Below are 144,179 nucleotides of genomic sequence, written 5' to 3'. Positions count from 1 at the left end.
TTGTCTGATGGACATAAATTCCATCTCGAGTTTGTTTGATTTCAAGTCCGAGGAAGAATGTCAACTCTCCTACGAGACTCATCTCAAACTCACTTTCCATGTGAGAAATGAATTCACTCAAATAGCCCTTGTTATTTGAGCCACAAATTATGTCATCGACATATACTTGGGCTACAAAAATGTTTTCACCATCTCTACGTAGAAATAGTGTTGGGTCTATTTGGCCTCTTACAAAGCCCTTTTCTAATAGGTAAGTTGACAACCTATCGTACCATGCTCGAGGTGCTTGTTTAAGCCTATAAAGAGCTTTCTTGAGCTTGTATACGTGGTTTGGAGCTTCGGTACTCACAAACCCCGGTGGTTGTTCAACATAGACTTCTTCTTTAATAAAACCATTTAAGAAGGCAGATTTAACATCCATTTGATAGAGTTTGAAACCTCTATGTGCAGCAAAAGCTAGCATCAAACGAATGGACTCTAATCGTGCCACGGGAGCATAAGTCTCATCATAATCGAGACCTTCGACTTGACTATAGCCCTTGGCTACAAGTCTTGCCTTGTTTCTTACAACTTCTCCCTTTTGATTTAACTTATTTTTGAAGACCCATTTAGTTCCAATAATGGTGGTCTTTTTCGGTCTAGGAACCAAGTCCCACACTTGGCTCCTTTTAAATTGACCTAATTCGTCTTGCATAGCTATGATCCAATCAGGATCGTGCAATGCTTCATCAACTAGTCTTGGTTCAATCTCTGAAATCAATGCGACTTCATTAAACTCATTTCTAAAGAATGACCTAGTCCTAACCCCTTGTTGGATATCTCCCACAATTTGGTCTTGGGGATGACTAGTGGTTATCCTAGATTGTCTTGGTGTTGGTGGTGCCTCATGAATGGTCTCACTAGGCACAGGCAAGGACTCAATATCAGGCAAGGGATCAACCGGAGCCCTTTGTTGCCTTTGCTCATCGTCATCAGAGTCAACCTCGACTCTTTCTTCATTTTGATCATTCAAACTTAGATTTCTAAGTTCAAATTGAATTTCTCCTACATCCCTTGATTGATCATTTGAGTTAGGGATTTCTTCAAACGCTACATCTGAGGACTCTTCAATCAATTTAGTCCTATTGTTGTAGACTCGATAGGCTTTGCTCGTGAGAGAGTACCCGACCAGTATCCCTTCATCAGCCTTAGCCGTGAACTTCCCAAGATGATCCTTTGTGTTCAAGATAAACACCTTACAACCAAACACCCTAAGATGTTTAATTGTAGGTGGTTTCCCAAACCAAAGTTCATGGGGAGTCTTTCCTAAAAACCTATGTATCAGGATTCGGTTTTGCACATAGCAAGCTGTATTCACAGCTTCAGCCCACAAGTAACTCGGTAGTGAGTACTCATTGAGCATGCTTCGTGCAGCCTCTTGTAAGACTCGGTTCTTTCTCTCCACAACCCCATTTTGCTGTGGGGTCCTTGGAGTTGAGAACTCATGTCTATACCCTTTTGCTTGACAAAATTCTAAGAACCTACGGTTTTGAAATTCACCACCATGATCACTTCTAATGGTTTTAATTGTTGTCGATTTTTCATTTTCAGTTCTTCTACAAAAGGAAATAAAAATATCTATGGTTTGATCCTTAGTTTTCAAAAAAAAAATCCATGTGTATCTAGTAAAATCATCAATAATTACTAAACAATATCTACTACCATTCAATGAAATAACATTGTTACAATCAAACAAGTCCATATGTAATAAGTCTAAGACAGTAGATGTACTCACAGTGCTTTTACCTTTATGAGGTGCTTTTGTTTGCTTATCCATTTGACATGCATCACATAGTTTGTTCTTTTTGTACTTGATGCTTGGTAAGCCTCGTACTAGTCCTTTGTTGGCCAATTTCCGAATGTTCTTCATGTTTACATGTGCCAACCTTCTATGCCAAAGCCAAGACTCTTCTTCTTTTGACATGAAACACTTAATCAAAGCATTAGTAGCACTTTTAAACGATACTTGATAAATATTATCAACCCTTGTGCCTACTAGTACCGTGTCAAGTGTGTCAATGTGTTTAACCAAACATTGACTTGAATGAAATTCAATTGTGTAACCCGTATCACACAATTGACTGACACTTAGGAGATTAAAAGTCATCCCCTTGACTAGAAGGACATTCTTGATATGGAGACATTCGGATATATGAATGTCTCCAACTCCTACAACCTTAAGGCTACCATTATTACCAAAAGACACATTACCTCTACTTTTGTTTTGAATGGTTGTAAACAGTGATTTGTTCCCGGTCATGTGCTTGGAGCATCCACTATCAACAAACCAAGTTGATAGATGCTCCCCCTCGACCAATGCCTACAAGACACGGAAGATAGAGGTTTTAGGTACCCAAATCTTGGGACCTAATGCTTCTACAACGAAAGACCTAGGAACCCATGCCTTGGTCATACCTTTCCTAGTTCCATGAGCCCTAGAAACATGTAATCTACTATCTTGAGTTCTAGACATTAGAGAAATGAAACTCGACTCCTTGGGTTGATACCCTAGCCCGGCCTTGTTGTAGACTGCCCTTTGGGCATTTAGAATCATGTCTAGAGTCTTAGAGCTAGTTGAGAACTTCTCAAGCATTTTCTTGAGTTTCTCAACCTCACCCTTTAAAGCCTTGTTCTCATCCTCAAGGACTTCTAGATGTAGGTCATCAACCTCATCTTCCCTAAGGGTCCTTAAGGTTTTTACTTCTTCTTTTAACAATTTATTTTCTGTTTTTGACTTTTTAAGCAATGTAGATAAATGAGTGATAGTCTTATAACACTTTTCTATATGAGAAGAGGTTACCTCTTCATCATCCGACGATGATGAAGCCGCGGTTGAGGCGTCGCTCGAATCTTCCTCACTTCCGGAGTCCGAAACCTCCCTTGCCATGAGTGCTAATTATCGTGTGCTCTTTTCCATCTTCTCTTCTTCCTCCGATGAGCTTGATGAGGACTCATCCCAAGTGGCCTTGAGAGCCTTCTTCTTCTTGGCTCTTTCCTCCTTCTTTTTGGCTCGTTCCTCCTTCTTCTTAAGTTTTGGACACTCACTTCGATAGTGTCCCTTTTTGCTGCACTCATAACATATAACATTAGTTTTGTCAATATTTTGTTCACTAGGTTTACCTTTTCCTTTGTATCTCCTGCTCCTTCTCATGATTCTTCTTACAAAATTCGCCATCTCACTTGATGATGATCCACTTTCATCATCGGATTCTGAGGAAGAGGTGGATGAGGAAATCTCCTTTTCTTTCTTCTTTTCCTTCTTCCTTCTTCCATCCTTGCTCTTTGGTCCTACAAACAAAGCAATACCCTTCTCTTTTTGACCTTTGTTAGCAAGCTCATGAAGTTCCATCTCACAGAAAAATTCATCTAATTTAACAATGGAAAGATCCTTGGATACCTTGTAGGCATCTACCATAGATGACCACAAGGCATTCCTAGGAAACGCTTTTAGAGCATACTTTACTAGATCGCGATTCTCTACTCGTTCGTCCACAGAGTGTAGACCGTTAATGATCTCCTTGAATCTCCCATGAAGTTCACTTACCGTTTCACTGTCCTTCATGGTTAGATTTTGAAGCTGATTCAAGAATAGGTCCCTCTTGGCAATCCGAGAATCTCGAGTTCCCTCTTGGAGCTCGATGAGTTTGTTCCATAGGTCTCTTGCACTCGAGAACGAACCTACCTTGACGAGTTGGTCCTTGGCAATTCCACATTGCAAGGTGACCATAGCCTTGGCATCGGCTTGTGCTTTGCGTAGTTGTTCGGTAGACCACCTAGACGAATCAAATTCCTTACCTTCTTCATCTTTTGGTGGTGTAAAACCCTCCTTGACGGAAAACCACATGGAGATATCGGTCTTGAGATAATACTCCATGCGGCTTTTCCAGTATTGGAAATCTGCTCCTTCGAAATAGGGTGGACGGTTGGTGCTGAATCCCTCCTTCATGGCCATTGTTTAGCTCTTTGGGTTGTTAAGCCGAAATGAAGAGCACCAGGCTCTGATACCACTTGTTGGGATCTTAGATGGCTAGAGGGGGGTGAATAGCCCCTTGAAAAACTTAAAGCAAAACTTCTACACAGATAATTGTTAGCACAGCGGAATTAGACAACTAAAGAAAGGAAAAACACAAGCACACTAACACTAGGATTTACGAGGTTCGGGGATAACTTGCCCCTACTCCTCGGCGTGTCCGTAAGGTGGACGACTCCTTGATCTTCGGTAGATCTCACCCCGGATAACTTCCGGCTACAAATCCTCCTTCTCGGTGGAGTAACCTCCCCACAACGTCTCAAGAAAGATCTAAGTTAAAGCACGAGACTTACAGAAACTCGGTGGCAAAGGAGAATTGAAATGCTTACAACCACGCGAGGATCAGTAGCAGAAAACAAAGATCGCAGTTCACCCGAGAGCTCAAGAACTTCGCACAACAGCACACTATTTTCTTTCAAGCTTTCTTGTTGTTGTTCTTGTTCCCCTCTCGCTGTTTTTACTGCTTCTCAAAACCTTATCTCTGCTATCACAGATCTGGTCCAAACTGCGCAAATCAGCGCTGCAGCCAATCCCTTTTCCTCCTTCTCTGAACTCACACCAATGATATCACAGTCAACACTGGCGTCTTCTGAGCTCGAACCAATCCCCAGGAGTCAAGCAGATCGTAGCCAGATCACAGCAGTATCCGTTGATGCCTGAAATGCACCATGCGCCGCTGAAACCAGCAGAAAGACCATTTGTCGCATTCCTCTTATGAACTTAATTTGAAATTAGGCTTGGAATGATACCTGTTAACCTGCAAACTCAAAAGCTAACAGCACAGAGGATTACATCACATAAATGAATGAGATATATCAAAAGCAGTGAAGGAATCGCTGATACAGCGAACAAATCAGAGTGTGTGGATCGGTCACCAGACCGATCACAGTGCCTTGGACCGATCAGGCAACAGTATGATCGGTCTGAGGCCATTCTGATGGGTCGTAGTGACCGATCAGATTGAGTGTGGATCTGATCCACCTCTTTCTCTCTTCTGCGGGCTTTTCTCCTGATCGGTCTCCCTGACCGATCAGATTGCACTCAGTGTGCTACTGAGTGTTTTCTGATCGGTCTGCAGACCGATCAGATTTCACTCAGTGTGCTACTGAGTGTCATATGATCGGTCATCAGACCGATCCGTGGAACACAGTTTCACTAGATCGGTCTGCCGACCGATCCACTGATTCTTGTGTCACTGGATCGGTCTACCAACCGATCCAATGTGCCATGTAATGTCCACTTAGGTCCCTCTCTGACCTAATCTGGAGAACGAGCTACCGAGCCCTCTCTGACCTAGTCCGGTCCAGAGAACGAGCTACCAAGCCCTCTTCCGACTTCGTCCGGTCCAGAGAACGAGCTACCGAGCCCTCTCTGACCATTCCGTGCCAAGTCAGCATACTTGGACTTTTCCCGTGCCAAGCTCCCTGCTTGGACTTTTCACCAGATGTCTTGACCCATCTGGATTTCCCTTGCCTGGCTTCACTCACCAGGACTTTCCCTCCCAACTGATCAACCTCGATCAGTAGTCATTCTGAGTTTAATCAATATCTGATACAAACTTAAATCAGTGTCAACATCAAAACAACAGCCAGGTCAGACTGTATCAACAGCTATGACATTGCATTGCTCGAAAATTTCAAGCTGAGAAGATAAAACCACAAGTGGGCAAGCTTCTTGGTCATGCTCCGTACTTCCATATGCATCACGCACTCCTACAATGGCGTTTACTGTGTTGGGTCATATTGATTCCAACTTATTTATTAGGGTATTGATCTTTGCAGGCATAAGTGTCACTGCGTCAATATCAAAATTTTTCAATGACTTAGTTGGGTTTCTAGAAAAGAAGCTTTCACTTCTTTCAGATGTCCACTGATGATGGTTAAAAGTCACACTCTTTATTATTTCCTTAGCTTCATCTAGTCGTTTGTTCATCAATGCCCCTCCAGAAGCAAAATCGAGGGACACTTTGGTGTAGTAGTTGATGTTATTATAAAATGTGTGGATGACTAACCATTTCTCAAGTCCATGGTGGGGGTAAAATCTGAGCATATTCTTGAATCTATCCCAAGCTTCATACGGAGACTTTGTGTCATCTTGTCTAAAGCTCGCAATCAAATTCCGCATGTGTGTAATTTTGCTTAGTGGATAGAATTCGTCAAGGAATAATTGTTCACACTACTCCCATGATGTGATGCTATTTGTAAGCATAGAAGTGAGTCATAACTTGGCTCTATCCCTCAAGGAGAAACCAAACAATAATAACCTCACTGCTTCAGATGGGGCTCCGTTCATTTTCATTGTCCCACATATCTTATAAAATACCTCTAAGTGTTGATTTGGATCTTCAAATGGTTCTCCTCCAAATTGATTTTGCTGCACTATGTGAATCACTACAGGCTTTATCTTAAAATTATTGGTTTCAATCGAGGATCTAATGATGCTAGACTGAAGCCCATGAGCGTACGGTGCTATGTAATCCTTAAGAGGTTTGTTTGCTATATCATCTGTTCTCCTTATTGTATTTGCAAGTTTCTTCTTTTGCGATAAGTTCTATCAATTTCAACATCAAGTGGAAATAGATCTCTTGCAAGATTAGATCTTTGCATGCAAAAGTAAGATTTATTGAATTCTAATAACAAGATTCAAATGCAGAGAAAAATAGAGTTTTCACATATAGAAGTAAGACACAAAATACAGGAAGTTTAAAGTACTGAATTTAAATTGTAGAGGAGAAAATAAACAAATGCTAGTTATCTACGAAAACAAGATTGTAAAAATATTTACAAAATTGAAAAAGAAAAATAAGTTTAGACTAACTCAAATGATAATCTACTAATATTATAAGCGCAATTTCAATCAATGACGCCAAAAACTTGTTACGTTACAGTAAGTACATAGCTACATCATCAGTAATATAAAAGATTGTCGAACCCACAAGAACTGATTATAAGCACTAATAATTTCTCATGAAGAATTAGCTAAACAATTGATAGTTGAGAGTCACGTACTAAGTAAAGAGAAATGAGATTGAGAAAAGGAAAGAGAGAGAGACTTGATTTGGGTGACGTTCTAGGGGTTCGATTTCACTGTAATATTTATCAATGTATCATGGTTCACCAATTGCCCATCATCAATTCTCATACACTTGTAGGAAGCTAAATTCATTACTAGCTCTTCCCTGCAGTGGTCAAGTCAGAATGCTATTTGGATCAATATCACATGCTATTAAATAGAAATGATTCCTATGAAATATGGTAACGGGTCATCCCTGTCACTAGGACCCCTCAGTCATAAATCACAAGAACGTACTTATATTCAATAACCATAGAGATAGAAATAATAATCATGTCCAATTCCCTACTTCCTTGTGGGGAATTGCTTCTCCTTTCAAGGCAATGCCCTAGATATTCAAAAATGGATAACCCCTGTCACTATGGCCCCTCGGTCATACAATCTGGGACATTCCCCCTACAGGATTAACAATTCTACGCAAATATTCAATCAAACGTGAGAATTAAGTTCAAACACAATACATACACATAAGATGATACAAGACATAATAATATCATATAGATAGGAAATTAGCATATCCATGAGTTCTTACATCGATCCACATTACAATTACTCCCTTAATCCTAGAATAATAGATCTATTTCATGGCATGAAGGGAAGAATCCAAAAACATAATAATTGAAAGCATCAAAACCCAACAAGAAGAGGAAGGGAAAAGAAGCTTATTCGATTGTATTAAGTGATTTTTAGATCCAATCATTTACTTTCAAAGTTGATGAGATGATGAAAATAGCCTCGAATTGTCAAACAGAGATCAGGAGAATGTAAATCGGCATCGAGATGGATCTCCAAAAGGGAGAACCTTCCTCCCCTTGGAAAGGGGAAGAAATACCCTTAAATAGTGTTGGGCATGGGCCTAGCATGGCCTGTGCCACAGCCGTGTGGATTCACACAGCCGTGTTCTACTTGGTCTCTGGATTATCCACATAATCGTGTGGATTTCACACGACTAAGGTATGTTCCTCCTCTTGAAGGCCACACGGTTGTGTGGCTTCACACGGTCGTGACCATCTTCTCTACTTCTTGGCATGGAATCACACAGCCAGACTCTTCTCCACCTCTGATAAGTGGCACAACCTTGTGAACTTCACATGGTCAAGCCCTTTGTCTTCGCTTGTTCTCTGAATCATCTACGAGTATTGTTTTCATCCCAAAAGTGATTCGTGTTAACAGAAATAACACAAAAAGTAGATCTCCAACAAAGAAGAGTAATTATGATGAACATATGATAAGAGGTATAGAAATGCACAAATCAAACATAAATAAAGTACGTGAATGTGTGTCAAAGCAAAAAAAATGCATATGGATAGTATCTAATGTAATATGGGAGTAGAGTTCGCTAAATGGCAAATCTCTACTAAGATAACACAAAAAAGGGCATGCAAACCTCATAAATTCTAAACTATCATATAATAGAGTAGGTGAGAACCTAAAGTCCTTGTTACCTACTCTGGTGGAGTATGTCAGGTCATCAATCTTAACTAGGTTGTTATAAAATTAGGTACATAAGTCTAAGTTTACTGAATGACTATAGTAAACTAACCTATCTAACTGATAATAGTCTATAATTTCTATAATAGGGGCACAATATCGAGTAAAGAATGATCTACTCAGAAACCTAGATTTTAGTATAATATATGAACGCTCTAGGAAATCTGGCCTAAGTCGCTCAATAGGAAATTTGGTGTCGGCAGAGGGAGTACTGTTGGAATTAGGCTAGGACAAAATAATGTTATGTTATTTCCTAAAATAATTTATATATATACAAATATTCAAGAAAAAATATGAAAAAATAGGAAGCAAAATTAGATAAATTGAGTTAGAGGGTACCTACAAGACATTGTTGGGAATTTGGGAGAAAAAAATAGAGAAAAAGGTGGAAAAACATGGCTGAAAGGCACCTTCCCGTGAGAAAAATGCGATCAGAGCAAAGACTCTGTTCGTTGATAAAATTTGGGTTGAAGGCGTCTTTAAGTCAATGGAAGACACCTTCCATACGTTATGGAGAGCTTCTTCAACCAATTGAAGAAGCCTTCAACCGATTGAAGGCGCCTTCAGTCGGTTGCAAAGGGATTTAAGAGAGTCTTCGATTATACCGGAGGCACATTCGTTGCTGCCCCTTTTTTTGTTTAAATGTTTAATTAAATTTTATTTTAAGATTTAATTTTAATTTAATTTGAGTTTAATTTTTAGATTGAGTTTTAAGTTAGGTTTTAAATTTTAATTTTGGAGTTAAGTTTAAATTTTAAATTTTATGTTACGTTTTAATTTTAAATTTAAATTTAAGTTTTAAGTTAGGTTTTAAATTTAATATTAAAGTTAGGTTTTAATTTTAAATTTTAAGTTAAGTTTTAATTTTAAGTTGAGTTCAAATTTTAATTTTAATTTAATTTTTAAATTTTAAGTTTAAGTTTTAAGTTAGGTTTAAAATTTTAATTTTAAAGATAAGTTTTAATTTTAAATTTTAAGTTTAAGTTTTAAATTAGGTTGTAAATTTTAGTTTTAAAGTTAAGTTTTAATTTTAAATTTTAAGTTAAGTTTTAATTTAAGTTTTTAATTTAAGTTATTTTATTTTAATTTTAAAGTTAAGTTTTAATTTTAAATTTTAAGTTTAAGCTTTAGGTTAGGTGGTAAATTTTAATTTTAAAGTTAAGTTTTAATTTTAAATTTTAAGTTAAGTTTTAATTTTAAATTTTAAGTTAAGTTTTCATTTTAAATTTTAAATTGAGTTTAAATTTTAGTTTTAATTTAAGTTATTTTAATTTATTTTAAGTTATTTTATTTTATCTGAATTTAATTTAATTTTAATTCTTATTCATCTCACCCGATCTATATTTTTAATCAGGAAAATCCTATAATTTTGTGATATGAGTTAAGTTGAATTTCAAGGTTTGGTTTAACTTGTATTAGATTTAAGTGTATCTTTGGATTTAACAAACATACATTCTTTAGATAAATGTCTAAGTTATGGTGAGTCACCTGGACATCATTAGAGTAACTAACCACGCTTTCAAAATTTTCTAAATAGTCATGCCCACTGAACTTAGTACTAAACTTTGATCTAACTAGTTAAGATTAGTAAGTGGTAGCTTTAGTTAGTTCCACTAATCCAAATGCATCAGATCATAGTTATATCTTTCAAGATATGCATAGATAGAGTTTTCTTAACCTACTATCATCCAAAACTTCTCTAGTACTGTTTGTCAAATTAAACTTTTTTCCCTAATTAAACTAGTCATAATTACCCAGCCGGGTAAATTATTATTTTGAAGGTACCAACTATTTTGGATCCTCCCCTGAATTATTGAACTTTGAGTTTAAGTTTAAGGTTTGTGTCGATTTGCTTTATAGTTATAATAAACTTTGTTATAGTTTGAGTTTAGATTAATTTTGTATTTATTTAATTTGGATTTAGTTTTTGATTTATTTGATTTCATTTTATTCTTTTGGTTAGAATTTATCTTAGAATGTCTAATTTTTAAGGTTGAATTTTTTTTGTTTATTTTGATTTGATTTTAGATAGTGTATTTTATTTTTAGGTACATAGTATGGATTAAGTCCTACTTACGTTGTTAGGTACGCTTTCAAAACCCAAACTTTAGTTTGATATTTATTTTGGGTGACTAGAGATATAAAGATTTTGTTAGCTGAATTAGACTTGTATCCGAGTTCGAACTTATTGTGCACAGTTCTTTATGATCCAAGTATTATATCAAGGCACTTGGATCTAGTTGTGAAGTTTTTTAGAAGTTATTTTAGTTCAACTACTTTGTCTTTTAATCTGGAATTATCCTCCTCAAATTTTGTAACTTGAGTAGGGATTCCAGCTTGAATCAGTTCAGTCGTTGATGTTAATTTTAGTTGGTCTTTAAGTATTTTATTTTCTGTACCTAGTTCATTTATTTAATTTTTAAAAATAGTCAATTTTCTATGTAAGCATGAAATTATTTTGAAAAACTTTTTGCTTAAAATAAATTGTGTACCTCGTTGGAATCTTCGAAAATGAGTACGGACTCGTAGTTAGATTCGGATTCAGATCCATCTTCCAATTCAGTTTTCGATTATGGTCTGTATTCCATCAACATGAGGTATTTGGTGTGCTTTGGTTGATCGCTATCCGATTCTTCTGTAAATGATTCATCCTAGGTCACCTTGTGGGCTTTTGTTAGTTCAGGGAGCCAAAGTTAAGGTTATGGCAAAGGGTCCAAAGTTAAGGTTACTTGTTGTCTAACAGGTGTGATTGAGCTTGCAGGAAAGTCCTAAGTGTTCTAAGGTAAAAGTCCTAGTGGATTCTAAGCAGGTGAAAAATCCTAGGGGAAGATAACCCTAGGTCATAGGGGGAGGTTGTTGGTGCAGTAAGCATCCGACGATCGAACCTCAGTTTTGATAATGGCAAAGGGATTCAAAGTTAAGATTCCTTGTTATCTAACGTGGTTAAATAAGGTTCAGGAAAGTCTTAACTACGGTTAGGTAAGGGAAAATCCTAAGGGGGGGTAACCTTAGGTCCTAGGGGGTGGTAACCCTAGGTGAAGGAAAATCCTAAGGGGGGGGTAACTTTAGGTCTTAGGGGGCGGTAACCCTAGGTGGAGGAAAACCCTAAGGGGCGGCAACCTTAGGTCCTAGGGGGCGGTAACCCTAGGTGGAGGAAAACCCTAAGGGGCGGCAACCTTAGGTCATAGGGGGTGGTAACCCTAGGTGGAGAAAAACCCTAGGGGGCGGTAACCCTAGGTCCTAGGGGGTGGTAACCCTAGGCGGAAAGTCCAGTCGGTCTGGAGGGCCGGACTGGCAACAGGTAAATCTCCTGAGTGGAGTAGGTGAGGACGCGTTCCCCGTAGAGGGAACAGTAGGCGTCGGGTCGACCTAGGGTTTCCGGTAGGAAACCCGAAGTCAGACTCGGACAGTTCGGAGACTGTCGAACTTTCATTCATATTTATGATATTATATGTGCTAACTTTGTCTTGCAGGATATGTGTGTATTTTGTGGACTAACACATTGTGCAGGGACAAAAGAACAACATTAGCCTCGGATGAACAGTGTCCGAGGCGCCTCCATGGAGCTTGGAGGCGCCTCGGGTACAAAGGAAGAGCTGGCTGCGAAACAGTGTTCAAGGCGCCTTGAGTGGTGATGGAGGCGCCTTGGACCTGTTGAAGGCGCCTTGAGTGGTGATGGAGGCGCCTTCAACTGTGATAAGCGCAGAATGGTCAGCGCTTATCTGCACGATGGAATCGGAGCGGTGGAGGCGCCTTGGATGGCTTTCAAGGCGCCTTGGATGCCCTTTATAAGGGGACTTCGAGCAGTTTCTTGTAACAACAACTTACAAGTGATCTTTCTACTACAAGCTGCTCACGAGACGATTCCGAAGTGCTGCTACGAGACACCGACGACCCGGAGCTCCGAATTTTCAGATTACGATATTGTCGTCGGTATAATTAATTGTTGTCATTTATTGTACTTCAAATTGTAATTATTATCGAGTTTATAGTTGTTGCCCACCGGAAGCGATCAAGGATCGCGGGCCTTCGAGTAGGAGTCGATCAAGGCTCCGAACGAAGTAAAATCGACCTGTCTCTGTGTGATTATTTCTTTTATTCCGCTGCGTATTTAACTCCGATAGGATTTCGATACGATCAAAATAGCCACGAGCGCTATTCACCCCCCCTCTAGCGCGTCTCGATCCAACAATTGGTATCAGAGCGGGGTCGCTTTGAACTGGTGCAACCACCATTCAAGCAATTTTTGTGGCTTTGTCGTTTATATAGGTTAAAAATAAAACCTTACGCCTTTCGTTTTTTCCCTCCAAAACTGTTTTTAAAAAATTAATTTTCATCTTTTCACCATTGGTTGGAATTAACAAAATATTGCGTTTTCAAAAATTGTGGTAATATTTTTTTAATAATATTTTAATAATATTTTAGTATTTTTTTCTGAAATTCCTGAATTACTATCTTTATTTCTCTCCCGCACTACTAATCCAAGACTAAGTCTTGGAACAAGTTTTATTGTGTTTATTTTGCGAGATCGTCTTTTTAAAATGGCCCATCAAGAAGGCTACAACACTGCTCGCCCACCGCTCTTCTCCGGAGATGATTTCGGAGATTGGAAGGGTCGGATGGAGGCGTATCTCCAGACTCACTTTGAAGTCTAGATGATCGTCAAACCGGGCTGCAAGCCACTACCATACGAGAACTGGGACGCGAACCTTATCAAAAAGGTAGAAGCAAACGCAAAAGCAACGTATACACTTCAGTGTGGCTTAACGAATAAGGAGCTGAATCGCGCTGGCCAATTCTCAAGTGCCAAGGAGCTGTGGGAGAATCTGATTGACCTACACGAAGGTATTCCTGATACGAAAATAGGTAAGCATGTTTTAATAAATAAATTATTCGAGCAGACTAATACTATTCCGGCCGAGGAAGGTATTGCGTTATTTGCAAGAACAAGCAAGACGAAGAAGGCATTGAAAGCAACCTGGTCCGAGTCGTCAGACGAATCCGAGACTGATAAGGAAGAAGAACCAACGAGCTTTCTCGCATTACCGGCGCAGGCTAACATAATTGACGAAATCGAGTCCGAACTCGAGTCCGAAGCCGAGAACGAGTCAGAAACAGAGTCCGAGCGAAGCCACGGATCCGCATCCGTTTCCGAAGGCCCGATCCCCACTGTAAGTTCTTTTCTCGCCGAAACTCAAGTAGATGACTTAAGAAATTTAGTTCCTTATTTGCTTAAAAAATTGGCTAAATCCAACATCCGGGTTAGGTCGCTCCAAAAGGAAGTAATAGCCCTTAAGGAAGCGACTGACTCGAGTTCTTTAACTGAGTCAGTTCAAGTTGGAAATTCAACTCAAGTCCAACAACTTGAGGAAGAAAATTCCAATTTGAAAACTCAAATTAAAGAACTCAAGGATACGTTAGAACGCTTTACATTGGGTTCCAAAAATTTGGATCTGATTCTTGGAAAACAGCGTGCCGTTTACAACAAATCTGGACTTGGATTCAAGCCCAAAACTAAATATAGATCATATCTGTCGTTGGTAAATAGAAATAAAAGGAACATAATTCAAGCATGGGTCCCCAAGTCCAACCTAGTTAATCAAATTGGACTTGGACAATATTGGGTCCCCAAGGATCAGGTCCACTACCTCGATAGACCATATCGAGGCTATGATCCAGGGGGAGCAAGAAGGAAAACAATTTTAATAAATTAAATTCAAAATTCATAAATCTAAAATTCGAAAGTTAATTAAAATTCAACATTCGAAATTAAAATTCAAAAATTCAAAATTTAAATTACAAATTCAAAATTCAAAATTCAAAATTCAAAATTTAAAATTAAATTTAAAATTCAAAATTAAATTCAAAATTCAAAATTCAAAATTTGAAATTTGAAATTCAAAATTAAATTTAAATTCGAAATTAAATTAAAAAATTGAAAATTAGATGGAGGATCCAAACTAGCTGGCACCTCCAACTGAACTACCCGATAGGGTAACTGAACCTAATATACCCGAAATAGGTAAAACAAGAGTAGATTACTCGGCAGAGTAATTAAGGTTAGATTAAAACGGACTAGGTTTAACTTGACCCACAGTACTGGTGAAGTTTTTGGATGATAGTACGTTAGGGAAGCTTGGGCATCGCATGTCTAGGAAGATATGGCTTCGACCTGGTGCATTTGGCCAAGTGGAACTGACCGAAGCTACCCTTAAATGGATCCTAACTAGTTAGACCAAGGATTAGTATTAAGTTCAATGGGTAGGACTATTTGGGAAACCTCGAAGGCATGGTTACTTTAATGAGTACCTTGTAACTCACCATAACCCAGAAGTTTATCCAAAGAATGCTTACTTGTTGAACCCAAACCTAAACCTGAATCTAACACAAAGTTAAACCAGACCCTTAAATTCAACCATAATTCATCTCACAACAATTATAGGATTCCCTGATTGAAAATTTAGATCGAGTGAGATGACTAGTTAATTCAACTAAATTATTTCAAAATTCTTTTAAACTCAATTTCAAAATTATTTGAAAAATCTTTTAAACTCAATTTCAAAATCATTTCAAAAATCTTTTTAAACTCAATTTCAAAATTATTTAAAAATCATTTCAAAAATCTTTTGAAAATCAATTTCAAAATTATTTAAAAATCATTTCAAAAATCTTTTTAAAATCAATTTCAAAATTATTTAAAAATCATTTCAAAAATCTTTTTAAAAACAATTTCAAAATTATTTAAAAATCATTTCAAAAATCTTTTGAAAATCAATTTTAAAATTATTTAAAAATCATTTCAAAAATCTTTTGAAAATCAATTTCAAAATTATTTAAAAAATCTTTTCAAAATTATTTTCAAAATTATTGAAAAATCTTTCAAAATCAACTTCAAAATTAATTGAAAAATCTTTCAAAATAATTTCAAAATCTTTGAAAAATCATTTCAAAATCTTTTAAAACTTAATTTCAAAATCTTTTCAAAATCATTTCAAAATCTTTTAAAACTTAATTTCAAAATCATTTCAAAATCTTTTAAAACTTAATTTCAAAATCTTTTCAAAATCATTTCAAAATCTTTTAAAACTTAATTTCAAAATCTTTTCAAAATCATTTCAAAATCTTTAAAAATTAATTTCAAAATCATTTCAAAATCTTTTAAAACTTAATTTCAAAATCTTTTAAAACTTAATTTCAAAATCTTTTCAAAATCATTTCAAAATCTTTTAAAACTTAATTTCAAAATCTTTTCAAAATCATTTCAAAATCTTTAAAAATTAATTTCAAAATCATATAAAACTTAATTCCAAAATCTTTGAAAAACCATTTCAAAATCATTTAAAACTTAATTTCAAAATCTTTGAAAAATCATTTCAAACTTAATGTCAAAATATTTAAAAAATCTTTCAAAATCATTTTAAAATCTTTTTAAACTTCATTTCAAAATTATTTGAAAAAAAAATCTTTTTAAACTTCATTTCAAAATTATTTGAAAAATCTTCAAAATAATGGTCACTTATTTGGAATGTTGTAAATTAAAGTAAACTCCATCTCACACTCACTCATATGCTAAACATGCTTGGTAATCTAGAATGACTGAGATGGAAAATTAGGAAAATAATTTTTTGAACTCCTGAACTCAAAAATTTATTAAGGCATTAATTAAGGGGGAGTGATTTTGAGTCGGTTTTAAAATTAGTCTTTCTTTAAAATTTTTAACTTAACCTTAAAATTAAAAACTATTTTTGGCATATCTTCAAAAATTCAAGCTATTTTAACTTAGCTTTAAAATTAAAATTATTTATGACCTGACTTTTAAATTATAACTCCTCTATAAGCTAAATGTTTTCAAAGCTGAGTACTTAATTAAGTTTTCTCTAACTAAACTTAATTAAATTATTTTCTAAACTTAGCTACTTGGCAAGATATTTTCTCAACGCAATAATTTTTACGCTGAAAACATAGCTAAGTATTTTCAAATATAGCTAAATATTTTTTTCAAAAACATTTAGCTAAGTTACTGTTTAAAGATAAAATAACTTTATCTCAGCTAAAAGTATCTCTCAAACTAAAGGAAGAATTTTGCTTTCAAAATTATGATCTCACCTATCTAAAAGACTTACAAGAAAAACTAAGTGTTTATCAAAAGTAAATTAAAAGATTGGAAGATAAGATTGAAAATTATCTTTGAAAGTTAAGCTAAGGCCCAGATTTTCTTCACTCTCTTGGGTATTTTGATATATGGCAAAGGGGGAGAGTAGGAAGAAATTCAAAGAATATTATAAATTAAAATTAAAACGAAAATTTTGTTGTGAATGTGCCTATGCTTTATTTATGCCTGTGCTTATTTATGCGTATCTTTATTGCATTTTTACTTAACTTTGAATTTCGGTTGCCATAATCAAAAAGGGGGAGATTGTTGGTGCAGTAAGCATCCGACGATCGAACCTCAGTTTTGATAATGGCAAAGGGATTCAAAGTTAAGATTCCTTGTTATCTAACGTGGTTAAATAAGGTTCAGGAAAGTCCTAACTGCGGTTAGGTAAGGGAAAATCCTAGGGGGTGGTAACCCTAGGTGAAGGAAAATCCTAAGGGGGTAACCTTAGGTCTTAGGGGGAGGTAACCCTAGGGGGAAAACCTTAGGGGTCAAAGCTTTGGGCAAATCCTAGGGGGAGGAAACCCTAAGGGGCGGCAACCTTAGGTCCTAGGGGGCGGTAACCCTAGGTGGAGGAAAACCCTAAGGGGCGGCAACCTTAGGTCCTAGGGGTGGTAACCCTAGGTGGAGAAAAACCCTAGGGGCGGTAACCCTAGGTCCTAGGGGTGGTAACCCTAGGCGGAAAGTCCAGTCGGTCTGGAGGACGCGTTCCCCGTAGAGGGAACAGTAGGCGTCGGGTCGACCTAGGGTTTCCGGTGGAAACCCGAAGTCAGACTCGGACAGTTCGGAGACTTTCATTCATATTTATGATATTATATGTGCTAACTTTGTCTTGCAGGATATGTGTATTTTTTGGACTAACACATTGTGCAGGGACAAAAGAGCAACATTAGCCTCGGATGAACAGTGTCCGAGGCGCCTCCATGGAGCTTGGAGGCGCCTCGGGTACAAAGGAAGAGCTGGCTGCGAAACAGTGTTCAAGGCGCCTTGAGTGGTGATGGAGGCGCCTTGGACCTGTTGAAGGCGCCTTGAGTGGTGATGGAGGCGCCTTCAACTGTGATAAGCGCAGAATGGTCAGCGCTTATCTGCACGATGGAATCGGAGCGGTGGAGGCGCCTTGGATGGCTTTCAAGGCGCCTTGGATGCCCTTTATAAGGGGACTTCGAGCAGTTTCTTGTAACAACAACTTACAAGTGATCTTTCTACTACAAGCTGCTCACGAGACGATTCCGAAGTGCTGCTACGAGACACCGACGACCCGGAGCTCCGAATTTTCAGATTACGATATTGTCGTCGGTATAATTAATTGTTGTCATTTATTGTACTTCAAATTGTAATTATTATCGAGTTTATAGTTGTTGCCCACCGGAAGCGATCAAGGATCGCGGGCCTTCGAGTAGGAGTCGATCAAGGCTCCGAACGAAGTAAAATCGACCTGTCTCTGTGTGATTATTTCTTTTATTCCGCTGTGTATTTAACTCCGATAGGATTTCGATACGATCAAAATAGCCACGAGCGCTATTCACCCCCCCTCTAGCGCGTCTCGATCCAACAGAGGTAACCCTAGGTAAAGGAAAGTCCTAGCTACGGTTAGACACGAAGTCCTGATCCAGGGGATTCGGCGAAGTCTTGGCGGGTCAAACACTTTGAGCGAAATCCTAGAGTCGGGGACTCTAGGTGAAAATATTGGTGGTCGCAGATCAGGTGAAAGTCTGGACGGATCGTGGAGCGGACGTTCAGTATGAAGACCTGAAGTCTCGGATGCCGAGCAAAAATCTAGACGGTCTGGAAGACCGGTCTGGCAAAAGGTAACTTCTCCTAAGAGGAATAAGTGAGGACGCATTCCTCGTCAAGGGAATAGTAGGCGTCGGTTCAACCTAGGATTTTCAAAAAAAATCTGAAAGTCATAACCGGATAGTTTGGAGGCTGTCAAAAGTTATTCTTTTGTTGTTCCATTGTTTGCTATTTGTCTAACTCTGTTTCGCAAGAAGACTAACATTTTTACAGGGTCAGATAGTGTCTTGTTCGATCGATCGAACGCCCAGATCGGTGGATCGAACCTCCAAGCAGATTTCCAGCAAGTTGATCAGGTTCGACCAAGGGATCAATCGACCAAACCTCGGGTTCAGTCAATTGAATGGTGGATAGGCACTGACTCAATCAAACCGGGTTGATCGGACCAGATAAGCAAGCGAGGCGGGATCAGTTGATCAAACGGTGGGATTGGTCGACCGAATGAAGGCTCCATCTGAAATGGTAGAATCTAGACTGGAAGCTGGGCAGGTGCAGAAGGTTCAATCGACTGAACACCTAGATCGGTCGACCGATCAACGTTGAGTCAAAGACTGATCCCAAGATCAGTGGATATGGATCAAGTTTGATTCGGCTATAAAAGGAGGCCTCGACCAGCACTTTCGAACAATTGAAATAGAATGATCTTCTAACGTGCGCGCTGCTTCGAAACCACTCAACAATGTCGAACCGCTGCCCCGACAATCGACGGACATCTTCTTAATCCTTTATTGTCGATAACTTAATTTTATATAGCAATTGTACTTCAAGTTGTAACTTTCTGAATCTATAGTAATTGTCCAACGAAAGCGATCAACGATTGTGGGCCTTGGAGTAGGAGTTGTCACAGGCTCCGAACCAAGTAAATCAAAGTGTTAGCTTTGCTTGCTTTTCTCTTTTGCCTCTATTCCGCTGCGTTTTACTCTGAGATTGTTTTAAATGAACGTGATAGCCGCGAGTGCTATTAACACCTCCCCAACATGCATCGATCCTACAGCTTTCTTCTTTTTGAGATTCGAGCAATCATGCTTGTAGTGTCTCTTCTTGTTATATCTAAAGCACGTGACATTTGCCTTGTTGTTGGAAGTGAACTTGATTTTCTACAGATCCTTCTTGGTGAAGTCTTTCTTTCTCCGAGTAAGCATTTTTCTTATTAGGTTCACTAGGTATTCTTCATCATCTGAGTCTGGGTCAGACACATCTTCTCATTCTTGTTTAGTTCTAGATTTTTCTTTAGATGATCCTGCAACAAGAGCAATACCTTCCTTGGCGGGTTTAGCATTAGTTTGTTCATGCAGCTCTAATTTATAGAATTATTTGTCTAATTTTAATTTAGATAAATTCATCAAAATTTTGTAGGCATCCACGATGGATGCCCATAATGCATTTCGAGGAAATGTGTTTAAAGCATATCTTATTACATCTCGATTCTCCATTTGGTGACCGATTGTGTGGAGCCCATTGAGGATATCCTTGATCCTCGCATACAACTGACTTACAGTCTCTCCTTCCTACAATTTGATGTTAAATAACCTATTTAAAAATAAATCTCTTTTAGTTACCTTTGTGTCTTTGGTCCTTTCTTATAATTCTATGAGCTTGTTCCACAGCTCATTTGCGTTCTTGTGTGGTCTAATAAAGTTCAGTTCCTCCTTCATTAGGCCGCATTGAATTATGTTGAGGCCTTGAATTTGATTTGGGTCTTCTTCTTTATTTCCATATTCTAATTTTCTAGATCAATTGGAGTTCCAGTATTATGGTCAACTAGCATTTTGTATCCTTTGGTGACGCTGAACTATTGGTCAAAGTCGATCTTCAGGTATACTTCCATTCGTCTCTTCTGTTGGTGCGGGGAGCATCCGACGATCGAACTCGTGTTTTGATAATGGCAAAGGATTCAAAGTTAAGGTGTTTTGTAATCTAACAAGTCTGCTTGAGGATTTCAGGAAAGTCCTAGCTGCGGTTAGGCAAAGGGAAAACCCTAGGGGTGGTAACCCTAGGTCATAGGGGGTGGTAACCCTATGCGGAAAGTCTTGGCAGGTTGATGACTTCAGGCAAAAGTCCTAGGGGGTGGTAACCCTAGGTGGAAAGTCCTGGTGTCGCGAACCAGGTGAAAGACTGGATCAGCCGGGAAGCGGAAGTCCAGTAGAAAGTCCGGGAGCCTCGAGTGCCGAGCAAAAGTCCAGTCGATCTGGAGGATCGAACTGGCATCAGGTAATCTCTCCTGAGAGGAGTAGGTGAGGACGCGTTCCCCGTAGAGGGAACAGTAGGCGTCGGGTCGACTTAGGGTTTCCGATCAAAAACCCGAAGTCAGACTCGGACAGTCCGGAGACTGTCTATACTTCATTTATCATATTTATTGTGCTAACTTTGTGTTGCAGAATAGTGTTTGGGACTAACGTATCTTGCAGGTGCAAAGGAGCAACCTAAAGCCTCGGATGAACAGTGTCCGAGGTGGCTTCATAGAGCTTAGAGGCGCCTCGGGTGCAAGGCTGGAGCTGGCTGCAAGAAGCTGTTCAAGGCGCCTTGATGAATAGTGGAAGGCGCCTTGAACAGATGAAGGCACCCTGTGAACAGTGGAAGACGCCTTGAATCTGTGATAAGATTCGACCAGTTCGCTCCTTATCTCCACGGCTGACTCGACCTATTCAAGGCGCCTTGGGTAGCATTCAAGGCGCCTTGAACACTATTTATAAAGGGGGTTCGACCAGTAGCTTGAATCAATGATTTCCAAGTCTTCCTTCTGCATTTAGCTACTAACGAACTCATCTCGAAGTGCTGCAACTTGACGCCGACGACCCGAACCTTCAATTTAGAATTTCCTATTGTCGGTATAATTTATTATTGTATTTCTTTGTAAATCATCTTTTGTAAATTTACGATCTTATAGTTGTTGCCCACCGGAAGCGATCAAGGATCGCGGGCCTTCGAGTAGGACTCGCCTTAGGCTCCGAACGAAGTAAATCCTCCGTGTTCTTCTGTGTGTCTTTCTCTATCTCATTTCCCCTGCATTAATTTCTGAACGACGTTTTAATTACTCCGATAGTTTTACGATTCCGAAAATCGAACGATTTAGCCACGAGCGCTATTCACCCCCCCTTCTAGCGCGTCTCGATCCAACATCTTCCAGTAGGGTAAGTCGTCTCTATTGAATAGCTAGGGACGAACTGTGCTAGATCCTTCGATTTGAGTTATGAATTTACTGAAAAAGAAAACTTAAAACAGATACCAAGACTGGGTCTTATGATAAGTGGTGTGGGAAAAAGGTACAATTATTGCAGTTATAACTAAGTGAGGGAAACTAGAAAAATAAAAAAAAACAATGATCCCCCTGCTCGATCGATGGTTGCACTAATTTAGAAATAACTAGGCTCTAGTACCACTTGATAGATTGTGAGCACGTGAGAAGGGGAGTGAATCATGTGTTTTTGAAAATAGAGTTATTTTACAAATTTAAAGTAAAATCGCAGAGGAAAGTTTAAACTAAAAGTAACACAAGAATAAATTTGGTCAGTTTTACTTAGTTCGAAGCCTTCGGCGATTCCTACTCCAAGACTCAGGTCCCGCAGATCTATCAATGGGTAATCCACTAAATGTCTCTTTCGGAACTACCAAAAGAGATAATCGAATACAAAGATAGGGACAATGTAATAGCCTATACTTCCCTTTTAAAGCAGTAAAAAGAAGATTGCAACACTATTAAAAGTTACAAACAATTTAGAGCATGTTTATGTGTTGATGTCGGTCTGCCGAAGATGATTGGATGACTTAGAAAAATAGCTAGGTGGAAGAAAGACTTTTTTAAAACAACAGCAAGAATTCGGAACAATCAGAACTTCAAACGGGCATGTAGAATGTCATAGAAGTGATATATGGAAGCCTTGGTCGAGATACTCTTTTATTAAGTATTGAAGGCGCCTTCTATAGCACTGAAGGTACCTTCAATGCATAAAATCTGATCCTGAACAATTCGTCTCTTATTGTTGATAAAGTCTAATTTTATCATATAGAAGGCGCCTTCCATGAACAGTATTTAAGGCGCCTTCAAAGCTCCCAAAGGCGTCTCGAGTATTGTTCACCCAAGGCACTTTGTGCTTCTTTTGTCTTGAAAAATGTGTTAGTCAAATACTAAAACATCTAATCCATAAAAAAAAGTTAACACAAAAAATAATAAGCAGTAATAATTAGTTCATATCCTTCCAAGATCAGAAACTAGTCAATGTCTTAGTTTATGAATCCAAAATGGACCTAAACTGGACCGGCGCCTAAAGTCCAAACATGGACTAATCCTTATTAGAACTCTCTTCTTTAATAATTTACCTTCACTTACCAACTTGCATCTACTGACTAACCTCTCGACCCACTAAGTCTTTTCGCTAGTTGTTAGGTTCATAGACCCAACTATATTTCGGCCAACTGTCAATCCCAGCGGACCCAGCCAGACTTTTCGCCAAATATCAGGTCGGCCTTTTGACCTATCTAGGCTTCGCACCAACTATTGATTCCTCGGACCTAGTTGGGTTCATCCTGGTGTTAGGTTCTCTAAACCCATCAATTTCTGCACATTCAGTAAATATGTTAGATCACAAAAATATTTAACTTAACTCACTTATCATTTATCAAAATCTGAGTTAGATTGTTAATACAGTGGAAGTCTTCAAAAACTCTATCGGGTGGTGAGAGAGATTCTGATGCTTTTAACTTGAATGCAAGCTGCATGAATCAGACAATATTTGTTGGTCTAGTAAGAGGGGGTGAATTGTCCTCAAAATAAATTGCACCTTCCTCAAACTTTAGGCTTTAGTTAATAGACACTTGTAAATTAAGCTAAAATGAATGTATAAAAAAAATACGAGACTACCTATTTACTTAGTATACAACTGGGGAAGTTGCTAATTCAAAACAGAAGTAAGCACTAGCAAGAATCTCCTTCAACAAGGTCAGAGGTGGAGAAGCCTCATATAGCAGTTTATAGATCAGAAAGTAGAAAAACATATTTGAAAATCGTATACAAGCATTGTGTTTGAGCTAGAGAACATCCTCTCTTTTTATAGTGCTCAGAACACTTTTTTTTACCATTGACTGATGTGGCACTGGAGGAACCTCCGTTGAGCTCGAGGCGCCTCCAACTCATCAAAATCTATCCGATCAATGCTGATATGGAGGCGCCTCCATTTCATTGAGGCGCCTCTTGTGAGTAGTCATTGTTGTGGTTGAGTTTTGCGTGGAGGCCCCTCCATTCCTTCTTAGGAGCCTCCCCGCCTTTTCAGCTAAGGTGCCTCTAGTCCATGGAGGCGCCTTCATGCCTTTCCGTGGTAGAGGCCGTCCCAACCATCTGAGATGCCTCTATTCCTCTAAGGTGCCTCGAGTCTTCAAGGCAGAACTCTTCATTCCAAGGTTAACCACCGAGGTGACCTTTTTCAATCTTTTGCTCCTATGGGTGATACTTCATATCGTTCGGAGTTGTGCTCATCCGAACTTAACTCCGATCTTCTTCTCGAGCAGACTTCCTCCCTGATTTCTCGTCCCTAAGATCGCCACATGCGTCCTTCTCACTCCACCAGTGTACTCTTCCATAGTGTCTTGTCCCTCGGATGCATCAAGTTCGTTGACTTGATTCCCATGTCATCCTTCTCGTCCATTGTGTCTTCCGCTCAACTTTTTGTGTTCATAAGTTCCTATACATTTTGACACAAGACATCAAAAATAAATAGGACTCAACTTGACTTGGTTAATTACATTAAAATCAACCTAGGGTACTTATAATATTGATCTTCATTGTTGGCCAGAAGTATCTAGCTAATAATGTCTTCTGAGAGGATGTCCTCCCTCTAATATGGTTTTCAAGATACCTTCGTGGACCTCCCTCATTACATAATTAGCATTCTCTAGATTGAGAAACTTGAGGAGGGGCGTGAGAAGGATCGACGAAACAACATGTCCCCAACTAAAGATAAGCGGGGAACTCTTTTTTTCAACGGTCAGGATTGATTAGAATCAGTAAACATAATTCCTTACTTGAGATAAGTAATGATGTGTATTCTCTAATTGGAAAGCTCATCTTAACTTGAAACTTGCTCGACCTAGAAAACTAATAGAGTTTAAGACAGATGATTTAGTTATATGTGGCTAATCGAAGGTCAATTATACTAAGATAAAATGTCCCTATGATTTAATTATATGTGTCTAAATTCTAATCGAAGGTCAATTATACTGGTCCATTTGAGATGATTTTTATTATTTTTTACTCCCATTTAACTTTGACCCTGCGATATATAGTTATTTATATCAAGTAATATTTTTTTTTTAATTTTAAAATTATCTAATGCTCCTTCGGCCATTTTTATCTCAAATTATTTCACTCCCTCCTAATCTAAATATTAACATTATTATTATTATTAAATGCCAATGACAAACAATTATATCTACAAGACAAGAATATATAAAACATACTTAAATAATTTTAAAATCCAGTGTATTTGCATTGACAAATCAAATAAATTAGATGTATAATTAATGGCATCGGCGTGATCGAGGAGGTAATTAATATTATCGTGGAATTCACTTGGCATTTTCTCTCATTTTTAAAATTAACTAATTAATTATTTTAATCATCGAATGCCGTGCTGAATGTGAGATGATTATTTAATCGAACGTCAAGATCTGCACATGTAAATGGCGATCCGAATCGTAAAATAAATAAAATATACAGCACATTTGGATAAATAACACGACTAAATTGTTTAACATGATTTCTTTAATAATTTCTCAGACTTGATATATATATTTTTTATTTTTCAAAAGTCTTGTTTGAACATTCATATATTATATTTAATTTTGGCAACTATATATTAAAATTTTACTAATATTTCATGTCATGTTTTTAAGTTAGCATCCGGTCCAGTTGGTTCTCGTTGTCCGACGAAAATTTTCCACAGATCGTCTATCAAAATAAATATGAAAGTATATGTAATTACAAATGATCCAGTAATCCAATATCTTATAGAAAAACACCGTAATTAAAAATCAAATTATGCATGTCTGCAACTCCGGTCCTTTTACAAAGGAGATTCAAGGTGAAAAAAAAGATTTAAAATAAATTTGGACTCCAACTATTCAAGACCCTAATTATATGTCTAAAAAGATAAAAGTAAAAGATAATATCAAAAAATTATGAAATATAAATTTAGGCCCAAGTATTCAATGCCCCAATTAAATACTTATAATATATAATACTAAAAAAAAATAGACCTTTTTAAATTATAGACTTAGGACCATCGTCCAGTGCCACCCTCCTCCAAAACTGACCCTGCATGTCTGGAAGACTGCCTGAGGGCTCCGTAATCCCAGGGCAATTTCATGCTATCTTAAATCAGTGTCACTAATGATCTTATTCTAGTAAATCTTATTTTGTCTTATTTTTTTTCAATTTAACCTTTTATTTTAATTTTATTAAAGTTGATCGTGCATTAATTTTTACACAAAATATATCACATCAAAAATTATTTTTAATTTATATTTTTATTTAAGAAAAAAAATTACTGCTAAACTTATATAGATGTTATGTCTTTATCAGTTCCTTAACATTTTTGCATTACATTTTTAAAAAACTGTTGCATAATTCCTATCATTTACGCTACGCTTTTTCTTTAAAAATACATATATATTGTTTCGATTTATGCTTTTCAAACGTGTTTGGGTGAGCACGTTAGCAACTTTAACAGAAGAATCAATCCGTTTGCTCTAACGATAAATTAAAATAGGATGTCCTTTTTATGATTTATGAAAAAAGGTAAAAGGGTATTCTTTTTAATTTTGCCTTTATTCTAATTTTATTTATTTTGTATTTTATAATAATATCGAACTGAAGTTAATGTCATCGAATCTAACAGAAACTTTTGTCTGAATCTTATGCTTATTCATAGTCCTGTCGAAATTAACATACATTTATTTATATGAACAATGTGTACAATTAAATTTCTTTAATACAAAAGAATTCTAATTTATAATTTTTAAAAGTTCAATATTTTGGAAATCTATAATTTTAATTACTCACACATTGCTCAGTCATGATTATTAAATTATTGTTATTATTTTTTTATAAATTACTATTGTATTTAATTTTATATTCGATTCCCAACTTTCACTTAATTTTTTCCTTCAACTCCTTAGAGTATCTATACCAGTTTTCTTATCCAAAATATATAATTTAAAGTAAAAAAATTATTTTATTAAATTTAGATATTTATTTTTCATTATACATATAATTTTTTTTAGAAAAATTCTCTCTCTTTTTTAAGGTTTGGAGAATAAAATCTATTCAATGAAGGTAAAAAGTTAGAAAATGGATAGGATTTTCTATGTAAAGATTTTTTAATTAGAAATTTAAAATAAAATTTTTAAATTTGATAACTGATATTGATGCTGATCTTAATCTATATCTCCACACATGATCTAAAGAGTCAACCACGCCTAAATACTTATTCAAAAAAAAAACCCAATAATAGAATTGCATTATTAAATGTAGCCATCAAGATTTTGTCTTGAAAATAAACAAAACAAAAAATGACAAATCAACATGACAAGATACCACGACTTCGTTGAGTGGACGATTCAATTCGACCTTTGAGGGGAAGAATTATTCCAAAACAAGTCCTCCGCGAGGAGTTATCCAATTCCTAGAGGACAAAACCTAAGGTAGAAAGAGTCTCACTTGATAAGTATTTTTATTTTATTTTATTTAAAAAATAGTAAAAAGAAAAACTCAATATCCAATTGATCAAAACTAAGGAAGGAATGCCGAATGCGATACACTTCTCTGGAGGTTGGAGGATGGACAAGAATAATCCTTTGCTCTTATGATGATGACAATACATGTTCCCACCATGTAGAAAATTGTGAAGGGGGGTAGTTGTGGGAAAGTGAAGTGACGTGATGAGGTGGATGTGGATGGATGAGTTTCTCTGCTACCGTGAAGAAAAATCCTGGCGGCCCCCACCTGAGAGGGACCGTGTTTGCAATCCACGAGTAGGTCGAATGCGGAGATCGTTATCGTGGTCTTCAATGCCAGTACTTTTCAAATTTACCTGATTTGTTATCTTCAAGATTAATCGGTATTAAGAAGATTATAAAAAAAATTAATATTTTTACAAATATGATAAAGTAGTAAAGTGCAGGGAATAAATAAAGGATGCTTTGAATTTGTTGGATAGACGAATAAAAGAGACAATCTATTTGTTGTTTTTTATTATTATTTGATTTGATTTGATTTACAGTTGGTATCGGTTATGTAAGTTATATTGATTAATTTTATGATGATCAATTTAATATTATAGAAATTTTTTACTAATTATCAGTGTAAATCAGAACTATTTACAATGGACGATTCATCAATATGTATTTTTAGGTCAATCGTCCATAAAAAAAATTCATCGGTTAATTCATCAAAATTGGAACTCAATTTTTAGATGCTCAAAGAACTAGGAAGATGATCTATCGATGTACTATTACTCAAGAATAAAATCATCTATTTGTTGCAATAAAAAGGTTTTAGCCCTCACATAGGTAAGATCGTCTATTTGATACAATAAAAAAAGTGATAATTCTCATTTGGAAGCCCCTCTAAAATTGTCCCCATATGAGTTAGAAGGGAGATAAATCATAAGAACTTTCATAACGGTCTGGGATTAATGAGACATTGTTGACATGCTGAAATCAATCCCATGATAGACTGGAGCAATATTACGTACCAGCTTATGGCGTACAAGACCGTTTATTTGTAGTGGTAAAGGTGATTCGCTCGCCCTTAGTATTTCTGCCAGTTCTTCTCCAGGCTAATACGAAATAAATCAATTATAGATAACTATTGATTTTTGATAATTGAATAGTACATGAGGGGAGGATAGATACTAGGCCGTAAGACCGTCAACATATAAAAGGGCAATAGTTTATAATTCAACTGGGAATATATAAATTAGTATTGTATTGTGAGAAGTAGATAAGATATATAAGGAGAGTGAAATAATATTAACAGAATGAGGTGATAGATAGGTGTACTTTGAATTCAAAAGTCAAGATTAATTTGAAAGTGCCATGTTTTTTTTGTATCCTTGTTAATGCCTAGTAATTAACAACTTACCTTAATGATTAACGGCACTAACTTTTTTTTTATCCAAAATAAATCAAGATGCTTAGAGCATACGATGGCAATGAGTGGTGATATCAAAATATGATGCCATTTTATATTTAATATTATAGCGCCATCATTATTAACCAACTCCATTAACATCAGAGAAGGCCAAGTTAAATATGTGCTATGCAAAAAGGTTTCTCAATAAATAATAAACCCATTTTTTTGTTATATCAATGGCCAGATAATCCTTTGCATACATATTTTTTTATGCTAAAAAATTGCATACGTATTCTTTTATGCTTAGTTATGCAATTAAGCACTTAATACAAGTTCACTGAGTTAATGGCCAGCTTAAAGTTGGGCCTTCACTATAGGTGATGGCCTCAGCCTATTAATCAAACTAGCCCATTAACCAACGGCAGAACCCACCGACACTGAAAGGTTTTGGTCCCTTTATATATATATAATCAAATATTATATCTAATAAATCATAGATGGATGACGCAATTAATGGCCACGGATACGATTATGGAATATTATTATATTAAAGGAGCTTATATTAAAAGCAGCAAAGCTACAGATACTCCGGACTCGGGGACCGTACTTATAGCCCACTCGAGCCTATAAGACAGGCATGCGACAGTGACAGGACACAGACACCTAATTCACGGTCTCTTAATTAAATAAATAAATACCAAATTCGATATAATCGGAAGCAAACGTTATCCTAAACAAACGCATGAAACAGAGCCCTACTTGTTCAAGCTTGTATTTGGCCACACTCCTGCTTGTTTACGGTTCCTCGGAGTAAAGGTAGGGATCGGATCGTCGGAGGTGCGGGAAGATGACGGACACCACCGACGACATCGCGGAGGAGATTTCGATGCAGGCCTTCGAGGACGACTGCCGCCTCCTGGGAAGCCTCCTCCAGGACGTCCTCCACCGTGAGGTCGGACCCCGCTTCATGGAGACCATCGAGCGCAAGCGCGTCCTCGCTCAGGTCAGTTAGCTCTTCTCCCGATCTATGGACGCGTGGCTTTGTGCGGGCATTGCTCCAACGGTTTGGGTTGGAAATGCAAGGGTGTTTTGGTTAATGCTCAGATCTTGGCATTTTGCTTAGTTTGCTAGCTTGAGGAAGGGAGGTCGGTCTTGATTGATTGATTGATTAGTTCGCTTCTTTGGTTATGGTAGTCTGCGGTTAATATGAGATCGATAGGTATGGAGGAGGCGGCCAATTTGCTAGATAAGCAGCTTGCGACGGACATATCGAAGATGACCCTCGAAGACGCGGTGTCGCTTGCTCGCGCGTTTAGCCATTACCTCAACTTCATGGGCATTGCAGAAACCCACCACAGGTGTGCTTTCTTCCACCTCCGCCTCTTTGAACCGCACTATATTTTGGTACCGCCCTTCACTAGGTAGACCTTGCTTCTCATGTAGGGTTCGCAAGGCACGCCATGATGAAAACTTATCAAGATCGTGTGACGACACATTCAACAAGTTGATTCAGACTGGCGTTTCCCCGGAAGAGCTGTACGACACTTTCTGCAAGCAGGTTTGTACTGCTCTGACATGGTTGGCGATGCTTTAACCAGTGATTAGCCGTCGTACAAGTGTTCTTCTGCTTTCTTGTTGATACAGGAGGTTGAAATAGTATTAACTGCGCATCCCACCCAAATAAACAGGCGTACCCTGCAATACAAACATGTTAGAATAGCGGTGAGCTTTTGACACCATCTCTCTCGTGTACTTTTCATGGATTATGTATTCATTGCTTCGAGTATCTATTAGATATGTTAGAGGTTCTTCAAGACACACAATTTTGGAAACATTTCTCGTTTCATACTGGAACATGATTGTTGTTAATTGCCTAATGGCATTCTACAAAGAGGGGTCAGTCTCTGTATAAGCGATAGTTTAACGCTATTTTTACACACATTTTATTTATTTCTGTGTACCGTTCTGGTTATGCAAACAGGAGGATGCACCGTTTTCCGTATTTAAACTATCAATTTTACTGTCTTTTGGTACTTCAACTTATTGAGATTTGTCCTAATTTTAAGCACTTCTGTTGTTCTACGTTGACTAATCATCTTTTTCTTCAATAAATGTGTCCAACTGTTCTGGTAAGGGTATCCAATCCTTGTACGTGAAAGAGGATTGCACAATGCTTCAAATAGCAAAGTAAATTTATAATGATAATCATTTATGCTCACTGATCAGTTCATTCTGCCGTTCTTCATTAACTAATTATCCCTTGTTTTTTAATGTATGTGCTCAACTGTTCTGGTAAGGGTATCCAATGTTGGAATTTTTATATGGAGATGGATTTGCGGTGTTGATCCAATAGTTGGGCACAGTTAGTCATCTCGATAATGAGTCAATGACTCGAACTAGTAGAGGTCGGTATGGCAACGTCGACCTTGTCCCATTTATACTCTCGACACACCCTTTCGGTTATCGAGACACCCTTTCAAGTAATAGACGTACCCTTCTTGGTATCATCGTTACCGAGTTAATCTCGTTGGTCAGTTATCCCCTTGGATATCGGCACACCCCCTTCGGGTAAGCTTATTCCTATGGATAAGAGTATTAAGATCGAGGTGCTAGACCTTCTTTTCTTAAGACGATATTGCTCCGCCTAGGTGCTCACGGTTTATCGGCAATTGTCTTTTAAGATACAACGACTTATGTCTTGAAATAGGAGCACTCTAAATTTCGAGCCTTATCGGACTTTCGAAGTCGTGAAACTCTTAAGAGATGAGAGAGAGAAGAGAACTCAAGAGGAGAATTCACAGCTTGAAAATTGAATGTGTTGAGTGAAGGAATGAGGTTTCTTTTATAGAGATGAAAGGTCACTCGCAAGAGGCGAAAGGTTTCTTCATGAGGTGTGTCTTTTCACTTAAATATATTAATTATCATTAATTGATTTGATTAATCAATAACATTAATTAATTAAATTAATATTATAGTTATGACTAATCTGATTAATTATTTAATTAATTAATCAATTAATTAATATCACAATCACGATTAATCTTTTAATCAATCAACTAATCAATCAATGAAATTAATTCTAATTTCACACCTCTCAATGGTTCCATATGGATTGACATTCATACGTTCCCTCGGATGGGTCTAGTGGCTAGCGCATGAAGTGTTGCCACCATAAAGTCTGGGGTTCGAATCTCGACACAGCCGAGGTAAATGTCTCCCTTATGTGCTAGTCATTATTCCAAAGGCTAGTAGCCGCCTGTGATTTACCTCCTCCATGTTGGCCCTGGGACAGGTTGACGGGGGTGCTGGAGCGAGCGTATTCGCCTTTTGCCACCATATGGATTGACATTCATGCATACTCGAGTTAGCGTATATGTAATCACATCCATGAACCTAACTCACGTGCGAGTCAAAATTTATGTTCGATCATATTAAACCAACCCTTCATTATACATTAATTTCTCATTTATTCAACAAATTGGTTTACGGCGATCTACTCACGAAATAACCGTCTTATCCCTATTTAATTTATTGGTTACCAAAAATCAATTTTCCAACAATCCCCCATATAAATGAAAAATATAGATAAGTTTCAAGTCTCAAACAAGAGTTTCATTGGAATAATATTGCATCAGGAGAGGTAAGCTTGTGGTCTTCTGTAGTGGAATACGATCGGATTTACTTGGTTGTCCAATGAACTATATCTTGAATTGTTCAACCGTTGGTGTAAACCAGACAATCATATCCACACAATAGCCTCCTAGGCTTTTATTGGTTCTCTATTGTTGATAGATCGAGTAGTTGCGATAGAGGGGGGGGGGTGAATATCGCTTTTTAAAACTCTTCTTTTCATATATTACAAATCAAAATTAAGCAGCGGAGATTAAACAAAGAGACACGTTCTTTTACTTCGTTCGGAGCCTAGCTCGACTCCTACTCGAAGGCCCGCGGTCCTTGACCGCACCGATGGGCAAATCACTATAACTCTTCTCTCCGATTTCCTCGGAGAGAAGCAGATCGTACAAGTACAAATAGAATAAGATAGTAACAATCCTACTATCTTATTAAAATTAAGTGCAATATGAAAAATATACCGACAAATACGTATAGGTTGAAGCTCGGTCGGCACTTTCGGACGGAGTAGTTCTGCGGAGTCGAAGACTTGTAGCACAATCCGTACGCACAGAGAAGAATTGAAGATGATCAGAAAGTTATCTATCGCCTCTGTCTTCGAGCTTGTTTTTATAGATGTACTGGAGGTTCGGTCGACCGATCCCATTATTCGGTCGACCGAACCCGCTCCCTTCCTTCCTGGCTGAAGTTCGAAGCAGGCTCGATCTTTTGCATTTACTGGTCTTTAATGGTTCGGTCGACCGATCATGCTTTTCGGTCGACCGAACAGCTTCCTTCCCTGTTCGTCGTGATTCTGCCGAGATCATCATTTAATGCTGAATAAATGCTGATTGGATCGGTCGACCGATCCCTAGGTTCAGTCGACCGATCAGCTTATTTCCTTTGCTGCTGATCGTGCTGATGATCTGTTATGTGCTGAGTCATTATGGTTCGGTCGACCGATCTGTCGGTTCAGTCGACCAATCATGCTTTGATCTGACTTGGATTCAGATTTGATCTGATCTAATTTCTGTGCTGATTTTGCTTGGTTCGGTCGACTGATCCTACTATTCGGTCGACCGATCAGATTAGATCTGCAAAACAGTATTAGGAAAACATCCTGCAAAACAGAAATTAGTGCAGTAACAGTATAATGCAAGAATAATAATAAGAGACAGTAGAACTGTCTTGATCTCAACTTGGAAATCTTCCCGGTTCCTTCAGTTGGATCAGCGACCTAAGGTTGTTCCCTTTGGGAACTCGACCTCACTGTCGCTCCTCCTGTTTGTTTACCTCAACCTACCTGCCAAACTTAGATCCTCCAGATCTAGTTTGGACTTTTCACTCAGCCTTGATCGGCTCCCCAGGACTTTTCCTTTGATCTTCGGTCCTCCAGACCTCTCGATCACACCGCCAAGTATCAGGTCCCCTCGACTTACTTGGACTTGCACCTGGGTTCCACGATCTGCTAAGATTTCTCCTGCCTAGCCTCCAACTAGGTCTTTCCCGGTTGAGTAAACATCCTGCACACTCAGTCAACTTGTTAGATCACAACAAGACTTAACTTGAACCTTTGACAACATCAAAACTTAGGTTTGATTCTGGTGCAACTTGCACCAACAATTGTGTCCATTTTGTCCATGGACAAAGCTTGAGATTCATAGGTGTTTCATTTAAGCGGTTCGTCTTCACACTTATATAGGTGATCTCCTATTAAGAGTATTTTGTAATACCCTATTATACTCTTTGCGGTATAATATAGGAATCATTAAAAACTTTTGTTTATCCTTTACTCATTTTACAGGTCACATCTTTTGTCTTCAGGAATGATTTAGAGTAATTACTCTTAGGCGCCTCCAATCTTGTAGCTTAGTTGTCTCTTTTGAACCATGATTTTGAGATCGCCAGTCAACATGGTTGGGTTATCATAACTCAATTTAAATATTGAGTTTCAAACTCATTCTCCTAGACATGCAATATAGTTGATCTCTTGGTAGGCCTTTTTTTAACTAGCGAATCTTCACAATTCTCACCACGGGAGATCTAAAGCTGTGGTCGTCTAATCGGGGAGTACTTACTAAGATTGTATTTACTCTTCGAGAGACACTCGACTCAAGAAATATATATCCCTTGGTCTTCCAATCTTGTCTAACCAAAGCTGTGGTCGTCTAATTGGATTGTATTACTCTTCGAGAGACACTCGACTCAAGAAGTATACATCCCATCCTTTGGTCTTCCAATCTCGTCGAGCCAAAGTTACAGTCATCTGATTGGAGTGCTGACCAGGATTGTATTATTTTTCGAGAGACATTCGACTCAAGAAGTATACATCCCTTGATCTTCCAAACTTGTCAAGCCATAATTGTAGTCATCTGATTGGAGTGCTGACCATGATTGCATTTATTGTTCGAGAGACGTTGATTCAATTTCTTAGTCAATTGCAATACATGTAATGCACTCCTTCTAACTCATCTATTTTGATCTCTACTTATGTCTCATTGAGTTAGACGCAAATCTAGCTTTTGGCCAAGTGAGATTGATCTTCTATTTGAAGTCTTTCATTAGTCCTTTTTTTGGATAGTTTAAACTCACTATCCTCAACTTTGTGATTTTAGTATCCCACAAAGCCTTGACCATCATTGTTACATTATACCTATGATTTAATTTTATTATCCATCCTTTTAAGACATGGTTCTCGCATAGGAAAATTTTATTCTTCCTTGCGAATAACTCTCCCATTGCTTAAGGTTCTCTTTTAGATACACTAGGACATCTTTTGTTAGTAACCTTAAAAGGTACATTTTCTTCCAGTAATACAGTGTCTTTTACTGCCATCGTTCTCTGATTTCTCTCCGGTAGGAGTGGGACCCATGATCGCCATAACTGCGAATATTGTCTTAAGATTATTGGAATTTTTATATGGAGATAGTCATCTCGACACGAACCGATAGAGTTCGGTATGGTGACGTGGACTTTGTCCCAATGAACTTCTCAACACACCCTTTTGGTTATTGAGATGCCTATTCAGGTAATAGATGTACCCTTCTTGGTATCATCGTTACCGACTTAATTTCGTCGGTCGTTTAGTTATCCCGTTGGATATTGACACACCTCCTTCGGGTAAGTAATCCTACGGATAAGAGCATTAAGGTCGAGCTGAATGCTAGACCTTCTTTCCTTAAGACAATATTGCCTAGCCCAATACTTACGGTTTATTAGCAATTGTATCCCAAGATACAACGACTTATGTCTCGAAATAGGACACTCCAAATTTCACGCCGTATGGAACTTTTGAAGCCTTGAAACTCTTAAGAGATGAGAGAGAAGAGAAATCAAGAGGAGAATTCATAACTTGAGAATTGAGTGTATTGAGTGGAAGGAATGAGGTTTATTTTATAGAGATGAAGGGTTACTCCTAAGAGGTGAAATGTTTCTTCCAAGAGGTGAAAAGGTAAAAAGACATGGGGTGTATCTTTTTACTTAAATATATCAATTATCATTACTTGATTTTAATTAAATTAATATTATAGTTATGATTAATCTCATTAATTATTTAATTAATCTATTATAAATATTAATTAATCAGTTAATTAATATTACAACCATGATTAATCTTTTAATCAATCAATGAAATTAATTCTAATTTCACACCTCTCAATGGTTCCACATGGATTGACATTCACGCATATTCGAATTAGCGTTTATATAATCGCATCCATGAACCCAATTTGTGTGCGAGTCAAAACTTCCATCCGATAATATCGGACCAACCCTTCATTATACATTAATTTCTCATTCATTCGAGAAATTCACTCGAGAAATTGGTTTACGATGTCTACTCGCGAAATAGTCGTCTTATCTCTATTTAATTTATTGGTTACCAAAACTAATTTTCCAACATCCAATACTTGTAGGTGAAAGAGGATTGCACAATGCCTGTCGAAATTGGCTAGTGAATTTATAATGAAAATCACTGATTAGTTCATTCTGATACTAGCATCATGAGCATTAAATGTAATCTGGAGCATGGGCACGTAGAGAGTGCTATATCCATTCTTCCGATGGTCAGGAGCAGATTCGGTCTTGGCTTATCACCTAAACAGTGTTTGTTTGAGCACTCTTTTCTGGATGTTGCTTGTGTTTTTCTACTGTATTATTAACCTACATTTTCCCCCTTTCCTTTCCTCCTACATTCAGGCACTAGTTTGCTATCATTTCGTTTAAAAATTGCAACAAATTTGGGTTTTTATCAAACCATGGTCCCAACTATTCAGAGTTGGCGTTGGCTACATGGATTTTGTAGTGAGTAATTTTATATACATATCTTTGGCTCTGCTTGTATTGCTTTTATCTGTACTATGATCTTTTTGTTATATGCTTAATATTTGTATGACTTTCAGATTGTTTTCTCCTATACACAATAAGCCTTAGATAGTATACTCCAGAACTCATCTACCTTTTTTGTTTTCTTAAGCACGCAAAAAATTGATCCATCAATATCACATGTTTTGGACCATCTCCTTATTCTAAATGATTTTGTATTCCATCATTTTGTTTTTATTGTGGAAAGTGGAGACCAAATTTGATGGAATTGATAAGTTTTCTTCAAGAACAGCTCAAAGTAACACAAGCAAATGCTTGCTTTATCCCTTTTACCTCCATATTAACCAAATTTGGTTACTCATAGCAAGATCAGGACACTTTATGCAATAGCACATGGCTTGACAAGCAATTTTGTTCTAAGAATAGAGGCCACTACAAGCTATGGGTGTGCTATTTCAGAAGTCATTGTGTCTGACACCATAATAATTGTCTAAGCCTACCCTCATGAACCATGAAACTGGATATGATGGTGAAGCCTACTTACAAAATGGACAAACCTCTTGTTTCTGTCCTCCTGTGTTTTTTCAATGATTTTGCTACCTGATGTTATTTCTGAGCGAGTATGTGCTACTAGCTAGTTTGCAAGAAATCCACTAATCATGTCATGATAGCGAAAGCAGCATGTACATTGAATAATTAAGAGCACAATAATCACGTGCAAATATTGTGAATATACCTGATAGGATGTGTTTGTTGTGATGAGCCAGGATGTTTTTGCAGGAAGAAAATAGATGAATTTTGAGCCACAAATGCCTGGGGTTCTAGATTGTGGTTTTGGGGGTACCATCAGAGGCAGCAAGTTCTATTTACACTCATACCTAGAAACCTTCTTCACTATATTCAATAAAGGCAGACCACAGCATGCTCTTAACTGGAATCAGTTCACAGTTCATTTTATATGGATATTATAACACTTGCTATGGTTGCAGAGTTACTTTACCATATCAATTCATCTTTCAGTTCTATGGTCTAATATGTTATGCCTTTTGTTTTAATACCTTGACCAATGCTGCAGCACCTTCTGGAGTATAATGACAGACCTGATCTAAGCCATGAAGATAAAGAAATGCTGATAGAAGATCTGGTAACCTCTCACCTAGAGTCTTGTAAGTTAACTGAGTCAAAATTGTCATATAAGTCTTTTGTTTCCGTAGGTACGGGAGGTCACTGCATTATGGCAGACAGATGAATTAAGACGTTATAAACCTACTCCTGTTGACGAAGCAAGAGCTGGTATAATTCTTTTCTGAAGACAAAGAAAAAACTTGTAGAATTTTGTATCCTGAAAGCATTCTGGTGAAGTCTACATGTGATTATAGGTTTGCACATAGTTGAGCAGTCACTTTGGAAAGCTGTACCACATTACCTCCGTCGTGTCAGCAATGTTTTGAAAAAGGTTCCTTTGTTTCTGTTTCTTGACTTTGATGAGATATTAAGAACTGTGATTTCTTCTTATCACAATTTTTTTGTCACTTGGCAGCACACTGGTAAGCCACTTCCACTAACCTGCACACCTATAAAATTTGGTTCTTGGATGGGTGGTGATCGAGATGGAAATCCGAATGTTACAGCAAAAGTAAGTTGTTTATATGTATATTCAATGTGTAAGTAAATAGTTAACACCTGAATGTGTTATTTCTAACTTTTTTTTTCTCATCAAGAGTGATGTCACCAATTCAGTAATTTTTATTCAATTTCCCCCCTTGTTGCCCAGGCATCATGTCAATTATAAATATCAAGTTTATGATTTGGATCCCATCACTTTCCTTGAATTATGAAAGGATTGCTCCCATGGGTTCAAGATCAAATGCAGTTCTTTACTCATTGTTAGCAAATGGATATACTCAAATTCTTGATTATGTGCTGCACTAAGCTATACTTTTCTAATTTCTAACAACTGATTCATATGGCGCTTTATTATATGAAAAAGCTACCGGAACACCTTTGTGGCAAGAAACTATACTGCTTGCCTAAAAAAAACACTGGATTATTGGAGTCAATTTTTTTGACCTAAAACCATGAATTGAAGTTATGTTTGTTGACCGTGATTAAATGTATTTCAATCTTTAGTAATATTGAGAAGTATAGGTGTCCAGAATTTGGAATCAACATGACAAAAAATACAATATTACATGCACTTGTTATATACATCACTTTGATTTGGTATTGGAAATGTTAAAATAATGAGTTGGTTCTTAAGAACCGGATCACATAACCTAAATGTGCAAGCACAAATTAAAATGTAAATCCATTTTGGTTTACAAATTAATACAATTATCTACTTGAGTCCAATGGGAGACTAAACAGACTATCCATAATGGCATTTCTTTGGAGGACTAAACAGACTATCCCTAATGATTTTTTATTGTTTTTTGTAATGTTTCTTTTTCTGTCTAGTTAATTGTAATAACATGACAGATTTTTTTGTGTATCTACCAAATAATTCCAAGTTATATGAGTTCTCATGTGCTGGAGGATATGTCTTGAACTCATCAAAATTATGGTGATTAACTGAATGCTTGACCTAACCTACATACATCAAATGCTTAATTGTTTAAATATATTGTCTAGTCCCTAATAATTCAAGCTTTTAGAACAAATGTTTAACCAAACAAATTTGATATAGGGGTCTTGCGCTTAAATCCTGCTTTCCTCAATAACATAAAAAAAAGGACAGTATGGTGCATGAAACTCCCGCCAATGCGGGATCCCGGAAAGGGTCAGATCATATTGGACCTATTGTACACAACCTTATTTGCATTACAAGAGGCTATTTTCGCAATTCAAACATGTGATCACATGATCATACGACAACAACTTTACCATTGTGCTAAGGCTTCCCTTCAATATTGGAACTATATTGGTTAGGGTTGTCTGATTGAGGTCTCTTTTACAAGATAGAGAGGTAAGTTAAGGGCCACAAACAACTTTAATTCATTCAATCTCAAGTAGCTTTTCTCTCTTTGAGTTTTCTCTTCTCTCAAAAAAAAAATTGGAGTTTTAAACTTCTGTAATTAACTTATCCTGGCTAACCCAACAAAAATGGTAGACTTTTATGACAAATCTAATTTAATTAACATAAGGTAGATTAAGACATGGTTAAAGGAAGTCTTTGTCGTGCCCTACAAGGTAGGAAACTCTCCTGTATGGTTCCAAGGGGAGGAACTGCCTTTTCTGATTGGGCGAACAAGTCATTCTATAAGATGACTTGCAATTTGTGCAGTGCAGTCAGGTCCTTGTTTTTTTTTAAAAAAAAAACAAAAGATAAATAATATAACACTATTTTCCTCACTTAATGCTTTAAATTTTCATTTAGGCTTAAAACTCTTATAGGCTAGAACCATGCCTAATTGCCTAATTGTTAGAGGTCTATAAGTGGCATTGCGTCATATGCAAACGCCCTATTCAAACACCTCATTGTGGCTAGGATCAGGGTTTGAAGTGCCGAGCCGTGCCGCCTGTGTAAGGATCTAGTACACTAAACATGCAGAAAGTGCAGCGTAAAAACCCACATATACTAAGTTTGATGAAAGGGGTTATACCTTTGTTGCATGCCCTTTGCAATCCCGGCAGTAACTTTTCTTTGGATGCAGATCTCAGCGCGATCAAGTGTCCGTGTCTCTACGGTGTCCACACGAACATGTTACATCCGTCTCACGAACTCACAATTGTAGAGAAGAAAACAACCTTTGGTTGTGCTAGCAACCCAATAAGGTAGTTTCGGCAATGGAAAGGGGAAGAGAAGAAGATAAAAATGAACACACACTTCACAATGGCCGAAAATCACCCTTTTGTACTATCATGGAATACCAAAAGTCATGTGATCTTTCATCTTTCTTCATGAATTGACTCTTAGTCATCTTTCATGAAGAGACTTTTCATCTTCCATGAAGAGCCTTTTAGTCTTCTTCTTTTACATGATCAAGTCATGTAAACGACCTTTCCTCTTCCTTGATGAATACTAAGGTTTTTGTCTCTTTATATTCCTCTTAATGAGTTGGGTTGTTATATTGAATTAACTATTAATCCAATAACCCAATGAATCTAACTCATTAATCCAATGTGTCTAATTCGGATTGCACTCAATCCAATAAGTGAATTCATTTGAGTCTAACTCAATGAGTAACCCAAGAAGTCTAATCATCTCATGATTGGATTTTAGGGCTAATACTAACAATCTCCCACTAGCACCAGTGTCAATCACTACAAAGATGACACCAACACTTTGGATTAACCCATTATTCTTAAAGCCATAATAATTTAGTCAAACTAAATTAAACCTATCTTTAATTAACATGTTCTTTGTGTGTGACCCAATAGACTCTCGTAACGTTGGCAATGTAGCTAAATCAACATTTTAGATATATTAACAATGAGTGACATCTAGCAAGGTATCATTGCTACCCAAGTAACAAGAATGTCGAGATTCGACTAATAGCCTGAGATCGTCGGAATTTACTGTTACGATGAGGAAGCGAAATCGGCACAGTATGCAGACAAATTTTGCCTTTATCATCCTCTCGCGATCGACGCCACCGGTCAGCCAGAAGCATTGTAGGACGCTTCCGGCGACGGCGAAGATGTCGCGTGACGCTTTTGGCACTGCAGTATCCCGTGACGCTTTCGGCGCCAAGGTGCCGGAAGCATCGCGTGACGCCTTTGCTGCCAGCGGAAGTGTCGCGTGAGCGTTGCTCATGGGACTCACGACTCGCGGGATGGGATCATTGTTGCAAAAGTAAAAAAATTTAATTAATTAAACAATTCCCAACTAGAGTGTGATATTTTGAATATGTTTCTATAACCCCTAATTAAATTATCTATATAAAATATATAAAAATATATTTAAAATTAAAAAAATTAAAATTTAAAAATTATTAATTGATATTATAAAAAAATCCTTTTTTACTGTTTTAAATTTATTTAAAAATTCTAAAAAATAAAAAAATTCTAATGGATCATATTTATATTATGATAATTTATTATTATTATTTATATAATTTTTTTTGCTGTTTAATTGCTATTTTGATTTTTTTATTATTTTATATATATATATAAGATTTAAACTAATAATTAATTAAATGAATAAACAATTAATTTATATAATTATGATGTATCAATTTTAATTCGAGTAATTAATACATCTTTAAAGAAAATTATATTTAATTATTTTTTCTAACCATGTTAAGTTGTTCAAACAACATATAAAATAAAAATACAACTTATTTTTAAATTATACATAATAAACATATTTATTTAATAATTACTATATATATATATATATATATATATATATATATATATATATATAAAATACCAAAATTATATTGACACGGTACGATACGATACTAAAATTGCATCGTTCCGGTTTGAGATCGAAATCTCGGCACGGGTCGAAATTTTAAACCTTGGCTAGGATTAGCTCTATTTTGATACAAATTATCACAACAAATATAGATAACCATTAACTTGTTAGGTTTTACCATATGTGCAAAATGGTTAAGCACTAGTTAATGGTGTGCAGTGTTTGAATAAATAAACTGTTCTTTCAACATTTAAGATAAAGACATGCTGGTAGTCACACCTTGTTTGTGCTGTCAATCAGAGGTATCTATTCTGTTTGTTGCAGGTTACCAGGGATGTTTCATTGCTGTCACAGTGGATGGCAATTGATCTTTACATTCGAGAGGTTGATAATCTAAAATTTGAGTTATCTATTAACAGATGCAGTGATACATTGGCTAAGTTGGCACAGGAAATCTTACTCCAAGGTTTGTTAGTCTAATATATGTTTGCATTGCTAGTGTGCTTCTATCATTGAGAGATGGCGAGGTGGCAAATTAACTTGGTTATGCATGGACAATATTATCACAATATAAAGTTTTCTACCCAGTGCAAGATCTTCCTAAATGGATCTGTTCAATTATGAAAATGTTTTCCCGATAACATTTGCATGGTTTTTGCCTTCCTATCGTGTTTGACAATCTGGAAAAAAGAACCACTTATCCATTTATATGCTAGTATGTCAAGGTCATTGAAGCGATAGTCACCAAAGTTTGTCTATCAGCTTCCTATTTTTCCTTGCTAGGAACTAGGAGTTTTAAGCCGTGAGTCTATTACTTATATTCTGGGCAAAAAAACTGTTGAAGTTTCAAGTATTATATGATGATGATCATCAAGAGCATCAGTTAACACTAATTACCAGTTTAATTAGAGTTTGTGATCTCCCTCTACCGATTATAAATTCTAGTCTGATTGATTCTACTTGTCTAAATTTATTAGTTGCCTTTGAACATATTCATATCATCTCAAATTATTTTCTGTTATCCATCAACATTAGATATAGTTGCTCTGCATGGTAGTATTTGTTATTTTATCTTTTATAGTAACCCATGGCCTGCACAGAGTACAATAAAAGATAGCATAGTGAAACTTATCTAGGTGTTGGTTTATAGATTGTATCAGGTTGGTGAAGTTGTTCAAGGAGATAATTGAATTTGCTTATTCATAGGGAAGAATATGATTATTTTTTTCTACTAAAACAAATCATCATTATCTGTAGCAAAACTGGAATTACTATGACTCTTGTACATGCATGGTGAGCTTGCTAATCCATCCACAATGAATAGGCACTAGGAGGGTCACCTCCTGAACACTAGGCCATGTGGGACAATGAGATGGTGTTCCATCCTTTACGCTGACGGGCATGAAGCACTCTCATGTTCCATCAGGCTCAAAGGTATGAATTAATGTCCTAAATACACCCAAACACAGCCCTGGAATCAAAGGTATAGGTTAGGGCTCTGAGCACAAGTAGGATGTCCTTGGTCATCATGACATAGATATGGCTTGAGGCTCTATATAATGTTAAAGTTCTCCCAAAATGACTACTGGGCAGAGGAGTGCCCCTTGCTAGAAGCACTTTATGGATGCATGTACTTGGTAGTGTAGGACTATGAAGTGGTGTACTTTTCTCTATACTTATGGTCAACGAACATCCTTGATAGAATTAATACCCTTCAATATTTTTTCACTTAAGTTTGGGGACGCCCCTATTATAGTACTGAATGGTTTTGAATGGATTTTTCCTAGAAATTATCCTTGTTTGTCAAGTAGTTTCCTTGAATATGGTTCTTCTGAAATCGAGTTTCTAATGTGCATACATTGGAGCAAAAGGTCAAGTTGTCACCTTAGCAATCCCTCCAGGGCGACCCTACACTCTCTAGAAGCGGGTAAATCACGGGGGACATTTGTCTTAGTGCAGTGACTCTTTATATGGGGAGGTCAGACATCCAACGAATCATTTTGCACCCGCTAGTAATTGACTCGAAGACCTATTGGAGCAACTACCTATGCAGGTACCAATTGCGCCAACTCATGGGGCTAAACTAGAGTGTTCTGTATATTACATTGTAACAAGATGTAACAAGGATAACTTAAGAGTTAAAACTATATTATAAGCGGAACCTGTCATCTATTACTTAAAGTCACATTAAAACTACCAAGTATTTTTTTTTTTGAATTGAATTTCATACTTCTTGATGAGCCTTCGTAAGTAGTATATTTATCTTTGGTTTCTATTATTGGAATAATCAAATTGATACCAATGTACTATTGATTATATGATGTAATCTTCTTTTAGAGAAAATATATATGTTGTAAGTTTTTCAAAATAAAAGGTTTTCCGTAAAGGTTTTCAAAACATAGAAAAGGAAGAGAAAGAAGAGAGTTTTTGAATGTCATGGTAAGTTCAAGTGTGAATTTGAATCTCACATCTAATGCCCGGAGGGAATTTTAGGACATTTGATATGGATGTACCAAAAAAGTACTATGAGAAAAAGGTGGAGTTCATGGAGGCACCATGTGCTTTAAATATAGTAAGTTCATGTGAGTGGTGTTGTGCAGCGCACTGCATTGTATGGTCGTGCAATGGGCGTTGATGTGCCGTATGAGCGGTACATATGGGCACACATGACAAATAAGATTTCCGTGGTGCACCTGAGACATAATGTATTTGTTAGTTCACTTTGCACTGCCCATGTGCACATTATTGTGAGTTGTCTTGAGACGCATATTTAATTGATGACCACATAGGAAGCTTCTCTTGACTTAGGCCGCTATGTAGGATAGTCTGTCAATGGATCGCAAGTGATAATGATCCAATTTCGACTTGTAATAGTGCAACCTAATGATCCGATGGATTTAGATAAACTAGTGTCTTCAACTTGTGCAATTTGGATAGTCCAAGCGATCCAAGGGTCCTTATCGAGATTGGATGGATTAGTTCAAGAGACAATCTAATAAGGTGTAGAGTTGGACTATCTTTGCCAGAGATATGCGGATATTCTGAATTGAAAATTACAACAATTCAACTCTAGATTTATCTGTTAGATGGCCTGAATTGATAATTGCCGAGTGCTTCCTGAGCCCGAGTGGGAAGCTGAGTGACAAGTGTTCTCGAGTGCCTACTTCCTGAGTCCAAGTGAGAAGTCGAGTTCAAGTGAGGATGTCATTCGACTGCCGAGGCTGAGTGAGCCGAGCATCGAGTCAGGATGTTGAATCGCCCGAGCAGGTTGCCGAGTTAGGACACCGAGTGTCTGACTACTAAATGTCTCTTGAGTCCGAATGGGTTGTTGCACCCGGTCGGGAATGTGATGCATAGTGCACGGCAAGTAATCTAAGTCTAAGTGGATTTTTGAGTACTCGAAAATAGAGAAGCCGATGCATGTGTTCAACGCAATTTCTGTTACGTCCGGTTGAGCTAGAGTTGGGGGGGGGGGGGGGGGGGTTGGTGAATGGCTTACTTCGATTTCTTGATTAATTTGATTTTGCATAGCGGAAACTTGAAGGTAATGCTAACTCCTTGTATTTACTTGGTGTCCACCTCCTTGAGGTGACTAATCCAAGGTTCCACACCACGGTCACACTTTGCAATATGAAACTTCTCCTTCTCGAATCAACACCAAAGGTGGAGAAATCTTACACAATCATCTACAAATCTCCCTCTTAACAGAATACCTCACAAGGAAGAAGAGGTCAAGAGATTAGGGTTTTAGGTACACCTTCTTTTTCTTTGAGTGGCTTGAGATTGTAGTACTAGTGAGAGCTTGAGCACTTGAAGTTGAACTTGAGGTTGAGCTTGAGCACTGGAGAGCAATGGAGAACACTTGATCACAATAGAACAGTTCACTTCAAACATGCTCTTCAAGTCTTCTTAAATCGTAGAGAAAGAATCGTTTTTCTTGTCATTTTTGTGAGTCTTAATTGATTAAGAAGTGATCTTAGTTGATTACTAGACGTTAATCGATTAAAGTAGTCTATTTGGTGCGTGTTTCATTTACGCGACTCTTCCAAATCACCTATCCTAATCGATTAAGATTAGGGTAATTGACTTGCTTAAGCGATTAGGAATTATTCTGTTTTTCGAACAGAATGTCTCTTAATCGACTAAGCCAATTGCTTAAGCTTTGAACAGAAGCATTCCGTTCGAAGCAAAACGACACCGTAAGCGATTGATTTAATCGCTTACGGTAATCGATTAGAAAACCTTCTATTTCAAATAGAAGGTTTGTTAATCGATTGGCTCGATTGCTTAACACCCTCTTAATCGATTAAGTGTTTTTCTTAATCAATTAGCACACTTTGCTTTAGCTGATTATCAATTTCCTTGTCAAGAATCTTGTTCTCGACCTCCCCGAACTTTTTTTTCCTTACATCCGGTCTTCCGACCTACAAGGGCTTCTCTTGTGCTAAAGATTTGACCCCTTGACCTCCTTAGACTTCTCTTGCCTTGCATCGGGTTTTTCGACCTGCAAGGGCTTCTCTTGCTAGAAATCTGGTTCTCAACCTTTTTGGTCTTGCAAACTCAAAGTCATACTAGATTCAATGTATTAGCCTAAACTTAAATAATTGTCGATCATTGAAATTTCTTCCTTAGGGCATGATTGCACCAATAGTTTCCTTAAAACAAATTCGTCTACCTCCGGTAGTGTTTCGAGGTTATGTGGGATGTCTGTTTACTAGGATACAATGGAGAAATCATGATTGCAACCTAGCACAGGTTATTTGTGGCGAAATTAGAAAGTGTAGGATCGTAAAGTTGTTAGAGGGGGGATAGTGATCGTCGAAAATTGCGATTGAAAATGAGTTACGCAGTGGAATAAAGAAAATAGAAAACAATGCTAACACAAATGTTTTTACTTGGTTCGGAGCCTGTGATGACTCTTATTTTAAGGCCCGCGATCGACAATTGTTTTCGTTGGGCAATCACTATCAGGTCGTAAAAGAATTACAATAATTGAGTACAAGAACTGAAAATAAAATTTGTTACCGACAAACAAAAATGAAAATGAAGTCTCTTGTTTCTCAAACTTCGGAGCAACCTTTCGATGTCGTCGGAGTCTTTTCGGAGCAGCACTTGAATTTGAAAGTTGTAGTCGATGATATTTTGAAGTTGTTGGTCGAAGGTCCTTATATAGGCCCATTCTGGGCCTCTGGAACCCCTCCGGGCGCCTGGACCATGCTGGCGTGGCTCGGTCAGTCGACACGCTCCAACTCAGCTCCTGGATAAGTTTTTTGGTTCGAGCGCCCGGATCGCTCGGGTGCTTGCGACACCCGCCTGGGCTAGCTGGTCGGGGCGCCCGGATTCCCTTTTTTCAGCAACTTATTCCTTGCAAAAAGGGTTAATCCAGGCAATAAATAATATGTTTATCCTGCAAAATAGAGTTAGTACAACATTAATAAAATATGAGTAGTAATTAGATCCTGTCTTTTTGAGACGAGGATCCAGTCAAGGTCTCAACTTAGATTTCCTAAATAGATCTAAGTGGGATCAACGCTGGGAACGCGTCTTCACTGAATCTCTTCTTCAGTTGCTTACCTCCACTTACCAATTGCAGTCGCTTGACTTGCCTTTGACCCATCAGGTCTTCCCGCCAGTTGTCAGTCCCGCGGTTGTCAGGCCCCGCGGACCCAACCGGACTTCCCGCTAGATATCGGGTCTCGCGGACCTATCTGAACTTCGCACCAGCTATCGGGTCCTATAGACCTAGCTGGATTTCAACCTGGTGTCAGGTCCTTCAGACCTGCACACTTGGTAGAAAGATTAGATAAACAACACATCTAACTTTAAGCTATTTGTCATACATCAAAACCTGATTATTAGTGCAACCTGCAACAATAGAAAGCACCCAATTCCTATCATAGGAAGACTACTAATCAAAATGAATTGGTAGAGAGAAGATAAGGAGGAATGAAGGTGGAAGGCTTCAGAACGAAGGTGGAAGGCTTCTGCTTGCTTATCGTTGTGTGTCTCAATTGCATGAAGTCGTAACCTCCTTATAAAGGAGCTCAAACCTTCGGTAGCAATAACTGGTTGAATAAAGGCCATTATTCACCAGCTCACTCAAAATGTTAGCCGCTTGACCGAGATTCTCCATTAATTCCATTAATCATGGATCAATGCATCCATTACACATGTAAGCAGTTAGCAAAAAAGGATTTACGTGACAAAACCATAGTTGTCAAAAGCGCGTGAAGCGCTCGCTTAAGCATGAAGCACAGCGAAGCGCAAGCCTTGCACTTTATAGACTTAGAAGTACACGAGGTCTTCGAAGCGTGCACTTCACTATACTTCATGCAAAAGTGCAAGCGTTCGCTTGTCCGTAAAGTGCAGAAACTTTTCTTTTTTTCATTTAAAGCCTTAAACCCTCTTTAAATATATCATTAAGTTGATTGGTTTGCCTCTCTCTCATCATTAGAATCGTTTGCTCGATCATCAGTAATAATTTCTTTTTTGTTAATTTTTTTTACTGTAATGTATTTTTTTGGCGTCTCGAAGGCATCGTGAGACTCGTTAGGCACCATCGGAGGAGTCGTGATGTCCGCGATCTCGCGGTTTCTGGGGATGATTTTTTTTGCCGATCTTATTATTTGAGTAATTAATAAAATCCTAACTTAAATGGGATAGTTTGAATAGTCTTTTATAAATCCTAATTAAATTATCCCAATAAAATATATATAGTTTTATATTTAAAATTAAAAAATTCTAATAAATATTAATTTTATATTTAAAATTAATTTTTTTAATAAATATTATTAATTCATATAAATCAGATTTATATTTATAATTTTATATTTAAAATTTACAAAATTTTAATAAATTTTATTGTTTTATATTTTTTTTTTATTGATTGATTATTATTGATTTCAGTGGTCTTAAATCTTTTTCATGTCGAATACAATAATTTTATCAACTCGAAAGGATATTGCTTGGAGTAATACAGGATCCTAAGAATCCATAGTCAGTTGTATTTTTGGCGGTAAAATAACAAATGATAGAATTTATCGACACAAACTACATTTAGTTGGCGGTAATAAAAATGTGAAAGCTTGCCTGAAATGATGAAAATAAAAATAAGTTAAGAAATATTACAGTTGAGAAATTTGCTAGATGGATGTATAATGTCGAAATTTCTTTCAACGTTATTTAATATGATTCTTTTGAGTCTTGTATTAAAGCTATTAGGCAATTTAGATTCGGGATGAAACCTCCATCATATCATGAAGTCAGGATTAAGTATTTGAAGGAGATGGTAAATACGAACTCGCTTCTCAAATGCCACATAGATCATGCTAAGTTTGGGTGCATAATCATAGCAGATGGGTGGACGGATAAAAAGGTAGGACTCTTATAAAGTTTTTGGTAAATGGTTTTAAAGGAAGCGTATTTGTTGAATCAGTTGATGCCGACAAGATGTCTGAGTTATTTTCTAAATTTGCATATCACATTAGAGAAAAGAATGTGGTTTAGGTTGTAATAAATAATGCAAGCTACAATGTCAGTGCATATAATATTTTAAATTTATGTTATTTTTAATTAAGAATTGGATCATATTTTCAATTTTTAGACTAAATTCACTTTGTTTTTTAAGATCATTTTTTAAAAAAAAATGATTTTCACACTTGTATTGGACTCCCTGTGCAGCTCATTGTTTAGATTTGTTGCATGAGGATATATTCAAAATTCCTCTATCAGAAAATTGCATGAACGAGCATTGATGGTGAATGATTATATTTACAACAGACTAATTTGATCATGATGAGAGAGTTTACTGGACAAAGAGACATGGTAAGAACTGCAAAGACACGTTTTGCAATTGTTTTTTAAGTGGTTTCACATACAAGCAAATCTTAGAAAGATGTTTATATCGGAAAAGTGGGCAAATAGTCGATTTTCTAAAGATGTTGTAGGAAAGCGTGTAGCAGCAGTGATATCGATGCCTTCTTTTTGGAAAAATATAGTTTTGCATTAAAAGTCGGTGGCGCATTGGTGGAAGTATTGTGGCTAGTAGACGGTGAAAATTTATTTGAGTCAATGGACAGAGCCAAACAAGATATCGTTCCGTCATTTGATAATAATGAAGAGAAATATTATAGCATTTTTGAATTCATTGATAAAAGATGGAATGTTCAACTCAATCTCTTTGTATGTAGCCGGATATTTCTTGAATTCAGAGTGTTTTTACTAAACTCTGACATAGAAAATGATACAGAAGTGATGGAGGGTTCGTACAAGTGTATATCTAGATTGGTGAGAGGTGAGGATTTACAGGGTAAGATCACGAATCAATTGAAAAAAATACAAGAAAGCAGGACTGTTTGGTTTGCCAATGGCTATCAGACAAAGAACATCAAAATCATCAGGTAAATTTATAAATAATATATTATGCAATATTAATATTGGATGGTAATAAAGTTAATCGTATATGTTTTTGTGTTTCAAGCTGATTGGTGGTCTTCTTGTGGTGCATCAACACCTGAACTAAAAACATTTGTAATGAAGATTTGAGATTTCAAATGCTCTTCTTTGAACGTAATTGGGGTGTTTTTGAATATATAAGTTAGAATTTTTTAATACATATTAAAATTTATATTATGGACTTAACTTTTTTTTACTTTTATTTTTTTTGTAGTTATATTCCAAGAAAGAAGTAGGTTGTCTCAACAACAATTGAATGATTTGGTATATATCGTGCAACAGAGCTTTGTATGAATGATTGTTGGGAAAATTGGATGACAATGATACTGATTTTTTCTATGAAGATGAAGATTTGCGTTAGAGTGATATAGCATGAGTATCTGGGGTTGGTGAAAGTGCGTATGACTTTCGTTCTCGAAATGCATCTTCTTCAAAAGGGGCGTCATCATCTACTTCAGCAAAAAAGAAAGCAATCTTCAACTCAAACTAATCTTGTAGATGAAGAAGAAGATATCGATGGATACAAATCAAGTAATGGAGCTGATGACGTAGATTTAGACCATGAAGATGATTATTTTGATATTTGGTATTTCATCTATCACATTTTCAAAGACTTTTGATTTATTTTTAGTGTTTTTGAATAATCTACAACTTCATCAAAGAATATTTTGTTTATGGTGGTTATTTGAATTTTCGAAGATATTTTTATAGACTTTTAATAGATATAATAGTTCTTTTGTTTATTACGTTTTTTTCGTAAAGTGTATGTTTTGCTTTGCGTTTTAGGTCCCAAGACCCTTGGGCGCTTTTTTGCGCCTCGCTCTTTTGACAACTATGAACAAAACACAAGTTGATTCGCTTGGTTAAAGTTTGCCTCGACCGGTCTGACATTTGACACGCGTAGATCGTGCTCGCACAAGAGTTACATTTGGTTAAGTGCAATATGAGGCCAGATCCCTTGGTCCACAAAAGTGGACTAGGGGATGAACCACTTGTAATTGCGGCCAGATCGTGACCGTTATCCGAATATAATTGGTCGTAATCCCTCTTTGAGTTCACCGTCCTCCTAGATTATAGTTTGGGTCGGGGCGGATGATCGGAGGCTATCCGGAGGCCGCCCAGCCTAGCCACTTGGCCAACACCGGCGGCCTCCGGCCACCCGCCCTAACCTAAACTATAACCTTGGAGACGGTGAACGTAGGGAGGGATCGCAACCAATTGCGGCCGGATCGCGGCCACGATCCGACCGCAATTGCAAGTGGTCCATCCCTAGTCCACTTTTTTGTGGACCAGAGGATCTGGTCTCGTGCAATATGGGTCATGACCCCTCCTACGAGGCTGCGCGTGAGAAAGTCTCTTCCCATGTATTTATTCATAACATCAATGCTTGTGATACATTATAAATCAACCTCAATACCCTGAAACTTCCAATGTAAGACTAAAGTCTCATTCACAATGGAGTATACTTCATTTTTATTTTTTTTCCATTCACATTTTCAACAATCTCCTACATGAATGGAAATAAAGTATGTGATAGCATGCAACAAGTGAGTCTAGTATAGGACAAGTAGGTTTTACCCTTTGAACCATCTCTTATGAAGACATGTTTGTTTACTAGCCGACAGTAAATGTGATGTCGAATTGTTCTGTCGTCTATGTAAGCATTGATATATTTTACCTTGCCCAGTTAGTGTGTTCGTACTTGACCATGAACACGCCTAGTTTTGTAAGAAGTTTTAAAAATTGTCTTTCAATTTTATTCGAAGCGGCCCCACTTCTTTTGTTACATAAATGATCTCTTGAGAGTAATCTACATTACTCCAGGATCTTAAAAGTCATATGCTTAACCTCCATCCTTTCACCAATCCATTGGGTAGTTCCCCATAGTGATCTACTTAGTCAGTGCAGTTAGGTGGTCCCATTAAACTTAGTTATTGGGATCTCTAGTCTGTATAGGTTAGGTTTTCTTTGCACTAATTTTTTTCTATCGACATCAAGCCGAGCTCGCAACTAACTCTCTGTTTAACCCTTTAGCTAATTGATCTATTAGGTTATCTTTTTGACATTACATAGTCAATAGTTGTCTAATGGTATTGCATCTATTATATATATGTCTTGACTTATCATTATTATTGTTGACATATATTTCGATCATCTAGGAACATTTTCTAAGAATTGTCGTAGACATTCAATTTCTTCACAACATTTGTGAAGAGCTACAAGCTTAGATTCAATTATGGATCCAGTTATTACGGTTTGGATTTCCATGAAATGACTGCACCTTCCAAAGTGAATACATATCCACTCGTGGACTTAGAGTTTTTTATATCCGATATCCAATTTGCATCGATGTATTCTTTGATCACAGTTATATATCTCGTATAATGCAGTCTATAATCACGAGTATATCTCAAGTATGTCAATACTATTATTATCCTTTTCCAGTGCTCAATACCAGGATCAATCGTATATCTACTCAGTTTAATTATTGCGTAGGCTAAGTTTGGTCGTTTACTAATCATTAAATACATTAGACTTTCAATCATTCGAGAATATTCTCTCCTCGATTCTTCGATAGATGTTGACTCATATCTATCGGAGTTCTGGCTAACGCAGTATCACTAATTTTTTTAAGAATCTTATCCACATAATAAGACTACTAAGAACATTCCTTCTACTATTCTAAGAATTTTGATTCCTAGAATCATATCAGTTAGCTATATGTCTTTCATGTCAAATATTGATTTTAACATATCTCTAGTGGATTTGATTATTTTATCATTACTCCAATGATAAGTATATTATCTACATATAGGTACAAGATGACATAGTCGTTCTCCATGGCTTTCATGTAGACACATTTATCACATTCATTGATTTTAAATCCATTTTCTTTGATGACATTATCAAATTTCTCATGCTATTGTTTTGATGCTTGTTTCAAGCTGTATAATGATTTCATCTACAAACCTTGTTTTTCTGCCTTGGTAAAAAAAACTCATTCCATGTAGATTTTCTCTTCTAAATCCCCATTTAGAAAAGTCGTCTTTACATCCATTTGATATATTTCCAGATTTAATTGAGCAGCAATAGTATTGGTATCCCGTGGTAGTTTTGATGTGATCAACCATGTCAGGTTAGGTCCTGTTGCTATTTAACCCTGTGTCTAAGTGTGCAGGAGTTTAGGAGCACAGGAAGTCGAGCGGAAGACGCGACTAGCGAGAAGAACGGCACCCGAGAGAGTCGACGGGCTCAGTGCGTTTGAGAGACGAGGTGTTGCGGAAGAGTACACTGGCGGACGAAAAGGGCACGCGCGGCGATCCAAGGGATGAGAAGTTAGAGCGGAAGCCTGCTCGAGGAGAAGACCGAAAAAAGGGTTCGGATGAGCCCTATTCCGGTTGGCCGAAATCATCCAGGCGATCGGAGCGGTAAAATAGCATAACGTGACTGTAAGTGCTGCTGGAGGCGCCTTCAATCCTTCAAAGGAAGTTGAAGGCGCCTCCGTGCCTTCTTTGGAAGGCGCCTTCCATGGTTGGAATGCGCCTTCTATAAATAGTATGGGAAGGTGCCTTCAACCAGGCAGATTTTGTCGTTGGCAGTAGATAAATTTTTATCCACTGGTGCCTTGTTGGAGGTGCCTTCCAGCTCTATGAAAGGCGCCTTCTAGCACAGGATAAGATTTTCCAGGGGCTATAAAATAACCCCTGGACCTAGGTAATATAGCGCAACACTTGTAATTGAATCTTCTTGAGTTTTGTTCTATAATTAAATATGCAAATTGCTGTAAAGAGGTTTCTCCGTCTGAAGGAGAGTTTTAGTACGCTTTTAACTTCCTTGGATTAACAACCTCTCCGGTTGTAACCAAGTAAATCGATTGTGTCTCTTTTTCTTTATTTAATTTCTTAATTCCGTTTATGCAAGTGTTAGATTTAATTACTCTATAAAAGTTCGAGGAAGGTTCGTTTTTGATTGCAGGGTTATTCTCCTCCCTCTAGCTGGCTACAATCAACAAGTGGTATCAGAGCCAAGTTCGCTTGAAGAGGACTAACTGCTGAACGAAGCACACGAGATGGCTGGATCAAGCATCTATCTACTGAAGTTCGAGGGGGATTTTGCCAACTGGAAGAAAAAGATGGAGGTATTTTTCAAAACTGATTTTAATTTGCTTTTAATAATGGAATTTTGTTTTGTAGCACCCGAAGGCAAAGAAAAATCCCACTGGACCAAAAAGAGGCAGACCGATTTCGTGGCAAACAGCAAAGTAGAGTTTCATTTGTTATACGTCTTATCGCCCCAAGAAATCAACCGGATCGGAGCCTACGAGTCTGCGAAGGAGCTCTGGAGAAATTCTTGGAACTACACGAAGAAACCTCATAGGTGAAACTCATGAGACGATATCTACTCAGAAACCAGATCAGCAACATCAAACTGGAAGAAGGTGAAACCGTTGCATACCTTCACTCAAAGATCAAGGATCTCATCGCTGGACTCACGAATCTCAGAGAAAAGGTAAGTAACCGAGATTCGCTAAGGTACGCTCTTAATGTATTCCCTAGAAATACTGAATGAGTATCATTAGTAGATGTTTATTATATATCTAAGGATCTAGATTCAACTATTTTAGAAGAATTATTTTCAACTTTTGAAGTTTATGAAACGAGATGTGCATGTCCGAAGAAGGAGCATAACATTCCTTTAAAGGTAAAGACGGATGAACAAGATTCAGAATCTTCTCTGGATGATAATGAAACACTGATGGTACGTAAATTTAAAAAGTTATTTAAACCGAAAGATTTAATCAAGTATAGGGTAGAAAAAGAAGGATAAGATGTTACCACTGCAATGAAGAAGGGTATGTGAAAGATAACTGTCCTAAATTGAAAGACAAGGACAAGAGCAAAAATAAGAAGTCGACTCAAGCGAACAAGTACAAGAATATAAAGGCGACGTGGGATGAAACATCGTCTGAAATTAAAACCATCGTCGGAATTGCACTAGTGGCAAGTCACCAAGAAGAAGAAGACGAAGCAAGCTCGTCCGAAATGAGCATCGATGAAGGGGGAGTGATATTGGAAGAAAGTAGTACTTCAGGGGAGCTTCGGATCACGGGATCGACAAGGTAAGTCAGGTACGATCTCTTCCTCTTGACAAGTTATTTCAATTTATAAAACTATTAACAAAAAATTGTTACAAATTAGAAAAAAAAATTAAAGAATTGAAATCAACTCTAGCTAAATCTTATCGATTAGAAGAATTTGATAAAATAAAAAGTGAAAATAAAAATTGAAAAATGAAATAGAAAATTTGAAAAATCGTGCATGTTCAAATATTCAATTTATTATAAAATATAGTGGATTGAATTGGTACCTTAAATATCATAAGGACTATATTAGCAAAATTTCACAGAAATACATACCTAAGAAATTTTTAATTAACCTAGTAGGAAGGAACCTATATTGGGTTCCAAAATCATATTTGGATTGAATGTTTTTAAATTATGGCTTTCAGAGAAAATTAAATATTAAATTTATTTAAGAGGCTTTGTCTAGAAAGTGATTGTTGTTAGGGGTGAGCAAAAATTCGGAAAAATCGAATTAACCGAACGGAACAAACCGAATTTAGAAATTCGGCTCGGTTAATTCGGTTTTCGGTTTTTTTTTGAAAATTCGGTTCGGTTTTCGATTAATTCGATTCGGTTTTGAATTTTGTAATTCGGTTAAACCGAATAAACCAAATAAGAATATTATTTTAATTAATTTTTATTTTAAAATATAATTAATTAAATAAAATCTTTTTTTTAAGGTAAAACCGAATAGGATTTTAAAATTCGGTTAAATTGATCAATTCGGTCGAAAACCGAATTAACCGATATCTTATCGGTTTGGTTTCATAGGGAAATTTAGTCGGTTCGGTTGGTTGGAAAAAAATTCGATTTATTCGGTTTTCGGTCTATTCGGTTCGGTCGGTTCAGTTTTGACCGAATGCTCACCCCTAATTGTTGTTCCAATATCCAAGATGACCTAGTGCCTCGTCACAGTTTGGAAGTCAATTATTGAAATAAGTATTTAATTGACTAACTGTTAAGCATTTAGAAGTTATAAAAATACCTTAATTTTTTGTTAAAAATTAATTAAATATTTTTTTAATTAATTCTTATTTTTTTAAAACAGTTGTTTTATGATTTTATTATTTTTACTCTTAGACTTTTAAATGAACCCCATTTTTAATGTGATCAAAAGGGGGAGTAGGGAAGAACAAGTCTAGAGGGTACTTGTAAATTTTTTTCTTGCCAAAAAAACAAAGTTAAAATTTTTTTTTAGTAATTATTTCTTTTAAAATTCTTTTAGCAAATTTTACTTAGAAAAATTCTCTTACTTGTAAAAATTAGATTTTTTTTTAATTACCCTAACTTAACTTGGGTTTGATCACATCAAAAAGGGGAAGATTGTTGGTACCCCGTGGTAGTTTTGATGTGATCAACCAAGTCAGGTTAGGTCATGTTGGTATTTAACATTATGTCTAAGTGTGCAGGAGGTTAAGAGCATAGAAAGTCGAGCGGAAGACGCGACTAGTGAGAAGGACGGCACGGGAGAGAGCCAACGGACTCAGTGCGTCTGAGGGACGAGGTGCTGCGGAAGAGTACACCAGCGGACGAGAAGAATGTTAGACCCCGTGGTAGTTTTGATGTGATCAACCAAGTTGGTTAGGTCCTGCTGTGTTTGATCCCTGTGTCTGAGTGTGCAGGAGCTTAAGAGCACAGGAAGTCGAGCGGAAGACACAGCTAGCGAGAAGGACGGCACGGGAAGGGAGCCGACGCGCTCGGTGCGTCCGAAGGACGAGAGAGCTGCGGAAGAGTACTCCGGTGGGCGTGAAGAGCGTGCGCGGCGCTCGAGGGACGTTATGTTGGGACGGAAGGCTGCTCGAGGAGAAGGCCGGGAATTGGGTTCGGGTGAGCCCTATTCCGGTTGGCCGCAATCACCCTAAAGAACGGAGCTTCGGAAGCCAAAGCGAAGAAGAAAAGGAGTCAAAAGAAGTTGGAAATTACTGTAGCATAAAGTTACTGTAGCAGAAGTTACTGTAGTTTGAAGGCGCCTTAAACAAGCTTGAAGGCGCCCTGTTCAAGGCGCCTTGAGCAGGCCAGTTTGACCGTTTGCGCTGCGGATAAAGTTTTATCCGCAGATCGAGTTGGAGGCGCCTTGAACCCTGTTGGAGGTGCCTTGGACTCTCGGGATAAGATTTCCAGGGCCTATATAAAGGCCCCTGGAGTTAGGAATTAAACAACAACTCAAACATTCAATCTGTAGTGTTTCCTAGCAATAGTTCTGAGCTTTTGAAAGTGTAAAAGGTTTCTCCGCCTTCAACAAAAGAGAGTTTCTTTTAGTGCGCTTCTACTGCCCTGGATTAACAACCTCCTTGGTTGTAACCAGGTTAATTCTTCTGTGTCTTTCTTTTACTGTTTTATTATTTTGTTAACTATTGCACTAACTGAGTTGAAAGTACGAGGAGGGTATAGTTACTTTTTGGTTTCAGCAATTCACCCCCCTATTGCCGGCCTCCGCTGCACCAACAAGTGGTATCAGAGCCGGACCGCCTCAGAAGGACTAACCGCCGACTGAAGCACGAAGATCTAGATGATGGCCGGAGTGACTACCCACCTGCATTCGAGGGGGAGTTTGCTTCATGGAAGCAAAAAATGGAGGTATATCTTAAGTCTGATTTTGGTATTTATTTAATAATGAAATCTGGTTATGAAGCACCAAAGAAAGTAAACGGAGAAGAGCTCGAGAAATACTTCTGGAACGAGAAGCAACGTGATGAGTAGATGGCAAATGCGCGGGCTGAATTTCATCTTCTAACCACAATACCAAATAAAGATCTCGACAAAGTCGGAGAGTACAATAGCGCAAAAGAACTTTGGGAAAAGTTCTTAAAGATCAATGAAGAGTCCGAATCCAAGGTAAATGTCGCAACAGCCCCAACAGCCGAATTCCATCCTGAAGCCACAGAAAGCTCATCTCAGATGAGCATCGATGAAGGGGAAGAGACTTCGGAAGAAAGCAACTCGACAGGGGGAGAATCAACACCTGACAAGGTAAGTCAGGTATGGTCTCCACCTTCTGAACAATTAATTACATTAATCGAGAAGGTACCTAAAAATTTTTGCGAATTAAAAATTAAATATTCGAAAGAATTTTCTGGATTAGAAAAAATTTTGTCGAACGAATCTTTCCAATTAAAAACATCGTCGAAATATTTTTTACCAACTATTTTGTTGAAAGAATTTCTGAAACAAAAAACATTGTCAAAAGATTTTTGTGAGTTACAAAATAATTTGTCGAATGAATTATCGAAAGATCTTTTATCAATTATTTTGTCAAAACAATTTTTCGTATACTTAATATTGTTTTCCTTAAATCTAAAAAATTATGATAAACTAAAGTGGAAATTTAGATATCATAATAAGGTTAGAGAAATGACAATAACTTGAGAATGAATTTTGTTTTAATAATAATAAAAAAAAATTTATTATTTTCGCCTAAGTTAAAAGTCTTTTCTATAATTCAAAAAAGTAATTTAACTTACAATTTTTTTTCTTCTGAAAAATTCAAAAATTCATTTTACTAAAATTTTTTGGGAAATTTTTTTAACTTGAAAATTTTTTTGTGGAAACTTTTTGACTTGCAAAATTTTACCTAGAAATTTTTTCAAAATTTCATTCTTACTTGGAATATTTTTGAACCATTTATTTTACCTAACATATTGTTGGATAATTCTCTCTATTTTTATTAATCCCGTTTTTGCTGTGATCAAAGGGGGAGAGAAAAGTACAAGTTTAGGGAGAGTTAGAAAAATTTAAAATTTAAAATTTTCTATTTTTTGTTGCAATTTTACTAATTGCAAAAATTATACTTAACTTGTTAGTTTAGTAATTTTTCTTTAAAATTACTTTTTATGTCTATTTTAACCCTAACTTGAACTTGGGTTGATGCACATCAAAAAGGGGGAGATTGTTGGACCATCCTGTTTGTTATTTGATCCCTGTGTCTGAGTGTGCAGGAGCTTAGGAGCACAGGAAGTCGAGCGGAAGACGCAGCTAGCGAGAAGGACGGCACGGGAAGGGAGCCGACGGGCTCGGTGCGTCCGAAGGACGAGAGAGCTGCGGAAGAGTACTCCGGTGGGCGTGAAGAGCGTGCGCGGCGCTCGAGGGACGTTAAGCTGGGACGGAAGGCTGCTCGAGGAGAAGGCCGGGAATTGGGTTCGGATGAGCCCTATTCCGGTTGGCCGCAATCACCCTAAAGAACGGAGCTTCGGAAGCCAAAGCGAAGAAGAAAAGGAGTCAAAAGAAGCTGAAAATTACTGTAGCACAAAGTTACTGTAGCAGAAGTTACTGTAGCTTGAAGGCGCCCTTGAAGGCGCCTTCAAGCCTGTTCAAGGCGCCTTGAGCAGGCCAGTTTGACCGTTTGCGCTGCGGATAAAGTTTTATCCGCAGATCGAGTTGGAGGCGCCTTGAACCTGTTGGAGGTGCCTTGGACTCTCGGGATAAGATTTACAGGGCCTATATAAAGGCCCTTGGAGCTAGGAATTAAACAACAACTCAAGCATTCAATCTGTAATGTTTCCTAGCAATAGTTCTGAGCTTTTGAAAGTGTAAAAGGCTTCTCCGCCTTCAGCAAAGGAGAGTTACTTTTCGTGCGCTTCTACTGCCCTGGATTAACAACCTCCTTGGTTGTAACCAGGTTAATTCTTCTGTGTCTTTCTTTTACTGTTTTATTATTTTGTTAACTATTGCACTAACTGAGTTGAAAGTACGAGGAGGGTATAGTTACTTTTTGTTTTCAGCAATTCACCCCTCTCTTGCCGGCCTCCGCTGCACCAACAAAGAACGTGTGCGGCGGTACGAGGGACCAGAAGCCGGAGCGGAAGCCTGCTCAAAGAGAAGGCCGGAAAAAAGGTTTGGGTGAGCCTTATTCCGGTTGGCTGAGATCACCCAAGCGATCGGAGCGGCAACAGAGCATAACGTGACTATAAGCGCTGCTGGAGGCACCTTCAAAGAAAGTTGAAGGCGCCTCCGCACCTTCTATGAACAATACGAAGGCGCCTTCCAGCCCTATGGAAGGCGCCTTCAACCAGGCAGATTTTGCCGTTGATAGTGGATAAACTTTTATCCATTGACACTTTGTTGGAAGCGCCTTCCAGTCCTATGGAAGGCGTATTCCTGCTCAAGATAAGATTTTTTAGAGGTTATAAAATGACCTCTGGACCTAGGAAATAGAACGCAACACTTGTAATTGAATCTTCTTGAGTTCTGTTATATAATTGAGTGTGCAAATTGCTGTAAAGAGACTTTTTCGCCTGAAGGAGAGTTTTAGTACGCTTTTAATTTCCTTGGATTAACAACCTCTCCGATTGTAACCAAATAAATCGATTGTGCCTCTTTTTCTTTATTTAATTTCTTAATTCTGTTTATGCAAGTGTTAGATTTAATTACACTATAAAAGTTCGAGGAAGGTTCATTTTTTATTATAGGACTATTCTCTCCCTTCTAGCCGGCCGCTATCGGGACCAACAAATAGCCAACAACATTTTTATGGAAGTTATTCTCAATATCGGATACTACGTATTAAAGTAATCAAGACCTTCATATTGTCGGTAACCTTTAATTACCAATCTAGTCTTGTAGTGTCATATGATTTGATTTTCTTCTTTAAAATCCACTTGTAACCGAGTGTTTTACTTCCTAGAGAAAAATTCACATGTTCTCAAGTATGGTTTTGCAAGATAGAATCAATCTCAGATGTAATTGCATTATTCCAGTGAGATCCATCAGAAGAGCCTATAACTTTTGAGTAACTTGGATCACTTTCCAATATGAAAGTGATAAAATCCGTTCTGAAAGATTTTTCTGCATGAGCTCTTTTATTTCATCTAAGTTCAATCTCAACTAGTCCTCCTTGTATTTTATATGCTCATTTCGAGGAACTTGCTTCCTTTTGGGTCTTATAAGGAAACACATGTTCGAAGAACGAGGAAGACTACAAAGAGCACTATCACGGGAAGACTACTAATTGAAATGAATTGGCAGAGAGAAGATAAGGGGAAATGAAGGTGGAAAGCTTTTGCTTGCTTATCAAAGTGTGTCTCAATAGCTTGAGGTCACAACCTCCTTATAAAGGGGCTCAGGCCTTTGGCAGCAATAACTGGCTAAATAAAGGCCATTACACGCCAAGTTCGAAACGTTAAGTGCTCGTCTGAGATTCTCCATTAATGTCATTAATCATGGATTAATAATGCATTTGTTACACACTAAGCAATTAGCAAAAAAGGATTCACGTGACAAAACACAGGTTGTTTCGCTTGGGTAAATTTTGCTCCAATTGGTCCGACATTCGACGTGCACAGGTCGTGCTCGCATACGAGTCATCTTTGGTTCTGTACAATCCGGGTTCTAGATTTGTACCCCTTATGTGGGCATGCATGAGAGAGAGTCTCCTCATGCATATGTTCACAATATCAATGCTTGTGATACATTATAAATCAACCTCAATGCATTGAAACTTTCAATATGGAATTAAAGTCTCATTCACAATGGAGTCTCCTTCCTTCCCACCTCTTTTCCATTCACATTTTCAATAGAGTATTCTATAAGAGGACTAGGGATTGAACTGATCTGAAACACTCAAATTCAGTAAGACCAAAGCATTCTAACATCCTTTTCTCCCTTGAACAAGAGCTTTCTTCCTTCCTCCCTATAGATAAAGCTTTGGCTATTGGTTTGTGCACATACTTACTTTTTAAGTCAAAATATGCTTTCTTTCAATCTGTATAATATCAGTTTGGTTAGTCAACTCATGTCATAATGCTTGATAAGTTGCTTGATTATGAGCAGTGGTCTTAGAAATCAAAGAAATATCTCATTTTTATCAAGATAACTATAACTGTGATCAAGTGTGCTATCATTAGATGCGTGTCAAATTCCTATTTGTCTGTTCAACAGCACCATTCAAATTGGTTGATAGAAGTTTAACTGAACTTTCTTAGCACCTCCCTTTTTTATGTTGTAACACATTTAATTGTTTTTCTACAACTTAATCTAACTTATCTCCCATGATGCCTATAGGGTTGACTATTGGAAGATTGAACTTTATGCCAATTATGATTTTCATAAGTGCAATTTTAATTATTTGTTTTTTACTAGGAGTGAGTAGCAAATCCAACATATCCTACTTGATCCAGAAAACCGAACTGATGCCAATAAAAAAATGTTCTTTGGGTTTTAGTCAAGTTTCTAGATCTGCATATTATAAAACTTGGATTGGGTTCATGGTTTTCTGACCTACTTAATGATATATTTTGTCATATTCCACATGTATCACATATCATATATCACATAAATATCTTATACTGAAAAAAAAAACCAGAAAAAAGAGATAAAACTTTAAAACTGAAAAAAATACAAAACATAACCCGAGCCAGATCAATTTTCTGATTGCGTCTGGGTTTTGGAGTGTTATATATATTTATAAACTACACGTACACTGTTTGAGAGGAAGCCTGTGCTGAAGCATGAAGCCAAACGTCTAAGCATCTCTTTCTTAGTTATTTGCAAGAGTTTGCTAAATATTGTCATGGCTATTAATTTACTCAAATTGTTTTTTTTTTATTGTTGAAACATAAATTTCCTACCTATAACTTATTCTTTGTTGAAACTATGTTTTTATGCAACAAGGCTGCTGCACAAGGGTAATTAGTTTAATGAATAATAAAATGATTAGTTGAAATTTTGTAGCCGTTCTTTCAAAGTAAATACTTGACTTTGTAAGTGCAGAATCAGAATCAGAGGACTTGCATTCTGAAAAATGGAATTCAAGCATAAATCAAACCCTGCTAAAGCATCAAAATCAGCATATATCTGCATTGCCAGCACAGCTTCCTGCTGGTGCATATCTTCCAGCTTGCACAGGTAAATAATCATGATGTCTTACTGTGCTTTATTCCACACAATTACATCTTATACTATGAATTGCAAAAGAATAGTGTTTGCAATGGAATTTTAAAGATGCTTTAACCATGAACTTTAACAGGAAGTGGTTTATGCTCCCAGTTTCCCCTGTATCTATTTTCTTTTGGTATATGCTCAATGTATCAACATTCAACTATCATTATTGCTTACAAAAAGCTGCTTTTAACTTGTGTAACAAGTTGAAAAAATACCAGTTGATTTTTTTTTATTGCATTATGGTCATGAAACAATCATCATTGCTTGTTTATTTTTCATGTAGAATGCAGTGATGGAGGGTCTGAATATCCTGTAGTGAAAGTTCCAGGCAACATTAATCGTCAGGTAAGTCTTAATGGATATTGTTTGGATTATTTCACTCATTCATATCCTGATGTAATTAGACACTCTATCGTCCTTCAGTTGAAACTTGAGACTTATTTGTTTTTCTACAGAATGATAAAAAGTCTCCAGTTCAACTGAGTTTGTCCTTGCCAAAAACTGAAGATGGTGGTTCTTTAGCTAGCCCTACTAGCCAGTCATCAGTAACAGGGTCTCAAAAATTGAATAGGTCAAGTTCAAGTCAGCATCCTGCACAAAGGAAATTATTTGTTGAATCTCAAATAGGTAGGTCAAACTTTCAGAAGCTTTTAGAACCTAGCCTGCACCAACGTCCTGGATTCACTCCTTACAGGGTTTTTCTTGGCAATGTCAAAGATAAGGTTTGTTTTACCTTTTTGCTTGCCCAGTATCTCAACAAATAATGCTAAATGCTATCTCGATAAATAATCTTAAATGCTAGAAGTTATGTGGTTCCTTTCTCTAATTTGCCCAATAAAGTTAGATTATTATCATTTTCAATGTTTTAATAGATGTAGCAAGCCTAATTTTATGCTCTATCAACATGTACGTTAGCTCCTCAAGACTCAAAGACGGCTAGAGCTTCAACTTGAGGATCTGCCATCTGAACACGATCCTAGAGAATACTATGAAACTACAGAGCAGCTTCTTGAACCACTTACTCTTTGTTATGAGTCTTTGGTATTAGTCTTGTCTCTCTTGCATTTCTTATTCTTTCTATAAAATATTTGTAGCTTTCTTATGCTGTTCAACAGTCATCCACCAATCTTCTATGTTCACTTCTTTGAAGCATTCATGTGGATCTGGCATTCTTGCTGATGGGCGGTTAGCAGATCTGATAAGAAGAGTAGCAACCTTTGGCATGGTCTTAATGAAGCTTGATTTACGTCAGGTACTAATTGTTAATTTTATTAGCTTCATTATGGAAGTAGTTGCGCATTTTGTTAGGTATATTATATATTAATCGTGTATTAACCATTTACAGGAAGCCAGCAGACATTCTGAAACTCTAGATGCTGTTACTAAATACTTAGACATGGGATTGTACACTGAATGGGATGAAGAGAAAAAGTTGGAATTTTTTACTAGAGAGCTGAAAGGAAAACGCCCTCTAATTCCACTTAGCATAGAAGTATGTCGACTTTCTGAGTAGCTCATTATCTTCAAATGTTGTTTGTGCGATTGAATCACTGTTTATATGAAATCAATTCTATTTGAAGTATTCCTTGAGAACAGGTTTACCTTTCTAATTTAGTTAATCATTGATCATGTTGATGCAATCAAAATTTCATTGATAGGCTTTATTTGTTAAATAACATACTCTTGTAGAGTAGTTACTAAAATCTCCTTTATATTGACACAAAAGCTTGCCATCTTGAAATAGTTCAAGATGGCAAAATGTTTAATCGTCTATATGTAATAAATGTTTGAGATACTGTTTTTGAGAATAGACTTTGATGGAAAAATGAATCAGGTGAGCTACGTTAGTGGATTAGTTTATAATTTTGTCAAAATTTGAGATTATGAAGAACTACTTTAAGTGCATAAAAGTGAATATGCATTGCTTGGTCAAACCACCTAATTGTTTTATTTTGCTAGATATGGTTCATTAAAACTCGATAATGGTTTGGTTGAGGAAGAAGAGGGAGAGGAAAACAGCACGATCCATTCCCTCTACCTTCCTTTCCCTTCTATCTCTCCACTCTAGTAAACCAAGCCAGTGTATTAATTGACAATTGATAAGATAGAATAAAACAGTACAAAGAAGCAAATTAAATAATGTGGCTCTGAGGTTGGATTGAATTCTTGGCAGCTCAATTACCTTGGGAGATTATATATGATTCTGTATCTCACTGACAGTAAGAACACCATGCTAAGCATTATGGTAAACCACAATAACAGAGCATATTTGAAATCAAATATCAAACATTTTGCAAACCCTATCAGGAACCTGGTTGTCAATTGCAGTGCTCTGTTTTTACATAAATAACATGTAGCAAGAATTTCCTTTGAACTTATCTACTGTAACCTACTGATCTATTAATGAATAGAGATTAAGAAATAGTTGATTGTGTTTGCCTTCTGCACATGTTTGATTGCTCATGCTTGTTATGCTCATATTGGTAATTGTATCTGTATGGTCGAATTGAACCAGTAGCATTTGTTTCTCATTCATCCAAAATTAGATGTGTTTCAGGTGACTTCAGATGTGAAAGAGGTTCTCGACACTTTTAGGGTTGCTGCTGAACTAGGGAGTGACTCATTTGGTGCATATGTGATTTCAATGGCTTCAAATGTACTTAATGAATACACTAGTTATTACCTTGCTATTTATATATTTGCTCTAAGGCAGAACTTGCAAATGGCAGGCAAGTGATGTTCTTGCTGTAGAACTGTTGCAGAAAGATGCTAGACTTTCAGTCAGTGGGGAACTAGGAAGACCATGTCCTGGAGGAACGTAAGATTATTAATTATTAGTTTCAGCATGATTACATGTTATAGAGAAGTTATGTAGGGACTTGTTTCTTGAAATTTGAACAAGTGGTTTACATATACTATCAAATATGATTCTGAATAGATAGAATCTTAGAACAAATAGTAATAAATATCTAGGAACAATAACTCTGGGCCAAATGATGGAAGGAGTATGTACATAAATGGTGTGAATTATATACCTTTTGCCTTTTACAGGCTTAGAGTTGTCCCTCTGTTTGAAACTGTGAAAGATCTCAGAGCAGCTGGCTCTGTGATCAGAAAGTTACTGTCAATCGATTGGTACAGGGAGCACATTATAAAGAATCATAACGGGCATCAAGAGGTGATGATATTTTACTTTACTATTTCCTTCCTAGTTCTCATCTTTAATGGTGGCAACTGGGCATTAATATCCAGGTTATGGTCGGTTACTCTGATTCTGGTAAAGATGCTGGGCGATTTACTGCTGCATGGGAACTATACAAGGCCCAAGAGGATGTTGTTGCTGCCTGTAAAGAGTATGGAATTAAAGTTACACTTTTCCATGGCCGAGGTGGCAGCATTGGTCGTGGTGGCGGCCCAACATATCTAGCCATACAGTCACAGCCTCCTGGTTCTGTAATGGTATGTCAGCTCTGGTGAAGTACTTCATTGTGTTGAGCCCAATCTGGCTTAAGCCTATTTCACATTTTGTATACATAAGTTAAAATGAACCCTGGAATCCTTTAATTTAGCAATTTATATGTGTGGATTATGATCCAATTACTTGGCTGCCATAGTAAAATCTTTTACTGAGAAGTGATTAATCCTGTTTCAGATAGACTTTTATGTTTCGTGCTGATCCAGAAATATGCAATAAGAACTTCCATACAAAATCATCTAAGTATTTATGTTTATTAATTCTTTGAGATTTTGCTACAAGTACTGGTTCTCCTGCATTACAGTATGTATATTCATTGTATAAAGTTGAATGTATTCTTCCTTTAATGCTAAGATGGAATACTTGTATTCACTAACATGTAGTTCGTCAAACTGTGTACTCTTATGATGGGCGTTTATATGAAGTTTGAAGAAAAAGGGCTGAATAGATGTTGCTGAGCTCAAAATGCAGCGAGTCTTTATATTCATACATATTTATGCCAAACTGTACCGCAAGCAACCAATGCCTTCTAGGTCTTAATGGAACAAATGCCATTGCTTCTGATTCTGCCCTACACTTGACATCACAAATGCCTTGTAAATTAGTGAAAACAGTACAAGAAAGACGGATACGACAGTGGCTGAGAAAATGGCCACATCTCTCAGCATTCATTTTTAATATATATTTTTTTAAATTAAGCTTGGTGATTTCTTATTTGTTTATATGGGTTAATCTTCATAAACATCTTTAATGCAACTGAGACATTATTTTCTCCAATGGCAGGGAACCCTTCGGTCAACAGAACAAGGTGAGATGGTCCAGGCAAAGTTTGGTCTTCCCCAGACAGCAGTAAGGCAACTTGAGATCTATACGACGGCTGTACTTCTTGCAACAATGAATCCTCCACTCCCACCTAGAGAGGAGAAATGGCGTCATGTCATGGAGGAAATCTCCAAGGCGAGCTGCAATTACTACCGGAGCACTGTATATGAGAACCCCGATTTCCTAGGCTACTTCCAGGAGGCCACTCCTCAGGCTGAGCTTGGATTCCTGAACATTGGAAGCCGGCCTACACGTAGGAAAGCGTCCACTGGAATTGGGCACCTTCGGGCCATTCCATGGCTCTTCGCTTGGACCCAAACAAGGTTTGTGCTCCCTGCATGGCTCGGAGTGGGTTCTGGCCTCAAGGATGCATGTGATAAGGGGTACCAAGAAGACCTCAAGGCTATGTACAAGGAATGGCCTTTTTTCCAGTCGACCATTGATCTTATTGAAATGGTAGTCGCGAAGGCTGACATTCCCATCGCAAAACATTATGAAGAGATGCTTGTCTCTGAGAGCAGAAGGGCGCTAGGTTCCCAGTTGAGGTCAGAGTTACAGACAACGGAGAAGTTTGTGCTAATTGTTAGTGGCCATGAGAAACTCTCGGACAACAATCGAAGTTTGAGGAGGCTGATTGAAAACAGGTTGCCATATCTTAATCCACTTAATCTCTTGCAGGTTGAGATTCTGCAAAGGCTAAGGCATGATGATGATAACCATAAACTTCGGGATGCACTTCTCATCACGATCAATGGCATTGCTGCAGGAATGAGGAACACTGGTTAATATGCTTAATTTACTTTGTGATGACACCAGGCCGAGGCTCAACTGCATCTTAAAAGCTTTCAAATGTTGTTGCTTAATATTTGCTCGCCAGATATGGACTGGACTCGATAACGATCTTTTTTGTGTTGTTTTAAAATTTGATTTTGGTTGTGGTTTTAAGTTGAGAGATGCTTGTGTTAATAAAATGAAGGGTGCACTGGACTTGAAAATGTTTCTTTTTAATTGACGTGCTTCGTTTTGTTTATGGGATAAGATGAGAGACAAAGAAACCCGTTTACAGCAAGGCATTGCCTTTCAGAACCATAGTGACCGTTCCAATGAACGGAGTTGTGGATCATTAAAGCAGCGGGTGAAGACATACCAAGGAACAGACTAAAATTCATTTATATTTTCCCCGGGAAAACGGTGCAATTATAAGCCACAGACTATCATTGTGGTAAAAAATGTCAAAAAAATATATGCAAGGCATCCAAACTATAACTTGCAACAGAATATATTTCAGTGCTTGATTAATAAATCGAATTCAAAACAAATTTTACTGAATGAGCAGTTCTCTCCAAAAAAAAAAAAAAAGAAAAAAAGAAAAAAGAATGATGTAAATTTGCTTGTAAAGATAGTAGCTCCTAACTTTGATGTCTATTTTTGAAGTGTTGGCTTAATCAAGATGATCAATGGTTGAAACTCTCAGCCTTAAATTTGGCCTCTGGGTTCCTAATATCATCTTGGCTCTGAATTAATCTGATTTCTAAGCTGCTAGATTGTGGGTCAAAGCCTGCAGCTTTATAGTCTGCTAATGTTCTTCGCAGCAGAGCCTGAAACAGATTTAGAGAACAGAATTATTATGTTAATCATTCATGAACATCAAATCCAATCAGCAAATTAAAAAAAAAAATGCGATACTACAGATAATATTAATATTCAAGCACCTGTAAGCTTGATACTGCAAGCTCTGATGCTTTCTCAAGATTATCTGGATATTTCTAAACATCAAATATGCAGAAAAGATAGAATGAACACCAGAACTTTTCACATTAGGTACATATTTGGTTGTTATGAAACTACTGTAAAATGAAGCCTTACATTGCTCCATCCTAATAGAAGTGCAGTCATCAAGTCACCTGTACCCTGTGTTACAATAGAACACATACAACAAAGATTTATCGTCCATTTAAATTTCACTGGACATTCTTGAAAATGGGACAACAGGCATAACAATAAAAACTATTGGCTAATACTGAGTATTGATAGCATCACATATTACCATCCTATACAAATTATAAAAGATCCACATGAACAGCGAAAGAAGTATTCTCATTGAATGTGAAAAACAAGTTGGCAAATAGTATAAAGATTGGAATTAGCAGGATCCCAGACATCTGACAAAAGAATTATTAGTGGCACATACCGTAAAATATGCAGGTATCTTAGAGATCACTATCTTAAACTGTTTAGGAGGCTGACCCTGCAATGAAAAACATTCAAACCATATTGAGTTGATCCAAGTGTATATGGTAGTAGCAAGATGGTTCATCAAGCCACATTGCTACTTAGGGTTTAGTCATCTTTCTTCTCATTCCTGTGTTTCAATTAATGTTCTAAAGTAAAGGAACCATTTATCTGTACAACCTTTACAAGTTACAATGTCAGAATGATTATGATCTATCAATCTCTTGCCAAGTACCTTGCCCTGAATTGTTTCGACATTCATACAAAAAGGTTTAGAGCAGTACCTTGACTTTCTGGTGACTGCCAATGAGGAGGAGCTTGTCCGTTATATTTAAGCTGGTTATTACCACCTGATACCAAGAAATCAAATAAGAATATGATGTATAAATGGAAAACCAAAGTATTTTTTATCCACGGCCATCAAAGCAAATATTATATTCCACATGTTAATTACTTTAGTGCAAGAAGATGTTCCTATGGATAAACATTCCATATTATTTATTTGTAAATGAACCAGAACTTTCTTCAGCTAGAAAACTAAGACTTAACAATTAAAAGAGAAATGAATTGAATTTCATATTCATATTTATATGACAGTGTAAACCTTTGAAGGTCCAGCTGCATGTAGGATATTGCAAGCTTCCCTGCCATCACTTTCCGATGTGATACTGCAAATTAATAGCATTTTAATGTATGGAAAATTTAAATGTTAGATAGCACAGAGTAAGTGCAATTGGAAGTGGGGCCATAATGCATATCCTTTTTAAAAAATCATTCAAAAATATATCAGAATAAAGGATAAATTTTGATTTTTTTTTATTTAGGTTTGGTTTAAAAATACAAGTTTATATCTATGTTTACTAGTTTCAGCACATCTAATCCACTTTGCCCAATCATGGTTTTAGAAAGCCCTGCTTGAGCCACACATGGCCACTAAGGCGGATTTGAAATGGGATCGCATAGCACTCACATATAGCAAATGCAATCTACATATGCAGTTAAAAAACCTTATTTGGTTCATTTAAACTAATTCAAACTAAACCAAGTTGACTTAAAACCCTATTACTAGCTTATAATTTATAAGTGTTAGCTCAAATAGTTATTTTGCAAGTGATGAATGCTTGAGATATCAATTTAAATATTGTTAAATATTTTAATACAAACTGTAAAAACATATCACATATGGCTAAGAAGTGGGTCAACTGCATACACTTTTTTGAAACCTTGTGCCTATCCTACCACACCAAGCTATGTAAACTCTTAAGTATATAAGAGATCATCTCATTGTTTCCTTCATTCAACCACCATAAATCATCAATTTAGGGTCAACTACATAAATTTACGACTCTGTAAAGCTCTATGCAAAGATATAATATTAGTAATGTTACACTGTTTTGTTCATACAATCGATAATATAATTATTTTCCTCAAATATTCTATTCTCTCTCATATAATTGGTGACTAAGATGTAACCTTGAAGTCTCACCAACTGACATGATGCTACTGCTGTGTTAGGTGTTGTGCCGTGTAAAAAGGATTTTCTATTGCAAAATACAGGAAGTGAATGCTCTCCAGGATTCTAGTGAAATCAGATACTGAAGTTTTTAATCAAAAGAAATTGACACTTTGATAATATAAATTTTCTCAGACCAGTTGCCAGTCTAATTCTCACGAGTGACAACAACTTCCATCACATCATCAATCTGAAAATTCAATTTTGTTTTTTCCCATTGGATAAGTTACATCATGAACATTCCAAGAGGTAAAATGCATCATTACCTCACACCTGTTAGCAACTCAACTTCAAATTGATTAGGAGTAAGCATTGAAGCAACAGGAACAACCTAAGAAAAAAAATTGTTAGTCTGGACAGGAATAAAGAAAGGAAAGCATATAAATCAGTGAGTCTGATGCATAGTTCTTAGATATTTAATACAATACAAGAAACAAATAGGAGCATACACTAAAGGATATGTACATTCAAGCAAAGTAAAATATCTTGGCAGTGGAAAAGGTTTTCTCAAATACCAATGACTATACTCATTTAATCAGGGCTCGAATACCTATTAGAAAGGTGTGGGAAGGTTTGCGTCAATTGATAGATATACATGAAGGGTATCACACACAAACATCAGGCATGCGCGTGCGCGCACACACACAGACACGTATCTATCCATTTAATCAGGGTTCAAATACCTATTAAAAGGGTATGGTTCATAGATACACATGAAGGGTATTACACACACACGCGCGCTAAGTTTAGTGGGTATATAATTAATAGATTACATTGGATGTTTAAATTAGTGGTTTTTAAATGCCTTAAGACACGCATGCACATATATTATGAGTTTGGGTATTTAGTTAATAGATTGTAATGGATGTTTAAATTAGTGATTTTTAGATGCCTAATTTGTTATTATTATTATCATTAAAGGTCTAAATCATGATGTGTTGAAGTGAGGTCAAGTTCTCGTTTGGTCAAGTCAAGTATCTATGGACAAAAAAAATACGAGTATATAATGGATCAGGATAGTGGACACACCAAGTGGGTAAGTTAAAATTCACAGGTACCCATACCTTCTCTCAAAATCCCCACACAACATACCTACAATACTAATTGGCTTAGCTATTTTTCCGACAGCGCTAGATGAATATGGAAACCCAAAGAAATGAAAATTATCTGTTCAGAATCAAACTAAGTCCCCATTCACTGAAATATGTGAAAGGAGTGTAGTAAATAACATCCAAGAGAAATATGAAGAAAAAGTATTATCCAACACTAATGAATCCATTACTCGGTTAATATCTAACCTTCTCACGATATACAGAAACCAGATTGCGAGGAACGTAGAGCTTTCCTTCATCTCCCATAACAGGATCACAAACTGATTCAATTAGTACCAAGGTAAGAATTATAAGCACATTGGAACCCAGAGAATAAAAAATTAGTATCAGTATCAGATAAGCAAGGTGTAATAACTTGAACAAGGACAGATGGCCGACAAATTTGTCATTGCATCCCTAGGTTGGGACGTTGGGTCACTTTAATAGAATATTAATTGAGAGGCTGAATCATAATTAAAGCATTTCCATGGACATTGGCTTAATGACAAAATTCATGTATGGTTTCTCTCATATGTCCAATTCAACATCTTTTTCTCTACATAAACAAACTACAGCATGTCACCTAATATATCGTATGAGTTCTCCATAAGCTCAATGCGGGCTTAGAGAGAAAGATGAATATGCAAAGCATATAGTCTACAACTGTTCGATATAAAAAGAAACATTTGTTTCTAAATCAGTAAATCTTCTTAAACTATACTTTTGTTATCTTTGGTCATAAATTTGTCAAGTAAAAAAATAAAAAATTATCAAAGTTGAAAATCATGGTTTGAAGGCTTCAAAAAGAATCCAAATGATAAGTAATAGTAAACGAATTTACTAACAAAGTTAATGGCCAATGTCAGATTAAACATTTCACATTTGATAAAACATAAGTTTATCAAAGAATTACCATATACAAGCCCAGGATTTACTGAACGTAGTCTCTCCACAACTTGCAATACAACATCTAAAAAAGAAATTGAACCAATATAACCTGCAGATTCACAAAGTTAGGAAGATAAACATTTATAAAAAAAAATAAATCAAGAAGTCTTTTTTAGCTAATGCATGCTCAGCATGTCCCTAAATTTACATATAAATGTAAGTAGAGAATGAATACAAGAACTTGATAGATGCAAAAATAATTTTGGATAAATCACATGTATAATAAGTAACCAAAGACTACATTATCATGCATCATATCTAAACTGTGTGGTGCATCGCAACCTTGAATGGATGCAGAGCTCAAAACTTGAATTCATTGATATTTTCAAGGTGTTCCCTGCATCATTAGAGATGTTGAAAACCATAAACCCATTGGCAAGGTTTGATTTAATGTCGATGTCATTAGCACCAGTTTTGATGATAAAAACTCAATAAGCTTAGAATCACTCTTGGCCCTAGCAGATTATAGTCTGTGATTTAAACCAATTGGGTCCGCCATAATAGTCAAGATAGCCATAACTGTCTGAAACAAGTATATTTTGTGCCAAATTTCAGTCGGCCATCTGAAGTAATAATTTGCATGTTGATCAACCATTTTCATTGTTGATATAATGATTGCAGCATAACAGATCCTGCCAAATCAATATAAAGATTAGCAATTATACGAAACTGGCATATTTTGTGCCAAATTTCAGTTGACCATCTTAATTATTAATCTGCACATTGATCAATCATTCTCCTTGTTACATGATTTAGACATGATATAGTCATATCAGCTCAGAAGGGGAGCCTTGGCGCAATGGTAAAGTTGTTGTCATGTGATCAAAAAGTCACGGGTTCGAATTCTGGAAACAACCTCTTGCAAAAAGCAGGGTAAGGCTGCATACAATGGATCCGTGGGAGCTTCGTGAACCGGGCTGCCCTTTTTTTTTTTTAGTAGTCATATCAGCTCAACAGAGATATGGCTAAATCAACTCAACAACTCCACTAGCCACTAACCAACTCTTAATGCTTATATCGAGTTGTGACCTGGCAAATCTTTATCTTCCAAAAGCACAATAGAGCTGTAGTGAGCCACCATAATGAGCCATTTTTGCACTCTATGTTGTTGAATCAAGGCCCTAAGAAGCTACTTCACTTGAAACATACACCCTAGAAGACCTGAACATGAGCATTCTATACTGTTTATCTTATTGCACTGATTGTTTCTTGTTTTTGTTCAATCCTTGTCCTCCATGACACCATTTTTAGTGAAGTGAGAAACATTTGAGAGCTTAGGATAGCTCAGTTAAGAATATTGAGACCTTATGCCAAGGTTAGTGAGTCCCACAGGTTACATTTCTACAAGGTCCTTCAAGGTGTCGTATACCACCTTGTTTAAGATAAGTTGCTTTTATGGAAGTTTAAGAAATGATTAATTTCAAATTTAACTGCTAGTGGGAGGGGGAATCACATTTCAATAAAAACTATGAGAAACAGAATGACATAATTCTTTGAAAGGCAACAATAGGTTTCCTGATTTTTCACATAAGCAAAAAATCCTTAGTTTCTAGAATTAACAAGTTGAATATAAGCAAACCCATACATACTGTTCAATGGCTGAGTTACATAAAAGTCACAAGTTCGCAAAAAAATCCTGAAACATTCAGTTAATTTGTTACCAAATCAATGCCCACATATTATCCAGGCTAACAAGAGATCTACTGAGCGAAATTGCATGCCAATTATACTGGATAGAATGGCAAACCCACCTGTTAATAAATGGGTATAATATAACAGATCATTTTCTGCTAGACCCTCAATTAGATCCAATAGTTCTTGACCATTCAGAACTTGTCCTTTAAATGTTGGATATCCTGCATCAAGTTTCAGTCAGTGAACTTCAAACTAAATTCAAGTAAAATTACATGCCCTCTCAACCATGCATTCAGAAAAATAACTTTGCACAATATATGAGCCCTTTGATCCTGAGACTGTTGGAAGGAAATTATGTAAAACATCTTGCCTGTATGATTTGAAAATTGCACTGAATTAATAGGGTCAACATCATAACCAAGAAGTTGAAGGGGGAAGACAGCAGATTTGTTGCCTACATACCCCTGAGAAAAAACAGGTATAATTTCAACATTATTACAAGTAATAACAACAAAACAAACCTGACAAACAGAATCAAGATGAACTAGAAAAGATTTCTCTTCGCACAGCAGAAAAATATATTTATATATTACACAAGTAGCAAAGCTTAATACAATAGTCCTGGTCCCACATTTTGACAAGTGAAAAGGAAGTTTATGTGGGCAAGGAAAAGTGCAAACTCTGATCTGATGAAGAAATGAGGACTCAAGGGTAAGGAACTACATTTGTAAGGATTTATGCATGTTGAGAAAAAAGAAACAGAATAAGGAATACTTGATGCAGCATATATTGATTTACTTTTAATGGATTGAACTTTTGGGATGAGTTGTTAGCCAAACAACTTTAACATAATATTAAAATATATTCATGTATTGGGTATAGGCGAATATAGTATACCCACCCTGTGTATGGTTAGCAAATCAACTTAATGACATACAAGCAAAGATGACCTTCATTTCATCAACAGAACAGACATAAGAGAACTATGAACTAAGCAATATAACTTAAGATGAATAGGGAATACGAGCTTTTTAGATTATTTGGAACAATGCTTTCCATATCTGATTCCATAGTAATTAGGCCATAAATGACAGTGCTTGTTACAGAAGATCCGTATCGCTGACAAAATTATTAAACAACCGGATGAAGTGCTCACTCAATTGTTCAAAATCTGATTGGTAGTAACCATGCAAATGGGTCGTAGATAGAACGGCCAATCAGAAAATGGAAACTAGTTCACACTTAAGCCTAGAATCATAGAAAATTTACTTCTAGAACTCATCCTAAGGGAAAGAAGCCAAGAAAGAGGACAACGATTTCTCCATAAAAGTTTAAACCGAGATGAACAAATAATAAAGAACGGGAAAAAAACCGTGACGGAGACCACCTGGACGGTGTGAGATTGGATGCTGAGAACACGTCCAGTCTCGGAGGGCAGCGCCAGGGAGAGAATCGGAGGACGCGCCATCGCCGATCTCCTCGACAGCTGCCTCCACAACCTGTTAAACCCTAAAATCAGCCAAAAAAAATAACACGGAAACACGAGAGAAACCCGATAGCTGCACAAAATACGAATCCAGAAAAAAGGCGAAGCACTTCCTAAATCTGCTTCCGAGGAAGAGATACCTGAAGGAAGAAGACGAAGAAGAAGACGGCGAGGAAGAGAAGAGCAAACCGAGCTGGAGTTGGCGTCGAACCGCACGTAGTTGCTCCATTTCTTCTTATGAGCAACGAGATTGCAGATTGGTCACTGCTGACGCACGATGTGAGTCAGCTTTTATCGACAACTGTCCACTAAAAAACTCTTATTTTATTTTTATTTTTATTTTTCCATTTTTTAAATAATTCAATTAACTTTTTTATTAATATTAGAATAAATTTAACAACTAATAACTCAATATTAAATTAAATCTCTCTTGTAAAAATAAATTTTGATGAAATAGAAATGCCTGCAGCAATTTAATTATTATTTTTTACTAGCATTATCATGAAATTTTTAAAGACATTTAACTCAACCACGCCTACTGCTTTGAATTTTCTCATCCGAATTCAAAATTATTCTGTTTTCACTTCATAACGTCGAATTTAGATGGACGGCGTTCATACATTAAAAGTACTTTTGAGAGTATATTGATTTTAATTTAAAATTATTTAAAATTTTATAGGATGAATTAATCCATGAGCTTATACTATTTGAAAATTGGAAAGAGCGTTTGATTTATATTTTTATATTATTTTTAATTTTAATTTTTATTTTTGAGAAATAAAAAAATATATTGGGTTTACATTTTCTATGTTAGTTTTCTTTAAAAAAAAAAGAGAGCATTTGGTAAGAAAATAAAAAATACGGATAAATCATTTTCTAAAAAATTAGAAAATATGATTTTTTAAAAAAAATAAAAATAAAAATGCAAACGAACCAAATGGTTAGTTTAATATTTTTCGAACTCCTAAAAATTTATTAGTGGTGTTGATTAATTAGCATTGTTTTAGATATTATAATGAGTTTGTGATAAATTTTATCGAGCAATTACAAGTTTAAAATTTATTATTCTCAATTTAAATTATCTAATTCATATCCAAGGATATAAATATATTAAGGAGATTCACAAGTATATTAGTGTTGGTTTGAAATGATTCAGAATTTTTCAAAGGCTTATAAAAGTATATTAGTTTTGGTTTAAAGTGATTCGAAATTTTTTAAATACATCAGTTAATTTCAAATGAAACCGGCTGATGCATAAATATCATTAGAAAATTTAAAAGTTTGATATTTTTTAATATTGATGATGTTGATTAGTAAATATTATTATCATAAGTTTTATAATAAATTTATGATAAATTTTATCAAATTTGAAAATTTACTATTTTAAATTTATGTTTAGAATTCAAATAACATAAACACATTAAAGTGACTTCTAAAAACATATTAGTTTTTATTTAAAATAATTTAAAACTTTTTATATCCGTCAACCAATTTCATCCCTTCCCTAATATATTCATACCCTTATATCTTAATTGCATAGTGTAAATAGAGAGGAATGAATTTTTAGACGGTGAGAATAAAAATTTATATAAGAAAGAAACTTTTGAGTGGAAAAGGAAAGGTATAATAAAAATGGACTGCATAATTTTGATATTATGAAAGTTAAATACACAAAATAAAAATCTGAAAATCCGCTTTCGCAATTCACTAAAATGTCGAATTTTCAACTAGTAAAGAGCGATATGAATCAAGGAAAATACTTGTTAGTAAGTGAAGAATTCATAGAATTCAATTATTTTCTAATTAAATTTACATTAATTATAATTAAAGATTAGTTGAATTACTTTAGATTTTTCCGTCCCTACCCACCAAAAGAAAACAAAACAAAATGAATGTAAATAATTGATTCAACTTGGTGGGTAGGGCGCGCAATGGAGGACCAGTTGAATTATTTTAGATTTTTCCGTTGAATTGAGAGTGGCACTTGTCAGATCAGCCGTAGATATTTGTCTACCACATCAAGTATGCGATGGTAGAGATCAGGACATATGGTGATTGACGATAGGGAAATATTAATAGGGTTTAATTAAAAAATATGGATAGTGTGCTTAGCTAAAATGACTAGAGATTTGCACAGTCTTCCAAAAATCGAGAGGGCGTCATCAACCAATAAAAGGCGCGCGTCCACAAAAGCGAAGAGAAATGAAAAAATTTGCTAAGTGTCACCACCAACTATCCCGACGAGCATAGATCTCTGGCTAATTAATAGCCAAGCGGTGGCTTTAAACTCGGATGTGTAAAGGATAGCCGAGTGGCAGCTATAACTCAGGTGTGTACAATGATAGCCAAGCAACGGTTCTAAACCTAGGAATGTAAATAATAGTCGAGCGATGGTTTAAACTTAGGTGTGAAATTAATTAGCCAAGTGGCAGCTTTAAATCGGATATGGTCACCATATCCTAGCTGCGGCTTTAAGCTCAGGTCAGTAAGATAAAGCAGAACAAAGACTATGAAGATGATATGAGCTGATCGAAAGCTCAGAAACAGAGAATGCCCGATCAAGGGAAGGTCACTGAAGACACTACTTATTTAGTCAATTAGACTTACAGTCTCCTTCGACTAGACTTGAGACGAAGACTTGTGATGTAGTGATAAAGGGGGCCCACCAAGCATGGGTTAAAGGCGGAGACAGTAGTCGACGTGAAAGTCAAAGTCAAAGTGGCCAACGATGGTCAACGGTGGTCAACGGTCCCACCAAAGATAGCTGAGCGGAAATTGATGTCAACTGTCGATCGGGCATGAAGTGTCCGATCGACCAAGTGGCTTGTCTGAGCAGAACACCCATCCGATCAGGAGCACTACAGCAAGAACATCATATGCTCATTACAGATCAAAGGAACGTTAAGGTGACCGGAGCACTTATCCGGTCGGACGGAAACAATCTACTGAATCAAGTCACTGTAAGGAAAAGCAGCAGAGGTTAACTGAGAGGAAGAGTTCCGGCCAAGCGACTACCCACTCGGCCGAACAGTGAGACTATTTCCATATCTCTTAATATCTCTTTGGAAGGTAATGTTGCTAACAACATGACATGGTCAACAGACGAATCGTAAGACGGAAGCTTCTACTATCACATCGGGGATTTGCATGTCTTGTTAAGGTATGGTGTCAGAGACACTTTTCAGACATGTCCTTTTATATGATGGTTAGGAAAGTGTGTCCGCACCTTGAGGAGCATGTACATCGTCCACTGGGGCACTATATAAAGAGGGGTCCATGCACCGACCTAGATATGTGTTATTCACGCTTATGCTTTCACTGTTGCTACATTGCTCTGTTGCTCTATTTTCTACTATCACTATGTGAAAATAGACATTAGACTTCGCCACTGTTTACTTCGACAATCAACTATTGCGAAGTAATATATGATAATCAACTTCGATAATAAATTTGATGCAGTAAATATAATTTTATACTTCATAGGTTTAAAAACGTGGGTCTCACTTCTAATTTTATCTGACTTTTTACTTCATAATATATATTTGGAGAAGTAATAAATTATGAAATAAATTTTATAGGATAATTGGTGAAGTAATAAGTTAAATAGATTAATATTGGTGCTATAGTTGCTTAAAAGTTGAATTGGTTTATTATAAGGAATTTGCACCGAACCCTAAACATTAGATCTGCACTTTACTTCTCCCGTTTTCTCTTCATCGCTTTCTCCCCGACGTGCGACGGCCCGTCGCGATTTCTCCCTGACGCACGACAGCCACTCGACACCAGCCTTCTCCTTCGTGCCCCTCCCCCCGATGGCTACCTCCTCCTTTGGCGTTTCTCCTCGACGCGAGACGACAACTTCTCCTTCGGCATTTTCTCCCTGACGCCGAGAGTCACCCGACACTAGGTTTCTTCCTTTTCGATCAGTAAAATTTCTATCAGTAAAATTTCTAACTCGATAAATTTTAACCTATTGATAATTTGTGGCCATACCAGTAAACAAAGAGGTCGATCGAAAGTCACCCCTCGTTTCCCTCCATTAGAGGCCGTAGCTTTTAGCTCTGTTTTGAAATCCATGTTCAAAAGTAATCCTTCTGTTGTTGAACTGCCTGAACGGAGACAGAGAAATGTCTCCTCTGCAACTCGAATCATTGCCTTTCCTTCATTCCATTCTCAATTGATCAGTGAGAGTTACAACTTACTGTTTTGTGCTCACTTATTTACCCCTCATCTCGATACTTTTCATATGGAGGCAATGAAACACATGGCATGGGTTACTCTAACCTGCTCTCTGATATATTTATTCTCGTTCATCTTTAATGAACAAATTCTATCTATTTTGCTAAACAAATGTCCTTGGTTTGTATTGCTTAATTTACTAAACAATAGTATTTGCCTAAATTGATTTAGTGGTATTTCTTTCTAAACATTCCTTTTATAAATTTATTTTTCAGGGCACATTTCTGTTAGCAACATGGCGTGGAATTCAAGTTGCTATTAAAATGTTTGGTGAAGAAGTCATGACCAATGAGGATAAAGTGTGGGTTGGTCCTATATTACTTGGTGAAATTTCTGTTTGCTAAAATTATAATGTTTTGTGGCCTGTGGGGATATTAGTACCTTGGTCTCTTGAGACACATATATAGTTTTTCAATTAGATTTTCCCCTCTTTTCTACAGGAGTGTGTTTATTGATGAGCTTGCCTTACTTCAAAAAATAAGGCATCCAAATGTAGTGCAGTTCGTGGGAGCTGTTACTCAAAGTAGTCCAATGATGATTGTCACTGAGTATTTACCAAAGGTTTTTTCTTGACCTTCATAAATATTATTCTTGGTATATATTGGGAGTATATGTCATATTAAACTATCTAATAGTAGTTTTTACTTCATTCTACTATGGCACTTTATCTTATGCCCTTCTGGTGCTAGGCCATGCTATCTAACTGTGGTGTGATAATGGACTATGTTTGGTTTTTGCAGTTATTTTCAACCTCTTATTCTGTGTTTTTTGAGTGTTTGGCATGACAAACTTTCCTTACCAATCCAAGATCAATTTAGTTCAATTCTTTGCTTATGCAATATGCAGGGTGATCTTCGTGCTTATTTGAATAAGAAGCGCCCAAGTCAGAAGATGACGATCAAATTTACACTTGATATTGCTAGGTACGTGGATTAGTAATAAAGAATGAACTAAGCTTAAATTATCATTCTTGTTAAGTTGATAGTTTGACTCTTTTCTGTTATCTAATATGTGACTAAAAAAATTTCAGAGGCATGAATTCCTTGCATGAGCATAAACCAGAAGCCATCATTCACCGTGATCTTGAGCCATCCTGTGTGATTGCATAGTTTTGTCTTTTCTTTCCTTATACACAGAGTTCAGCTTATGTTATCATGTTGGTTTTTAATTTAAATAAGATTTCATTTGATCTATTGATTTATCAGAAATATCTTGTAGGATGATTCTGGACATCTAAAAGTAGCAGACTTTGGAATTAGCAAGATGTTAAAAATGACAAAAACTGTAAGGGAGGATAAGCCTTTAACTTCTCTAGACACCGCATTTGAGTACAATTATGCATCTATACTCTATTATCTCATTCACTATTTTTGTTTTGGCTTACTTTGCTTTTCATTTCCTTGAATAGGCGGATACATCGCCCCAGAGGTCCTCCGCAATGAAGAGTATGATACCAAAGTGGGTGTGTTTTCTTTTTGTTTAATTCTGCAGGAGGTAAAATTGTTTACCCTTTCATTCATTTGTTTATTTATTTGAAAACAAAAAACTTGGCCGTGAAACAATATGAAAATGTGATGACGTACAACACAATACTATCAGAAGGAGACCCAAATATATTGATTCATCATGTTCCACTTGGGGAAGGGAATTTCAAGGTATCTATTAATGTTGTCATAGATGAAGGAGCAGAGCTCCCAATCCCAATTCGGTCTGGACCAACAATCGTCAATGATGTTGTTGGAGCAATTGTTGAGAGTTGATAATTTTACCAACAAAAAAGGTATTTTCAGTTTCTATGAATAATTGGTATTTGAAAAAAATCTTAATTATCATTTGAATACTCATATGAATATTTTAAATTATTATAGAAGAATGTGCAACCATAATTATTTCCTCTATTGGATATTCATGGTCATCAGAACAAGTACAAGGAAATTGAAAAAACATTATCGATGACATGCAAGTATATCTATTTATATGTTGTCAAATTGATGTCGGAAGATGAGAGTATACACATAGAATTTGATGAAGTTATGTTTGGATGTCCTAAAAATGTATGGTTGCTAAGAGAAGATATCTTGTGCTTTATGGAGATGAAAGAGATAGGTGTTAGGCAAATTTTGATTTACATGGGGTATGTTATGTCTTAAATACAATATTTGTTCAAATGCTGTGCTTTGTTTGCAATATTTATTCACATATTTTGTTTGGTTTACATGGGGTATATTTAGATTTGTCATTACTTTATCATTACCTTGCAATTATCTTGTAGTTACCTTTACAAATACTTGAAGAAAGAAAATAGAGCTGAGTATGTTTCATTTGTGGATCCTGGTCACATACCAACATGTGGTGTGGGCAAAGAAGACAGTAAATTGTCACAACATATTGCTGAGCAGTTGAGAGCATCAAACAGAGATAGTATCTGCTTCATTCCATACAACACTGGGTAAGATTTTAATTATTTATCAATTCCTACTACATACTAGTCAATGTTATATTTTCATTTATCCATGTACTATTAGATTCTGACTATAATTAATAAAGTAGGTAGTAGATTATGTTGATTGTGAATATATACATTAAATTCATTAGAGGTTGAAAAAATAATTTTCTATTTTTTACAATGTAGTGGGGTCAAGTTATACAATGCATCAAGTGATATTTCAAAAGGATCTGGTTTAAACAATTGACGGTACGTATTATGACTATGTATTTAGACATCAGTTAATAATTCTTATTATTTGGATTATAACTTATTGATGACATTTTCAATTTGATTAGGGTAATCTAAAGCAAAAAGGTGGTATTGAATGTGGATATTGTATAATGCGATACATGAAAGAGATAGTCTTGGATGAATATCCCCAATTGGAGATGAAGGTGAATTTCTTCTTTATAAAATATCTTCTTTATGAAATATTGAATCATTTTACATTGACTCTTAAACTTCTATTTATGTTTCAATTTGCAACATAAAAAAAAAAAACAGTATTACAATCAATCTCAGTATGCTGAAGTCAGAAGTGAATGGAGCGGATTCGTCTACTTCTATATAGGTGCTTAAGTGTAGGCTGTGATATAAATTTTGAATTTATTTAGAGATTTATGGATACAAAAACTTTTGGGTATGGTTAAACGTGTCTTTTATGAATACACTTTTGGATTGTATTTGATACATATTTATGATATATTTGTTTAATTTTGATAGTGAAAAATATTGTGTGATCATATACTCTTTTGGTCAATTAAAATTATATTGTAGTAAAATATTATCAATTACTTCGATGGTACGAATAAATGATGGAGTAATACAACATAAAAGACTTTTATAAATTTAAATAGTGGCGTAGTTAAAAAAAACTATTTACTTCACTACTGATCAAATTTGGGAAGTAGTTCGTATCAATTATTTCGCTACAATTGAATTTTTTTGTTGTAGTAAAATATGCTCTATTACTTCTATACTTTGATGAAGTAGTACGATAATAAATACTTCGACTAAGTCAAATTATACGGAAGCAAAATAAAACATTTATTATACCAAAATTTAAAAAATGTGAAGTCGTATACATATTTTACTTCGTCAAATAACGTAACTTATGAAGTAATATATCATCATTTACTTCGATATTTTTAAAGGTCTTAATGAAGTAATAGAGCTTTTTTACTTCGAAAATGGTTCAATTTTTAACCGGTTTTGAACCGGTGATAGACTTCGGTAATATGTGGTGAAGTAAAAAATTTACCCTTTTACTTCACGTGCGTCTACTTTGGTAATTAAGTACCTATTACTTCGGATAATATCCAAAGTCTATTAACGATTTTCACATAGTGTATTATAGTGACTGACTTGACCGTCAGAAGGCCAAAGTCGAGGACCCCTTCCATGGTCTGGCACTGATGTTTCCTGTGTTGCAAAACAGAGCAGAGTCTTCACGCGGTCAACCGAGGAGCCATATCCCTAACTAGCCTTCTTCACAATTTTTGGACAAGATCAGGGAACATAGGAACTCTCACTAGTAAATTAATAAAGGTAGTAAATATGATGATTAAGATAAGAATTAGTATTTTGTGTACACAAGAGACAAAATGGGTAGGCGAGGAAGTAAAACTGCTAGAGAACTCGGGGTTTAAGTTATGGTATATAGGAAAAAGTAAAGCAAGAAATAAAATGGGTATTGTTGGAGATAATTCGTTAAAAGATAAAGTTGTATGATTAGTTAGAAAAGAGAATAGAATTATAGCCCTTAAGATAATAGTTATGAAAGAAACTATGAACATAATTAGCATATATGCACCGTAAGTAGGATTAGATGGGTTGGTGCAGTTTGCACTAACGGTCTAACTCAGGTTTTGATCAATGACAAGTAAGTTAAGTTAGGTTTTGTTATGATCTAACCACTTGATTAAGTGTGCATGAAATCCAGCTAGGTCGATGAGCCGACCAAATAGTTGGTACAAAGTCCAGATAGGTGGACGGGCTGACTGGATATCTGGTAAGAAATTCAGCTAGGTCAACGGGCCCATCGGATAGTTGATATGAAGTCTAGATAGGTCAACGGGTTGACCAGATATCTGACAAGAAGTCCAGTTAGATCAACGGATTGATTAAGTTTTAAAGTTCAGGTTTTTATTAAGGTTACAGTTAAACTTTGATTAAGTTTTAATTTTTAGTTAATTAATTTTTTTTTAAAAAAAATATTTTTAGAAGAATTTTAAAATAATTTAAAAATAATTTTTAAAAATTTTTTAAAATAATTTGTAAAAGATTTTTAAATGGATTTTTAAAAGATTTTTAAAGGAATTTTTAAAAGATTTTAAAATACTTTTAAAAAGTGTTTTTAGAAGATTTTTAAAGGAATTTTTAAAAGATTTTAAAAAAAGATTTTTAAAGGAATTTTAAAAATATTTTTAATGGAATTTTTAAAATAATTTTTAAAAGGATTTTTTAAAAGATTTTTTCCAAAAGAATTTTAAAGGAATTTTTAAAATATTTTAAAATAATTTTCAAAAGGATTTTTAAATTAATTTTTTAAAAAATATTTATTTAAAAATAATAATTTTTAAAATAATTTGTAATTTAATTTTTATTTTTTTATCTCATCCGATTTGTATTGTCAATCAAGGGTATCCTATAGTTGTGTAAGATGATTAGTTTAAATTTTATTTAGAAAATAGTTTGACCTTAAGTTAGATTCAGGTTTACCGTCAATCAATTAAATGTATATTTCAAAAATCGACTTACAAGTTGTGGCGAGACATAGGGGTCTTCTTGGATATTGAAGTAACGATCACTTTTAGACAAAGTTTTTTAAAGAAATTAGACATTTAATTTTCCTATTAATAAACCTTGATCTAACTAGTTTATGATGTGGTGAGTTAGCTTCAGTTAGTTCAACTTATCTAGGTAGACCATGCATGATTCGTCTTACCTTACTTGACTCTCTACACTAAGTTTTCCTTATGTACTATAATCTCACCCCACCCTAGTAATATGTTGGATAAGAACCAAAGTATCTTTTTAGTCTAGTCCTAACTATCCAGATAGATAGACTATATTTTTTTAGGTGTCAACCAATTTAGAATCACCGCCGAATCATAGATGTTGTTTTGTTATGTTCAATTAAACTTGATTAAGATTTAACTAATATTTTAATTAATTATTTGATTTGAATTTTTAATTTTAAATTAATTAAGTGTATTAAATTATCTTCTTTGAAAAGTGTATTTATGATTAAAATGTTCTTTTGATTTTAAATTTATTAAATTATCTCTATTTAAAATATTATCTTTAATATTTAATTTTTTTATTAATTTTAAATTTATTTAAATTATCTTTATTTAAAAGATTATATTTAATATTTTATTAATTTTTAATTTAGAATTTATTAAATTGTTTGAATTATCTTAGTTTAAAAGTTTATCTTTAATGTTTAAATTTTTATTAATTTTTAATTTCAAATTTATATGATCCAGTTTTAGTATTTTAAGTTTATCATTATATTCATATTTTTTTTATCTTTTAAGTTTATATTATTAGTTGAATTTATTAGATTAATTTTATCTATATTATTATCCTTAAGATTGAAAGATTTATTAATTAAATTATTTTATTTTTAGATAAAAATTTCTAGATTGACATTATTTATATTATCAAATATTTTATTATGGTATTTATTAATTTTATCTATATCTATTTTGTCATTTTTAAAATTTTAAATTTAAATTTATCTTAATTTTTGAATTAATTAAATTATTAATTATTTATGAATTTTAAAGATTTTTTATCAACTAATTTATTTAAATTTGAATTTGTTGAATTAATTAAATCTATTTTTTTAGAATTTTCAAAATTAATTAAATTTTTAGAATTAATACTTTCATTTTCTGATTTATTAATTAAGTTTTTTGAATTATTAATTGATTTATCTAATTCTGAATTTGATGAATTAATTGCATTTAAATTTTTAATAATTAATTTATTTGAATTTACAAAATTATCCGAACCTAAGTTATTAAAAGAGGAATTATTCTATCATGCAACATACTAGGGGTATTTTCATAATTATACAAGTCGTTTAAATTGTTACTAACAAGGGTAATTTGATAAATATTACTAACCGCAAGCGCAATCTCTAATTCTGTCGACTTTTTTGTTGATTTAGACTTGTGTCTTGGTTCGACTTTTATTTGATCCTCCATCTTTGACAACTCCTTATGAAGCTCGTTCAACCGGGTCCAAAATTCGTGGGTATCTTTGACCTCCCCTATTTAAGAAGCATGTAATTATATTAAGCAATAAATTTGAAATTAATTTTATTACCTTTGGGTTTACATTCGAATTTTGAGAAGATATTTTCAGTGTCATGTCGTCATCGAAGTCGTTTAAGGATGAAGCTTTCCATCTGCATCCTCCATAGATTGAATTCGTTCATCTTGCACATCTCGTATGGAGTTGGTTCATTAACATTTCGACCGAGCATGTCTTTGTTCACTATTTTTTTTGCAAAGAAAATTTTATAGAGAATTTTCAAGACTAGGTCTTGGGATCAGTAGTATGGGAGAAAAGAATATCATATTCAAAAAATATTGCACGAGTGGTGTTGCACTAAACTTTGAGGAAAAATAATAAAATAATAAAAAATAATAATAATGATAAATTTGTCAGAAGAAGTTATTGCACCAATTCTAACTAATGGTAAAAAAAGCAAAATCAGAAAAAAAAAAAGTATAAGTAAATTTTTACTCAAAAACAATATATATATATATTTTTTCAAAATAGAAATCCCCTGCTTAATTGGTGGTTGTATCAATTCAGAGCGTCATTGCTCTGATACTACTTGTAGGATCGAGGCATGTGAGAGAAGGAGGAGGGAGGGGAGGAGGGGGGGTGAATCACATGTATTCTTTAAAACGATTTTCTTGTTCAAAACTAAAAAAAAGGTGAGTGTGCAGCGGAATTAAAAGTAAGAACAAACACAGAAAAACACGAGCGATTTATTTGGTTCCGATCTTTCATCGACTCCTACTCTAAGACCCACGATTAGGAGTTTAAACAAACCGAATCGAGCCAAATATGTAAAAAAATATGAGGCTCGAATTCGGCTCGAAATAGGTATATTCGAGTTCGAGCTCGATTCAAAGCTCGAAAATTTTAAAATTTTTGGTTTGAGTTCGGTTGGAATTAGGGCTTGGGTTCAAGTTTGGCTCGAAAGATTCGAACATATTTACGAACTATTCAAATTATTGCTCAAAAATAGTTGCTCGAAAAGCTCAAAATTTATTTATATATTAACTTATATTAATAAAATATTAAGGCTTGCGAGCAGCTCACAAATATTCGAACAATATAATTTGGGTTTGAGTTCGGCTCGAAAAAAGTTCGAATATGTTTGAGTTCGGTCGAATTCGATAAATTCGAATATGAATCAAATATTTTTTGAGCTGGCTCGAAAAGCTCACGAGTTGGCTCGATTCATTTGCACCCCTACCCACGATCCCTCGAATCGTATCGATGAACAATCCACTATAAATTTCTTTCGGAATCGCCGGAAGAGAGAATCAAGTACAAGAATGAAAATGACAGTGTAACAAGCTTACATTTCCTTATGCAATTATAAAAGTAAATGCACAATTTAAGAATTCTTTACCAACATTAGAAGGATTGACTATGAACAAGCTCATATGTCTGTGTCGAACTGTCGGAAAGGTATGTCACTGAGTAGTAGTGCAGCAACAGCAATATCACGAAGATGGCACGGCAGGATGATTGTGGAAGCTCGAGAATTAGTTTCAGTATTCCTTTTGCTGGCTGAACATTGCTTTTAAAGAGTGTTAAGGGTGCCTTCAATCTCATCTAAGGTGCCTCTAACCTCAAATATGATCCCTTAAGCTTCGATCGCGATCAGTCACGCAGACTGTGATTTCTATCCACTCGAGGGTGTCTTCCATGCACTCTGAGGCACCTCCATGCAGCTCCGAGGTGCCTCCATGCAGCTCCAAGGCGCCTCCAACTCTTTTCAAGGTGCCTCCCTTTCGTGAGAACTTTATCCTCAAAGTTCATCCACGCGTAGCTCCAATGACTTACCTCACTTTCCATTTACAGTCTCTTAACTTGCCTCTTGATTCACCAAGTCTTCTTGCCAATTGTCAGGTCCGCAGACTCAATTGTATTTCGGCTAGTTGTTAGGTCTCATAGATCCAACTAAACTTCCTACAAGATATCGGGTCACTTCTTTAACCTATCTAGACTTCCCATCAGCTATCAAGTCCAACAAATGTAGTTGGATTTCAATCTGGTGTCATGTTCTTTAGACCCGTCAATTCTTGTACACTTGCTAAAAATATCAGATCACACAGAACTTAACTTTAACTATTTATCATTCATCAAACTATAAATTTGATCATTGGTGTCAACTACACTAATAAAATTTAACAGACTCTATATATATATTTCATAGGTTAATATCGTAATAAATATAATATGTGGAGTGTTTGATAATATAATTATATAGATATAGAATATAGATGATGAAACTGTTTGATACGATGGAGATGGAACAATGTGACATTGCTCTGATTATGATGTGACACGTGAAGAAAGAATCTCATCTTAGTGATATTATAAATAGCGCCCCTCCCACAAGCACAAGTACGAAAAATCATCTACGCATGCTATATGTCAGGTTTTTTTTTTTCCTTCTGACTTAATATCTGAGTGGCTGAGCCGCTTGCTATATCTCATTTTTTCCCTTCTTAATATCTGAGTGAGTAAGTCGTGGTATCTCTGATCATCCTCTTACCATCTTTTTAATGTTCCCTTTTCCTCGCACTCTCTCTTCTCCCGTTGTCTGGGACGTACTATTGATCAAAGATCGTCCATCTTCTGTTGGATTAGAATTAATGAATAGCACACCCAAGGCACACACTAATATGCAAGAGGAATAAAGTGAGGAGGAAGATAACTGGTAGAATACTTTCTTACATTGATAAAGAAGTTGAAAAAAAAAATGAATTGATTCATTACACATCTCTAGGCCCCTTTAAATACACCACAACCCTAAGAATAATTCCACTATTTTATCCCATGAAAATATAAAGATTAATTCTACTCATTTATCCCTTAAAACTAGGAAAGCTTATCACCACTAACGCAAGGAAAAAATAAAATAAAATAAAAAACACGTAGCCACTACTTATCATGTCCGGATTATATGCTCACATTACCCCTCCTAATCCTGACATGGTTCTAAGTCACGGACGCCGAGTAGTTGTCGCATGGTAGCTAGCTTCACTCCCGACAATGCTTTTAGTTAATACATCGGTTTGCTGTTCTCCGGTATTAACGAACTCAACCAGAATCTGTCCACCTTTGGCACCATGAGCAGTCCATCTGTCTGCACCACGAACAAGTCCATCTGTCTGCACCACGAACAAGTCCATCTGTCCGCGTTATCCATGGCTCCGCTTCTTTGGCCCCGCACCAAAGTCTATTTGCACACCAAGTGCTCGGCCCACAACTCGATCTCTTCGGTACCACAAACAAGTCTTGTCTGTTAGTTCTCTTGGCGCCACGGGCAAGTTCGTCTGCTCGCACATTCGTTGCCACAAACAAGTCCCGTCTGTCTGCTCCTTCGGCAACATGAGCAAGTCCATCTGCTCGCACAACGGACAAGTCCATCTGTCCACCTTTGCTGCTTGGCATATGTTGCATACCTGCCACGCCCGCTTCACTGCCAAGTTCGCCTCCTGCAAACTTGGGCTTGGAACGTGCCCAGTGCACCGTCAATCCTCTGCTTGGTATGGATTGCGCCCATGCCACACTTGTTGGTTTGCCAAGTCTTCCTCTTGTAAGACTTGGGCTTGGGCAGCCCTGCACTACCGCTCTGCTTGGTATGCCTTGCGTGCATGCTCGACTCGGATGTATGCCAAGTCTGCCTCCTGCAGACTTGCACATGGACAGTGCCCCGCGCACTGCCGGTTCGCTGCTTTGCATGTGCCCTAGCCAGGTTGGGTCTTCTAGTCTTGCTAAGAGACAGGCTTGCTTGAATATCTTCAAGGTTATCTTGTATAAGTGATTTTGTGTTCGCTTTATCAGCATCAAGAGCTTCCCGCTCCTATCAATCACCTTCATGGTATCTCCTTTCATATGCACGTCATTCTTAGCTTCTGTCAATTGACCAAGACTTATGATATTACTACAAAGTTTCAGAATGTAGTATACCTCGTGGAGAGCCTTCTGGTCGTCGTTCTTGCATTCGAACACTACCGTCCCCTTGCCCATTATCTCAATGGTTGATCCATCGCCAAACCTCACCCTCCCAGTGATGGTTTCATCTAGTTCTTGAAACTTCTTGCGATGGCCAGTCATATGGTTGCTGGCACCGTTGTCAAGGTACCAGACGTCTTTATCTCCTTTCTTAACGCCGCGGTACATCTCCGGTAGCAACCTATCTTCACTGAACAGAATGGTATCCTACCGCTCACGCCTAGTATCAGACTCCTCGTGAGACACGGTCAGCATCAGTGCTGGCTCTTCATCGGTGGCACAAGTGAGGTGAGCCTCATCATCACGCCACTTGTTGTAGCATTTAGACGCATAATGCCCCATTTTCTCGCAATTGAAACACTTTATATGTCTCTTGTCTCGAGTGCCACTGTTGTTGCCACTAGTCCCTCTTGCACTGTCTTGGCGTTTTGTACCACGACCATGACCACGCCCTCGCCCACGTCCACGCTATTTACCACGACTAGGGCTGCTGGACCCACGCCCCTTTCCTCCTGACGAAGTGTCCACATTGCTCCCCTTTTGTCGTATTTGTCATTCGACATGAGTAAGTAGGAGCTCTCCTTCAGTGCCGTTGGTGTTGCCGCGTAATCGTAATGTTCGTTCCTCGTACGCCTTCAGTCGCCCAATAGTCTCCTCAAATGGTATCGTCTCAAGATCGTGAAACTGCTCAATACCGGCAACAATAGGGAAGAACTTATCAGGGACATAATCGAGTAACTTCTTTACCAAAGATGAATCTTCAAGCGTGGCACCAAGAGTGGAGAACTTGCTACTCATGGCGCTAAGTTTGCTAGCAAACTCATCAATCGTGTCGGTCTCCTTCATCCGGAGGGCGTCAAACTCGCTCTTCAACGTTTGTATGCGTGCCTTCTTCACTCGATCACTTCCAAGGTACCTCGTCTTGAGGTTGTCCCAGACTTCCTTCGCCGTCTTCTTTTTTACGATCTGGAGAAGATGTATGCACGTGCCTTTTTATCCTTCTTTGCATCCACCTGAGCTCCTTCCACTGGCTCCACCACCTCCCAGACTCCCTGGGCATCAAGAATCGCCTCTGTCTTTATTGCCCACACAGTATAATTATGAGGGCATAGCATCGGATAAGGAAATGACACTCCGCCGTTCTCCTTCGCAGCAACTTGTGGGATGCCAGACATTTTTGTGGAATCGTGGATTCTTGGGTGTTCTATACTGCCAAGGCTCTGATACCAAATGTTGGCTTAGAATTAATTAATAGCACACCCAAGACACACACTAATATGCAAGAGGAATAAAGTGAGGAGGAAGATAACTGATATAATACTTTCTTACATTGATAAAGAAGATGAAAAAAAATGAATTGATTCATTACACATCTCTAGGACCCTTTAAATACACCACAACCCTAAGAATAATTCCATTATTTTATCCCATGAAAATAGGAAGACTAATTCCACTCATTTATCCCTTAAAACTAGGAAAGCTTATCACCACTAACGCAAGGAAAAAATAAAATAAAATAAAAAACACATAGCCACTACTTATCATGTCCGGATTATATGCTCACATCTTCGACTCCCTTATCCTGATTTTTCCGGGATAGTCTATGACTTCATCAACATCAACGATAGTTCATAGTTAACTTAGGTTCTAGTACTTTCAAAAAATAAAAAAAATAAAAATAGATTCGTTATCTTAGTAGCTCCTAACGTCGGCCCCATAAATATAAAAAAAGATAAATATAAGTATATAGATCTAATTATTACATAAAAATATTATGTGTGTATCATTTGTATTATATCCTGGACATATTACTTTTACTATATCCACATATTTTAGTACTTTCAAGCAAGATGTACACGTTTAATACTTTATTGATATAAAATATAATAATATTCTTAAAGGATTGGCGACAACTAAAGCAAAGGCTGAAACGCGTGCTTAAGATTTTAATATGAAATGTCATTGAGAGAATCCTGGTTAATCAAGGACAAGTAGAACAATTTAATAAACAACTTAGATGAACATGTTAAGCATTTTGAAAATATAGGTAATTTTGAGGGCGGAAAAAGAAATTTTCCATTGATAATGCAAGATATTGCAGCCGTAAGTTAAGTGCAAATGACTTCGTTTCCTATTCCATAAAACCCTTCCTTCCTACTAATTAAAAGGGTAAATTAAAAAATATATAGTGCAAAGAAATTTTTTTATAAATATATTATAACTTAGACTCAAATTATAGATATTTAAATAATAATCTATATATGTTATAGTGACAGCATAGTCGGACGTAATAGACAGTTATAAAGCATGTAGATAAAGTGAACTCTGTTTTTCTCTCCAAATTCTACATGTGTAGTTGCAATGAAGATAACCAACTTTACTGCATCGTCGAAAGTCGGGTGACCTATAAAGGCAATGTTAAAACCTTTAGGTAGAGAAAAAAATCTTTTTATTGAATTCCTCAACGACAATACAGACATTATATAGCCATACAATATAATATGTTAATTACAGTAAATATTAGGATTAAAAAAATTTAATATCTCTATAATAATACAATATTTTCTTTATAAATTCATAATGTTTTTCATGTATTTTTAATATTAGACTTTGTTTATAATCTTACAACCCAACAATCTCCCCTCAATGATATGATATTATTCACTTTGAACATAATTTCTCATGATTTTACTCTTATGCTCTACCCAAAAGACCTTATATCAATGGAGGTATCTTTTCCTTATAAATCAATGATATTTTCTATGTATTTTCAATGTAAAACTTGTTTGCAACCTTGTAATCCAACAATAAAGAATTGAATGTTGTCTATCCTATCATAATTTAGAGATTATATTTCTAATAAGTGATACGCTAATTACATGAAGAATTGAATATTATCAACTAAATGATTATCTTTCCTAACCCACTCCAACACTCCCTCTCAAGTTGGTAGGTAAATGTCTCGCAATCCCAACTTGTTGAGTGAGTAATCAAAATGTCTACTACATACTGCTTTTGTAAGTATATCCGCTAACTTCAGATTTGACAAAAGAAAACTGAATTATCTTTGCTTCTAGATTTCCTTTAATAAAGTGTCGATCAACTTCCACACGCTTCGCCCGATCATGTTGAATTGGATTATAAACAATAGCAATCACTGTTTTATTATCACAAAATAAATCAGTTTCATGATAAGGCACAAAGCCTACTTCAGTTAATAAGTTCTTTAGTCAGAGGAGTTCACACACCCCTTTTGCCATACCTCGGAATTCTGCTTCAGCATTGGATAGAGCCATTACATTCTGCTTCTTACTTTTCTAGATGACTAGATTACCAACAACAAATATAAAAATACCCAGAGGTGGACTTACTATCGGAAATTGTACTAGCCTAATCAACATCTGTATACCCCTTATTCAACATAAACATAAGTTCCTTTCTCATAAATGACTTTAGATATTAGAGAATTCGAACCACCACTCTCATGTAATCTTTACTTGGGTTGTGCATGAACTAGCTCACCACACTTACCGTATATGCAATATCAGGTCGAATATAGGAGAGATAAATTAATTTTCCTACCAATTTTTGATACCTGCCCTTGTTTGTTGGAACCTGATCAAGGTATTCTCCAGGCCTGCGATTTTGGATTATTAAGGTGTCCACAGGTTTCCAATCTAGTAGTTCAACTTCTGCTAATAAGTCAAGAACATATTTTTGTTGAGAAAGAAATATACCCTTCTTCGAGTGAGCAACTTCAATGCCTAGGAAATACTTCAATCCTCTAAGATTCTTCATTTCAAATTCGGTGGCCAGCCTTCCTTCTAAATTAGCCATTCCTTCTGGGTTATCTTCTGTAATGATCATGTCATCCACATATACTATTAGAGCAGTTATCATACCCTGATGATGCTTTAAGAATAATGTGTGATCTGAGTGGCTTTGTTTGAACCCATATCTTCTCATGGTAGTAGTTAGACGACCATATCATGCTCTAGGAGATTACTTCAGCCCATACAAAGTTTTTTGCAACCACTTTAGTTTGAGTATATGTTTGATAACCTGGAAGCACTTCCATGTATATTTCTTCTTGCAGATTACTATGGAGGAAGACATTTTTTACATCAAATTGATATAAAGGTCAATCAAGATTTACTATAAGAGACAATAGTACCCTGATAATATTTAATTTAGCTACTGGTGAGAAAGTTTTCTGATAGTCTATATTGCATGTCTGTGTATAACCTTTCGCCACTAGCCTTGTTTTATATCTCTCAATCGATCCATTGGCGTTGTATTTGATAGAAAATACTCATTTGTATCTCACTATATTTTTATTCTTTAGTAGTGATATTAACATCCATGTCTTGTTTTTAAGCAATGTTGTCATCTCTTCCTCCATTGCTTGAGTCCACCTAAGATTCACCAGTGCCTCTTTTACACTTGTAGGAACTTGAGCTGAGGATAGTTCAGATACAAAGTATTTTAGAGGATCAGACAACCTTAGTGTAGGTAATTCATAGCTAATAATAGCAGTTTTATCACTAGCATAAGAATGTAACTCAATGATACTTTCATGAGATGGGATGGTGGATACTGGCGAGGGAGGGGTCTCGAGCAGTGATTGCATGGTGTTGTTTGGGCCAGAAAGAGTTTCGCCAATTGGTTTGTTGTGCCGTCTAGACAAGGAGTGGTTCCTCCCAGGCAATCTGTTGTTTCTCCTAGGCAGGTGGTCGTGCCTGGATAGTTTAGTTGTTTGCTTGAGTCAAAAAGTGGAATGTTCACTTCATTTAGTTGGTCATATGAGAGCCACGTAGTCCCTTCTGATACCTTCTCCCCATGAAGGGAAGTAATGGAGGAGTAAAATAATTCAGATTCCATGAATGTAACATCCAAAGTAATATATGTATGGTGAGTCGATGAGTCATAACATCGATATCCCTTCTGGTGAGTACCATATCCCACAAAAATGTAGCGAGTGGCACGAGGATCAAGCTTGATCTGTTGGGTTTTAGGAAGATGGATAAAGACCACACACCTAAAAATACAAGATGGAAGCATCAGAATGATAGGTAATGAGACTAAGGCCGCCAGAACTTGTAGAGGAGTTTGGAACCCCAAGACTTTAGAGGGTATTCGATTAATGAGATATACAACGACACATACGGTGTCAGCCTAGAGGTGCGACGGGACATGTGCCCCAAGTAGGAGGGCTTAAGTAGTCTTCAGAATATGTCAATTTTTACACTCCGTAATGTCATTCTTGTTGGTTGCTACTCGGAATATCGTCCTAGTTCCCCTGTACAAAAATTTGTACAAGTATAGAACTTTCCTAGCTACCCATGTGTTCTACTAAAGTTAATTTGGATTGCAAACGATGCTTAACATTATTAATCCAAATTTTCCTTTAGAAGTTAAACTTGGATTGGGAACGAAACTTAACATTCTTACTCCAAGTTTAATCGATGTGATCTTCCTAAGTTAAACCATATTATAAAAGTTATCAAATATCTATTTCTAAGATCGGCTTCCAGGTTAAACATGGCGAGGCACTAGACCTTCTTAGGTATGAGATCATCCACCACTTCCTAGACAAAGCCTCACAGAGAAATTGGATATTTAACTTTTTACAGTAAACTAGATTTAACTATAAAGACCTCAATAGAAGTACAATATCGAAACATGAAATCGAAACGAAAATCAATAACAAAAATGATAACTAAAAATCGATAACCTCTTGTGTTTAATTTTACAAGATCTATACAAAAGGATAAACTAGTCATGATGAGGAAACTAATAACTAGTTATACCTTTCGTAGCTTATAGACCTCTTGATCTTCTATTGTATTCCTCTCCTTCTCTTGAACGTTGTGTGGGCGACGATCTTCCAAGAGGTAGTCCACCCAAGCTTCTTCCAAAGCTTCCAAGATTTGGTCACCAACTATCCTCCAAGGGATGCTAGACAAGAGAGCTTCCTTCTCTTCTTCTTCTCCTTCAAGCAACCGACCACCAAGAGATCACCACCAATTGATGCCGCCCGCCTCCAAGAGAGAAAACAAAAGGAGAGAAGAGAAAGAGCAAGGGCCGGCCACCAAGGAACAATAGAGAGGAATAAAAGATGTATTATGATGTGAGGCACCCCTCCTTCTCTTTTATATTCCTTGGTCTTGTCAAAAAAAGAAAGTTTTATAACAAAAAAATAAAACTTCCTTTTCTCCCATGACATGGCCGACCACATGCTTATGCTCCAAGCAAGGAAAGATTTTAAAAAATAAAATAAAATCTCTTTTGTGGATAGTTATAAAAGGAATAATTTATAAATTAAAATATCTCTCTTTTAAATCCTTTTATGGATATCTATAAAAGATCAGATTTAAAATAAAACATGGTTTCAAAAAGGAAAGTTTTATAACAAAAATTAAAATCTTTCTTTCACATTATAGATAACTACAAATAAAGAAAGATTTCAAATCTCTCTTTTATTCCTTTGTAGAAAGTTATAAAAGGAAAGATTTTAAAATTTAAAACTCTCTTTTAAAACCAACATAAAAGGAAAGTTTTTAATAAAATAAAAACTCCCTTTTATTTCCTTTTATGATCAATCTAAAAAAAGAAAGTTTTATATTAAAATCATCCTTTTAAATCCTTTTTATGAATCTCTATAAAAGGAAAGATTTTATAAAATAAAACTTTCTTCTCTTCATGATGTGGTCGGCCACTTGCTTAGGCACCAAGCAAGGCTTGACCGACCCTAACTTGGGCTCCAAGCTTAGCTTGGCCGACCCCTTGCTTGGTCTCCAAGGAAGGCTTGGCCGACCCTAACTTGGGCCTTAAGAAGCTAGGCTTTGGGTGGATATAAGACTTTATATAAGAGGCTACAATAGAGACCTAGAGGAGGAATTGACTTTGGTCTCCCGATGAGCTTGAGCTTCCCATGTTCGCCCCGAACACCCAACTCAAGTTCATCAATAATAACTCATATCACTAAAGGGTACTACCGCACCAATCCCATATTACAATATGAGTTCCTTCTTATCATGAGTGTGTTAGTCTTCCTGTGTTTAAGATATTAAATGTCCACTAACTAAATGAGTTACTGACAACTCACTTAATTAATATCTAGCTCCAAGAGTAGTACCACTCAACCTTATTGTCATGTCGGACTAAGTCCACCTGCCGGGTTTACATGACAATCCTTATGAGTTCCTTAAGGGGACATCATCAACCTATATTACTAGGATACAGTTTTATTCTATAATCAACAACACACCATATAAATAATATTATTTCCCAACTTATCGAGCATATTGATTTAACGAGCTAAATCATACCCTTTGATAAATTAAAGAAATAAATATTAAATATACGTGCTTGTTATTATATCATGATTAAGAGTACAAACTTTTATAATAACAGAGGTTTTGTTCTTTTATATAGTCAGTGTAAAAAGAAACTACCTCAAATGATCCTGCTTAATACACTCACAGTGTACTAGTGTAATTTATTAGTCAAGATAAACTAATACCTAATTACACTACAACCACTCCAATGGTTTGCCTCATTCCATCTTGGTTGTGAGCAACTGTTTATAATTTATAAGGAACTGATAACATGAACTTCTGTGTATCTCCTCTTACCATGTTATCTACAATATAAATTAAACGGACAACTACACTTAGCATAAATATAGACATTTGACCAACGTGATTCTTATAAATATTTATACAAAAGCTAGGTTTTTAGTATACATCCTAACAATTCTGTTAGAGAGTATGTGGGTAGGTCTTATGAATGAATTCATGTGAACTGGAATATTGACAGGACTGATTAACATACTCATCTTCATTGTCGGAGTGAAGCGTCTTGATTTTATCCCCAAATTATGTCTAAATAAGAGTCTGAAAAGACTGAAATATAATGAGCACTTTCTTTTTATGGTGTAGTAGATAAACCAAAGTCATGCAAGTACAATCATTAATAAAGATTACAAACCATTGGTAACCAGTGTGTTTTGGAGCAGGATCTCAAACATAAGAATGAACTAATGCAAAAGGAATGCCCCGTTTATTATGTTGTAACGGATAAAACATTCTATGACTTTTTGCTAACAAACAAGTTTCGCATTTAAAATCCGTAAGAGATAAACCCAAAAATAATGCGAGAAACACATGTTGCAAATAATTGAAAGAAGAGTGACCCAGTCGACGATGCCATAGAAGAACTTATTGTGTTTGATAGTCACTAGATGTGTGATGAGCACTATCACTGATGAAGTCATCCATGTAATAGAGTCTTCTTTTTAGTACCATGTTCAATGATTTTCTTTGTGAGAATACCCTGAATAACATAGAATATGGTATAAATCAGTAATGTGTAATGCAAGTCTTTTGTAAATTAGCCAACAGATAGGAAAGTACTAGTAAGTTATTAGATAATGATAGGTTAAAGGATAAGTATACAGTTTCAATCCTAGTTACCAAAGATATGCCATCATTAATATTATCGAATTGAGAAGAGTATCACCTAAAGAAATAGGCTTTGATACCATACTAAAATTTTTAGGTAGAAGATCTAATGATAATATATATATTATATAATGATACAATATGATATACTAATTAAGTAAAGAATTAAATGCGATGAATCGTATCGTAATTATATTCTTAACAAATAATACTAATTACTAAATGCTATCGATTCAATTATCATCTTTTCTAACTGACTCCATGTAACACTCGCCGGATCCGTTTCCTCCATCGCTCCTCTCCTTCGCTCACACACGCTGTTCTACTTTTGGCCATGGCGAACGCTTCTGAAGCCCAGATCGACGGGAGCACTCTGGTGGCTCTCTCCTTGGCTCGAGCTGGCGTGCAGGTCATGTTCGGGGTTGTGGGGATCCCCGTCACCTCGGTCGCAACCCGCGCCGTCGCCTCAGGCGTCCGCTTCATCGCCTTCCACAACGAGCAGTCAGCCGGGTACGCCGCCACCGCCTACGGCTATCTTACCGGCCGACCGGGCGTGTTCCTCACTGTCTCTGGTCCAGGATGTGTACACGGCCTCGCTGGGCTCGCCAACGCCGGCGCCAACACTTGGCCGGCCGTCATGATCTCCGGATCTTGCGACCAGGCCGACGCGGGAAGGGGGGATTTCCAGGAACTCGATCAGATGGAGGCTGTCAAGCCCTTCGTCAAGTTCTCCGCCAAGGCCATGAATATCTCGCAGATCCCTCGAATGGTGTTCGAAGTGCTGAGCCACGCCGTCGCCGGGCGTCCGGGAGGATGCTACTTAGACCTTCCGTCCGACGTCCTCCATCAGACGATTACGGATTTTGAGGCCGAAAAGTTGTTGTCCGGGGCCGAAAACCCTAGAATTGAGAAATTTGGGGGCGAAGAACCCCTAGATATAGAAAAGGCAGTGTCTTTGTTGAGAACCGCCGAGAGGCCGTTGGTAGTGTTTGGGAAAGGCGCTGCTTTTGCACGAGCAGAGGAGCCACTGAGAAAGCTAATTGAGATTACTGGAATCCCCTTCCTTCCTACTCCGATGGGAAAGGGATTGGTGCCGGATACTCATGAACTCGCGGCTACAGCTGCACGATCTCTTGCTATTGGCCGCTGCGATGTCGCCCTCGTCGTGGGCGCCCGTCTCAACTGGCTGCTCCACTTCGGAGAGTCACCAAAATGGTCGCAAGATGTGAAATTCATCCTTGTGGATGTCTCCAAAGAAGAGATTGAGCTCCGAAAACCTCATCTTGGTTTAGTTGGTGATGCCAAGAAAGTTCTTGAACAGATCAACAAAGAGATTAAGGATCAGCCTTTCTGTTTGGGGAAAACTCATCCTTGGGTGGAGGCCATTTGGAAGAAGGGAAGGGAAAATGTGGCCAAGATGGAAATTCAGCTGGCAAAGGATGTGGTACCCTTCAATTTCTTCACTCCAATGCGGATCATAAGGGATGCAATTCTCGCACAGGGCAGCCCTGCTCCGATATTGGTGTCAGAGGGTGCTAATACCATGGATGTGGGAAGATCTGTGTTGATTCAGAATGAGCCTCGGACGAGATTAGATGCTGGAACATGGGGGACGATGGGAGTAGGGCTGGGATATTGCATTGCAGCTGCAGTGGCCGCACCTGAAAGATTGGTGGTTGCTGTTGAAGGGGACTCAGGATTTGGATTCAGTGCCATGGAAGTTGAGGTAAGTTTCTGTTTATGTGCTTTATAGGCTTGTATCAGTCCTAGATGTTCTTCTGTTACATTATCCATGATACTAATTGATGTTGCCTTATGTGCATTATACACCATGAAAGACCCTTATTTTTAGATGTCGCAATGGTGAATGATATTTTTGGTGTCTTCTTAGAAGGTTAAACGTTAATGTATTAGAAATCTTGTTATGTTTATTTGTGAATCCTGCTCGAGTCAGATGTTTATGCATTCATGCTGATTGTTTTTTCACTTATTACTCATGGTATCAATGTGGCTAGGGAACTATGTGGATGATCTATTCTTTGGCTCTGTCTTGAGAGGAGTTACTATTTAATTAAACGGTTTAGACAATTGAAACAAATATGCTAAACAAGTAGCTTCCTGTGATCCTAAATCTTGGGAGGAATTACTACTAGTTAAATTCTTTAGACAATTGCCTATTCTCATGTGTCTTTACATATCTATTTCTTTTGACACTATCCTAACAATAGTATTACGGTCCTTTCAAGATTTTAACCAAACTATTCTACAACACTTCGATTTCCTTCTGTGAAAGATTTGCTAACAACCTTATGGCTGAGCTGAGGCTAAATAGTTGGCATGAACATGGTTTGACGATGATAATGCTCACAAGAATAAACATATGCGGCGATGTCAATTTTATGTATTCATATGCATATTAATATCACTTTCATCATCATCTTAATGATATTATAGCTCTTATAAATTTTAACATAATTCATTATGTCGAACTCCTTTGAAGTTGTTTACATTCAGAGCTGTTTTTTTCTTCACCATTGCTACCTTTGGCAAATTGTTGCATTTTGAGTTTCACTAACCCTCATTGCTTTGAACTACCAGACATTAGTGAGATATCAATTGCCAGTTACCGTGATTGTGTTCAACAACGGTGGTGTATATGGCGGTGACCGTAGATCTCCTAAGGAAATCACTGGACCATACAAGGATGATCCAGCCCCAACTTCCTTTGTTCCAGACTCAGCGTACCATACCCTGGCTGCAGCTTTTGGTGGCAAAGGTTATAAAGTTGGAACTCCTGAAGAACTCAAATCGGCGCTCGCTGAGTCTTTCTCTGCTCGAAAACCAGCTGTTATCAATGTCATAATAGATCCGTATGCTGGTTCTGAGAGTGGGAGATTGCAGCATAAAAATTAAGTATATTGGTTCGTGAAGTACTGCAACATGAAATGATTCTGTTGCATGAGCACTAAAAAGATTAAAGTGTCGGATTTGCATTCTAAGTTTGTTTTAATGCTTTTATGCTAATCAATGAAGAGAACAATAGACGAACAATGCCAGCTTCTAGTTGAGCTAAATCTCTTCAGATGGTATCAAATTGTGTATTTTGTTTTTCGGCACTTGGATTGGATTTTTCCATTGATCACCCTCGACGAGTGTTGTTCTAGTTACTTCAAGGGCCTCTCTTATATCTAACAATCGGTGGGTTGATTTCTTGTTTGTCGATAGAAGAGAAGGCTTCAATGTTGTTTGATGGCTAAAAATAACTTTTTTTTTTTGTTTTAATCCAGGTAGCTCTGCTTTGGGCTCAACTAGTCCTGGATAGAGTTGTCAGACGAGTCGACTAGTGGCCTGGAGATGATCGATAGAGTTGTCAAATCAGTCGATCCATGACGGTTCAAACAAGCCCATTGCGAGTCGGCCATTTGACAGGGTGAGACAGACCGACTCGTGATCTTAGTGGATTGAAAAATCCTCAATTCAAGATGGTTAACCGGGCCAACTCACAAGCCCATAATATATATACCTTGTGAGCACCATGTGCAAAAGAAAATTTCTTTACACCCTGTTTGGAAACAACTTAAGTGAAGGAATTGAATTGAATTCCATTAGGAATTGAATTCTGGCAGGAATTGAATTCAATTCCTATGTTTGGAATGAATTAGTGAATAATAAAATTGAATTGAATTCCTTAATTTGGAATATATTTGAATTGAATTTTATTCTTATACATTTACCATTTTATCCTCATAACTAATCATTTAATAATCAAGTTAAGTATTAGAGAATAGGAAGAAGAGATTGCACAGTTAAGACAGCAGTATGAAGAAGGTGGCGCACGGGAGAAACGGTGCACGGAGTAGTTTTCGACATAAGGAGAAACAGCACATGAGAGAAAGACAGGAGAAAACAAGAGAGTCGGCAGATGGAAAAAAGGGTTTTAAGTTAAAAGGGCAATTAGGTAATTTTAGTTGTTCATGATAAATCTCTATCCAAATCTGACCATTTGAGGTCTGATTTATTATTCACGTTTTGAATGAAATTGGAATTGAATTCCATATCAAATCTATCTCAAAAATTCATTCCAAACTATGGAATTGAATTTCAATTACCATAGGAATTCAATTCCATAGGATTCCAAACAGGGTGTTAGTGTTTTTTTTTTTTTTCAATTTAGGGTTGTCTTTATGGATAGGTTATAGTATTAAAGCTACATATTTTTTTAAATAAAAATTAAAAATAAAAATTTACACATAGTGATCATTAGGTGTATACCATTCGATGTGTAGGCTAGTATTCGTATATATAAAAGATTAAAGTTTTTAAATTTAATTACGGATTAGATGAATCAAACCCACTAGTCTCATTTTCTACTTTAATCTCAAGTTTTGGAGTATTTTTTTTAATCTGGAGGCCAACTTAAGCTTGCTAGAAAAAAATGATTAATTAGATTGTGTAACATTGCGTTTGGGATGATTGACTCGGTTTCGTAGAAGTTTTTCATCGGGTATCAGGATAAATTGGGAAGTGCACGCAGCGGGCAGCCCAGAAATCCAATATATATATATATATATATTTTTTTTTTTTGTTTGTTTGTTTTTTCATTTTACTCTTCGTTTTTCTTTCTTTCTTTCCCTTGTATTTACTCCCTCCCTTCCTCTCTGCTGTTCTTCCTAGTTTTCCCCTTCCCGTACCTAACGATCACGATACCGTTCGTATGGGTTCGAATTCGCCGAGGACCGCGGCTTGAACCTCCGAGCGAGAACGGGAGCGGCAGCGACGACGTGTACGAGATGGCGAGGATGGAGATCAGATCGGGCGTTCCACCCTTTTGCAGCTGCACATGAGGGAGAGAAGAGGGTGCTGGCGATCGATTCCCACCCTCTGCCTCTCTCTTCCTGACTCTCATCCGTGGTTCTTGCCCACTGCTGCGTCTTCATCCTTTCAATCGCCCAGATCCTTGATTCCGAGATCTGACGCAACCTGATCGAACTAGATTGAGAAAAGGCAGCGATTTTTGACGGAATCACTTGCAGTCGCTATACTCCATCTTCACTGACAACGGCAAAGTAGGTATTCTGCTCCCTTTCCTTATCTCACCTGCTCGACCAGCTCTTTGATCAAATTATTATGAAACATTTTTTAATTTTGTTTTCATTTTGTGGAATTTGAAGTTTTTTTCCCATTTTTCACCGCTCGTTTTTCGTTCTATAACTGTCTAATCATTGTTACTGCTAATGGTAGATCAGATGATCTGAGTTAGTTTTATTTCCTTTTAACTTCCAATTTTTTGCTGAATTAAAGCAGTCATATATTCGCTAAACTGTTTTAGCAATTCCCTTTTCAATTGGCCATTTTGTTGACATTTCCCTTACTGACAGGATTTTGAAGTAATTTGATCGCCGATGGAGACTCCACCGCTTCCACCTCCTTCAATGGGCTACTCTCCCCCAGTTGCTACTCCTAGTACTCCATTGCCTCGACCTGAGCGGCGGCCTACGCCACCTGCATTCTCCTCTCCGTCAACATTTTCTCCTCTGCCACCCCAACAAAATCAACTGCCTCGCACATCATCTCAGACGCAGACTCCTGGCTCCCTGTCATCAGGAGATGGGGTCCATGTTAGCCCTCCAGTTTCACAGTTCAGCACTCCTCCTGGCCCACCAATTTTCTCTCCACCTCTCCGCCCAGCTGCCGTGCCTTTCCGAGCTACACCGACGACCCCGCAGCCAGTACCATTCTCATCAGGCTCTACTTTACCAACATCCTCGTCGCCTCATTATTCAAATGGATCCCATGAGCTGCCATTGCACCATTCTACTTGTCTGGATGAATCTACTTTCGAGTCCCCTTATGTTCTATTTTCTGCTCACAAGGTACTTATTGCTTCTAGAAATTGTATTGCCTATCAACTTGGGTTATCGTTTGGATTTCTTTTCCCCGTTTATTTATCTTTTCACTGTTCTTTTATACCATTTCCACCTTTTGCATATATTAACTTGGGGTCTTTCAACCAAAATTTATTAGAAGATATATTTGTTTTCTTACTATTATTTGCAAAATTAATTTAAAAATATAATCATTTGTCCTTAAGCTAATAAATTCTTGATGTATGGCTGACCATCTTCAGCTAATTTTGCAAGTGTTACTTCCCTTGACAGGTGTTAAAGCATAAAAAACTTGCAAATGTGCCTAGCTTGGGTTTTGGAGCTTTGGTCTCACCTGGGAGGGAAATTGCACCTGGTCCTGAGGTTGTGCACCGTGAACCTTATCGTTGCCAAAGTTGCGGGGCTTATGCAAACCTTTACTGTGAAATTTTAATTGGATCGGGGCAGTGGCAGTGTGTAATATGTAAGAGATTGAATAGCAGCGATGGAGAATATATAGTTCCTAGTAAGGAAGATCTTCAAAACTGGCCAGAACTCTCTTCCTCAGCTATTGATTATGTTCAGATAGGAAATAAACGACCAGGTTTTGTTCCAGTTTCTGACCCGAGAATGTCAGCACCTATTTTTCTTGTAATTGATGAATGCTTGGATGAAGCACATCTCCAGCATCTTCAAGGTTCTTTGCATGCATTTGCTGACTGCCTGCCCCCTACTGCACGGCTCGGTGTCATAACATATGGACGGACAGTGTCAGTGTATGATTTTTCAGAGGGCTCAATGGCATCAGCTGATGTCCTACCAGGTGATAAATCACCCACCCAAGAATCTTTGAGAGCACTCATATATGGCACTGGTGTTTATTTGTCACCCATACATGCTTCACTTCCTGTGGTACATACTATATTCTCATCTCTAAGGCCTTACAAAGTCAATCTTCCAGAAGCTTCTCGCGACCGATGCATAGGTACAGCAGTGGAGGTTGCTCTAGCAGTCATTCGTGGACCATCAGCTGAGATGACGCGTGGAATTATCAAACGATCAGGAGGCAATTGCAGAATCATTGCCTGTGTTGGTGGTCCGAATACTCATGGACCTGGATCAGTTCCACACTCAGTTTCTCATCCGAATTATGCTTACATGGAGAAGACAGCTATGAAGTGGATGGAACATCTTGGTCAAGAAGCACTCCGACATGAGACTACAGTGGATATTCTTTGTGCTGGAACATGTCCAGTTAGGATTCCTATTCTACAGCCTCTAGCAAAAAGCTCTGGTGGTGTACTGATACTTCATGACGATTTTGGAGAAGCCTTTGGTGTCAACTTGCAAAGAGCATCCATGAGGGCAGCTGGTTCCCATGGATTGTTTGAAATACGTTGCTCAGATGATATTCTTGTGACTCAAGTCATTGGACCAGGAGAAGAGGCCACTGCTGATTCACATGAAACATTCAAAAATGACTCTTCATTTTGTATTCAGATGCATAGTGTTGAAGAAACACAAAGCTTTTCCTTGTCCATGGAAACTAAAGGAGATATTAAGAATGACTATGTTTATTTCCAATTTGCAGTTCGTTATTCAAATATATATCAAGCAGACATTTCTAGAGTGATTACTGTGAGGTTGCCTACTGTGGATAGTGTATCCATGTATCTTAGAAGTATCCAAGAAGATGTAGCTGCTGTGCTTATTGCTAAGAGGACTCTCTTGCATGCGAAAACGTCTTCTGATGCTATTGATATGAGACTTACACTAGATGAGAGAGTTAAGGATATTGCCCTAAAGTTTGGTTCTCAGCTACCCAAATCTAAGCTTTACCGGTTTCCTCAGGAGTTATCAACTCTTCCTGAAAGCTTATTCCATCTTAGAACAGGACCACTGTTAGGAAATGTTATTGGCCACGAGGATGAAAGGACTGTCTTAAGAAACTTATTTTTGAATGCATCATTTGATTTGTCCCTTCGGATGTTGGCTCCTCGATGTTTGATGCATCGCGAAGGAGGTACCTTTGAGGAGTTACCAGCATATGATCTTGCTATGCAATCTAATGCGGCTGTGGTCCTTGACCATGGAACAGATGTTTTCATATGGTTGGTAAGCCATTTCGTCACCTTCTTGGTTAAACAAACTAGATCATTCTTATCCTTGCAATTTAAAAATTTGTTAAAGTGCATTTTATGTATTTTCAAGATGGATATTCTTACTATCTTTTTTCCTTTCCTTTATGTTGGTATGTGTATGAACTATGGAATCCATCTTCACTTACTGCCGCCTTGTTCTGTTAGCAGTTTGGCAAATCTGGTCCAATTTCAGATGATTTCATTATAAATATGGTTTTTTTTTTGTCATTCTTACATTAGTTTGATCTGGATTCTAAGTAGTACTTTTTAGAATCACTGAATTCTAAATAGTACTCTTTAAGTCACTGAAGAAGCTAAGTAGGAGGGAGATATAATATTGTTTCTTTTCTTGTGTTTAAGTGAACATTACTTTAGATTCTTTCTCTGTAATTTGTAGAGTTTTCACTGAATCTGCTTGGGATAATAGAGGATTAACATCATTCACACTTTCTATCACTTTATTCTAATTATGTGTTTTTTTATTTGTTCAATTGTCTAAAATTTATATATGATTAACTGTATCCATATTCACATAAAATATCCTGAATCAGGCATCCTACCATATTATTGTATTGGTGCAGCTAGGTATTTTCCAATTTACTCATTAAACTAATTTCAAGCTTTTCTACAATTTATTCATATTAATTGGCCTATGACATTTTCTTGGCTAACCATGGCTTCTGGCGATACTTTCTATCCTAACGCTGCATTAATTTAACCACCAGAGTAGGGACATAATCAATAATCCATGTCTCTGTCCATGTGACAGTGAACTTATTGCGCTTCTATTGGATTAGAGATTTCAGTGCTTAAGGATCATTAGCTTATTCTATTCTTTGAATTAATATATGTTCCATTGTGAAGATATGATAAGAGCACCTTATTCTCATTTTTCTCCCGTCACCTTTTGCAGCTCCATGTTCCACCTTGAGCACATTTTTGTATATAAGCAACATCATCCTCATCTAAATAATGGATCTGGTGTATAAGCCTATAGTTTTTGGCTAAACACCAGGACTTTCTTGACAGCTGGAATCTGTTTTTAGCAGTTGAAGGAAACAAAACACTTAATAGTAGAAAAGGGATCAATTATATTATTCTATCTCATATTGTAGCATAAATAACTATCAGTATCTAGCTTGTCACGTAAAATAGAAAAAGAAAGATGTTGCACAAAATAGAAAATTGCCACTGACATTTGATTAAGATATTGATCATGTTGTGTTGCGAAAAGATGTAGCACTGGTGCAATGACCGAGAGAGCCTTGACAGTGCAATGTTTAAGTTGGCTTAGTCTGTATACAAAAAGTATAACCTTCTTGAGCCTAATCTTCTTCCTTACCTCATACATCAAAGAATCTTTAAATAAAAAAATTTCAAAGATGGAGAGTTATGTAGAAAAAAAAGAAGAGATATATTAGAGTTCCAGTAACCACTCTCGTAGGAGAGAATAAAAGGAGAAATATTTGGAGAATGCAAGAGTAAAAGTCTGATATTTACTCCCATAGTGAGAAAATGGTAAGAGGAGGATAAGAGAAGTTTTAACATCCACTTAGATCTACATAGGATTTTGTCAAGAGCAAGAGAAAAACTAATCTACATACAATTTTGGAAGAGCGAGAATAAAACTAATCTACCTTTAACTTGCAATCAGTTGAGAAAGTTAGTGGAAGTCTAGTGATTTAACATTTACATGGACTCCTAGAAAAGAAGGGACATGTTGGAAGAGAAAAGAAGGGGCATGTTTCAATCAACTTTAAGTATGCTATCGATTAAGATAAATTTTCAATTTCATGTTTACTTTGATATTCTTCAATTTCTTTATCCTAATGTAAGTGTAAAACAATGTGCCTATACTTCCTCAACTACTTTCTTTCTTATATTCTTGTACTCTGAAAGATCAACCTATATTCATTTACTTCCAACTCGAGCTGAGTGGGTTCTCAAAGTTTAGGCTAAAACTATTTATCTTTCTGAACATGAAAATTCTGATATACTATGATCTGTCGATCAGTTATTATGAATACAAATGCTTCAATTGTTTAACATCACATGACATGGTAGTTTCATTATTCCTTTTCAGTTCCTCTAAAGAATACTAGTGTGCATTTCATTCCACTTTTTGATTGCTTTATGTAGGTGCGTTTCTATTTTCAGAAAATGCTAAGGGCATGCTGAATTGCTTTCTAGTTTATAGTCTACATGGCCTTTCCATTTTACTTGCAATTTCCATTGGTTTATAAATTTCTTCCAAATTTGTCAGTCTAATATGTATCCATATTCATAGTTGATTGGGTGCTTTATTGCAGGGTAGTGAGCTTGCAGCTCAAGAAGGAAAAAGTGCAGCAGCTTTAGCAGCTTGCAAAACATTAGCAGAGGAACTATCTGAGCAACGTTTTCCAGCTCCTCGGATTCTTTCATTTAAAGTCTGTCTTTCTGCACACATTATCATCTTTCGTGTCATTATTTTCTGGAAACCTTTTTCCTGCACAATTTTAGCCTTCGATTTTTGATCTACTATAACTTAGCTAGAAGATTAGTTAGTTAATCAACATGACCAATAGTAGCTTTCACTATACACTGATATGCTTCAATGTCGGCAGGAGGGGAGCTCCCAGGCTCGGTATTTTGTTTCACGTTTGATACCAGCACACAAAGATCCTCCTTACGAGCAGGTAGAGATTGTCCTTTCTCTCAAAGAGTGTTGCATAAGAAAACTGATATAAATTGTACCATTTTCATTGATCTAAACTGCATAAATTTGAGATGATTTTATTGTCGAAGAATTTATCTCCTAACCAAAGTGGATCCTTAATCAGGAGGCGAGATTCCCTCAGCTACGCACCTTATCCCCTGAGCAACGAACCAAGCTAAAGAGCAGCTTCATTCACTTTGATGATTACAGTTTTTGCGAGTGGATGCGAAGTCTGAAGCTAGTGCCTCCTGAACCAAGTTAAATTTCCGAGCAACAATTTTATAGGGTTTGAACTCTTGATGACGCCAAAGGAAAACTTATTGAAACCATCAGGAACTTCGTGACGATTTTTTTTTTTAATTTAGTGTTGGACCTAAAATCCAAGTTTCTGTAACTGATTTTGAATGTCTAGTATCTGTTGCCTGTCGGTCCAATTCTGATAATGTTCAAAGGTGGTTTACATATGAGAGATATCAGAATACAAAGACGATTCTTTCCTGTTTTTGAGATTTCAAAAAACAATAATATCTAGCTTTTTTTCTGCACTCGTGCTGAAATATGAAATCCTTGTGTCTATGTTCTTGATTGAGATGTTTTCGAGCCTCATATAGTCCTTGCTTTCTCCAAAGTTATTTTCCTTTTTAAAAAATTATCTATATTTTTTTATTATCTAAAATATTCCTGGGCTGTTTTTTATTTTTCATGAGCAAAAATCAAAAGCTCGCCTTCCTTTTTATTGTAATCACCGAGACTTTGTTTTTTTATTAAAAAAGCATCGGCCTATCTTTAATTTTTAAAACGATAAATGTCTCCCTTATTTATTAGTCATTATTTGAAATATTAATAGTCGTTCGTGATTTATTTCTTCCATATTAAACGGATACATTAAGGACGAACATATTCATCTTTTACCATCATATTTTAATTTTTAAAACTAATTCGCAGCTACGGTAAGAAAATTTTAATTCTCATCAACCTTAATAAATTATAGTTATAGTTGTTAAAATATAGATAATTTTTGATCAACAGTATATTATAGTAATACTTCAATTTTGATCCACATTAATAATATTATTATATTGTAGCAATTAAAATTTATATCATTTTATAATACTTCATTTCTGATCAATATTAGTCCATAAATCAACATTATAACAATTATTACTCATAATTACTATAACTTATTAGCCCTTTATTGCCGATAAGAGAAGGATGAATTGTTTTAAAATTAAAAAATTAAAATTTTCTCAATCTTTGGACTAAGTTAGATAAACATTTGTTTAATAACAAAAAGTAAAAGCATAAACTAAAAATAGAGATAAGAGAATTTATTAGGTTTACAATCAGAAGATTATTAATCCTAAACAAATGAAGCTCACTAAAATCTCCTTTGGGAGGAGTAGCCTCTTTATAACATTGACAACTCACAAAAGTAGTAGAACAGAAAAAGAATTAGTTTTCAAGTGTCTTACTAACTATAGAAATCAGGACTGTATTTATAAACCTGATCCGGGTGCCTGGAAAGGTTTCAGGCACCTGGGCGTGGATAAAATTTTATCCGTACCACAACGTATCATGACCCAATGGGTTTGGATAAAATTTCCGTTAGATCGTAGAGCTCGCTAGAGAGGGGGGTGAATAGTGATTTAAAAATTTGAAGCGAGTACGCAGCGGAAAAATGAAAATCAAAACACAACACTAACATAAAACCAGTTTTACTTGGTTCGGAGTCTTCATCGACTCCTACTCCAAAGCCCGCACTTGTCGAGTGTTTTCGTTGGACAATTCACTAGCAGTTCGAAAAAGTGATTACAGATGTAAGTACAAGAATGCTTAAAATGGAATACCGACAACAATTGAAAAAGAAGACTTGAGCCGCAAGTTGTCGGAGAGGCTTCGCAGCGTCGCAGGAGCACAACGCAGTAAAGCAGTCATTGGAAGATTTTCTTGTTGTATTTGATGTTCTGTGGAGGCCTTCTTTTATAGGCATGCTCCGGGTGCCCGGACCGTGACGTAGGTCCGGCCAATCAGCGAACTCCAAATCTGCGACGAGATAGATTTTGCCTTCCGGGTACTTGGATCCCTTCCGAGCGCCTGGACCACCTTTCACCAGAAAGTTCATTTCCTGTAAGAAAATGTTAGTCTGAGGCAAAATAAAAGTTAAACTACCCTGCAAAACAGAAGTTAGCACAATTATAGTAAAAGAGTAGTAATTAGATTATGTCTCACCGAGATCGGAATCTAGTCACGATCTCAACCTAGATTTCCGAAATGATTCTAAGTTGGATCGACGCTTACTGTTCCCTCGACCAGGGAATGCGTCCTCACCAAGTCACTCCCCTCCAGTGACTTATCTTAACTTACCTGCCAAACGACCGGTCAGCCTGTCGACCCGTCTGGACTTCGTGCTAGCTATCAGGTCAGCCCATCGACCTAGCTGGACTTCGTGCCAGACATCCGGTCAGCCTGTCGACTAGTCTGGACTTCGTGCCAGCTATCAAGTCAGCCCGTCGACTTAACTGAGCTTTGTGCCAGCTATCCGGTCAGCCCGTCGACCTAGCTGGACTTCGTGCGAGACATCCGGTCAACCCGTCGACTAGTCTGGACTTTATGCCAGCTATCAAGTCAGCCCGTCGACCTAGATGGGCTTCGTGTCAGCTATCCGATCGGCCCATCAACCTAGCTGGGCTTCGTGCCAGCTATCCGGTCCGCCCGTCGACCTAGTTGGGCTTCGTGCCAGCTATCCGGTCGGCCCGTCGACGTAACTGGGCTTCTCCTGCACACTTCGTCAAAGTGTTAGATCACTATGAAACTAACTTAACCTCCTCTGTCATTCATCAAAACCTGAGTTAGACCGTTAGTGCTAACCGCACCAACAATCTCCAGTCTGGGTGTCTAGAAGGGTTCCAGGCGCCCAAACTGCCTTCGCACAGGGGCACCTAGCCAAGGTGCCCCGGTTGGACCAGACTGGTCCGGGCGCTTGGAGTAGCTCCAAGCGCTCGGACTTCGGGCACCCGGAATAGCTCCGGGCGCTCGGACCAAAGTCAACTTCAGGTTGATTTTTTTTGCTCGCTTGGGTGATTTCAACCATTCAGAATAGAGTTCACCTAAACCCATTTTTCAGCCTTCTCCAGCAGTCTTCCGCTTCAGCTTCTTGTCCCTCGGAAACACCGCGCGCCTTGTTCTCGTCCGCCAACGTACTCTTTCGTAGCTCCTCGTCCCTCGAACGCACCGAGCCCGTCGACTCTCTCTCGTGCTACTCGCTAGCTGTATTTTTTGCTGGAGTTCCTATGCTCCTCAATTCATGCACACTTAGATACAATGCATCAAAATAACAATAAGATCTAACTTGACTTGGTTGATCACATCAAAACCATCACGGGATACTTATAATCTCTCATTTTTTTGCTGTTGATCAACCTAAGTTAAGGTAAAACAAGATATTAAATTAAAGACATTTAAATGAATATTCAAGATATGCAATATTTGATAAAAATGTACATCCCCTTAAACCTAACTTCAACTCTCCCCCATTCATCACATTAAAAATAGGGATTTTACTAAATTAAATTAAAATTAAAATCTAAGACATACATAAAATGTCACGCCCCCAGAGGAGTCCCTACCGATGAAAATCTGGCAGCATCTCCCCTATACCAACGATAATATGAATCCTGAATACATAGCCCTTAGGGCCTCTCAATCCTTAGCCAATGTAGCCGGAATAATACAATAAAGAAAATACACATTCCACGCAGTTTATAGTAGTACAGCCTCCGGTTGACTATACATCAAATCACAACCACGCAGTTTCAATAAGATAGCCTCTGGCTGACAACATAAAACGAAAGGAATGCAATGATATTTAAAACATCACAGATATATATAATACCTACTCCACTACAACGAGGAAAAACCAACCCACCTAGAAAACCTTCACAGTGGAAAACGAGGGTAGTGTACCCAAAACTTGGTATAAAAATCCACGGGTGTAAGAACTACACATCACCAGGTTGTAGGTCATATAGCAAGGAAATAAAAAATCAAACATAAAAACCATCACAACATGGAGAGGGGACTAGCAGCTGGAACTTCCTGATGGCTTCAACCTAAAATAAGAATAAATCAACGAAGTGAGTTTAATAAATTCAGCAGGTATCAAGCAGACATGCGTGTTAAATTATAACTATCAGTAATAGTCATGCAGTACAATCTCCTAAACAATACTAAGTAATGCAAGACTGAACAATGAAAGAAACTATACTCACCAAGACCTCCTATCCTGACATAAGGGTGTGAACCATACAAACAGATGCAGGATCGTCAGGCCAAATACATAATGTCTCTTGTATACATGTCAATCATATGCAGCCACCAAAATGCAGCAATCACACACAAATAAATGCAATCCATGCATATGGTGCAAATGACATGATCACCCGTGACGCCAGTCAGCCACCGTCATCGCGATGATGAGGTCGAGTGGGTAGAGCTATGACAACTGTATACTCTGTCATCACTACTCCTGAGTGACTGAGTGGACAGGATGTTGTCGAAGTACACCTATCCTCCTACCCCAACTAAATGGGGGAGCCGAAGCTCTCATCTCCCTGTGTCATAGTCAAGAGGAGGGATCCTTGTCCGTGTTAGATCGAAAGCGCTAGAGGAGGGGGGAGGGAGGGTGAATAGCGCTCGTGACTATTTCGTTCGTTTCAAAAAACTAAAAGTAAAACATGCAGCAAAAAATAAAACACACAATGCAAACACCAAGTTTTTACTTGGTTCGGAGCCTGTGGCGATTCCTACTCCAAGGCCTGCACATAAGAGTGCTTTCGATGGACAATCACTAATCAATTTGAAATAGTACAGAAAAATTACAATTGTAGTACAAGGAACTTTTAAATGAAAACAATACTGACAGCTTTGTATGAGGAAATCTTCTAGAAGAATCATCGTCGGAGCTTTCGGGCTTCGTGGAAGTGATTTCTAAGCAGCTCGAAGAAGCGGAAGTTGTTCGTTGTGTTGTTCTGAAGCTTCTGGTCGAGGCTACTTTTATAGGTTGTTCCGGGTGCCTAGAACCCCTCCGGGCGCATGGACCACGTGGCTCGGTCCTCCACGCATGCCACATCAACTTAACAATAACTTTTTAGTTCCGGGTGCCTAGACCGACTCCGGGCGCCTAGACCGACTCCGGGCGCCCGGACCGACTCCGAGCACCCGGTCCGACTTCGGCCGCCCGGACCGACTCCGGGCGCCCGGACCGACTCGGGACGCTCGGACCAGTTCCAGGCGCCCTTACCAACTTTCTCCGACCCCCTTTTTTTGCTGCAAAATAAAGTTAGTCCAAGCAAAAACAATATACATAGAATATGAAATTATGACAGCCTCTGACTGTCCAGTTCTGATGTTGAGTTTCGTCGAAACTCTAGGTCTAATCAATGCCTACTGTTCCCTCGTCAGGGAATGTGTCCTCACCTACTCCTCTCATGAGAGTTTACCTATTGCCAGCTCAGTCCTCCAGACCGACTAAACTTTCTACTAGCGCCCGAGACTCCAGGACTTTCTGCTGGACGTTCGCTTCACGACCCGTCCAGTCTTTTCACCTGGTCCGTGACCACCAGGACTTTCCACCTAGAGTCCTCGACACTAGGGTTTTTACCCGAAGCCTTCAACCCGTCAAGACTTTTCCACTTAGGGTTACCACCCCCTACGACTTAGGGTTACCACCCCCTAGGATTTTCCATCTGCCTAACCGCAGCTATGACTTTTGCCTAAGTACACTTAGGACTTTCCTGCAAACTCATTCAAACACGTTAGACTACAAATAATCTTAACTTTGAACCATTTGCCATTATCAAAACTTAGGTTTGATCTACGGATGCTTCCCGCACTAACAATCTCTCTCTTTTTTATTATGCCAACAAAATTCAAAGTTAAGTAAAATATAATTTAAACAACATAAATGCAATATCAAGATTCAAGAAATTAATTGCAAAATTTAGAACAACTTAGAACAACAAGTTGTATTTCCCCCTTAATCAAATCACTTATTACTTAACTTTCACTTTCTTCTCCCCATTTGCCATATATCAAAAAACAAATAGAGAGACGGTTGTTTTACATAGAAAAAAATATTTATTCTTTTAACTTTAAGCTCCCTCTGAAGGGTAGCACTTAAAAATTTAGCTAATTTTTAAGCATTTGAAAGTGAGTCAGCCTTTAAAAAAAACTTAGCTTTTGAAAATAAGTGCTTTGAAATAGATTTAACTAATTTAGAAATGCTTTGAAAATACTTAGCTTTTTCGAAAAGACTAACTTAGCTAATTTTTAGCTTTGAAAATAATTGTTTTGTCAAATATTTAGCTTTCAAAAGAAGTTGATAAGAACTTAGATTTAATACTTAGCTTTATAAAGGTTTTGAAAAAGACTTAGTTCAAAGTACTCAGCTTAAAAAGGGCTTTGATTAAAGTTTAGTTTAAAAATTTTGATAAAAACTAAGTTAAGTACTTAGCTTTTTCAAAAAACTTTTGATACCAAAAATACTTTTAGCTTTAAAAATACTATGATAAAAGCTTCAGCTTTAAAAATATTTTGATAAAAACTTAGCTTAAAATAAAACTTTAGCTTTAAAAATATTTTGATAAAACATTTAACTTTAAACATAATTTCTTGAAAAAGATTTGATAAAAGCTTAGGTTTACAAAAAAAATTGATAAAAATTTAGTTAAGTACTTAACTTTGATAAAAGCTTAGTTAAGTACTTAGATTTTGATAAACACTTAGCATTTAAAAATATTAAAAAAACTTAGCTAAGTAAAAAAAAATACTTTAGCAAATACTTAATTTTTGTCTTTTTAAAAAATAATTTTAAAATTAAATTTCCTCTTCCACTCCCCCTTAATTAATGCCAAAAAAATTAATTAAATAATTTTGGTTTAGGAATCCTAGAGTCCAAGCATGTAAATCAAAAACATAAAGATTATTATTTATTTTTCTAATTTTCCATCTCACTCATTCTATATTATCAAGCATATTCAACTTATGAGTTTGTGTGAGACGGAGTTATGTTTACTTTAATTTTATCGATATTTAAAAATATTGAAATTGAGATTTAAAATATAAGATTGAATTTTCAATGAGTTTAACATTTAAAATTTAAAATATAAGTTTAATTAGATTTAAACATTTGACAATAACTAAAATTTTGAAGATTTTGAAAATATATTGAAAATTAATTAAGTTTAAACTTATAAACTTACATATTAATTATGATTTAAAAATTAATTGTCATTTAAAAATAATTAAGATTTTAAAATTTTAAGAATTAATAATTTAAAATTATGATGAATAATCAAATACTTAAATTTTTTGAAATTCATTATGATTTATTTTGAGATTAATTATGATTTTGAAATTAATTAGATTTTATAAATAATATTTTGAAATTAATTAGAATTTGAAATTAAGATTTCGAAATTAATTATGTTAACTTAATTGAAATAATTTTAATTAATTTGAGTTTGGTTAACTACTTTATATTTTAAACCTAAATCCATCTCACCATTTTTCTAAATTATCAACCAGGGAACCTTATAGGATTTTGTGAGATAGTTAATTTCATCTTCAATTTAGATTATCATCTAAGGACTGATTTACATTTGAGTTAAACTCAGGTTTTACAATCAGTCCATTAAATATTCATTTCAAAGATTGACTTCCAGGCTGTAGTAAGGCACTAGGCTTTCTTGGGTATGAGATCATCTCCCACTTTTAGACAAAGTCTTTCAAAGAAATTAGATAATTAATTTTCCTTTTGAAACTCCTAGGTCTAACTAGTCAAGTGTAAATCACGCCTAGGTCCTTATCTAGCCTAATCTAAGCATGTATAATAAGAGTAGTAAGACAAGCATCAAACAATTCTATTTATAAAAATAGTTTTTCTATTGGCTCCTCCTGAATCATAGCCTTGATAGGGTCTATCAAGGTAGTGGATTTGATCCTTGAGGACTCGATATTGTCCAAGTCCAACTTGATTAATCAAGTTTGACTTGGGAACCCATGCTTCGACTAATTTTCTATTAGTTCTATTTACAAGTGATAGGTAAGACTTGTATTTTTATTTAGCCTTAAATCCAAGTCCGGATCGGTTATAAATAACTCACTGTTTTCTAAGAATCAAATCAAGATTCTTGGAACCCTAAGTGAACCGTTCCAACGTGTCTTTGAGTTCTTTAACTTGAGTTTTCAAATTGGATTTTCTTCCTTAAGTTGTTGGACTTGAGTTAAACTTTCAACTTGAACTAACTCAGTCAAAGGACTCAATTTAGTCTCCTCCTTAAGGATTGTTACCTCCTTTTGGAGTGACTTTACTCGGAGGTTGGATTTGGCTAATTTACGCATAAGGTAATTAACCAAATTATGCAGTTTACTTAATTGAGAAATACTTACAGTGGGTTTAGGCCTTTCGGAAATGAATACGGATCTGTGGCTTCGCTCGGACTCAATTTCTGATTCGCTATCGGTTTTTGAGTTGTTCTCGGACTATCAATGTGAGGAAACTCGTCTATTCGAGTTCTTCATCGGAGTCTTCTGAAGAAGACTCATCCCATGTTGCTTGTAGTGCTTTCTTCTTCCTTTGCTTCTTTGCTTCCTTTTGATTCAGACAGTTGGTTTTGATGTGTCCCTTTTAGTTGCAGTTGTAGCAGGTAACTTCAAACTTTACTTTTAATTGTCTTGCACTGTCTTAGACTGAATCAACTTCTTGATGTCCCTCTTCGTGAATCCTTTATTCTTTTTGTAGAGTTTACGTACTAGGTTGACAATCTTGGCTGTGATCTTGTCATTGCCATCTTCTGAGTCTGATTCATTTTCGGACTCGGGTTCGGTTATGCGCTTTGCTTTTGGTTCCTGGGCTCTGCTTGTACTTGCAACCAAAGCAATACCTTTCTTGGCTTGACGTGCATTAGTCTGTTCGTGCAATTCAAATTCTGAAAATAACTCATCTAACTTAATTGATGAAATATCGTTGGATACTTTGTAAAAATCTACCATGGATGCCCACAAAGTATTCCTCAAAAAGACATTGAGTGTGTACCTTATTACATCTCGATTCTCAATCTTTTGTCTGATCCTGTGGAGTCCGTTCAGTAGATCTTGTATCTGCGCGTGAAGTTGGCTAGCCGTCTCACCTTCCTAAATTTTTATGTTATATAACTTATTTAAAATTAGATCGCGCTTACTTACTTTCGTATCGGAGGTGCCTTCGTGCAGCTCGATTAGCTTCTCCCATAGTTTTTTTGCGCTTGAGAATGGACTAACTCGGTTTAGCTCTTCCTTTGTTAGATCACATTGAAGAGTACACATTGCTTTGGCATTGGCCTCGACCTTCTTTATTATACTTGTGTCCCAGTTCTCGCATGATACTGGTTTTCCCGTGCCGTCGAGTGGGAGTGAGATGCTAGTTTTGATGATCATCCACATCTCGAATTTGGTTTGGAGGTAGGACTGCATTCAGCCCTTCCAGAGCGGCGGGCGAGTTGTGCTATAGCCTTCTTGATGGGTCATTTAAGAGGAAACTCTCGCACACAAAAAGAAAAAGAACCAAATATTCTAAGATTTGGTCTTGGATTAGTAGTGTGGGAGAAAAATAAAAATAGCAAATTTTTTTAAAAAATAATAAAATATTAATAAAAATATTAAAAAATATTATTACAAATTTTTGAAAATGCGATATTTCGCTAATACCGACCAATAGTGAAACGATGAAAATAAATTTTTTAAAAATAGTTTTAGAGGGAAAAAACAAAAGGCGTATCGATTGCTCGAACGGTAGTTGTACTGGTTCAGAGAGACCCCGCTCTAATACAAATTGTTGGATCGAAAGTGCTAGAGGGGGGGGGGGGGATAGCGCTCGTGGATATTTCGTTCGTTTCAGAAAACTCAAAGTAAAACATGCAGCGGAAAATAAAACACACAAAGCAAATACTAAGTTTTTACTTGGTTCGGAGCCTGTGGTGACTCCTACTCCAAGACCCGTACATAAGAGTGTTTTCGATGGATAATCACTAATCAATTCGAAATAGTACAAAATAATTACAATTGTAGTACAAGGAACTTTTAAATGAAAACAATACCGACAACTTTATATGAGGAAATCTTCTAGAAGAATCGTCGTCGGAGCTTTCGGGTGTCGTGGAAGCGATTTCTGAGCAGCTCAAAGAAGCAGAAGTGGTTCGTTGTATTGTTCTGAAGCTTCTAGTCAAGGCTACTTTTATAGGCTATTCCAGGCACTCGGAATCCCTCCGGGCGCTTGGACGACGTGGCTCGGCCCTTCGCGTGCACCACATGGCTCGACCATCCGTTTGATAAACATTAATCGTACCCGAAACTTCATATCGACTATAGTGATCCCATGAACCCCCATCCTGTGTCCCATGACCTGATTAAAAAGGGGGGTTTGACCCTGGTTCGTTCTCGCTGCACTGATCTTACCTTTTCTTTCTCCATTTTCTCTTGGTTATATTTCTAAGAGCTATGAATTCAGATTTACCTCCTTGGGCTTAAATATTATCCAAGAAAAAGTGATCCATAATAGAGATGATACAAGTTGTAGATCTTCATCACTCACAACAGCGAGAACTTGAGGTGCATCTATCTGCTGCTCATTCTCAAATTTGAGCCGAGGTCGCCTTAAGGGAAAAAGCCTATTTAGACTTAAAGCAAAGGACCAATGAACTGGATAACTTGGGATTGAAGCATGCTTCTGTGATCACTATCCTGACTAAGAAGACCCAAGCAGATGGTCAACTAATATCACAACAGCAGCAAGATTTGGACTAGCAAGCAGATAAAATGAGGTTCTTACAAGCTAAATTAAACTGAGTCAACTCGGAGATAGTCTCCCTTTTACATACTTGTGAAGGTAAGTCTCATAAACGTAGGAAGATGGAGCAAGCGTTTCATCTTTGTCCAGGCTATTATTCAGCCACACACCCCTATCTAGGGTGGGAGGAACAATCCGGCACCTCCATGAGTCAAGACAAGTAAAAATTTGTCTATTCAATGTATCTCTTATGGCGAATTCATAGTAAAAAGTCCAGAAGTTCTATCACTGATTGTATGGTTATTAATGGCAATACAAAGTTCCATGTTAAGTTATTATACCTTGTTGTGCTGATTCATTTATCTCTTGATTCTATTTTCCCAAGAGAAAGATGATCTAGCTTCCCAATAGGTTAAATGTCATTAATGTTCCTAATCTCTCTTTTAAAATGGTAACACCCTATTAGTAATAGTTTATCTCCTTATTCCTCCTTTAACCAAATCCGTTGTTACTAATGACCCCTAACTTGGAATCTGATGAACAACGATTTCGCCAACAGATGAACCAACTGAATCTACTGCTTGCTAAAAAAGAAACAACTCTTGTAGAGGCGCTGCAAGATAGAGACTTACAGTGCTCTCTTCAAAAGGAAATTGAGAAACGTTGGCTAGCTGTTAAGTCCTGGGTTTGTGCTGAGCTAGCCTTAAAAGCAAAAGCATATTCAGATCTAGATAACCATAGACAAGCTAGAATGTATTGGAAGATCAAGCATGATTCCGCCATTTCCCTCACACTTCAGGAAGCACAAGCTAAAGATGAGGTAATTATATAGCAACTGCAAACCCTACAATTAGCCCAGGATAAATTGAGGCAAATCCAACTCATGCTTGAAGAAGAACGAGAGGGAACGAGGCAAGCAGGGCATCTCTGCCCTAGATGTCGTGCTCATGACAGGAGTTAAAAGAGAGATTCAATCATCCTAGCAACCTTTATATCTCTAATAATCATATGTGCAATAGAGTTTGAAGGGATGCAGGAATGTGCTTCTGTAAACTAATCTTATCATACAATGATGAAATTCAAAATAGGATGAATTTTAATTCTTATTACCTCTCGATTATTTTTCCTTAAGGCTTTTTTCATATTCCTATTTGTGTCTTGAGCACTTATTAATTTTTGAAGATGGTCTGCTAACCGTCGAATTAGCTGCTACAATGTTGTAGCAGCTATTATTCCAAGTAGCTGCTATAACATTGTAGCAACTAATCGTCGAATTAGCTGCTATAGCATTGCAGCAGCTATCATTCCAAGTAATTACTACAACGTTGTAGCAGCTAGCTATGGAATTAATTAATAGTGTCACAACTGGGACACCCAATAAAAATAATCACGTATAAATGGTCAATAATAGGAATAGAGGTGAGGAATTTACAATTTAAAATAAAACGACTTACCAAGTAGCTGCTACACGTTGTAGCAACCACTTAAACAGTCAGCTGCTACACATTATAGCAGCTACTTCGATAGTTAACTGCTACACCTTATAGCAGTTAATTGTCCAAGTAGCTACTACAACGTGTAGCAGCTAACTGTCCAAGTGGCTACAGCCTGCAGGCATTTGTAGTAGGAGTTGACCTAACATGTTGTAGCATAAATCCTTCCTTCCTTCTAATATATATTAGGATCACGGTAGGGAATTACAACTTAAAATGAAACAAATTACCACTGGTTATGAAATGTGGGAATTGATGATTGGGCAGTTGCCTGCAAATGATATAAGCAAAAGCTAGTAAGAAAGCAGCTAGGGCTTGTTCATTATAGGATATATCATTGTACAAGTTGAAAACCAGACAGTAGAGTGGAGAAAAGCTTACGATCGAGATTGGAGAGAATTTGGTAAGAAAACCAACATAGTGTATATGTTGGATGGTAGTTTCTTGAACTTCCAGCCAACTCGAGAACAAGCATGCGATTGTAAGTTGTCCAAATGCCTTGCAACGCCTTTGCTTTTGCTTACCTAGTAGGAACACGCTGCAAAGGAAGACAATGACAAAGGGAGAGGCAAGAGCGAGAGAGAGAGAGAGAGCGGCGAGGGAAATTTCTCTCACTCGCGCGCTGATGTTTTGAATAGAAGGCAAAAGGGGAGAGAGAATAAATGAAATATTTTTTTTCAAGGAACTTGAGCTGGCAACGCCATGTCTACACGTCGCTCACGGTCATGCATGAAGTGTCGCCTAGCATATCATTTCTGTGTGTGTATATATATATATATCCCACTAGGCGGGATCCGCTATATGGATTGAACTATTTCTCCTACTATATATCATCATCTATATTTAAATAAATTTTATCTTATTTTATTGTTGTTAATCAAGTCTTTTTTTGTCTTCCTCTTCCTCGTTTGATATGCGTGTTTGTCATAGTTTCACATTGCCTAACTTGAGCATTTATTGGTCATCTAAGTACATGCCTGTACCATCTTAAACATGTCTCTTGGAGTTTTTCCCCAATAGATGCAATTCTGACTTTCTCTCTAATGCTCTCATTTCTTATTCTGTTCATTCTCATATATCCATACATCCATCTTAACATCCTCATCTCTGTAACTCTTATCTTCTACTCATGTGCTCGAGTCATAGCCCAACATTCAATTCCATATAACGTAGCAGGTCTAACCATAATTTTGTAAATTTTTTCTTTAAATTTTAGAGGTACTTTACGGTCACATAAAATACCCGACGCTCTCCTTCATTTCAACCATCATGTTTATGTTCTATGTAAGGCATCTCTCTTAATCTCTCTATCATTTTACAAAAATATTCCAAAATATCTAAAGCTCTCGGTTCCGAGCAACTAGTCATCTCCTATCTTAACAATTATCTCAATATGTTTAATATTGCTAAACTTAAATTCCATACATTCTGTCTTTATTCTACTAAGCCTAAAACATTTCCCTTATAATGTTTACCGTCAAGATTCTAGTTTAGCATTTACTCCTTCATATGTTTCATCTACCAAAATAATATCATATGCAAACAACATGCATTACGGTACTGTGTTTTGAATGTGTGCAGTGAGTTCATCCATAATTAGTGTAAAAAGATAGAGACTTAGAGCTAATTCTTGATATAACCTTGTTTTTATTTGAAATGTTTCAGTTACTCCACCTGAAGTCTTTACTCTAGTTGTTACATCCTCGTACATATCCTTAATTAGTTCAATATATGTTACACTAACATCTCTCTTTTCTAGAATTCTCCATATAATTTCTCTTGAGACTCTATCATAGGGTTTTCTTAGGTCAATGAATATCATATGTAGATCTTTTTTCGATATTTTTTAATTAATTGTCTAATAAGATGTATAACTTTTATTGTCAACCTTCCAAGAATGAACCCAAATTGATTTTCGATCATCGTGGTCTCCTTCCTTAATCTTTTTTTTTCATGAATTTTTTTAAAAAGTTTTATGGTATGACTCATTAGTTTAATATCTCTATAGTTTGCACAATTTTATATGTCTCCCTTATTCTTATGTAAGAACTAGAGTACTTATCTTCCATTGATCAAACATTATTTTTCGTTTTCAATATCATGTTAAATAATTTTATAAGTCATCCAATATCTTATTTCCGTAAGCACTTTCATACCTCTATCGGAATATTATCTGGTCCAATGATTTTTCTATTGTGCATCCCATTTAAAACTTGTTCTATCTTTGAAGTTTGAATTCTCACTACAACAAAAACATTAAAAGACAACGGTTAAAAACCATTGTCATAGGCCCTTTAAACCCGTTGTAACTGACACTGTTGTTAAATGTGCGGTAAAAGACAACGGTTTAAAACCATTGTCTTTGATCACATTAGACAACAGTTATGCAACGGATTTAAAGTGTTGTCTTTTAATACCAAAGACAACAGTTCTGCAACAGTATAAAACCGTTGTAATTGTCAGTTTTGCAAAAATTTGATCGCAGATATACTTTTAACAACACATACACTGTTGTCTTTCTTCAAAATTTAGTTTAAAACCATTGTCTTAGAATACTTTTCACAACGGTTAAAAATCGTTGTCTTTGTACATTCAGTTGCATGTCTATATATGTACTTTTCACAACGGTTAAAACCATGGCCATTGCACACAAACTGGTACAACGTAACATTTATACATTCACAAAAATAGTTTTCAACATATATACATTCGATTAGTTGTCTTTAATTTATATATACATCTTGTCTCAAACAAAAACCGGTACATGTGTACATTCACTTAAGTTTATAAACAATTCTATACAATTACTACAAGCTATCCAAACATGACCACAAGTAGTATCCAATCATGACAACCACAAAAGATGAAACCACAAAATTAAGTTTATAAGACCACAACCATGCAAACCCAACTTGCAAACCCGGCAATTTCTCCCTGGTTCTTTTTCTGCATACCCAGCTTGCAAACCCAGCAATTTCTCCTTGTTATGAAAATAAAATATAGTTAAAGCCATAGAAAAAAAAAGAATGGCCAAATAAGCACGAGAAACGTTGCCGCTTCACAATTTCATGAGTAGTGAAGCAAGTGAGCACGAAAAAAGTTTATAAAACTGGTTCATATGGCTGTTCCAACCCTTCAAATTCATTTCTTTTGTTAGTTCAAGGCTAATTGTACAAAGTTGGACAAATAGTACAGCAGATAAGTTAAAGAAATAAAGTAATTGAATTAAATCATCTTGTGCATGAAATAGAGCAAAAGTGTGCAGTGGACAAGGACTGAAACCAGGATTGGCAAAAACGTCTTAGCAAGCAGATGAAGTTGAATCTAACACATACCAAGTACACATGATCTATACATAATCTAATATGATAACACCACCCTGCTTAAGTCAAGGTGAAGCCTTACACGGAATAAACCAACAATTCCTGTAGCTAGTAACAACAAATAAAGGAGGGCAGAATACATTGGGAAGAAAAAAACAGTCAGATCAGAGCAACTCTAGGTAAGTCTAGATAGTTTGTGTATCTTGCATATAGTGATTGCTAAATTGGTTTGGTTTGGTTTGCCATAAGTAAGTCGAAACAACTATGTGAATGAACTTGGTCATTGTGATTCTCAACAAAGTGTAAGTTATTTCCATTCAACTTTAACCCATTCCGGCCATTCATCATGTCCAACAAATTGTAAATTCCAAATATTTTCAATTTTGTTTGATTGAGAAACCATTTTCATTCCCAAAGAAAACAAGAATCTCAATACTATTAATTAAATTGGTCTTGCTCCTGCATTTTCCCCATGTATTATCATGTTCATAAATCAGGTAACTGCTCAAAATATTTATCTAGCTCACCTCCTTTACGTGTAAATCCTAATCTGCAGAAAACTGTCCATTAAGAAAGGAAACAATTCATGATGCTCAAAGTTAATCAGTTCATCATAATCTGACAAGTGTGTTAGTCCTACAGAAATGTGTTTACCAGCAAATGATATATATGTTTGAACATCTCAAAATCTTAAGATGTTGAAAAACATTTCATGCATTCCAGTATAAGAATAATGGAATATAGCCTAGAATGAGCATTTCATAAGATGTAATAATCATTAGAAGGGAAAGACAAGCATAGCTGAAAATGGATTCCAAAGAAGCAAGAAGTGGCTTCTTACTAAAGATAATGAACTTATATAAACTTTAGCTAAAACAAGGTAATGAACTTACATAAACTTGAACGCACCTATTCATAAATATGATCTTGTATACATTCTGCCAACTCCGATCGCACCAATAGAATTGGCCTGTCGGCATTGAACGGAATAATGAAAGTTTGCAAATACATTTAAATATCACCAACAAATGTTTGCAATAGCGACATACAAGCTAAATGGCTACCAGTCAAAAGTGTATATATTAGTTTTCAATGTCAAATCTTATAGTTAGTCAATTTGACATAAACATCTTCAATTAATAGACTTAACTGCAATCAAAGACTTGCACACGATTAATTGAAATGAAGTGTCTTAATACTATTTACCTTCCCACTGAACTTCTTTTCCAGTTCTCTAACCAGCCTAACATGAATCTTTTTGTAGGCTTTTCGCAGCCTGTATGGAATGTGAATAACAACAGCTTTCCTATTGCCAGGCATATCGATTTGCCTATACCAAAACCATAAAACTTAAATAAAATAAGCATTATCTGTAAATTCACAAAACAAAATTTGGAAACGCCAACATGATTGACATAACAAACTTACACTGCTGAATTAATGTAAAGATCCTTCAAGTCACTCTTCAACTCCTGGTTCGCATTCTCCAGATCAAAGAATGCCTGCTATGAATATGAACAGTTCAATTGGGATCTCAACCAAAATATCAGAACAATGCGATATGAAAGATGAAGGCAACTAGCCTGAGCCACAGTGTCTTCCAACTCAGTCGGTTCTGCACCCTTATCCTTTAGGATCTTCTTGCTCGTGGTAAACATTTTTCCTAATACTTACTAGGTCTGCAAAAGAATGAAATCCGAGATAATTTGAAACTTTATTATTCTCAACCCAATTACATTTAAACATTGGAACTTGAAACTTTTGATAATGGAATATAGCCTAGATGAATTGATAGTTTCCTCAAAACAGATAAACCAAAGAACACTTCCAGCAAGACTTACCTTTGTTCAAAGATAAGCCCATTTGTGTTGGTCGAAGGCTTTCATAGTAGCCCCTCCAACATTCTAAGCCTTTCCAATGGGTGCCCGATGCCCAAAGCTCGGGGAAAAGAAGGACCGTGCTACCGAAGTATACCTGAAGTAGAACAAGTTACAACGAAAATAATATTAACAATAATATAGTACTTGAGAAAATTGTACAGAAATAAAAGGAAACAGAAGTACTTGGTAGATGGAGACTCCCTAAGAACAATATCAAGGGCTTGAATGACTTCTTGAGGTGCCTCAATCTGTCGACCAGCTAAAAACTCCTTCAGGTTGTGTATGCTTGTGTTTCCAGCAAGCTTAATAATCACTCTAAAATCCTTGGCCTTCCTGAAGAAGAGGAAAACCACACGATTTTAACAGATATGGTCAGCATAAAGCTTCAGTTGAGAAACAGTACCTTCCATCATTTTCAGGCAGTGAAACTGTGAACTCCTTTGACTCAAAAGGAAAAGTACCAGCCATATACAGGCTCTTCCTTCCATCATAAGCTGGCATTCTCCTTCCCAAAGGCTTTATCCTTATGCACCTTGACAAGCTCAGAGATGATTTTTCTATTGGTAGCTCTGGACACTGATTCGGGCACTATAGTCACCTACAAGTTCAGAACAAGGTATTCTCCATCAAATGGGAAGAACGATGCATAACGAAAGAGAAACATAGAAACTTACATCATAGTGGAAAAGAGTATTGTCGGCAATCTCGACAAGGAAATGGTTAGCCCTAACTAAGCACGACCTTCCGACGGTGCCGAAATCCAGCCAAGCCGGATGCCTCAAACCCTTGCTAGAGGCCGGAGGCGCCGCCGGCTGAGGAGTCTGCTCCTTCGTGGGCTCGGCGATCGTGAGATGCCGGAGTTCTTCGCCGATAGAAGAGGACGAAGGCGAATCTGCTGCTGTGGACGGTGGCGAAGGACGGTACGATGCGGACGGAGTCATCGACGATTCCTGAGAGTGAGGAGCCGGAGCATACCCACCCCTTCCTCCGCCACCACGCGATCTGCCGTCATCAACAGGACCTCGACCACCCCATCCACCACCACGGCGACCACCTCCATATGCTCCTCGTTCGCCGGACATTGCGAGAGACAGGCTCGTATGGGAGAAGGAATAGCAACAAACCAAAAGATGCTGGTGAGAGTCTGCGAGAGAGGTTTAGCCAGAGAGGAGTTTTGAGGAGAGGGGTTCGTGCAAAGGGGTGGAAGGCAAAAATGTGTGAGGAGTGGAGAAGATTATGTGAGGAGATCGGGAAGAGGAGATTGTGTGAGGAGAGGGAACGTGAAGAGATCGCGGGATGAGGAGAGGAGAAAGACACAGTTGCCTAGGGTTCCCGAAGACTAAGGGAGGGAAAACACGCGCCAAAATATATTTCGGAGAGGGGAAGACATTAAACCAGGGCAATGGAACAAAAGAATTAGGTTTACAACGGTTTAAAACCGTTGTAAAATGTGTAATCCTCTAAAAAATGCGCTTAAAAACAACGGTTTTAGGAAATCGTTGTAAAATGTGTTGTTGATTATAAAACAATTCACTCAACGACAACGGTTTTTACAAAAACCGTTGTCTTTTGTTTTTCTTTAGAGCTAAAAGACAACGGTTTTGTCAAAAACCGTTGTCTTTTGTCAAATTAACAACAGTTCTCTCAAAAACCGTTGTCTTTATAGTGTTGTTTTTTAACAAATTTGTTGTAGTGTCTACGATAAAAATTTAAATTTCTATGATCATTTGACCTACTTAAATTACCTAAGTTAAGTTGGTCACCTAAATCTTCATTAAAAAGTTGATGAAAAATCTTCTTCCATTGCTCTTTTATTTTTTCATCGTTTACTAGTACCTTATTAATTCATCTTTAATACATTTTATTTGAATAAGATGTCGTGTCTTCTTTTCTCTCACTTTAGCTATTCTATAAGTGTCTCTTTCTCCTTCTTTTATATCTAATTTTTTATATAATCGTTCAAAAGTTTTATTCTTTGTTTCATTCACTACTCTTTTAGCTTCTTTCTTGGCGATTGTATATTTTATAAAATTTGTTTCGTTCTTATAAATATATAACTCGTTATAAGCTATTCATTTTTTTTCACTTTCTCTTGTACTTTCTCATACACCACCAAGATTCGTTATTTAGTGGTGCATGTCCCTTTGACTCACCAAGTAAACTCTTGGTTACTATTTTCAACTTTCTTTAACTTCCACCACTTAATTCTAGGAGCCGTATATCTATTTTTTTCTATTAATACTATGTTTGAGATGTATATTTAACACTATTAACTTATATTGGATAATTAAGCTTTCCTTAGGGATGACCTTGTAATATTTATAAATCTTTCTATCCTTCTTCCTAATCATAAGAAAGTCAATTTATGATTATTATTTCTACTTTTGAACGTGATTAAGTGTTCTTCTCTTTTCTTACAAACGTATTAACTAATATAAGGTATATGTTATTGTAAAATCTAATATAGTTTTCTCTTCCACATTTCTCGTTCCAAACCCATAACCCCATGTATCTTCTCATATTCCTTATTTTTCACTCGGGCATGCTCACTTAGACCACCTCTTATTAAAATCATTTTATTTGACAGAATGTTTTGTAATATTTTATATAAGTTTTCCAAAATCTTGATTTGGTAACATCATCTAATCTTACTTACAGTGTATATATGCTAATTATATATATAATTTTTTCACCACTATTATCTTAAGGATTATAATTCTATCCCTTTTTCTAATTACTTCTGCAACTCTATCTTTTGACGAACTGTCTACAATAATACTCACTTCATTTTTTATTTTTCTCTTTCCTATGTACCATAATTTAAAATCTGAGTTCTTTATCAGTTTTGTCTTTTCGTTTACCTATTTTATCTCTTGTATACACAAAATATTAATTCTTGTCTTAATCATCGTATCTACTGTCTCCATTGATTTATCAGTATCATCGTATATATTACCTTCATTGATTTACCAGTGAGGGTTCCTATATTCCGTATTTCATATTCCAAATCTTAAATTATTATTTTTCTAATTATATTTATTTTTATTCAACCTATAGTGTAAGAATTCTTACATATTTAACATTACACCCAAATTCTCATGGAAATGTAGTGATCCTTACTAATACGTTACAATCAAGCCCTATAATATGAACTCTTATATATTTAATAATACACTCGAGTTTTAGAAATATAACGACATTTATCGAAATATTAAAGTCGAACCTTATAACGTGTACTTTCGGAAAAATAATATAATATCAATATAATAGTTTAATAAATCTGCCTATTAAATATTTATTATAATTTTAACTCCGATCAGTAACCTAACGCCAAGTTTCTTATTATCTATCATAAAATATTAAAAAGACGTTCTTTGGAACGTGAAAAGGTAATGTCTAATTATGATAACCAATATGTAAGTTTATTTTTTATTTTCAGAATACTTATTTCAAAATATAAATATTATTTCTAGGAATAAAAAAATAGTGTCTAATTATCATATCGAATCGAATCAATCCACACTGCATTATTTTTTCCCCCTAATTATATGATTGATTCAAAATCCTTATCTAACCTAATCAATTTTTCTGCTCCGTTCCTATCCACTTTACAAGCACAGTTGAATTTAGACTAAACATCCCTCTCTAGATTAGCACAGTTGAATTTAGACTAAACATCCCTCTCTAGATTTATCTTTCCACCTATATTATAATTTTAAATCGAGTTAAATTACCGGAGATGAACGGACTATATGGTGCCGAGTATATATATATCTAGACATAGCAAACGGATTGAACTGTGTAAGGGTGGCTCCTCTTGGCGGCTGAGCCGGTACGACATGGATCAATATCGGGAATAACCTGCATGTCAAGCCTAACCTAAAAAATTTAAAAATATAAAAGATTAGCAAACTAACCTTATAAAACCACGATTAGTTAGTTAACGCAATCTTATCATAAGTTTCCAATATTACAAAAGAACAGGAAAACAATAAACTAAAACTGTGGCGGTGCCTACTCACTAACTAGTCACTTCAATCTTTGCGGCAAAAGGACTGCAAATAACAAATCGATACACACACATTTCGTCTACAAGAAGCTTCAGATCAGAACCATGCAAGGCCGGCCAAGAGAATTCGCAGAGTCTCAATCACAAAGGAGGAAGAAAAGAGAGGAGAGGAGAATCTTAAAAAAGCTTCAAACAAACGGCAAAGCAAGAAAGACATGGAATATATTCACAGCTGCATTAGCTATTCTTGCTAGCTCCACTTCAAGCTTATCCATCTAACTTATTATTCCCTCGGCTTCTTTTCAACCTTCCCTTTTCATTCCTATTTTATTTCTCAACAAGTTCCAAGTATATATATCGACTTACATGCATTCCCCCAACTTAGATTTGATCAACAAGAGAGAAAAAGAGAGAGAGAGGAGGAAGATGGGTTGCTATCCTCTAGGGAAGATGGTGACAAAGGCATTCGACAAGTGCAAAGGTATTTATTTTATTGCTTTACCTCGATCAAAGAAAGATTTGGTCTTTTACTTGCTTCCTTCGTTAATAGGGAGGAAGAGGCGTGGTATAGCTACCACCATGGTATACTCACCGCCCCCGTCGTACTCCTACGCGCGATCAGTTGCGAAGCATGTGACTTTCAGCACGGACCACGCCGTCGTCATGCCGCCGGACACCGTCCAAATGGTGCCTCCCGTCTCGAAGCACCACCACCCAGGGCCTGCGATCTTACCGTCGCCTCAAGCGGAGATGGCGCAATCAAACGAGCAATGCCGGGTTCGATTCGCGCCGGAGTCGACGACTCAGCACGGTGAGATCCCTATTCCACCGAGGGCGCCTAGATCGAAGCAACCGAGGTTTCCCGTGGAGCAAGATCATCAGGCTGCGGATGGCTTTGCCCATCCGTTGAGAAGGGAGCCGCCTCAATTTCGAGATGACACTGCAAACCGAAACGAACCGCCGCCGACATATACGGCGTCGCCGCTGCCGAGGTGGGAGGAGGGGGAGAGACGGAGGGAGTACTTCGGCGGCGAGTACCATTACTATCCTACGCCGGTTCGCGAGGGAATCTACCGAATCGCGACCGACCCGAACCGGCTCACCACGATATTTAGCGAGGAGAATCCGAACGCCTGCAGCATCGTGTGAGTGAGTGGCAGAGGTTTCGATGGACGACTGCCTTTGGATGGAATGGACGGCTCAGAATTTGCTCGATAAGAAGAATCTGATGCTCTGTGTTTGCTTTAATTGCTTTGGTACTGGATTCCTTAAGGATCGTGTGCCGTGTAAAACACCTGTTTATTCCGTCTGTTATAGTGATTTTTTTTAAATCTGTTGTGGTTAAAAGTTGATTCCAATTTCATGCAGTGGATAAAATGCTAAGTAAATAAGTTTTTTTTGGGGACAATTCTGACTGAGTTGTTCTTCTTTGCCAGTCCAAACACTAAAATCATTGATTTCTATCGTCCAATTTGTTCTTCGAATCGAACTGGTTCTGGTTGATTGATTAATGCTTGATCCCCATCTCCCATGTCATAGAGAAGTTCTTCCCCAGAGGCAAGGACAGACCTCCCACCTCCATCGTCATGCTTGTCCTCACGCTACTGCTCTCTTCCTCCTGGTGCAGAGGACGCACCTCGCCGAACCACGCACCGGAAGCGCTGGCCGATGGCCGCCCCTCCACCTCAACTGAAAGCCCCTGCGCGCTGCCCTGCAGACCCACCACGCTCACCTTTTCAATCACCAGTGCCTGCTGCAAGCTGAAGGTTCCTTCTTTTACTTCCGACCATACCCTCGCCGTCCTCCCGCGAACAGAAGCGTAGAAGGTCACGTACGTTGCCTGCCCTTCCACCAACCTCATCTCCGGCCGCTCGTCGTCGTCCACGTACACAGCGCCTTTGGCGTCCCTCGCCGTGGCGTTCAACGGGAAGGTGACGACTAGTGTGAACGGCGTCGACCTGGCCTCCTTCGACACCATGCCGCCTCTCTGCATCGGCAGGATGGTGCCCTCGTACACGTGCACGTTGACCTCGCTGAGGCCGGCAGGAAGGGTTGTGGTATAGCGGTCGGCTTGGGAGACCACCGCCTTGGTCGTGTCGAAGAGGTTGTACCAGGAGCCCGGCGGGAAGACCGCGTCGACGGAGGTCGCGCCCTGCTCGAGCACAGGAGAAACCAGGACGCTGCGCCCGAGCAGGAATTGGGTGCTGAGGCCGTAGCTGGCGGTGAAGTCTGGGAAGGAGAAGAAGAGCGGTCGCGCCATGGGCGCGCCGGTGGTGTGCGCTTCGTAGTTCAACGTGTACAGGTACGGGAGCAATTTGTACCTCAAGCCCAAGGCGTTCCTCGCGGACTCCGCCACGGTCTGCCACTGGTACAGCTCCTGCCTCGGCGAGGCGAAGTTGGCGTGGTCTCTCGAGAAAGGGTAGAACGCGCCCAGCTCGATCCAGCGATTGCAGAGCTCCTCCGTCGGCGCAGGGTAGAAACCGCAGATATCGGAGCCGACCATCGGCATCCCGAACAGCCCAAAGTTCAACATGGTTGATATGGAGTAGCGCAAGTCCTCCCACGTCCCCTTGTTGTCACCGGTCCAGTGAGCGGCGTAAGCCCCCGAGCCGACGAAGGTCGACCGGGTGAGGATGAAGGGGCGCTTCCCCTGCAGCCCCTGGAGAGCCTGGTGGGTTGCGATCGTTTGCGAGAAGCCGTAGAGGCTGTGCGCGTTGTACTCGAGGATCCCTTTGTAGTGCGTCGCGCCGGTGGCGATGGTCTTGAACCCCAAAGGAGCAGTAGCCCCGGAGGCGTTGATTTTGTAAGGGGGATCGTCCCATTTTGTGTTCGTGATGTTCTTGCAATCCAAGCAGCAAACCCACGGCGTGGTGGAGCCGGGAATCGGACACGAGTGGTTAGTGGGGATATGGCACTCGCCGCTGCAGAAGTTGGAGGCCTCGTTCATGTCGATCCAGAGGCCATCAACCGGGACGAGGTCGCGGAACCGGGAGATCTCGTCGATCCACCAGGCGACGCCGGCCGGGTTGAGGAAGTCGGGGAAGTAGACAGGGCCAGGCCACACCTGGGCCAGATAGGGTTTGCCTTTGTACTTGATGAAGACGTCCTTAGCCATGCCGCGCTGGAACACGCCGTAGGTGGAGTTGATGGCGATGCCGGGGTCGATGAGGACGATGTACTTCATGCCGGCGGAGTGAATTTTGTTGAGGAAGTTGAGGAGCTTGGGGCGCGGGTAGTTGACGGGGTCGAGGGTGAAGTCCTTGGCGGCGTCCATGTGGTCGTCGTCGTTCCATATCACATCTAGCGGAATCTGAGCCTTCTTGTAACCCTCGACAACGCCTTCCACCACCGAAAGATTCTGGTAACCCCAGCGGCATTGGTGAAACCCTAGAAAAAAACAGAGAAGGGGGAATAAACGCCTTGGAGACTAAGCAGAGGATTCCAACCCCAAATTGACGATTACGAAAAGATCAACTACCTAGAGCCCAGTAGGGCATGGGAGCAGGGCGTCCGACGAGAGCAGTGTACTGGTCGACGATGGCGAGCGGCGTCGGGCCGGCGAAGAAGTAGAAATCGAGCACGCCGCCGATGACCTTGTAGGTGAGCGAGCTCCCTCGATAAAAGACATCCATGGCATTGCTGTTGAGCAGCAGCACCGCGTGCGCCTCGGCCCCGCGCCCGCCCTCCTTCCTCAGGTCCATATACATGGGGTGCGCGCCGTAGAGGTCGGTGTTGAGATTGATGGCCGATATGTCAGTGGTGTAGAGCGTGTAGGGGTCGCCGGGTCGGAGGCGGATGCCGGCGGGCTGCGTGTTCTCGCCCAGTCCGTACAGGGCCGCGTCCGCCGGCAGCCGGGTGGAGACCTCCAGGTACTGGTCCTTGAAGACCAGCGCGCCGGCGCTGGAGTCGAACAGCGTGCGCCCGGTGGTCTTGCGCTTCACGGCGAAGGAGAAGGGGTCGGCGGTGAAGGCGAAGAGGAGCTCGTCGCCGGCGTACTCGTAGGCGGTGAAAGGGGCGGTGGAAGGCTTCAAGCGCAGCGGAGGGGGAGCCTCCCGCGGGAGCAGGTCGTAAGGGACCTCCCATCGCGGCTCGTCGGCGTCGGTGATGTGAACTCTCAACCGATCATGGCTCTCGTGCCTAAATAACAAGCATCATAGACAATTCCCACACACACAGTAAACAAAGCATAGAGATCAAAGTCTATGTATATTTACTTGACAAAGAGCCTGAGACGAGGCACATCAGGGCCATAGGTGGAGGTGCTGTGCTTGACTTGGAGGTACCCTATCAGCCCCCCGCCATTCGTGCACTGCTCCAATGACACCAGCTTGTAACCAAAGCCTACATTTGGAGCTGGAGCTGGAGCAGCTGCTGCCGCAGCACTGCGTAGAACAAGGAGAAGAAGAAGAAGAAGATAAACGGAGGAGAACATCTTTTTCATTCCTCCCTTCAATAACTGGTAACAAAGTTTGCAGGCATCAAAAGGAGACTTTAATAGATGGATAGATAGATGTAGAGGAGGCGTGAGAACGGTCCCCGTCTGTCTGTCAGTGCAAATGCCACCATGTGACTGCGTCTCTGGTCACACAAGAAATTTGACCGGTTTTTTACTAAAATGAGTTACCATGTTTTTTATTTACCAAAAATGTATTTTAATTTTAAAATTATCAAAAAAAAATATTAAAATAATATTATTTTCTATTTTATCTCTACCGCCAATCTTCCAAATTCTCTCCCCTTCTCCCTCTTTTTTAAGACAGATTAAAAAGGATCTAAAATTTTTTCATATCAAGTTCATCCTATCAGATTCATAGTGGTCTGATATTATTTTGGACATGATATTTTTTATATCAGACTTAGTGTGATTTTATTATTGGACCATATCAAATATATATTGAGCTTGATATTGGATTAATCAGATCCACTAAGAGATACATTCAAAAATAGTGTTTGGAGAGAGGGATTTAATAGATGAGTGAGATGGATAGAAAGAAAATAATATTATTTTTAGTATTATTTTGATAATTTTGAAATTAGGAGGTTACTTTTAATAAATAAGAGAACGTTTTAAAAAGCCGAAATTTGACATTAGGAGAGAAGTGATGCATTTTGGTCGCGAGATTGGACCTACCTCTCTTTCTTTCTGTTTTTGATTTTTTTTTTTTTTCTGATCCGCATGTGCAAACATGGAGTGACTGAGGCACCTGTTCCTCTGTGGTGACGGCCAGTTTATGCAGAGGTTTTGTTTCCCGCGTGGTTGAGTAAGACTTGCCGCCTGTTTTTCCAACGTAAACACAGAGAAAGATCCGGTTCGATGATGGGTTGTATAGTCATGCCATGCGCCATGCCATAGTCCAAAGAAATTTGGTGGGGCTCGTGGAGATCGTGATCTTATCGTTTCATTGCCCCCACGCAGCATTTTCCTGATGGCAGAGTTTGATTAATAATGAAGTGCATCAATGGAGACTGGTGGTAGCAATAAGAGTCTTCCTTAGTCTCTTAGGGAGGGCAACGGAGGACAATGGACCTAGGGCGTAGTCAAAGTGGAGACAGGAGAGTGTGACCCTCTATTAAATAAATTAAATATATATGAATAAATTTAATGTTCAATTTGATGAAAATTTATTTATGTTCATTTAATATACACAATATTAATTAAATAAATAAATTTAAACAGCTCATTAAGTTAAACAAACAAGGTTGAATATATATGTGTTCAGCTCGTTAATGTCTATTGATGCGGCGATAAGGAGGAGTTTACCTGATGCGGGTCAATTGTCACGGCGTAGTTCAAAGTCAAGACGGTCAACACCAGAGCTTAAGCAAGGCTCGTCCACATGGCTTAAGCTATGCTAACCCGAGCGAGAAGTGGTTACATCAGCCGATCGGAGGAACCATTATCCGGTCGGCCGTCTAGATGAACCAGTGTCCAGTCAGCCCGATCAGCAAGAGAGCGAGCCGAGCAAGCCACCCGTCCGCCTCAGGGTATGATATTGGCATTGTACATATTAATAATGAACCGATAAAATAATAAAAAAGTAAAAAAAGATAATACTTTAAATTTTTAATTGAATGTTTAATTGACTTACAATGAAACATTTAATTAATACTTTAAATTTTTTTTAGAAAAAGTTATTTTTTCTATTATTAAAATTTGTTTAAGTTATTTCTTTTACATTAATCTAACCAGTCTTTTGAAAAATAAAATTCCAGTAAATTTTTTTTATGAATTAGTAATCAAAATACAATTTTTTTTATTTTGCCAAAAATTCAACCTTTTGTGAATTTTTTTTTCAACCCTTGTTAAAGTTTTTATTATTAAAGAAATTTTTTAGAAAATAAAAGTTTTTGAAACTTAATTTTTCCTATTTATTTTGTTTTTCCCTTAGATTTTTAGACTTTCTAAGTAATATGTTTAACGTACCCTACTTAATATGATCAAAAAGAGAAATAGTAAAGATTAAGTCTATGGGGAGGGTAGTACAATTTTAATTTTTTAATTTTTATACTTAATTTTTGTACTTACAAATTTTTTTTGCAAAAATTATAACTATTATTTGTTTATGGTTTATCCTAACTTAATTTGGATTTGATCACATCAAAAAGGGAAAGATTGTTAGTACCCTAAGGTAATTTTGATGTAATCAACCAAGTTAGGTTAGGTCCTATTGGTTTTTAACCCTGTGTCTAAGTGTGCAGGAACTTAGGAGTATAGGAAGTCGAGCAAAATAAGCAACTAGCGAGAAGGACAGTATGGGAGAGAGCCAACGACGAGGTGCTGCGAAAGAGTACGCGGGTGGACGAAAAAGAGGCGCGAGGCATTTCCGAGGGACGAGAAGACAGAGCGGAAGAATGCTCGAAGGTTGGAAGTTGGGTTCGGGTGAGCTCTATTCCTGATGGCCGAGATCACCCAAGTGAGCGGAGCTGGAGCGGAAGATCTGGACCAATGCGAGCGCGACCGGAGCGGAAGACCCAGACCAAAAAGTCAACTAGAAGTTAACTTTCTAGTCCAGGCACCCGGAACCCTTCCATGCGCTCGAAATCAAAATGTTATTGGATCATGACGTGGTACGATCCGTTGCGATAGGGATAAAATTTTATCCCACTCTAGGCACTTGGAACCCTTCCAGGTGCCCCGACTAGGGCTATAAATACAGTCCTAGTCCCAGAAGCTTAAAACAACACTTGAGAACACTTGTTATTGTTTCCTTTTGAGTTTAGCTTTCTAATTGAGAGATTTAATTTCTGTAAGAGGCTTCTCCGCCAAGAGGAGATTTTTACTGAGTTTTTCATCTTCCTTGGATTAACAACCTCCCCGGTTGTAACTAAGTAAATTAGTTGTGTCTCTTCTTTTTAGTTTCTTAATTTTTTATTTATGCAAGTGTTCAGTTTAATTAAGCTATAAAAGTCCAAGGAAGATTCACTTTATTTTGTAGGGCTATTTACCCCTCTCTAGCCGGCCGCCAAGGGGTCTACACTACCAACACAAGAACTAAACCGGTTTTGCCAATACAACTCTGTTAAAGATCTCTAGGAAAAGTTTTTGAAACTCCATGAAGACACCTCAGAAGCAAAGTTGGCAAGACGAGATCTGCTTAGAAATCAACTATGCAACCTCTAGCTAGAAAATGGTGAAAATTAAGGTTACGCAATTACATGCGAGTTGAAAGAAATCCTCACCAGCCTCAGCAACCTCAGAGAATAAATCACAAACCAAGGCATGCTTAGATCTGCACTCAATGCATTTCCAAGAACTCAAGAATGGGTATCGATAGTAAACTCCTACTATATTTTAAAAATTAAAATCTCGAGGTAAGTAGTTTAGAAAAAAACTTTTCAACTATGGAATTACACGAAGCTAGATGTGCAAGTATGAAAGAAACAGGAACAACAAACCACGAAATAGCTCTACAAGCCAAGAAGAGCAACTCTGATTCAAACACATCTTTGGACGGAGATGAAGAAGCTTACTTGGTAAGAAGAATGAAAAAAAAATCTTTAAATCTAACAATTTTGACAAGAGGCAAGTATAAAAACGGCTAAGAGGAAAGAAGAAAAGAAGAGTAAGATGCTTCAACTATGGTGAAGAAGGTCACATCAAGGACAACTGCCTCAAGCTTAAGAAAAAGAATAAAGAATATGACAAGGAGAAAAAGACGACACAAGAGTACAAGAATCTAAAAACAACTTGGGATGGATCTTTAGAAGATTCAGAGTTTGAACAAATAGTAGGACTTGCAATGATGGCGGTTGATCAGAAAGAAAATGACTACTCATTCGAAGAAAGCAACTCTGAAGGAGGGTCTTTGACCTATAAATCTAACACGGTAAATGAGGTACGTAACCTTCCCTCTGATCAATTTTATAATGCAATTAAGATGCTCTCTAGTTCGTTTATGTAAACTAAGAACCAAGTATATTGAACTGAAAAATGTCAAAATTAACTTAGAAAATAAGCTAGAAAATTTATGCCAAAAAAGAAGAACTTGAAAATTTATCAAATGAAAATCTAAAGTTAAGGGACCAAGTAGATTCCTTGAAATTAAGACTAGAAAAATTCTCTATTAGTTCAAATACGAATTTATTACCAACAGTTCTCTTCAACAAAGTTTAGAATATAGAAGATCACATTGGTATTTGAAAAATTATAAAGGCCAAATTAGAAAAATATCAAGATTTTCAATCTCTACCAAATATATGATAAATTCAGTAGGTACAAGTTTATTTTGAATATCAAAATCAATTTTAAAATTTTCAATTTAGAAATTTTTAAATACAGTTTCTAAGTAAAATCACATTTAGAATAATAGAAAATTTCTGGAATTCATTTTTTCATAAAATTTATTTTTCTAAATATGTATCAAAATTTTCACATTCTAATAAAAAATTTCAAATTTTTTTGGACAAAAAAATATTATATACTTTTTAAGTTAAAATTTATTGAAAATATAAAATAAACTTAAATTTATTTTCAATAGAAATTAATTTACAAATTTGTGCTCTAGATCCAATAAAAATTTTATATAATACCCCTAAGTTTTTTTGATGAGTTCAAAGGGGGAGAAAATATTAAGTGAGAGTGAAAAATGTAATATTTTTTATTATCTACTGCACTTTATTTATTTAGGGGTGTCTAATATTAAGTTAGACGTGTAGATCTAATATGTATGTCTAAGTGTGCAATAACTTAGGAGTGTTGGGACCTTAACATTCGCTTAGGGGGGGCGTCTCACTCAAAACGTCGCTTCCTACAATTGTTAGTATGCAGTGGAATACAAAACAGACTAACAACTAGAAAGACAAACGCAATGACATGTTGATTTAACGTGGTTCGAAGATAGAGCTCCTACTCCATGACTGTCTGTAAGGTGGACAATCCTAATCCGTCGATGGATGAATCTCCGGAAAACCTCCGGCTAGCTCAAGTAACTCCTTGTGGGTGGAGAAATCTCACCATAACTCGTACAAGCACGCTTGGGATGCTAGGGAACTTGGAAGACTACTAATAGGGGTTAACCACCTCTATTTCGTCAACTTTGCCCAAGTACCCCGAGCTCTATTAAATAAAGCTCGGGAAGAAAATACCAAGTTATTTTTTCGCCACCAGTCGACTGGTAAAAACACCAATTAATTGGACCTAAGTGGAATTTGACCGTTACAGGCCAACGACTCGATACCAGTCGATTGATGAAAGTATCAATCAACTACTCCACATGAGTTGAGCGAATAGAGGCATTCTGTTCGCTACCAGTTGATTGATGAAAACACTAGTCGACTGCTACAGTAACTGCTGCAATACTACTGCAGTAATTGCTACAGTATTTCTACAATAACTGCTACAGTAAAACCCTAAACCTAGGATTTTACCCTGAGTATAATAATCTCTCATGCACTCGTCCTTACCCGCACAATCTAGACATAGCCTTTTAGCCTCCTCCATCAGTCTCGCGTCCCTCGGATGCCTCGCCATCCTTCATACTTTGCCTTCTGGAGTTTCCATCGGCCTTGTTATTGTTGACAGGTCTTCTTTTGCCAAGAGGCAGCGCCTCCGGGACTTCATCCATTGTCAAGTCACACTTGGACTTACGTTATCAAGACTACATGCTTGGACTTACACCGCCAAGACTCACCCTTGGACTTTCCTTCTTTGCTAAGATCACACTTGGACTCTCCTTATACCTATATCCTGCACACTCACAATGAATATCAAATACAATAGTAAGTCTAACTTAAACCTTTGCACAAACATCAAAACATAGGATACCTAGATTGTTCCAACAAGGAGGACATACAAGGATCCAATAACTAAGGAGTACTGGAGACTGTAGAAGATAAAAGTGAGCTAGAAGGATGCCACAGGAAGGGAATTGACCGGCTCAGTGCATCTGAGGTACAAAGACTCAAAGAGCTGTAGAATAGTACTCTGATGGAACAAGAAGGACGCAGTCTGAGGGATAAGATGTTGGGAGGAAGTATGCTCGAGGAAGAATGTCGAAGTTGGGTCCAGGTGAGCTCAACTTCGGATGGCCGAACCATCACCCAGTGAACAAGAGAATAAAATGGTCAACTTTGCAAGTTGATCATTCCAAGCGCCTGGATCATTTCCGAGTGCTCGGACTCCAAATGCTTGGATCCATTCCAAGTGCCTGGATCAGGTGTCCATGTCAGAAGCCTATTATCGAAATAGATCAAGTCGACATTGTTGGTGCGGTTAGCACTAACGATTTAACCCAGGTTTTGATGAATGACAAATCAAGTTAAGTTAGTCTGTTGTTGTCTAACACTCTGATCGAGTGTGCAGGAGAAGTCCAGACAGGTCGACGGGCTGACCGGATGTCTGGCATGAAGCCCAGCTAGGTCGACGGGCTGACCGGATAGCTGGTGAGAAGTCCAAGCGGGTCGACGGGCTGACCAGACGCTTGGCGAGAAGTCCAGCTAGGTTGACGGGCTGACCGGATAGTTGGCGAGAAGTCCAGACGGGTCGAAGGGCTGACCGGACGTCTGGCAGGTAAGTGAGGTAAGTCACTGGAGGGGAGTGACTGCAAGGACGCGTTCCCGGGAAGGGAACATTAGGCGTCGATCCGGCTTAGATCCATTTCGGATATCTAAGTCGAGATCGTGACTAGATTCCGGTCTCGAAAAGACGGAATCTAAGTCATACTCTTTGCTATTACTTTGTTGAACTGTGATTATGCTAACACTTTATGTTGCAGGATCTATTTTGTCTCGGACTAACCTTATTTTTGCAGGAAAGATTGTTCGCTGGAAAAAGGTGGTCCGGGCGCCCGGAGGCAAAAATTATCCTGATCGCGCGTCGCCACTTGGAGCTCGCTGGTTGGACTTGCCACGTCTCACCAGTCTCACCAGGGCACCCGGAAGGCATCCAGGGCGCCCCGAGCATCATATAAAAGAAGGGTCAGAGGGGAGCTTCAGTACAACAACGGAAAAAGAAAAGTCTTCTACTGCTCTGCACTTCTGCGATGCTAACAAAGCTCCGACACTACGTTCCTTCCTTTTCTTTCTTGTCGGTATTTGTTCTAATTTTCATTAGCATTCATTGTACTGTTTTTATAATCATTATTTCGAATTGCTAGTGAATTGCCCAATGAAAGTACTCACGGAGTACGGGCCTTCGAGTAGGAGTCGTCACAAGCTCCGAACAAAGTAAAAAACACTGTGTTCAATTTGTCTCAGTCTTTATTATTCCGCTGCACTTAACTCTTATTAACGCTGGTTTTTCGAATCGATATTCACCCCCCCTCTATCGACGTTTCACGATCCAACAAGTGGTATCAGAGCAGGTACCGCTCTGATTTGGTG

General features: G+C 37.2%; 7 protein-coding genes, 1 long non-coding RNA gene and 1 pseudogene across 11 annotated transcripts; 5 read left to right on the top strand and 4 right to left on the bottom strand.

Annotated features, from left to right (window-relative positions):
* The first annotated feature begins 29,435 nt into the window (after positions 1 to 29,435).
* On the top strand, positions 29,436 to 68,760 carry LOC122002305 (phosphoenolpyruvate carboxylase 4-like). 2 transcript variants are annotated; one of them, XM_042557433.1, is made up of 20 exons: positions 29,436 to 29,710; positions 29,902 to 30,065; positions 30,151 to 30,265; positions 30,352 to 30,429; positions 37,718 to 37,786; positions 37,857 to 37,935; positions 38,022 to 38,098; positions 38,183 to 38,278; positions 42,329 to 42,470; positions 63,285 to 63,419; positions 63,739 to 63,800; positions 63,911 to 64,177; positions 64,371 to 64,496; positions 64,606 to 64,707; positions 64,801 to 64,947; positions 66,013 to 66,111; positions 66,185 to 66,273; positions 66,507 to 66,633; positions 66,708 to 66,914; positions 67,714 to 68,760. In XM_042557433.1, the coding sequence occupies exons 1-20, from the start codon at positions 29,555 to 29,557 to the stop codon at positions 68,536 to 68,538; spliced, it is 3,162 nt and encodes a 1,053-aa protein (XP_042413367.1). In that variant the 5' UTR covers positions 29,436 to 29,554; the 3' UTR covers positions 68,539 to 68,760. The 2 variants fall into 2 exon arrangements, with proteins under 2 accessions (XP_042413367.1, XP_042413368.1); XM_042557434.1 differs by having other exon boundaries at positions 29,569 to 29,710; positions 29,927 to 30,065.
* A 212-nt stretch (positions 68,761 to 68,972) lies between these two features.
* On the bottom strand, positions 68,973 to 76,937 carry LOC122002306 (pyridoxal kinase-like). Of its 2 annotated transcripts, none has more exons than XM_042557435.1 (13): positions 76,798 to 76,937; positions 76,559 to 76,670; positions 75,542 to 75,635; positions 75,288 to 75,392; positions 73,502 to 73,585; positions 72,796 to 72,869; positions 71,764 to 71,828; positions 70,589 to 70,652; positions 70,269 to 70,334; positions 69,944 to 70,000; positions 69,619 to 69,663; positions 69,465 to 69,518; positions 68,973 to 69,350 (listed from the first exon to the last, which is right to left on the bottom strand). In XM_042557435.1, the coding sequence occupies exons 1-13, from the start codon at positions 76,884 to 76,886 to the stop codon at positions 69,207 to 69,209; spliced, it is 1,053 nt and encodes a 350-aa protein (XP_042413369.1). In that variant the 5' UTR covers positions 76,887 to 76,937; the 3' UTR covers positions 68,973 to 69,206. The 2 variants fall into 2 exon arrangements, with proteins under 2 accessions (XP_042413369.1, XP_042413370.1); XM_042557436.1 differs by having other exon boundaries at positions 76,559 to 76,680; positions 76,798 to 76,916.
* Positions 76,938 to 81,007: 4,070 nt separating this feature from the next.
* On the top strand, positions 81,008 to 83,349 carry LOC121999682 (annotated as a pseudogene).
* Positions 83,350 to 100,370: 17,021 nt separating this feature from the next.
* On the top strand, positions 100,371 to 103,285 carry LOC122002304 (2-hydroxyacyl-CoA lyase-like). Its single transcript, XM_042557432.1, has 2 exons — positions 100,371 to 101,858; positions 102,731 to 103,285. Exons 1-2 carry the CDS (start codon positions 100,467 to 100,469, stop codon positions 103,043 to 103,045), a joined length of 1,707 nt encoding a protein of 568 aa, XP_042413366.1. The 5' UTR covers positions 100,371 to 100,466; the 3' UTR covers positions 103,046 to 103,285.
* Positions 103,286 to 104,752: 1,467 nt separating this feature from the next.
* On the top strand, positions 104,753 to 111,377 carry LOC122002303 (protein transport protein SEC23-like). Of its 2 annotated transcripts, none has more exons than XM_042557430.1 (6): positions 104,753 to 105,198; positions 105,511 to 106,005; positions 106,291 to 108,111; positions 110,447 to 110,563; positions 110,741 to 110,812; positions 110,957 to 111,377. In XM_042557430.1, exons 2-6 carry the CDS (start codon positions 105,535 to 105,537, stop codon positions 111,092 to 111,094), a joined length of 2,619 nt encoding a protein of 872 aa, XP_042413364.1. In that variant the 5' UTR covers positions 104,753 to 105,198; positions 105,511 to 105,534; the 3' UTR covers positions 111,095 to 111,377. The 2 variants fall into 2 exon arrangements, with proteins under 2 accessions (XP_042413364.1, XP_042413365.1); XM_042557431.1 differs by having other exon boundaries at positions 104,753 to 105,202.
* An 11,996-nt stretch (positions 111,378 to 123,373) lies between these two features.
* Positions 123,374 to 128,128, bottom strand: LOC121999679 (40S ribosomal protein S7-like). The gene is made up of 5 exons (XM_042554327.1): positions 128,054 to 128,128; positions 127,899 to 127,972; positions 127,677 to 127,800; positions 126,068 to 126,127; positions 123,374 to 123,418 (listed from the first exon to the last, which is right to left on the bottom strand). Exons 1-5 carry the CDS (start codon positions 128,126 to 128,128, stop codon positions 123,374 to 123,376), a joined length of 378 nt encoding a protein of 125 aa, XP_042410261.1.
* A 253-nt stretch (positions 128,129 to 128,381) lies between these two features.
* Positions 128,382 to 128,768, bottom strand: LOC122000441. The gene is made up of 3 exons (XR_006117131.1): positions 128,754 to 128,768; positions 128,534 to 128,683; positions 128,382 to 128,444 (listed from the first exon to the last, which is right to left on the bottom strand). It is a non-coding gene; the product is annotated as an uncharacterized LOC122000441 (long non-coding RNA).
* Positions 128,769 to 132,473: 3,705 nt separating this feature from the next.
* Positions 132,474 to 133,706, top strand: LOC122002302. Its single transcript, XM_042557429.1, has 2 exons — positions 132,474 to 132,840; positions 132,910 to 133,706. The coding sequence occupies exons 1-2, from the start codon at positions 132,726 to 132,728 to the stop codon at positions 133,506 to 133,508; spliced, it is 714 nt and encodes a 237-aa protein (XP_042413363.1). The 5' UTR covers positions 132,474 to 132,725; the 3' UTR covers positions 133,509 to 133,706.
* A 16-nt stretch (positions 133,707 to 133,722) lies between these two features.
* On the bottom strand, positions 133,723 to 136,948 carry LOC122002301 (alpha-xylosidase 1-like). The gene is made up of 3 exons (XM_042557428.1): positions 136,574 to 136,948; positions 135,838 to 136,496; positions 133,723 to 135,746 (listed from the first exon to the last, which is right to left on the bottom strand). Exons 1-3 carry the CDS (start codon positions 136,798 to 136,800, stop codon positions 133,867 to 133,869), a joined length of 2,766 nt encoding a protein of 921 aa, XP_042413362.1. The 5' UTR covers positions 136,801 to 136,948; the 3' UTR covers positions 133,723 to 133,866.
* Positions 136,949 to 144,179: the final 7,231 nt, after the last annotated feature.

The sequence above is a fragment of the Zingiber officinale genome, chromosome 7A (assembly GCF_018446385.1).
Source record: "Zingiber officinale cultivar Zhangliang chromosome 7A, Zo_v1.1, whole genome shotgun sequence".
Lineage (NCBI taxonomy): Eukaryota > Viridiplantae > Streptophyta > Magnoliopsida > Zingiberales > Zingiberaceae > Zingiber > Zingiber officinale.
The sequence above is the reverse complement of the archived record's forward strand: the minus strand, read 5'-3'. Positions and strand labels throughout refer to the sequence as shown.

Coding starts and splice junctions, on each gene's coding strand:
- LOC122002305 (XM_042557433.1), top strand. CDS start 29,555: ATGACGGACACCACCGACGACATCGCGGAGGAGATTTCGATGCAGGCC. Junction 64,497..64,605: donor CTCTTTGTTATGAGTCTTTG/GTATTAGTCTTG, acceptor ACTTCTTTGAAG/CATTCATGTGGATCTGGCAT. Junction 64,708..64,800: donor TGAAGCTTGATTTACGTCAG/GTACTAATTGTT, acceptor AACCATTTACAG/GAAGCCAGCAGACATTCTGA.
- LOC122002306 (XM_042557435.1), bottom strand. CDS start 76,886: ATGGAGCAACTACGTGCGGTTCGACGCCAACTCCAGCTCGGTTTGCTC. Junction 75,636..76,558: donor TCCAATCTCACACCGTCCAG/GTGGTCTCCGTC, acceptor GTTTTTTCTCAG/GGGTATGTAGGCAACAAATC. Junction 75,393..75,541: donor GCAATTTTCAAATCATACAG/GCAAGATGTTTT, acceptor AACTTGATGCAG/GATATCCAACATTTAAAGGA.
- LOC122002304 (XM_042557432.1), top strand. CDS start 100,467: ATGGCGAACGCTTCTGAAGCCCAGATCGACGGGAGCACTCTGGTGGCT. Junction 101,859..102,730: donor TCAGTGCCATGGAAGTTGAG/GTAAGTTTCTGT, acceptor TTGAACTACCAG/ACATTAGTGAGATATCAATT.
- LOC122002303 (XM_042557430.1), top strand. CDS start 105,535: ATGGAGACTCCACCGCTTCCACCTCCTTCAATGGGCTACTCTCCCCCA. Junction 108,112..110,446: donor CAGATGTTTTCATATGGTTG/GTAAGCCATTTC, acceptor GCTTTATTGCAG/GGTAGTGAGCTTGCAGCTCA. Junction 110,813..110,956: donor AAGATCCTCCTTACGAGCAG/GTAGAGATTGTC, acceptor ATCCTTAATCAG/GAGGCGAGATTCCCTCAGCT.
- LOC121999679 (XM_042554327.1), bottom strand. CDS start 128,128: ATGTTTACCACGAGCAAGAAGATCCTAAAGGATAAGGGTGCAGAACCG. Junction 127,973..128,053: donor TGGAAGACACTGTGGCTCAG/GCTAGTTGCCTT, acceptor TATTCATAGCAG/GCATTCTTTGATCTGGAGAA. Junction 126,128..127,676: donor AAAAGAAGTTCAGTGGGAAG/GTAAATAGTATT, acceptor TTTCATAACAAG/GAGAAATTGCTGGGTTTGCA.
- LOC122002302 (XM_042557429.1), top strand. CDS start 132,726: ATGCATTCCCCCAACTTAGATTTGATCAACAAGAGAGAAAAAGAGAGA. Junction 132,841..132,909: donor GGCATTCGACAAGTGCAAAG/GTATTTATTTTA, acceptor CTTCGTTAATAG/GGAGGAAGAGGCGTGGTATA.
- LOC122002301 (XM_042557428.1), bottom strand. CDS start 136,800: ATGAAAAAGATGTTCTCCTCCGTTTATCTTCTTCTTCTTCTTCTCCTT. Junction 136,497..136,573: donor CGTCTCAGGCTCTTTGTCAA/GTAAATATACAT, acceptor CTTGTTATTTAG/GCACGAGAGCCATGATCGGT. Junction 135,747..135,837: donor CATGCCCTACTGGGCTCTAG/GTAGTTGATCTT, acceptor GTTTTTTTCTAG/GGTTTCACCAATGCCGCTGG.